The following is a 144179-nucleotide window of genomic DNA, read 5'->3' on the forward strand; positions in this document are numbered from 1 at the left end:
TTCACCATAGTCAAATTACCTATATGACATTAAAGATTAAAAATTTCATGGTTAAATAATTAAAATTTAACATCAGGTTTATATGATTAGAGATTTTTTAATGGCTAGCTCAAGGATTTAGGTGGCACAAAGAATTTGAAAAGGACCAAATAAACACATGTAATTTACAGGAAAAGTGTATTATTACTATCTAAATCAAATAGATAAATGAACATATATATACGACAGAGAGAAAATTATAATTAATATAAGTATATAAATTATACATAATATGATGAAAATTTTAGATGAATGAATGCTTATATATTTGAATTCGAGGGATTGAAAATACACAAGATGCAAAGATGTGAAGTTTTCATGGTAAAAATTATTATCATCTATAGAGAAAAACATGAACAGGTTAATATTGAATTACAAAGGTAAATATTTTTAGTTTTTATCTCATTAATTTAAATGAAAACTTTTAAAAAAATTATATCTATGCCATTTTTTAACATTTTTCTTTTAAAAATATGACTTTTATTATTGTTTTAATTCATTTTTTAAGTTTCATATTTTTTTTTACCTTTATTGTTTTTGATAGGGCATCATAGCATATCTACATAATTAAAGTATATATTCCTGCAAAATTCATACATCAAATGTCTAATCTTAAGCTTGAGGGTTGTTAAAAAAAATTATAAACCTTAGGCGATATATCATCCTTCCTTGAGTTAGATCAATCCATTCCTAATAATATTATTGTTAAAGTGAAATAAATTTTAAATTAATTATAATATAGATAAATATTAATAAATTGATAAATTATGGATAATTTTAATTTTTCAATGATAGGAAGAAGTATTAAGAAGAGAAAATTCTCCTCTCAAATCTTGGTTGCTATATTACTTGTGAATCAGCCATCATTTTATTGTCTACAATATTTAATACAAAAGGTACAAGATTAACTAGTCATAGTACACATACCACACTAATTACAGTACAGCATATTTACTCCCTTGGGCACACTAGTCTTCATGAAGAATACCAACAAAATGACAAAGTCAAATCATACACCACACTAATTTCAGTACAGCTTATTTACTCTCTTGGTGTTTACACTGGAATTTGGTAAACAACCGCTAGTCTAAGTTAATTGCTTGCGAGATCAACTAGTGAATCTCAGGAGCATGTCACTTGTGTATTTTGCGTTTAAATGTAAAACTTTTGAATGTTCATCGTTGCAACAAACACTTACTGGTTCGAAATTTGCAGAAAGTAAAATTGTTTAACAGAAATCGAAAGGCTGGAAATAACTAGGCAAGGAAAGGAAAATTGCAGAATGTAAAGGCTCAGCGAGTTCATTCGATCGAATGAACCATTTAAAATGCAGGAATTATAAAACGAAACGTAAATTGCATTCGAAATGTAAAGTTTACAAAAACTTAAAATGGTTCACAAACAAACATACATTCTCCTTGTGTACTCGTTTCTCTCTGCGCTGGATACTTTGAGTGTATAAGGATTCTGTAGAAATGATTTGCGACCCTCAAAAACTAACTAAAACTGCTATATATAGACATTCGAAAATAAACTGCCCTAACGGTCGAACATTATCCGAATGCCAAGTGTCCTGCCACGTACATCTTACATGCACATAACTGCTCCTTAGAACGGTTATCCATCTTGCTCGAAGTCGAACTGGTTTAGTGAAGATTTGTTCAGAAATTATGCTAAGTCCAGAACTCTTGCTGCCTCGACTTCGACTCGTCCATACACCAGTTCGAATTGCCCAATAACTCGAAGTCCTCTTTCTTGTCTTAGCTTTGTACTTCGTAAATACTCCTTTGAACCTGGGAATTCCTTCTTAAAGACTCTCCTCTCTTTTCGATTCGAGCAGGTCCTGGCCAGACTCTTGCTCTGTAATACGCTCCGAACCTCGAGACGACATCCAATGCATACTTAGAACATATTTTAGCTCGTCGAAAATATGGGCTAACAAATTGCCCCCAAAAAATGTCTGCTTCGATTCGAGATCGAAGGAAGATGAGAAGTTGACATTTTTTCTCTTCTTCTACCAGCTTTCCTGAAACGACGTCACGATCGCACGTTCACTGTGTAACCGTCGCCTCGATCTCCATTACCCATCATTAATTCCACCTTTCTAGGCTGAGTGGGACACGTGTCACGCTGGGGAGTAAAAAGGGAAATCTGATGTGATTGATTTCTGACCCTTGATTCTTATTATATTATTTTCCCTTTTTTAAAGTGAAACCCCATAAATAGCGCCAGAACTACAGATAAAACCCCTTCAGCTTCTTCCAAAACCCTTCTTCTTCCTTGATCTTGGACATGATTTCTGGTGCAAATCTTCTTGGTAGTTGTTTTACTGGTCTTTTTCCCTCCTTGATAGGTAACTTCATTTCGACCAATTCTCTGCTTAACCCAGGCATTTCGTGGTAATCCCAAGCAAAACAGTCTTTAAACTCTCTAAGAAGAGGCACCAGCTTTTCTTTTAAACTTGAGGTGATATTGGCACTGATATAAGTTGGCCTTTTAATCGAGCCATCTCCCATATCGACCTCTTCCAAAGGATCTTGAGCCTGCATCTTTGGCACCTCACTTACGGGATTTTTCTCGAAACCCAGCGGCTCATCGTCATATATGCAATCCAGTCTTCGATCCTTTGTTTCTTTATTCTCATGATCTTCGATCTTGGCTTCAACTGCCATATTTTGTTGAGACTCAGCCTCGAAGGCCGTATTTAGTCTATTTTCGGCCATATAAGCCGTAATTCTGGCCCATGCAGCGGCCTCAGTCATATTAATCTTCATATATATTCCACCCAGTTGGTGGAATGACTCCATCTTCAGAGGGAACATCATTAATTTCCTCCCTCTCCCATATAAACCCATAAGTAGGATGGAGTTTGACAGAGTGGACAACATTGTCACTCGATTCGACAACAGCCTCCTTGTCACCACAAGGCGCTATGTTAGCCAACTTTTTGTCAAAGGTTTGTGCAGTAACATTATCGACCTCTGACTTATAGAAGCTTTGATCCGCCTCTATATTTTCCACAATCCCATCTTCCCTCCAGATAATGAGCTTCTGGTGAAGGGTAGATGGCACAGCTCCAACTCCATGAATCCACTCCCTTCCTAATAGCAAGTTAAAATTAGCCTTAGACTGTATCACCAGGAAAAGAGTTGGTCGAACTATACTGCCTACAGCAACATCTACTTGAATGGCTCCCAAAGAATAGCCAGTTTTACCCTCATAATTCGAAAGCACAATGTTGTGGGCAGATAGATCAGTGTCATGTTTCCCGATCTTGTAGAGCATAGATCGAGGCATTAAGTTGACAGCCGCTCCTCCATCAATGAGCACTTTGTTGATTCCAACATTCTCAACTTTTGCTCTGATGAAAAGAGGTTTGAGATGACTTTTCATCTGAAAATCTGGCTTTTCGAAATAAGCTACTTGCTCTTCCACACAGCCATTATTCATAACATAGTAACATACTGGCTTTGGGTCAGCCATATCAAAATGATCGAACTCACTTTCGATCTCAGTAACTTCAGATTGGACATCATATTCAGATGGCAAGATAGATACCACACAGATGACATCGAAATCTGGCTCAGAATCCAGTAGATCCTCATCCTCCATCTTATCTTCATCCACCGGAGGCAGGAGTCTCTCCTTTACTGGCCTCCTAGATACTTCTTTATATTGGCCCATTTGCGGGTTCTGCTGGGCCAATTTCTTCTGACGCTGGAACCTACGCCATTGGGTCCTCGTCATAGGATTCTTTCCTTTGTAATTGTTCCTATACGAGTACCTATTGGCCTCCTGTGGGCCAATTTGCTTCGTTCCACTCGAACCACCTACTTCCATAATCCCTTTGTTGAACCTTATGAGTCCCTGGTGCATCCATTTTTCGACCGGCACTGAACCAGGAGGAGCGAAAGTATTCCTTCGACCTGACTTCTGATTAGTATTCGACTGCACCATAACTCTTTTGCCTTTATCGAAACGTTGGTTCTGCCTTGCCCCCTTGTTAACAACTTGGTATTTCTTGAGGCCCTCAGTAGCCTCCTTATCACATACTGCACTGCAGCGAGGGCAGAGCATCACAATCTTGTTTTCGAGTTTGCATCTGTTCAAGAAATCAATTAACTCCTCCTCAGCTTGAGGATAAACAACCTTCATCTGTTCGTTGTAATCCTCTTCAGATACATCCTGAACTTGCACATGGGACACCTCCATTGTTTCGACCATCATTATTTCTTGGGGCTCCGCATAGAGAGTTTCGGCAGCTTTGGATGTTTCAGCATTTGCCTGAACAACCTTTGGTTTCTCACCAAATTTTAGCCTTCCTTCGTCAAGAGCCTTTTGAACCAAATCCCTGAAAAGAACACAACGTGAGGTTTTATGGCCAAGGAAATTATGAAATTTACAATAACCCCTTTTTTTCTGTTGTTCGATTGGGGGTACTTTCAAGCCCTTAGGAACAACAATCTGGCCATCTGTGACTAATAAATCAAATATTTCATCACATTTAGTTATGTCAAATGTATAAGTTTTAGACACAAATTTATCATTTTTAGGTTCAACAGGGTTTTTTCCATTGGAAGGTCTAAGGAGTTTACAAACATAAGGAGGTCCAGGTTTTAATTCTGCTAAATCAACCTCACTGTCTTCGATATCTTCATAAATAATATCGAACTCCTGGTCACTGTCATTGGTTTCGACATATGCAACCTTTTCCTTCTTGTGGAATTTAGAATTTCTAGCCTTTTCGGCCTTCAACCGTTCGAGTTGTCGAACTCTATCAGCCAATTGAGCCATATCCCTTAAATACTGGGTATCTAATTTCTTTCTAATCGAATAGTCTAGGCCACCAGCAGCCATTTCGACTAATTCATGTTCAGGGACTTGGGTGAAACACCTTGCCTTTAAGAGTCTGAATCTGTTCAAATAATCATCAATTGATTCAAGTGCCTTGCGTCGAACGCTGGCTAACTCTTTAAGGCTGATCTTAGACTGTCCCATATAAAATTGCTCATGGAAAATCCTTTCCAATTGGTTCCAATTATGTATGGAATGAGGAGGAAGGGTTGTAAACCATGTAAAAGCATTTTTAGTCAAGGAACTAGGGAAAAATTTCATTCTTAAATTTTCATTATTAGCCAAATCCCCTGCTTCGACCAAATATCTAGCAACGTGTTCGACAGTGGACTCATTTGTCTCTCCCGCAAACTTGGTAAACTTAGGGATTTTCACACCCCTTGGTAATTCTGTCTGTAACACATACTCAGATAATGGAGACACAAAATTAGGCCTATGTAAGCCTAAGTTCAAACCATTCTGCACCAAAATCGTTTCGACCATTTGGGCTAGGTTATTCTGCATATCGAAACGGTTTTGTTGAATATTCCCTATTACTTCATCAGCATTTTGGTTCCTATTTACCAATACTATACCAGGGTTTGGTTCGACCTGTTGGACTGGTGGCTCTATGCGTGCCGCTGGTTGTGGTGCTTGAGCCATTTGCATCCCGGGGTTATTAGGCATCTGTATCTCTTGGACAGGCGCCTGTATTTGGATCTGTCGAATCGGTGGTTGCTGTATGGGTGGTGCCCCAAAAAAGTCAGCAATTCGACTTATTTGATTTGTTAACGTTTGGTAACTGTCATTTGTATTTTGAATTAAAGGGTTAATAACAGTTCCTATTTGTTGTGTTAACATGTTAACCATATCATGGTTACTTTCATCCATTTGTTGTCTGAGTGACAAAACGGATGTATTAGTTAAATGTTGCGGAATTACCCTACCTTGATTGCCCGCTACAGATCCTGATGGAGAGGCCATATTAAGATTCTCTATGTTTGGTTGAGAATTTTGCAACCCTACCATCAAAGATGTAGGCATGCCATATAGAGGATTTTGAGGCGGTCGAAAGGGACTTCCACTGGGATTCCCTAAACTAGGATTGTTCCAAGGGGCAAAAGCAGACGCTGACGTGGTCGAACTTGCCAACGTCATGTTGGTCATGGGAGAGGTTACCCCTGTCTGATTCATAACCGTCGAAGCGGTTGAACTAATTGTGCCAACAGTTTGGTCAGGAATTGCTCCTATACCAGAATTTATATTGGCATTACTGACAGATGTTTGCGTTGGTTGCCCCTCCATATTTGGAAGGTCATTGTTTCGATTGCTTGGGGGTGGTCTAGCCATCCTTGTACGAGTTTTGAATTCTGTTAAGTGTGGAACAGATTTCCCACTTCTTAAATGCATACAAAATCAAAACAATTAAGAAGGCAATAAACCAACTGCAACAAACAAAACTTTAAAAATAATTTAAAACCAAAACACACAATTGACCGGTCCCACTGGGCGTGCCAATTTGTTTACACTGGAATTTGGTAAACAACCGCTAGTCTAAGTTAATTGCTTGCGAGATCAACTAGTGAATCTCAGGAGCATGTCACTTGTGTATTTTGCGTTTAAATGTAAAGCTTTTGAATGTTCATCGTTGCAACAAACACTTACTGGTTCGAAATTTGCAGAAAGTAAAATTGTTTAACAGAAATCGAAAGGCTGGAAATAACTAGGCAAGGAAAGGAAAATTGCAGAATGTAAAGGCTCAGCGAGTTCATTCAATCGAATGAACCATTTAAAATGCAGGAATTATAAAACGAAACGTAAATTGCATTCGAAATGTAAAGTTTACAAAAACTTAAAATGGTTCACAAACAAACATACATTCTCCTTGTGTACTCGTTTCTCTCTGCGCTGGATACTTTGAGTGTATAAGGATTCTGTAGAAATGATTTGCGACCCTCAAAAACTAACTAAAACTGCTATATATAGACATTCGAAAATAAACTGCCCTAACGGTCGAACATTATCCGAATGCCAAGTGTCCTGCCACGTACATCTTACATGCACATAACTGCTCCTTAGAACGGTTATCCATCTTGCTCGAAGTCGAACTGGTTTAGTGAAGATTTGTTCAGAAATTATGCTAAGTCCAAAACTCTTGCTGCCTCGACTTCGACTCGTCCATACACCAGTTCGAATTGCCCAATAACTCGAAGTCCTCTTTCTTGTCTTAGCTTTGTACTTCGTAAATACTCCTTTGAACCTGGGAATTCCTTCTTAAAGACTCTCCTCTCTTTTCGATTCGAGCAGGTCCTGGCCAGACTCTTGCTCTGTAATACGCTCCGAACCTCGAGACGACATCCAATGCATACTTAGAACATATTTTAGCTCGTCGAAAATATGGGCTAACACTTGGACACACTTTATATATATAGTCTTCAATCTACTAGAGCATACGAAAAATACAAACAAAACCAACAAAATGATAAAGTCAAACTCACAGAACACCATATTTACTCCATTGTACACACTATAGTCTTCCATCTACTAGAACATGAAAAATACAAACAAAACCAACAAAATGTCAAAGTCAATTAATCATGCACCACACTACATGCAGTAAATTAAGCATATTCACTCCCTTGGACCCACTATATACACACACACATATATATATATATATGTGTGTGTGTGGTCTTCAATATACTAGATCATGGAAAATACAAAACAAAAACAACAAAATGACTAGGATGTCTTTTGATCAAACACATTCTAAAAATTCACAAATTTAGCAGATGACACAGCCATTATGATCCTCTTCGAAACTTGTACCATAGTAATGTTGATAACTATACTTAGGTGGTGTCATCTGATTATAAAGGGGATAGCCTTCAGAGATCAGCTCGAGAGGAAAAGTTACTTTTGGTGACTCGATCTTCTTGTCCTCTTTTTCTGGCTCAACCTTCTTGTTGTCCACTGTTGCTGGTCCAACTGAAACTATTTCAGTATGACACCACTTTCGTAGCTTGGACACTACACTCACCGGATCAATGTCCCCCAATAAAATCATTTTTTTGTCTTTCACTTTAACAGAAACTAATTCAACACCTGAAAATAATTTCAAATACAATTTTGTTAGAAAAACATTGAATCCTTGACTATGTGTATGCTATGGATTTTGTTTCTTGGAACAATTAACGCATAGTTGTAGTAGAGTGAAGATTTTGATATATACCTGTAACGCCAGATGCTATCTTCATAGCTTTTTTCTTCATCCTATCGTCATGTAAATCCACCTTTAACACTACTTTCTGCTACACAACAGACCAAAGAGCTGTTAAGAACCAACAATTACTTGTTCGTCTAAAACATGCAACGAATAGTTAAATGCAAGCCCTAGTGGAAACTGAACAGTGTAGAGAAAACTCAAGAAATGGGATCCATGCATTGATTAGTTGAAGAGGTAATTAAGTAGAGGAAATAAAAGAGATTCATTTCATCCCATGAGAATCTAGTTCTGACCTTCATTGCAATTAAAGCTTGCTTGAGAGAGCCAAGGAATAATTGTTTGGTGACAATTGCAAATGAAGTTGTAATAGATATAGCTGAGATTGAGCAATATTTATAGACAAAAGATAAAGATAGAGAGAATAAAGTAGAAGTTATAGCCAATTAGCCATAATAAATAAAATTAAGATGAGAATACATGTGTGTCTAGGACTATATATCTATTTTTTCAGGTCTCCATTCTTATACTTTCCTCTAATTTGAGTACTTTCATCTAGTAAAGCGGTGAACTTTATTCTCACGATTTGCATTATACTCTATTATGCTTTCAATATTAAGAATGGTTTAACATTATTTTTTATTTTTTTCAATCTATCACGAATTTTCAATAACTTTAATTAATTCTAACTTGAATTTAAAATTATACGTTAAAAAGTATTTATTTATTTTAGAATTTAATTATATATTTAGAAATAGTTATTTATTATATATTATAAATTATAGTTATATAAAATAAACATTTATTATGTGTAATGTGTAACTGATCATCTTTATTTATGTTTTTTTCGGTAGAAAGGACAAAAATAGAAAAGATAATAATAATAATAATAATAAGCAGAAATAGATAAAGTGAAACTAAATTAAAGAGTGAGAAATGTTGAAAAAAAATGATAAATAAGAATAAATAAAAAATTATATAATAAAATCCTTAATTTTAAAGTTATTTCTATTCTAAATCTATTAAACCATTCACTACTAACTTGTTTTTATTAGCTCAATTATTTGAATCTCTTGAACCAACCAAACATTGTCTAGTTATTCTGACCTTCATTGTTGTTAAAGATTGTTTGTGAGAGCTAAGCAAGAATTGCTTGGTGTGACAATTTGCAAATGAAGTTGTGATAAGTGTGGCTGAGATTGAGCAACATTTATAGTAGCATGTCGTGGGAGACATAGTCAAGTCAAGTCAACCCAATTCAACATATAGTATATGGTCCTCAAAACTTTAGTACAATTTTGTTTGTTTATATAGTTTACGCGCGCCGGAAACCGTGTGATATTTAAATGTTGCACGCTCTAACGCGGAAACTGTGTGATCTTTAAATGTTGCACTCTCTAACTATCCTACAGTTCCTTTGTAGAAAGTGAATCAACCAAACTTTATAAAAAAGTGTAATCCTTTAAGGCTTTCTTATTTCTTTTTAATCATGCGTCCGGTAGGGAAAAAATGATAGTAAAATGAGGTCTTCAAAACATTAATTCAATTGTTTACATGCTTATCAAATTCTCGAGTTAATTTGTCAATTCTTACGAATTTACAAATCCATTTGTCATCTGTAAATTAATTCTTGAATAAATTTTTTTTTCAATATACTCTGGGTAAATTCTATAAACTTTAAGTAAATTCGGTAGACTTTCGAGTTTACCACTGAGTCAACGAGTTAACAAATTAAAAAAATTAGATCTAAATGTAAGTCATTTTTTATTGTTTTATGTGTGTTAGTATTCAGCATATCTTCATTTAGTATGTTATTCTCAAATACAAAATTTTCACCTTTAATAATATCAAACTCTTATTCTCTAATAACATCAAACTCTCGATGAGAATGATCTACCATTAGTATAACATCTACAAATTATTGTCTACTACTGATGTATTATTACTAGACTTGGTTATTTAAATATTCTAAACTTTATGATTTACTACTTTGTTTTATTATATTATTGAAATATTTAATTAGCATGTTATTTATAGATATTTTGTTATTATTTTTATATGAAGTAAATTTTTACGAGTTTACGAGTTGAGTCTACGAGTCGAGTTTATAAACTCTCACAAGTCTGCCTAAATTCTCGAGGTTGATAATCTTAATTATTTGTTTACAATAATTCACGCGATAGAAACATATTGTAGTGTTATTATCTTTACGGAAAGTGAACCAATAGTGAAATCTAATAATAAGTGTAATCATTGAACGCTTTTCTTGTATATTTTGGGGTCCGACTGAGAAAATATATGAGAGTCTAGTTCTGACCTTCATTGTTGTTAATGCTTGCCTGGGAGAGCTAAGCAAGAATTGTTTGGTGACAATTGCAAAGCAAAAGGCGAAGAGAAGTAACAACCTATGGCTTTTGTTTTGCAAATGTAGTACTTGTGATATGCTTGGCTGAGATTGAGCTATATTTATAGTACTATAGTAGCATGTTATGAGACATGGTCAAGTCAACAAGTCAAACCCAAGTCAACTCAAATAGTATAGTCTTCAAAATACATTATAGTAATTCACGCGGCAGAAACCGTGTCATTTTTTTTTTTAATAACAGAAACCGTGTCATCAAGTTTTGCGTCTGCCCTACATAGTTCCTTCACGGAAAGTGAACCAGTGATATATTACAAAAACTGTAATCATTGAAGGCAATTTTCATATTTTGGGTTCTGAAAATATTAATAATGATGATGCAGTTGGGAAATTTTGGAGATTAATTGTTTTGGTAGCTGGCAATGAATTGACTTTTGAAAGTTATCCCTTCTTAGTGTTCTCAACTATAGGAAAATATTTAATTAGTCTCCGTCTTAGTGCTCTCCCACTAGCTAGTAATTATTCCCTCATACATGTTTTGTATAGCCTGAATATAAATTATTTCTAGCTATTAACTTTCTTTTCCAAAGTCCACAAAAAAACACTTCTCTTGCAACTCAAACACAAAAGTCATATGAGTAAGTCTTTTTCTTTGCTTCGATGCATTCTATCAACCTCTAGTTAAAAAAGATAGATAGAATTTTTTTTAAAAAAATTGATGGCGCTTTGGAAGTGCTATGTATGCATATGATATCTATTTAAAGATAGTCCTTGTGAAGAACCACCTAACAATCTCCCGCTGTGGATTATTGGTTGCAATAGCTTAACAGGTTTGGTCTTGAAAACTATGGCAGGTGGAATAGGGGATCATTGTATTTGTCGCTTGAAAATTGAGACTTTTATTGTGGGAGTCGTTGTCTAGGGAGGTGGTTATTAATTTACTTTGCTATTGTTGATATGATTTTGAGAAATTATGGGAGCAAATTGTGGTGTGCATTAATTTGTAATCATTATTATCCCCTATATTTGCATATTTGCAGGTTGGGTGTGGAGAGATTTTTGTTGGACCATACATTGATGTAACAAAATTATGGTACTTTTGGTACCGATATATAAAAAAATTTTGCTGATAAAATGAACAGCACCACTTCCATTTCCTTAAACAACTCTTCCCATAATAATGAGTCCACCCTAATCAACAAAAATTGTTGTATGCGTATATTTTATTACAAAATGACAATCAGTCCAACACTCCAGTCTAATGCATGTTTACTCCCTTCTTTTATTTTGAAAAATGTAAATTATATTAAATCGAAAATGATACAACAATAAACAGGACATATCCGCAGCTAGAAAAAAATAAAAGTCTCCTTAATACAAAAAAAGCCTAAATCAAGATGCTAAAACAAATACACCAAGTACGTTTGTCTATATATACAAGAAGCATGTTTACTCCCTTAATTGGGCACACAATGGTCTTCAACTAGATAATGAAAAATATAACTAAAACCAACAAAAATGACTATGAAGTCTTTTTTTTATCAAACTTTCTAATATTCTAGAATTTAGCAGATGATCACGCAGCCCTAAGACTCTCTTCAAAACCTCTAACCTAGTAATTTGAACCATACAATGTTGGTGTCATGTGATAATAAAGGGGATAGGCTTCGTAGAGAGGAATAGCGGGGTCCTTCTCCTTCTCCTCTTTTGCTGGTCCAAATGAAATTAGTTCAGTGTGACACCACTTTCGTAGCTTTGACACTGCACTCACTGGATCAATCTCACCCAATAAGACTAGTTTCATGTCCTTAACGTCAACAGAAATCGATTCAACCCCTGCAAAATAATTAGAAATGCAATTTTGTTCAGAAATCAAATGAATCATTCACGCTTTGTGATATGGATTTTGTTTCTTGAAACTAATTAAAGCAAGTTGTATATAGTAGCTAGAGTGAAAAAATTTATTTACCTGAAAGGCCAGATGCTGTCTTCATAGCTTTTTTCTTGATTCTATCATTATTTAAGTCCACCTTTAATACTACTTTCTGTAACAGAACAAATATCAAAGAGCTGTTAATTAATTTAGACTCAAAAATTACTTCTACATCTAAAACATGAAATTAGGAAATAGTTAAATACAAGTCCTAGCTAGTGGAAACAAGCTAGACAGAGTAAAGCTCTGAGAAAACTCATGAATGCAATTCGTGTATGCATGCATTGATTGGGGGAAGAAGAGGAAATATTATAAAAGAGATGGGTTTCATCCCATGAGAGTCTAGTTATTCTGACCTTCATTGTTGTTAAAGATTGTTTGTGAGAGCTAAGCAAGAATTTTTTGGTGTGACAATTTGCAAATGAAGTTGTGATAAGTGTGGCTGAGATTGAGCAACATTTATAGTAGCATGTCGTGGGAGACATAGTCAAGTCAAGTCAACCCAATTCAACATATAGTATAGGGTCTTCAAAACTTTAGTACAATTTTGTTTGTTTATATGGTTTACTCGCGCCGGAAACCGTGTGATATTTAAATGTTGCACGCTCTAACGCGGAAACCGTGTGATCTTTAAATGTTGCACTCTCTAACTATCCTACAGATCCTTTATAGAAAGTGAATCAACCAAACTTTATAAAAAAGTGTAATCCTTTAAGGCTTTCTTATTTCTTTTTAATCATGCATCCGCTAATACAATTGTTTGCATGGTTTTCAAACTCAAGTTGACTCACTAATTTTTACGGGTCTATTTGTCCTCTGCGTGTTGACTCTTAAGTAAACTATTTTTTTACTATAATCTGGATAAATTCTATAAAAAGTAAATTCGGTAGATTATCGAATTTACCATCGAGTCAATGAGTTAGCAAATTAAAAAAAATAGATCAAAATGTAAGTCATTTTTTATTATTTTGTGTGTGTTTAGCATTCAACATGTATTTGTGTTATTCTCAAATACAAAATTCCCACCTTTAATAATATCAAACCCTCGATAAAAATGATCTACCATTACTATGGTCTCTACAAGTTATTGTCTACTAGTGATGTATTATTAATAGACTTAGTTATTTAAATATTCTAAACTTTATGATTTACTACTTTATTTTATTATATTATTGAAATGTTTAATTAATATGTTATTTATAAATATTTTATTATTATTTTTATGTAAAATAAATTTTTACGAATTTACAAGTTGAGTATACAAATCGAGTTTCATAAACTTTCACAAGTCTACATAAACTTTTAAGTTTGATAAATTTAATTATTTGTTTACAATAATTCACGCGGTAAAAATCTATTGTAGTGTTATTATCTTTACGGAAAGTGAACCAATAATGAAATCTAATAATAAGTGTAATCATTGAAGGCTTTTCTTATATATTTTGGGGTCCGACTGAGAAAATAATCATTCATCTTGCTTTGTGGTTATACCCCCGAAAAATAAAATTTGGGCATTACAATGGGACGGATCAAGTAGGGATCTAGTTCTCTCTATCGCAAAAGTGGAACAGATTGGGGTTTAGATTTAAAAGTGACAAATTTAGAATTTCAATATCCATTATCATTTCTATCGGGTATTATTAATTTCGGAGAAACTCGTAGGTTACACCATTTTAAATAATTTTTAATTGTATATATATATATATATATATTAAATGCGCAAAGAATTGGATAACAAGCTTTCCAAGTTGGCCAAAGAAAAAAATTGGCAGAATTGTTCTTCAAGTTCCCAGTGATGCAAGAAGGCATCCGTCCAATAGAATCCGATACGATTGGCAAGAAATAAAAGATTTTTAAGTTTTATAATTAATTGTCAATTATAGGATATATCTTTGATTTATCATCCTTCTATAAATTGTTTTCAGATTGGTAGGTTTTCTGATATAGACATGAAAAATCTCTGTTGATATATATCAAATACTTGTTTCTCTCTTAGGAATATGCTATACGGTCATATGAATTGTCATATTTGACAATGGGGTGATGAGATTTAAAGTATCCTATTAGGTATTAGGCTCTGATTTTTCTGCACATCTATCTTCTTTAATGATAAGAAACTTAAATAGTTTTTAAGTCCCTTGCCTATGACAATAGGCATCGATAATTTATTAGTCGACAATCTAAAGTTTTTTAATTGACTGATTATATTTTGACAATTCAAAATTTTAAACATTTAATTAATAATTCTTTTTTTTATTTCTCTTCCTATCACATTACATCATCAATCAAATCAATTATTTATATTTTTTTTCTTTCAAGTTATAGATAACTCAAGGTTGTCTAAGAAATATATTTTTTAACTTAACTTCCAAATACAGTCAATCATTTGATGTTTGTGTCTTGATTTAACAATGTCTAATTTATTGAATTGCCAAAAGTAAAAACTATTATGGTTTTATTGTTTTATCAACAATTGTTTTATTTCAATTTCGGTTTCTTAAGAATCTGATTTCATAAAAATAACCATATATTTTGCTGATTTGATGCTATAGAAAATAATCAGTTAGGTGGTGAGGAGATAAAAGTAACTTGCCCTTTGTTTGAGAACAGCAGACAGGGTCGCACAACCTCTTTTCAAAGGCTCTGTCTGTGTATTGATGGTAAACAACCGAATGGATAATGGAGTGGAATGAATTGAAATGAATTAAAAATATCATTTTATTGGTTGAATAATTTACAAAAGAATGGAACAAATATTCCGTTTTATCATTTCGAAAGAGAACGGAACACAATAAATTACAACTTTTCATTTATTGTATTACCCTTATTTTAAAGTAACTACCTATTTTTTTTCTTTTTTCTTTTTCTTTTTTATCATGGCTGCCTGACGTGCATATAAACATTTTTTCTCTTTTTTTAAAGAGAAGTTAACATTATAAAAGTATTAATTTATCTTGAAATTCTCTATTTTATAACTACTGTAACTTTTATGGATAATAACCTGCGAGAATAAACTAGTTCCTAAGACTACAATAATTATATTATTGTAGTATTTAACAGAAAAAAAAAGTATATATTATAAAACGTGATGGCAGCTAGAAGTAGATTAAACTTGTGTCATACTCATTCACATTCCTTAATATGCTCTTACTTCCAACAAACTATACTAACAAGATGTGTGTTGCTGGAAAAGCCAATGAAATTACAAAGGTATACATTATACTATATATCAAAAACCCAAGTAGCTAGAAACTTGTCTGAATTTATCAAAAAAGTTACACCACCCTCTGCAAATAATAATCCTAATAATATTCTAAAATTTAGTAGATGACACAGCCACTATATAAGATTCTCTTCTAAACATCTAACCTATTAATTTTAACTATACAGATACAGTGGTGGTGTCATATGATAATAAAAGGGATAGGCATCATAGAGCTTGAGAGGAACAGGTTCTTTTGCTGGCTCCACTTTCTCTTTCTCCTTTTCCTCTTTTGCTGGTCCAACTGAGACTATTTCAGTGTGACACCACTTTCGTAGCTTTGACACTGCACTCACTGGATCAACATCCCCCAATAAGGTCATTTTCTTGTCATTAATGTCAACAGAAACTGATTGAACCCCTGCAAGATAATTACAAACACAATTTTGTTATGAAATCATTGATTCCTTGATGCTGCAGCATGATATGTATTTGGCTTCTTGAAACAAAGCAAAGTTGTAGTAGGGTTGAAAATTTTGATTTACCCGAAAGGCCAGATGCTGTCTTCATAGCTTTTCGCTTGATCCTGTCATCATGTAAGTCCACCTTTAACACAATTTTCTGTTACACAACAAATATCGAAGAGCTGTTAAGATCCAATAATTAATTGCTTCTACATCTAAAACATGAAAGAAAACAGTTAATACAAAGCTCAGAAAACTCAAGAATGTGATTCATGCATTGCTTAGGGGAAGGAGAGGAAAATATGAGTCTAGTTCTGACCTTCATTGTTGATAATGCTTGCTTGTGAGAGCTAAGCAAGAATTGTTTGGTGACAATTGCAAAGCAAAAGGCGAAGAGAAGTAACAACCTATGGCTTTTGTTTTGCAAATGTAGTACATGTGATATGCTTGGCTGAGATTGAGCTATATTTATAGTACTATAGTAGCATGTTATGAGACATGGTCAAGTCAACAAGTCAAACCCAAGTCAACTCAAATAGTATAGTCTTCAAAATACATTATAGTAATTCACGCGGCAGAAACCGTGTCATTTTTTTTTTAATAACAGAAACCGTGTCATCAAGTTTTGCGTCTGCCATACATAGTTCCTTCACGGAAAGTGAACCAGTCATATATTATAAAAACTGTAATCATTGAAGGCAATTTTCATATTTTGGGTTCTGAAAATATTAATAATGATGATGCAGTTGGGAAATTTTGGAGATTAATTGTTTTGGTAGCTGGCAATGAATTGACTTTGAAAGTTATCCCTTCTTAGTGTTCTCAACTATAGGAAAATATTTAATTAGTCTCCGTCTTAGTGCTCTCCCACTAGCTAGTAATTATTCCCTCATACATGTTTTGTATAGCCTGAATATAAATTATTTCTAGCTATTAACTTTCTTTTCCAAAGTCCACAACAACCCTTCTCTTGGAACTCAAACACAAAAGCCATATGAGTAAGTCTTTTTCTTTGCTTCGATGCATTCTATCAACCTCTAGTTTAAAAAGATAGAATTTTTTTAAAAAAATTGATAGCCCTTTGGAAGTGCTATGTATGCATATGATATCTATTTAAAGATAGTCCTTGTGAAGAACTACCTAACAATCTCCCGCTCTGGATTATTGGTTTCAATAGCTTAATTATTATAATTTAATCATAAAATAATTTTATAAATTTAACATAGAATTAATTTATCTCACTTTTTATATATTTAGAAATTAAATTTATATTTTTTATCTTTTAAGAATCAATTAATTTATCATCATATCACACTTTGATAAATAAATTTTGTTATTTATCCTAAAAGAAAAGGATAACGCTCATCACTTTTATATCTTTGTGATTAACATAAATCTGAATATCTCTTTTGTTGTTAAATATAAGGACCAAAGTGTTATTCCTCAACTTATTTGACATTTTCTTATATATCAAAATCTCCTTAAAAAACTTCGCGAGCTAAATTAAGTTTGGCTTAGTCTTCCATGTTATTTTTTATTCAAGGAATACAAACGGTAAGAAAACCCTCTAGTCATTTTTGTTATTTTTTTATTTAGAAATATCTCATTATTTTGTTAATTCATCTTTTTTGTGTTCACTTTTTTCTTATTTTTAACATGATATCAAAATCTATTCATTATTGATGTTCAATTATCCAGCAAAATTCATACATCATATTCAATTCAAAGTTTTAGATGATATTTTAATTTTATTGTCAAATGCTATTAATTATTAATTTGCTAATTTTTGTTAGTGAGATGAATTCGAACTTATGACCTATACCATCTTCCTCCCTCTACCCCCTCCCCTTTAGGTGTATACTGATCATATTTAACTAAACTTATCACTTAATCCAATCAAAGAATTTTAGGATAAGTTGACTTTGAGAAATTTAACTTCAAACCACAGCTAAAATCAATTTGATCATGAACGGTTGGATCAATCGAGTCATAATATTTTAAAAAAAATTATTTTGTAAAATTTAAAATTCAAAAGCATATTTTTCTCATATTTTTTAGAATTTTTTTTATAAAAATTTACAATAAAATTACATACAATGTTAAATTTGTTGCACAAAGAAATTTATAATTTTCTCATATTATTATTGGATTGGGTCATGAGTAAAAAATATACAATTTGTTATTCATCCTATATATGAATAAATCTAATTAGGTCACATCAATTTTGACCCAAACCCCAATTATTTAGGTTGGATTGGGTACACAAATTATTTGGACCCATAAACACCCCTATCACTCTTCTTATTCAACCAATAATCAACCTTATAACTCCAAAACAATAAATAAAGCATTCCAGCAAAAAGAAAACAACAAATAAAGCTTGAGAGGGTATTCGATACTCCTTATATGACTTAGACAATTCTTTATTAATTTTCGAGTCTTCGTAAATTGGAACAATATCCATTTTTAATAATATAATTAGTCAGGTGAAATAAATTTTATTATTATATTAATAGTAATAAATCGAATAACTATAGATGATTTTAAATTTCAAAGTAATGGAAAAAATTAAAGTATTAAGATTCGAATGTGTTCTCCACTCAAATCATTTGTTATTACTCGTGAATAACCCAACAAAATTTTGTCAACATTTACAATATGACAAACAAAGTCCAATCATACACTACTAACTATTACAGTACTACATACATGTTTATTTACTCCCTTGGACACACGATCACCTTCAATATATATTCTAATAGACCTTGCATCAAAGAAATAAAACCAACACAAATTACTACGATGTCTTTTTTTTTTTTTTTATCAATCTTTCTAATATTCTAAACTTTAGCAGATAAAAGTAATTTTAACTATACAGATAGAGTGGTGGTGGCATGTGATAATAAAGGGGATACGCTTTGTAGAGAGGAACATGCACTTCTGCAGGGTCCTTTTTCTTCTCCACTTTCGTAGCTTTGACACTGCACTCACTGGATCAATCTCACCCAATAAAACCAATTTCATGTCTTTAACGTCAACAGAAATTGATTCAATCCCTGCAAAATAAATAACAAATACACAATTTTTTTTCAATAAATCATTGATTCACCATGATGCTGCATGCACATATATGATTTGTATTTTGCTCAGTGGTTGGCTTGATTTAAGAAATTAAGTAGAGATTGTCTTCTTTTTTTATCATTTAATGGATAATATATGGTACTTCAATGTTTATCCATTCTGTGGCAAATTAAAGTCTATCGAGGAAGCGTGGTCTTTCTGTACTCTCTTTTCTAAGTCATTGTCATTTTGTCACAACTCAAAAGTAGTGTTTATAATTCATCTCATTTTTTAATGCGGTTGTCGCAACTGAAACGTGACGGGAACCTAGAGTTGTTGATTCGCACTAGTTCGATTTATTGAGCTAATCAATCACGGATCAACATTTTGTTGTTGGGGTTGAATTGAGTTTTCTAATTTAATAGTGGACTGAAATTTTGTTTAGACTAGCCCTTGATAGGTTGCGGACCAAACAATTATCAATGCATGGATCACTCATTTTTTTTGTAAATATAAAAAATTAAAAAATTATCAAAACAAATTATCTTTTATATGATAAAATTAATTACATAACTTGGGTTTTTGCGAGTATTAAAAAAAAGTTTACTCTACGGTTGAAATAAAAACTCGCAAAAACTCATTTTCCCTTCTTTTACGTTAATATTGTCAATTGTTCATTTGGAAATTTGCTGAAAAACCAATGATTTTTCTCTCCATCGGAACAATAGAACCTTATATTTTAAAGAGATATATTTTTTTAATGAGATTAAATCAATCATCTGAAAATAAATTAGACTAAAAATTAAGATACATTATGGGAAAATAAAACTTCCATCAAAGAGAGGCAAATAACATTGTGTGAACATGCACCATCACCGTCATGGTCGCTGGCCCAAGAGTAAAATTGCCGTTGTAGTTCTGTTCAGATCTTATTCTTTCTTCTTCGTCTCCATTTGTACTCTTATATGTGTTGCATTGCCATTGCACTGCGTTTAGGGAATTACAGCGATATATAGTTGAGGCACCACCAAATTATAGCGGCACCGACCAGCATCACAAGTTTTTGCGGGTTTTTCTTTCAACCCTATACGATACTTTATACATTATGATTATGAGTGTGTGAGATTTACTAATAGGATTCTTCTGTTAAAAGTGAAAAAGGAGAGGATCCAAATCCAAAACAAACTATGTGACCTTGGGTTTCTCATTACATTAGAAGATACATAGAAGCAAGAACCAAGTTCAGACTAAATTTATTTTTTCATAATTTAATTTTCATTGTAAATAAATATTATTCATTTACTTGAAAAAAAATTATGTATTTAAAAGGAGTAAAATATATATTTTTAAGTTATCTTATATTGTACATTTAATTATAGGTTATTATTTGTATAACCAATGTGGTAGTTACCTTATAAGGTGATAACACCATCATTACACGTAACCTACTCCCAAACCTTGATTTGATTTCATGGACCATTTTTTATAGGCTTTTTTTAATATATTTTTTTCTAATTAATAAATATTGGTACTAACTCTGTATCGTTATATTATAAAAGTAATGTACACTAGCATACTATTTTTTCGCTCAAAATAAGTGTTGTTTGGTAACTTAACTTACATATTAGTGGAATAAACTATTGAGCTGCATTTATTGCACAGTTAATAGATAGCATATAATGATTTCTTCTTCTTCTTTTTTTTGACAAAAGCATATAATGATTTCTTAAAAATTTAAAATAGTTTTTTTTTAATGTGAGTTTATAATTTAAGTTTTTATTTTCCTTTAAAACATATATAACTGTATAGTCCGTTATTTTTTTTAGTGAAATATAGTCTGTTATATTTATTGTACATTAGTTTATTAATTTAACACTTTATAGGACATTTGTTTCATAATTGCAAAAAGATCTTCTGCGTTTTTATAAAATTGCATGAAATCTCAGTTCTTAATTCATTCTAATATTTTGGATAAGTTGTTATCGTATATACAATTGTCTTTAATCTATCTCTTTTCCATGTCTATTGAGTAACACTTGCGTATAAGTTTACATACAAAAAAAATCGCTACTTAACAGTAGTTTACTAACGTCGGTTATTAATACAGTCATTAAGTGTATTACAAAAATTTAGTCAAAACCTCCCGGTAAGTGACATGTTTAACTGACGTTAAATTTCGATTTTTTGTAATGTTAAATGAATGTCATACTCTTCATATTATTTCATATTTAAATATTTCCAAAACATCAATAAAATGTGTCAACTTATTCTATAAGACAAACAAAATAGCTACATCCTTTCAAAAATACATTATTGTCAGTAATGTCATAAGAAAGACACATACAGAATTAATATTTTGCAAAATCTAATCATAAAAATTAAGAAATGATGAGATTTCTATGAATTTAAATTACAATAAATGAGTTTCTTTGACTTAATAAAGGGTCAAGTGCATATATTTCAATTCTTAACCATCAATGTACTAGACCTTTATCATAAAAATGACTATGTTGATTATAATGCATTTCAAAATCGTATTTTGGACTTCTAATTATTGTGTAATTTGTTCTATTTTTTCACATGTATTACATGTTTGAAAATAATATTTTTTTATCATATGAGTTTTAACAATTAAAATAATGATAAAAGACTAATACGATATTGTTTTCTATTCTTAGTGCATCTCGATATTATTGGAGAAGTTTTGACTTTTTAAAATTTATTATTCACAATGTTAGAACACATTGGATTGGCTTGAACCAAATAAGATTCATAAGGGTTTAATTTGTTGAGTTATCGGCACATTCTTGCATACTTATAAGAGGCAAATTTACATATAGTGAAAATTAAGAAAAAATTTTGGAATTGTATGTACCAAATTCAAGTAAAATGATCCTAACCAAAAATCTAAATAACGAATAAAATTAAATGTATAACAAAATTCTAAATTTAAAACAAGTATTTATATAACTTTATACTTCTTAGTACATTCTGTTACTATTATTTTTTTATTTAAAAAAACTAAGATGCCTCTATAGCTCGTCTATATCTAGCTATAAATAATAATTGGAGTTTGGAATCTCAGTTCCACCTTAAAGACTCAATTCACTAACTTCTCCCTGCTGACACTTGCCCACCCATATATACATAGTTGAGTTCTTTCGTGATGGTAAAACTCTACAACAATCCCTCCTTGGTGACTGCAAAAACAAATTTACGTTCAGTTAACAAGAGGATTCATTAATTTCAATATATATGTTGATAAATTAGTAAAGTATACACTTTTTAATACGTATAATGAAAATAAACAAGAGATGTTGGTGATATCTCATTATAATAGTGCAAGTTTCAAAACATTCTTACCATTTGCCAACGAAGAGGATTTGGTCTTTTTGAAATTATAATGGAATTGATTTTCTCTGGTGACTCCATTTTCCAAGTGCAGTAAGGAGGTCTAGATTTGAAACGATAGTATGTACCAATAATTTGCTTCCTAACTGGATCATATCGTGTTCTGTTCATGTAGAAAAGGAAAGCTTTCTGACAAGGGTTTTTATTTGTCACAGGTCTTGTGTTGAATGAGTATGCAGTGTAATCAGCTCTTTTATACCAATTTAGAAAGGTTCGTGTTGGCATCTCCAACTCTCTAGGAGATAATACTCCCCTCAAAACTTGAACCACATAGCCCCATGAAATAGAGATGGTCCAATATCTCTTCTTGTCATAGCAAATTGATTGTTGCATTACGCTACCTGAGTCTTGCTTAACAGATTTCATTAGTTGTTGTAAGGATTGCACTCGATTCATCATTGGGAATATTGGTTGCACCACATCAAGATGGTGCAATGTCACTAGTGGAGCCACAGGATGCGCCCCCAGAAGGCCTAAAAGGTCCCCATACACATCATACTGCATAAGCAAGGAAGAAATATACATGATGATGCAAATTTCAGATTCTTCAAGAAATAAAGAATCAAATCACCAAGCACTCCTAATAATGATATTATTACTTGACATACAATAAAATTAAATAATTAAGGCTTAAATTTATTTTTCATACTGAAACCAAAACTAATAAAATAATAAACTTAGAGAAACTAAAAACATATTTAGGTGAATAATTAATTACCTGGTGAAACCCAGGTTCCTTAGTTAATGGAACTCCTAGCTCCGCCATGCAAGCTTGCATTCTATCATCACTTCCATATAGAGCAGGGTAGCGTTGAATGCAACGATCTTGCATTTTTGCGAGCTCCTTGGCTAATGGATAGCTTATAGCAAATCCTCCCCCACCATATGCCATAGCATAAGAGAAATGAATGTTTTGAACGTGGCTCTCAGATGAGCTCCCAACATAATAGAATTGAGTGTGGTCATACTTAGAAAGAATTCTAACCACATTATCCACAATAAATATTGTATCATCATCTCCCATCATGAACCATCTCACGTCTTCCATTCCAAGCTTCAATGTCTCTGTTACCACCCTTGAAATCCTCAAAGCAGATCTTTGCCCTTGTGTATTTGTATATTTAAATTTAGAGGTGTCCCCAGAAATTCGAATCTCTGGTAACCCCTCATTTGCTTGAGTCCTCACTTTGCTATCTAACCACACCACCCCTCTTGTTTGATTAGGCTTCCACCACACTTTTATGTATTCTTTTCTTATGTCCCACAAATTGGATGAAGCAGCTATCCCAAAAACAATGTGTTTGAGCTTCGTGTCTTGTCTTTGAGATAACTGGTCAAGGGATACTTCTTCTTCTTCTTCTTCTTCTTCTTCTTCCTCCTCCTTTTCATTGTTGCCCTCTTCAACATTTGATCTTTCAATGGTTTTTGTAGTTGAGGATATATTACCACTCATCTCAAGATGTTCTTGGGTGGCTTCATCTAAATGAATGGAGGTAGAACAATCCTTCTTGACCTTGGTTAAGAGAAGAAAATTTGAAGAATAAAGGATGTAGAGAACAATCATGATTAAGATCAACCAAGTGATGATGCGTTGCTTGGAAGAATAGTACATTTGGTTGTTGTTTCAGATTCTTCAATCCCTCAGATTGTTGTTACACTATTTTTTACTCACAAGTGTTGGAATGGAGAAAGGAAATCATGAAAAAGAGATTCAAACTCAGATTTATTCGGATCACCCTGAAGGAGAGAATAAGAAGGTATTACTACTTTGTTTTCTTTTGGTGTCTGTGGTTCTAAGCGAAATTTGTTGTGACACGTAGCGAAGTTAAATGCGATTCATATGGACACTATATATGTTTCAATCAATGGTGAAAAATTTGTTGTAATAGGATATATGATAACATTGTGCAAATATAACATATATCACTTGTATAATTTGTTACAAACTTAAATAGAGAGAATATATAAATAAAAAAATATGAATTTAATTAAATATTATGATATATATAAATTAATTATTTATATGGATATATGTTAAGAGACTTACAATGATATAATTCAAATCACAAATTGGAAAGATTATAATAATAGCTTTTACCAGCTAATGGTTTATCCTATAATTATTATTCAATGGAATATTATTTTTAATATATCCTTTAACGATATTAATTATAATTATGATATATAATCATATATTAAAAATGACGTTATAATAACATTGAATAATAATATTATATTGAAAAATGTCATATCATAATTTATGGAAGTATATATTAATTGACTTTGGTTATTATAATGAAATCATATTATATATATTAACATGGTTATTTCATATATAATAATTATTAAGAATAATATTATAATATATTATTATGTAGTAATTAATCAATGGTGGTCCTGGACACAATTGAGGCGAGCGACGGTTCTGAGTCCCATCTTTAGAGGGCACAAAAAATATTATTTAGTTGATATTAATATTAAGAAAAAAATTCATATAATCATTTTAAAATTATATAAAATTTATTTTAAAATAAATAATTTTTAATGAAATTTATTTATGGAAATAATTACCAGTAATTAGTTAAACTTAAAGAGAATTGGCAATTTAAGACAAATGTTAAACTTAAAGAGAAAAATATGATATATTATTTCCTTCCAGGATATAATTTTCACTCTGCTCAAGACACTAAAAATCTTAAGAATAATCCGGTAATTAATATATTATAATAATAACTATAATATATTTAGATTATTATGATCATCTCAATATATTGATCATAATATAAACATGTCTAAAAATTCCTAAGACTATGTTGTCTGTCTTTCTTAGTTTTCAATTTCCAATATCTAGTTGTTAACTGTTCAAATTAAATGAATTTCAAACTTATGACTATGTTAGTTTTCTCAGTTGTTAATGTTAGATAATGAGAAAGTGAGTGACTTAGTGTTATTATCTGTTAGTTTATTGGGCTGAGAAGGAGAGAAATCAAGGTAGATTACTTATAAATTTGAGGGAAGGCTGAGAGATAATTTATTATTTGTGATTAAATTATGTAAAAATTGTTTTTAAATTGTCATATTTTTTAATAAAATGATTTGGACTGGATCGGTTTGTAATCATATCGGATTGAACAAAATATGAAAAGTTGTATAAAAGTGATTCGATTAATCAAATTATTTTTATAAAATTCGTTAGTTAACCAAAACATTTTTCATCCAAATCCGATATTTTTATAAAAAAAAAATTCAAAATTTAGTTTGAAATCAGTTTCATTCTTAAAATCAATTTAAAACTAATTTAGTTAAAAGCTGATTTTTTTAAAATAGTTTTATTATTTGAATTTAAAATTAAACTAGTTAAAACAATTTAGAACTGATTCAGTTCGTTTTTTTTTTTTATCAAATTGGCTTTTCACACTTGTATATAAGGACCACATATTTTTTTTAAGTGTGTTTGAAAGAACGTTAATAAAATTGATTTTGTAAAATTGATATTGAAGTAATGTATTTATATTTGAATGTTTTAATTATAAAATCAAGTTATGGATAGAATTTAGTACAAAATTTTATATTCAACGGAAATTACTCAAAATTACTTCATTCCTTAATTAATTATGAATTTTTCTCCAACATAAAACCAAATGTGTAAAAATATATTTAAAATCAAATTTAAATTCTAAATCATTTTTTTTTCAACGTGAAACCAAACATACACCGGATAAATTGTCATATTAATTTCCAATAATTAATAATCCATAATTTTGTTGTCCCATTTTTTTCTAGTTCCTAAATTTTTAAAAATTGATAATTTTAATTTTTAGCATATATTGACTGGGTTATTTTAATAGTTGACTATCGGTATTTTGATGATTAATAAAAGTCTCTTTAATGTAATAAAAAAAATTATATTTTTAATCTTTAAACAGAAATTTAATCGGTCCTTAAACTTTTATATCATCAACGTTTTTAATCTCTTCCGTCAGATATGACAGTTAACTACTGATTTTTAAATTGACGAAAAATACAAATTATAACCTTTTTTATTCTGCTTTTTATATATATATATATTTATTTTGAAGTGCTGTATTAAAATGTACTATATTTTTAAATTTGAATATTTCTCTATATTTAGCGTCAGTTCCGCACAATGCACCTAACATTTGTTGTCACATAAATTTGGTATACGTTTCGCCACAAATCCCGCATTTAACTCTCTCCCTTTCTCTTTCTCTCTAAAATCTTTGAAAATGGTATCCAAAAACCCGAACCCGCCCGAGGGATTCTACTTGGATCCCAGTGGTGGCATGCCTCTTCCTGGGATGCCTCCCTTCGCCTCCGTCTCCGCCGCAACCGCTGCGAACTCGCCGGAGGACGCCGCCAAGAAGATCCGCAAGCCCTACACCATCACCAAGTCGCGGGAGAACTGGACCGAACCCGAACACGACAAGTTCCTCGAAGCAATTCAACTGTAATCATGTTCGCTCCTTTTTTTATTTTTCTTTTTAATTTTGGTTTGCTTCTGAGAATTCAGTGGTTGAGGTTAAGAGTTCGATTGAAGCTTTGGTTAGTTGAATTTTAGTGCTCGGTGGCGGTTCTCTGAGTTGCACGAGCTGAATTGTGTGTGAGGGTGCGAGATTTAGGGTTTTGGGGATGAATTGGGATTTGTTTTTTTATTAGGGTCAATGTGTTAGAATGGAAATGGTTAATGGATAGGGTAAAGCTTGATTTTATATGCCGAGTTAACACAGTAAATGCAATGGTGAATTGAGGGCGTGTTTGGTGTGATAAAATGTTTTGTCTTTTTGCTTTCCATTTTCAATGTTTTCTTTTTTTTCTTTTCCATTTATGTACGAAATACAAATGCTAGAAAATAAATAAATAAATAAATATAAATCAAGTGAAAATAAAGTGTAATTGTTAATGAAAATAGGAGAAAAATAGAAAACAAAGTGAAAACAAGTGGTACTTCGATAGTTAGTTTTTTTTTTTTTTTTTACCAATGGTAGTTATTAGTTAAAAACATGAAATTAAAAGAAAACATTTTTTAAAAAAAATTGAACTGGCCCATAAGTGTCCCTTTGCTTATTTTAGCATGCTTTCTTGTTAGAATTTAGAAAGTATGAAAGATTGTGATGAGATGCTTTGATAGAGAGAATATCAGAAATGATCTTGAGAGCTAGTTTCTTATTCATTTTAGATTGTTTTTGTTAGAAGCTGGAATTGATATTATTTATTTCTTCTTTATGGTGTCAAATTATCACTATTGGACTATTGGTTCAAACCCTGCATGGCTTACAAGCCACGTTGAAGGAGTTGAGTTTGAGGTATCAATTGGATAAGTGATAGTAGAGTGAGAATCTTAATTCTTAAACATGGTTGGAATGTCCATTATTGAGGAGAGAGAATGGGGATTGGGGACATTAGGACAATGCTCAATAATTTCAATACTAGAACAGCAGAACCAGAATTGCACTAAAAACTAAGTTGGTTCAACTGGGAAATTCTATTCCACATAAATTTTAATCCTTTGATTTCTTCAAATACAATTGTGGTTGTCGGTTTAAGCAGTTGAAGATGGCTTTCTGCTTCCCTTCTGACCAGGCCTGGCTCCCAAATATGACCAGCCGGACTAATTGGATTAAGCTGTTTGAACTATTTACTATTTTCATTCTGATCCTTCCACAATTTAAAACTTCTTTTTCCTTACAATAATAAATAAATTGGGAAGAATAGGTGCATATAGGCCCAAAGACATTGGCAATCACAACTGGAAAAAAAAATAGACCTGAAAAAAGAAAACAATTATTGGACTAATTAATCTAAAGAGCATTTAGTATGTTAATAAGATTTCCTACACCAATAATGCCTGTATTTTGACAATATGTTTCTCTCCTTGGGATTGTAGTAACATAGTCATGATATGACACAAAATGACCTAAAGCCAGGTTAGTGTAGATTCCTCTTAGTTTTATTTGATATGATCATATTAGGAAAGTTATTACCTCTCTTTGTAGAAGAAAATATTATAGTAAGTAGAAATAGGAAATATATCTAGGTGAAAGACAAGAGCTCCACTTTTTTTTCTTAAAAAAAGGAGAAGGAGCTAGTGAGCCAAAGTGACTAAAAATGCAAAGCTATGTAAGCTTTTTGCCTTTCATAATGGAACTTCCCTTGAAACATCTATTAGGTCACCAGAGAGAAATCATAAACAAAATTTACAACAAAATTTAAAGGTTGAGAGACACCCTTGGAAATTTGGGCAGTTTTCTTTAGCCAAAATACTCTTCAAATCATCATGCTTTTTATATAAAATTTTGGTAATAACTTGAGAATGCTGTAAATCATCGCATTATTATGGTGGAGAGCTCCATTGAAAGGTCAAGACTTAATTCCTATCCCTTACAAGGAATTTGGTGTTTCAAATTAAAGCTAGTGTTTGTTTCTCCCCTTTCTTTATCTTGGGGTCGCCATTTGCCACTATCCTCACTTTTTTTCCCCTTCATTTCTGTTTTCAGGTTTGATCGTGATTGGAAAAAGATTGAAGCATTTGTTGGATCAAAGAGTGTTATACAGGTAATTCTCATTGAACAAAAAAACTTTCTTTGCCTGAAGTGTAGAATTATCTTTAATCTTTCTCAATTTGAGTCTAGATCTGCACCTAGAAAGTATCCATTCTCATTTTCTTGTTAAAATTGTTTTTATTCTCAATGTTTTGGGAGGGAAGTCAACAGAGCCATGGCAAGAAAAGGGGTATTCACTAATTAAATGTGGTTAATTGGTTATGCTGTTTTCAAATTTTGCCACTATATCTTGCTGGAAATGAAATGTCAAAAGATGGGTCTTCTGGTAGGGATGATTTGTGATTTGTCGATTTCCTGGTCCATTAATAAAAAGGTTGTATCTTTTATGAGAAAAAATAAACCTAATAGGCTAATGCCCATTTTAGCCCACCATTTGACACTTAATCTTTTATTATTAAACTATTATTAGATGTTTATAACCATTGTTTATATCATACTTTGTTATTCTTGGAAAAAATGTGACCCAACCAACTATACTAAAAGTGTAGCTGTTAAATGCAGATCCAGGAATGGTTTTTGTAATCTTTAACATGCCTCTGCATGTGAGAGCAGAAAATGGGCAAAGCATGATAAAAGTTTTATAAAGAATCTACTGCACTAAAATTTTATACTTTTAGGTACAGAGTAAGGAATGGTTTTGCTTCTGGCAAGAAAATAATGCAAAATGCTTTTGATGACATGCTGATCCTTTTGATTAACCGAAAAAGTGTTAACAGGGAGCTGTATTTTATGTTAGACATTATTTATGAAAGAATATTATAATGTAATTTGATCCATGCCTCCAATCCCATTTAGTGGGAAAATGCTTGGTTGTTTGTTTTGATTGAGACAAGTGTCTGGAGCTGAGCTGGCTTGAAAATCTGAATATATGAGTTGTTTTAATGGTTGAAGTTTCGATATAATGTCCATGCCTTAAGGTAGAAACATTAGCCAATTTTTAAATAATAAAAAATTTAAATAGTTTATAAATTAGAAAATTTGCAAAATTTTAAATGGTTAACTATACTATTTTTTTCATACATAATAACTTCAAAATCAAATATTAAGTACTTGGTATTCTGATTTCAACATAATTTGTAATTATGAAAATATTGTTTAACCAGAAGAAAAAAAAGTCAATATTGATAACCATTTAATAACAATAAAAGTGTGAATTTGTATCTTATATTACTATAGCAATACATATTTGCTAATGGCTTTGGATATACAGAGGTGTGGAAGAGAGAGAGGGGGGAGTGAGGGAGAGAGGTGAGAAAAGAGGTGTGGAATAGAGGGAGGCTTAAAAAAGGGATAGAGAGGAAGAGAGGTGCAAAAGAGAAAGAGAAGGGTGAGACAGGTGCATCACAGACAGAGCATGCACTAAAATTCGGAGGTGAGAGAGTTTACAGTGACACTATGGCAGAGAAGAGAAATTTCCAAATTCTTTTATTTTAGGTGTTAGTAGAAATCCCTTCACTTTACTTCAAAAAAATCCCCTTTAAAATTTCCATCATTAACATTCTCTGCATTTGATATCCAAATAAGTCATATTGATATGTGGAATTTTAAATCTGCTTAATAATTGAATGCCTCTTTGAATTCCTCACCCAAACACACTGTAATTTAGTTTAAGGACTAATGATAATTTCTACTGACTTTGTAGATACGTAGCCATGCACAGAAATACTTTCTAAAAGTTCAGAAGAGTGGGACAAGTGAACATCTTCCACCACCCCGGCCTAAAAGAAAAGCTGCCCATCCATATCCTCAAAAAGCTTCCAAAAATGGTCATAATCTTTCACCATTTATTTTTTAGACAACTTAAGTGCATTTATATCTAATTATTTATAATTGACATCTGGCAGCTCCAGTACTCTCACAAGTATCCGGACGTTTTCAGTCTTCATCTGCTTTGCTTGAACCTGGATATATCTTGAAGAATGATGCCCCACCAATGCTTAAAACTCCTATTATGAACACTGTTGCGTCGTCCTGGTCGAACAACACCTTGCAAACTGCCAATTTATCTCCTGGTATTAAATGCTACAGTTTTCTTTACCTTAAATTTTGCTTATATTGATCCTGTAATTTTGTTCATGAAAAGTAAACATGGGTTATTGAATATACTTGTTGCCAAAAAAAATTAAAAGATACTAACTACTTTCTTGTGTTTGCAACATTAAATGTTTATTCCAGTGACAAAAGTGAATAATCCTTGCAGTAGCGGTGAAAGCACTCCTAAAGTGTGGCCAGTTGGTGAATCTAATTGTCAAGGGAATAAAATCCATCCATTGAGAGGCAAGGTTTTAGTGGTTTTCCTTAGTAGTTTCAAATTGATTTTCTTTGTTGATTACATGCATGCATGGCATTTTTATGGAGTGTTGTTATAAATATAGGTTGTGCTGAATGTGGCATATAATGTATACTCAGTGTGTACTTTATGACAGTTGTATAATAAACCCTACACTATGTGGGGTTGAATTAACTTAATTTTCAATCTTGGACATGGATGATTGTCTTATGCACCAAAATTTTCACTTGAATTATGATATAACTGAAATGCTCAAAATTATAAGCTGCCAGCTTTTATTTGAATTCAACGGTACTCTAAATAATGCTGAAAAATTGTATATTGCTGATATTTTCTCATTTGGTATCTTCAATTTATTTATTATTACATTTGATGGAATCCTGTGTCCAAGACATATCATTTTAAAATTTATGTGCTTCATGGATGAAAAGCTGAGTGTAATTTTTTTGTGACTCATTTCATCTAAATATTCATCATGTCTTGAAAGCTGTTTGAGTAGCTTTCTACAAACTCCCACTTTGACCCACTTACAGACAGACTTGCAAAACTCCTTATAAAAAATCATTTTTTTCTTGTCATCCAAGTTTCCTTTTTATAGTATATTAGTATTATTGATTCTTTTATATTAATTATTGTCTTGATTTTTTAATTAATAGTTAAATGTTTTTTTCTTAATGCAGTTCTTCCAGATTTTACTCAGGTATATGGCTTCATTGGCAGTGTATTTGACCCAAATGCAACTGAGCATCTGCAGAAACTAAAAAAGATGGACCGCATAGATGTTGAGACGGTATGTCTATGTTCCTCCACTCCAATATTTGCTATTCTGCTCAGCTAGATTGGATTCTGTTATAGATACTCCTTAAGTTGACATTAAAGCTTTATTTGAACCTGACTTATTGACTAGTGTCTACTACAATTGTATAAATGACTTTATGCTTGTTCAAAAGTACTTACAAAATGTCCTTGGCTGTTTTTAGGTGCTACTGTTAATGAGAAACCTGTCCATCAATTTAACTAGCCCAGATTTTGAGGATCATGTAAGTATTAATGCACTGATCTTTAGATTGCTATAAATGTCTAGCATGTCATATTGTCATGCTGTATAAGCACCATAAGAGTTCATTTTGGTAAAGTGCCTATCTTTTTATTTCATTTTTTAGTGCCCATATCATTTGGAGTAAGATTTTCATGGTTGCTGTTGCAAGACATCTTTTCTTCTATCCTATATTTTTTTTTCTTCTCTCCTATTATTGAATTTCCTTTATCATCTCAGCAAAGGAAACAAAAGAGTATTTAGAAGCAATTATCATCAGCAAAAACAAAAAAAAAAACAATTATCAGTAGCAGTTACTGGTTAACTCCAATGTTTTGTTGCTGTCAACATTGTACTTGTGAAATACAAGGCATGTCGAGTGCCTGTTATATAGCATTTCATTTCTCATCCTACTACCAATGTCCTATAGTACTCTTATTCATTTTGCCCTTGAGCTGGGATCCATCAAGAAACATCAAATTCAGAGGCTACTATTAATTATTATTTGACTCATACTCAGCATATTTTTTCCCTCCATACTTCAACTGAATCTTATATTTGCTATTACATCTGAAGGTTTTGACTTCAAGGTTTTTTTGTTTGATGGATGCATTTGTTTGCTATCATTACTGTTTAAAACAGACGCATTTCACAAAATCTATGTTCAGATCGTATATTAATTTATTTTGGTGTTTAAAAAATTTGTGACTAGTATGACTTGTGTTGTGGAGTTAATTGGCTGAAAAGACACCCCAATTAAATCTCTAAGAGGAAAGAAAAAATAATAAGGGACTTGATATAATATGATGATCATCCTCTTTTCTGATGTACATGCATCATAATTTATGCAGAGAAAGCTGCTTTCATCATATGAAGTTGAACCAGAGAGAGATGATAACTATCAACGCGGATAGACCCATGCACGATGAGCAGTTGAAGAGTGCTAATGGGATGGAGGCAGAAAATGGCTTCATTTTCCACCGATTGGATGCAGTCAGGGTGCTATTATTTTCCATGATGTGATAAAGATACTGATGGTCATGGCAAGGCAACAAACTGAAGACGTTTGAGTCACGGCTAATTTTTATTCTGCTCTAGATTTTTATTGCTGTTGCTCGTCATCTTAGCTATGCAAATCATAATTGTCATCATTCATTATTATGTCATGTATATATGAATCAGCCTATTAAAAAGAAAATAATAATCTGAGATTGTATAGTTATTTTCCTAGTTCTTTGTAGGTCTGCACAGAACCTCATAATTGTGTACTAAATTCAGCAAACACAAATATTTGAACGGAATATATTCTAGATTTGTGTAGGTCTGTACAGCACCTAGATTTGTGTGTTAAATTCAACCAAGCATCAAATAGTTGAAGCAAGAATGCTATATTCCTAGTCTGTAGACATCTTATTGAATTTACCCAGTTTAAATGTTTTGGGTGGGCACTGGATATGGAAATGAATCATAACGAGTTAAGAACATAAACTACTAAACTTGAGGAACAATTGGAGCACTTTTCCTTTTAGTCAAGAGTTCTGATTTAATCAACCGGTGATTTGCCAAAAAAAGAAACGTGAAATTAGCTTAGGCTCTCTTAAGCTGGTAAAAAAGAGGGAGTCTTGAGCATATTTGTATTTGAGAAGTTTTCCCAAGTGGAACTCAGTTGAAGAATTAAATTTCGTTGCTTTTCAAATTTCTCGAAATCTTTAAATGGCTCTATCCAACCAGAGGTTTGGTGGTAATGTAGCGGTTAGGTAAGTTTTTTTTATTGAATCCGATGATTACCAATGGGAATTAAAATTAAGCAATCCTTGGAGATGTCACGCTAGCCTTGTAATTGTTAATTAACACGCACAGCTCGGAAGGGAATAATCACAAAAAAGTGAGAAATCCAAATCAAAGAAAGACAAAAATCACGTGGCATTGCAAAATGATCAAAACTAAATACTAGCAAGGAAGCGTAGCAGAACGCAACAAATGCATCTGTCAACTGAACGGGGTCTTAATCAAAGAGGGTAAACAAGCTTCAGAATTGAAATCCAACAACGGCTTGATTGATTCAGTAACTAAAAGTTGGTAAAGAGTACCTAAAAATCGAAGAGTGACTTTCTAACCGTGATTCTGGTAAACTATGTTTTCCAAAAGATTGTCTTGGATTCTTTAGAAAATGTTTGGTTAGGGAGTTGTAAAACTACATTTGAAGCAACTCTTGCTTTTATGTTCTTTTTACACGTATCTAACTATTGCAGCATCGTGTAGTAGGTTCAACTCAATTAATTGCAGCAGGGAACAATACTCCACTCTGTTTTACTCAGTCGAATATGGATTTTGGCTTTGACATGGTATCATTGCATAATTTCGATGCATGCAAAGGAAATAAATTTATATTTATTTTAAATATAAATTTTATTCCTATAATTTAGAATTTTTTTCAATTTTATTCTTACAATTTTATTTTTGTTTTAATTCTTGTAAAATATATTTTTTTCTTATTTTTAAAATGTGTTAAATAATATTTTTTATTATTCAAAATATTGTCTAAAACATATTAAATACAAAAAATAAAAATATAAAAAAAAATAAACACATCTTAGACAAAGGCAAAAAAAAAAAAAAAAACACTTTGGTGAACCATAATGTATTTGAACCATATTTTCAATGGCACATTAGAAGGAAGGTATAAGAGGCGAAGTCAGAGGAAGTAATACTTGTTCTCCTTCATTGATGTATATCCAGAACAATTACTGACAGTAGGTAGATGCAACACACAGACTGACAGACACATTTTTCACATCACCAAAGCTAAAAAAGTAAAAACCCTATATATCTCAAAAAACAAAACAAAAAGAAAGATAAAACTAAAAGACTTCTGCATCCACCACCATTTAACAGACACGAACCACAATTCATTTAACACGACCTTTGGCATTTAGTCCACTTCCTCCATCTTGCTCTCCTCAGCACCATCCTCTTCCAATGGGGGCATATCAACATCGTCTCCACCATTGTCATCTTCATCAATGCTAAGACCCAACTTCAACATCCTGTGAATCCTGGAAGCAAATGTGTTGGGATCATCAAGGCTGAAACCTGAAGTCAAAAGGGCAGTCTCAAAGAGAAGCAACACAAGGTCCTTCACAGACTTATCATTCTTGTCAGCTTCAGCCCTCTTCCTCAACTCCTCCATGATACCATTGTCAGGGTTGATCTCCATTGTCTTCTTGCTAGACATGTAGCCACTCATGCTGCTGTCTCTTAGAGCCTGAGCCTTCATGATCCTCTCCATGTTTGCACTCCATCCGTATTCACCAGTCACCAAACAGCAAGGAGAGTCAACAATTCTGTCAGAGACAACAACCTTCTCCACTTTGTCTCCCAGAATTTCCTTGATGACCTTGCAGAGCTCATCAAATGACTTCTTCTTATCCTCTTTCTTCTTTTTCTCCTCCTCAGTCTCATCATCCAGCTTCAACCCTTCCTTTGTGGCTGAAACCAATTTCTTGCCATCGTATTCCTTGAGTTGCCCAACTGCATACTCATCAATTGCATCCACCATGAAGAGAACTTCATAGCCCTTCTTCTTGAGTCTCTCCAAGAAAGGAGAGTTCTCCACTGCCTTCTTGCTCTCTCCTGTAATGTAGTAAATGTCCTTCTGGCCCTCCTTCATTCGTGTAACATAGTCCTTCAAGCTTGTCAATTCGTCTCCACTCTTTGTTGAGTGGTATCTGAGCAAATCAGCCAACTTGGACCTGTTCTGGCTATCCTCGTGGATACCCAACTTCAAATTCTTCGAAAAAGCATCATAGAACTTGTTGTAGTCTTCCTTGTTCTCCGCAATTTCATTGAACATCTCAATGCACTTCTTCACAAGATTCTTCCTGATCACCTTCAGGATCTTGTTCTGCTGCAGCAGCTCACGAGAAATGTTGAGGGGCAAGTCATCGGAGTCGACAACACCCTTCACAAATCCGAGGTACTCGGGAATGAGCTCCTCACAGTTGTCCATGATGAACACCCTCCTGACATAAAGTTTGATGTTGTTCATCTTCTTCCTGGTGTCAAACAAATCAAAGGGTGCCCTCTTTGGCACAAAGAGAATGGCCTTGAACTCAAGCTGGCCCTCAACAGAGAAATGTTTCACAGCCAAGTGTTCTTCCCAGTCATTGGTGAGGCTCTTGTAGAAAGAAGCGTATTCATCCTTGGTGATCTCTTCTGGCTTTCGCAGCCAAATTGGTTTCTGCTTGTTGATGAGTTGCCACTCATGAGAAACCTCCTTGATCTTCTTCTTCTTCTTGGAATCCTTCTCCTTGTCTTCGTCAACATCCTCAACGTCCCCTTCTTCCTCCTTCTTTGGCTCATCATCTTCATCATCGCTGATTTCTTTCTCGGTGGTCTTCTCAGTCCATAGGTAAATAGGATAGCTAATGAATTCAGAGTGTTTCTTCACCAGATCTTTGATCCTTCTCTCCTCCAAGTACTCCAACTGTTCACAATCCAAGTCATGGACATTAGTAAATTTAAAAACAACAAAACATGGTTAAGTAAAAAAAATCAAAATTTTCAACAAAATACGATAATGAATCAAGTTTTTTCAATAAAAATAAAAAATAAAAGCAAACTAAGATTCAATATAAGTATATAACTAACAAAACAGTTCAGGTTAATAAATCCAATTTCCCCCCAAAAAATAACAAAACGGGTCAAGTAAAAAAAAAAAACACAATTTTTTCAACTAACCAAAATTTCCGACAACCAACATAGCGACTTACACTAAAAGCTAATTTTTCAACAAAATGTGGGTGGACAAATAAAAAAAATCCAATTTCTCAACAAAACAACAACAACGTATTCAATTAATCACAAAACAACAAATTGGGGTTTCAGTTTGTCATTCCAAGACTACCTGATCTTCCTTGAGGAAGAGGGTCATCTTGGTTCCCCTTCCAAGTTGCTCGCCATCGGTGTCCCTAGTAACAGTGAAAGAGCCACCGGCCTGAGACTCCCAAATGTACTGTTCATCATCATTGTGCTTGGTGGTAACAATGACCTTCTCTGCAACGAGGTAAGCAGAGTAGAACCCCACACCGAACTGCCCAATCATGCTTACATCAGCACCAGCCTGCAATGCCTCCATGAACTCCTTGGTCCCGGACCTCGCAATGGTACCCAAGTTGTTCACCAAATCTACAACACAACACACAATATTCAGTCACAGAAACATAACATAATAAAACACATTCAATCCAAATCATCATTCGAAATTCCGAACACATGCTCGTATAATGTAACGAAGAATTACCTGCTTTGGTCATTCCAATGCCGCTGTCAATAATGGAAAGAGTCTTGTTGGCCTTGTCGGGCACAAGACGAATGAAGAGCTCTGGCTGAGCATCGAGCTTGCTCTTGTCGGTTAAACTCTCAAATCGAATCTTATCCAAAGCCTACATGAAGCCAAATAAAAACAATTCCAAACACTGTTAGAAAAATAAAGAACACGTTGAATTATTTGAAAGACAAATGTTAAACATGCCCAAAAGACATTGGTTGAGAAACTTAAAAATAAAAATGCAGAAATTTTTTATGCTCTCCTATAATTTATATAGTAAATTCTATCAATTTAATTCCTTTAACTAACGTCTTAAGAATTCTAGTTAAGAAGACCCTTATTTTAAGCAATATTGGTACAATTATTTCAAGAGACGATATTAAATAATGTACTATCTAGTATTAAACCTTGAAAGGCACAATTTTAAAGAATATGTTAGTTTTTTTGTGTTGTTCTCTAATCAAAATTCAACTATCACCTGATAAAAGCTTATTCTAATGGTCACATATAATATGAGAAAGAAACTTCAATTCTTGTTAATCGTGTACTCCATCAATCAAATCAATTCATGGTTCGAGAATCTAATAGACCAAAGCAATAATGCTCGAACAAAAACAACATAGTACAACCAGTGTCACATTCATTAACAAAAACACCTGATTGATTGAATGATTTCATGTGCTATAAAACTGGTGATTTCTTTATAATTAGAATCATAAAAAAAAAAAAAAACAGAGACTAGGAAGAGTGAGTGAGGGATAATAAAAGAGGCTTACATCAGAAGCGTTGCTGATGAGTTCACGCAAGAAAATCTCCTTGTTGCTGTAGAAGGTGTTGATGATGAGGCTGAGAAGCTGGTTGATCTCAGCCTGGAAAGCGAAGGTTTCAGCGTCCGCCATTGAAGCTCAAAAAGATAACCGCAGAGAACGAACAAAAAAGAAAATTGCAGAAAAGAGAGCGAGGAAACTGCACAGAGCGAATTGTAGAGAGTTGAAGTTGGTGAAGGTTGTGAAAGAAGGAGCTTTATATAGGAACGGGAATGGGAGACAAACAACGGGTTCTGGATTCTTCTACCTCTCTCTGCATTATGTTTTCTTTTTTTGAATGAAGCGCGTGACTTGGGAACAAACGGCGTCGTTTTGCTTTTTTAGTTTCGCGGCGGAGTATCGCGAACTTTCCATGAAGACGGTTGTTGGGTTTTGCGCTCTAGAATGTTCCTTCTCTCTCTCCCACTGACGAGAACAACGCACACCAACAACAACGGTTCAATTTCACACAGAGAAAATACTTGTTTAACAAGTTATACAACAAATCTTAAAAAAAATAAAAAACGGAAAAAAAATAAGAGAAAAAGAAAAAATTTGTAAATGTAATAAATAATACAACAAATAAAATAAAAACAAAAAATAATATTATATGAATTATTGTAAGAATTATTATACATATAATATATAAATTATATTAGAAATTTTAGATGGCTAAGTTTGGTTTATCCCTCTCAAGAGAGACTATAATTTTTTATGGCTGCTCGGATTTCATATCTGGTATTGTAACAGCTGATGTAAATACCAATATATATATATATATATATATATATATATATATATATATATATATATATATATATATTGGCTAATTAATTAATTAATGAGTAAATATTTTTTTAGTAAAAAATACAATAAAATGTAGTATTTGTAAGTTAAATATTAGGATAAAATATCCGATTTTATTCTTGAATTTATAAGGTGTTAATATTTAGATGCTTAAAAGATGGAAACATAAAATTTTGTGCAACAAATGGCACCCTATTCACCCAAGTAACTTGTCAGTCTGTCACTGTCATGTGAAAGAGACAAGCACGCTTCTGGCGCATGCTAGCACCATCGCTGACCTGCCACGACCATGAAGAACCATTGCTTCCATGGGAACCAAATCACTGAAACGGAGAGCTCGTGAGTCCCAGAACCCTCCCATGGCCGCCGCGGATCCTCCGCGGCGCAAGCCTCGCTCTTACGCCAAGGCATCCGTAGTTCTCTCCGCTTTTCTCGTTGTCTCCGTCATCGCTCCCTTGGTCCTTTCTTCGAACAAGTTTCGCGCGTTCCAACGCCGGGTTTCGTACGAGACGATCACCGTCGTCAACGTGTTCCCTCACGACCCAGAAGCCTTCACCCAGGTCAACCTTTTTTTTCTTCGTTGTTTGAGTTAATGTACAGTTTAATCCGTGAAAGTGTTGACTTTTGTTTTTGTAGCTTAGTACCTGATCGATTTTGTCTATGCAAATTAGTTCTTTGAGAGATGAACTTGATAATTTAAACCGATGAGTTTAATTTTGATACACTGATTGTGTGAAAATTGTTATACTGTTGGTCAATTAGAAATCAATCTATAGTCTAGATATTACTTTTGAAGCAATTGTTAAGAAATTCCATGATTTTATTATACTTGACAATCTATGATTGGATTACAGTGTACACTGTGTATTCGAACTAAATTCTAATGAAACTGATCTGCATAGATGCCCACTTTTAGTTACCAAAGCAACACACTAGGATCGAATTGTATATGAGACCTCTTGAAAAAAGCCGTAAGGATACGGAAAATAGTAAATTGTAAGATTTTATAAAATAGTAAGTTGTAAGATTTTATTAGAAATTAATGGGCTACTTGTAAGTCTAGTGGATTTTCAGTTGAATTTGACAGAAGTTGTTGGCTTCTGCACAAAACGAAGATAAGAAATGATATAAAAGCAAGACTAAATTCAGTGTTGGATTCAAGAACTTTCTTGGATGATCAAGAACAAGTAGCACAGAGTCTTCCTGGATATTGTGAATATTGAGCTTTATGCTAAGAGAGAGAGAGAGAGAGAGAGAGAGTTTGTGAAATTATTGAAGTGTGCACTGCTTTATTGATGAAATGCAAGATGTTGATTTGGGTATTATTTGATTTGTCGCTTATGGAGAAGAAAAATGGCTCTGTCTCTTGTTTTGATTTCAGGGCCTTGTTTACAATGGAAATGACACCTTATTTGAGTCAACTGGTCTTTATGGGAAGGTAATATTAATCATCTTTTCCTCCATTGCCTTTTTTTTCTGTTATTTTAAATGATTTTCATTAGCTTTGTGCATTCCATTTTTCCATTACACAGTTGGAGTTGGATGAGAAATTTTGTGCATTTTTGAATTGTAAATCATCAGTCACCTGCTATCATTTACCTCAATTTGTTAAAAAAATAATTATAAAATTTACTTGAGGGTTAATCTTGATGCACTGCTATAGTTTGCTCCATTGTGACCCGGTAATCACGGGTTTCCACAGAAGAAATAAACTTCTTGCTGCCGGGAGAAGGCTTTGCACATCTGATCCTAAGAGACACCCATCCACATCCCTAACAGTGGTCTCCCATTATTTGTAAAATGTGATGTTTTACATTAGAAACCATGGCTATCTCTTCTTGCAGTGAGTTTTCATTGGGATAAGACCAGTACAGTATAGTTGTCATCTAATGGATAAGACCACAGTGTTTTCAACTTTCAAGTTTTGTTTATTATAAAATTTGTATAAATCATGATTTATTTTATAATTACATTATAATCTTTGTTTTAATGTGAAGTATTGCATTTAACCTTTTAGTTATTTGTTGTTTCAGTCCTCTGTCCGTAAAGTTGCTCTTCATACTGGGAAGGTACATATAGACCTGTTTCTTCAACTCTTCCAAGAACTGTTGTAGTACTTAGTTTATTTGGATCTCTAATTACTCTGCATTATAAATATATATGTTATTGTCCATATCAATGTAGCATGTTCATTATGTTTCTTATAGCATTGGAAATAATTGTAAATTTTATATATTTGTTATTTGTGCTACATGCAGCTTGAGGATGTGCAGAAGATGGTTAGTTCATTATTTGGGGAAGGTTTAACTCTCCTCAATAATATGTGTGAGGCAAATTATGTTGCATTATATTTTATTTTTTTAATTTTTTTATGTAGATTACTAAACATAAACGATGGTCCTGTTGCCAATTAATTAGGAGATGGAAAAGAGAGGGGGGAAATGCCCACATATCTTAAGAATTGTTTCCATGTGAATATAATCTTTTGTTTCCTTTAGAAAGACATTTTGACATTCCTTCTACCTTCTAAATAGCTTCTACTGCATCAATAGAAACATAGAATAAAAGGATTGTACAATTTCTATAGACCACTTTGGAATTTAGAATTTTTTGGAGCCGCATATTAAATTATGTTGAAATTAAGGGCTGAAAAATACAGTTTCATATTGCTTGCTACTAAATGTGAAATGCTGATGGCATTCTCATTAGCATTGGGCCCCTGCAGGAGTAGAAGAGAATGTGGCTGTGCTGAGCTTTCATGTTGTTTTTTGTGATAATAAATGAATTACTGAACAAGTGACTTTCTATCTTTTAGTTTCTATTGATTTTGAAAGTAATCAGTAATACTTCTAAACCACCATGTATTTTGAGTTAGACATGAAACCTGCAAAGTGACTACCTCGTTTTCTCATTTCTGCAGTGTAGCAATTTTTTGTCATTTCTTTTGGATGTTGTAGGGGATGTTTAATTTAATTCTATCCATATATAATGTATTCCTTTTGGCTCCAGTCACTTGTGATTGAGACATTATTGATTGAGTTATTTTCACTCTGACATTTGGTGTTTGGATTTAGTCTAATACATTTATCCATTGCACTTTTTGTAGGCTGTTCCAAGTAACTTGGTTGCAGAAAGCTGGTTTCATATACAACCCGAAAAATTTAAGAAAGGTTTTTGCTTTACCTTCCCCCTCGTATAATTTTTGTCTTTGTCTGGTTTGAATAATTCCTACTGCTTTGATTCAATGAGACTGAAGGAAAATGACTGCATAATTAAACCATAGGATATTTGCAATCTTTCTTTTCTATTCTGCATAATTATAAAAATATATTCTCCTCTAAGTTTATACTGTATACTCTTCATGTCATTTCATTTTAAATTTTAGTTTTCTTACTATCTTGAACTAATTTGCTTCTTGGCAGCTACAATTTGAAAATCAGCTGATGTTATCTTATTAAAAATTATCTGAGGTACAGAATGTATGTTATAACTTCGTAGGTCGGCGTCATTAAAAAAACTGAATGTTTATACAAGCTGGTTCGGTGTAATCTAAGCATGTGTCATCCTAGAGTTGGTCCCCATGGTGTTGTTTACATGGAATGGTTTTACAGATATCAATCTTGTTTTTCTTGTGTTTCATAATCATTCCTGAGATGCTAGCAGTGATGTGGGGTGAATGCCCCAAAGTGCCTGTTAACATAGCTAGCCAGATCTCAAAAGCTTACTTTTACAATTTCTGTAGATTGGGACATTTAATCATGATATGATAGATGGTTGGGGTCTGGCAACTGATGGAACATTGTTGTTTGGAAGTGATGGCAGTTCAACATTGTATCAAATTGATCCTCAAACGTTTAAAGGTTTGTCTGTCCAATGAAGTTCTATTCCTTTCCTTTCACCATTTATGTGCAAAACCTCATTCCTAAACCTTTTTGTGTCCAGCTTTCAAACTTGACAATACTTAGTGTTTGCTTTGCATTTTCATGGAACTTAACATTGCCCTCTTTCCTGTAGTTGTATCAAAACAAGTTGTCTACTATAAGGGTCATCAAGTACACAATCTCAATGAATTGGAATACATAAATGGTGAAGTCTGGGCAAATGTTTTTATGGTATGTCTTTTTGTGATCAATTATGATTTTAGTTCGAGAAAGCATCTTTTCTTCCCTAAAATTCTAATTTTAGCCATGTATGCATGATGACTATGGCCCAAGGTTCTCTGTTAGGCTGGATTTTGTTTGAGGTTGATAACTTGATATTTCTTTGTGTAGACTGACTGCATTGTAAGAATCTCTCCCCATGATGGCAATGTTCTAGGATGGATTCTCCTCCAAAATTTAAGGTCTGACTTTTTTTTCCATCTCCATATGAAAACATTAGTAGACATCAAATTGATCCTTGATGATTTTCGTTCATTGCATGGCATCAATTTGATGATGCTAGTAAATGAAAAAAGTTATCATTCGAGGAACACATTGATTAATAAAATTTTGAGGAGCAAATCAGGGGTTTACTCTAATAAGTATCTTAGTTCATTTTTTGCTTAAAGTTGCATTTTATCTATCATGTGCAGGAAAGAACTTATCGAAGCTGGGAATAATGTAAGGAGCCTAAACTTTTTGATATCTAGAGATAAGATTTTTGTCCTGATATATATATGTTGCATTTTTATAGCGAAGCTGTAATTTAAAAACAGGATAAAAACAAGCTGCTTTAAACTGTGAATCATCTTTAATTCCTGTTTCGACATCAATTAGTCATTATCAGTAGTTGTTGCACTTATGTTTAAATCTTTTATATTTTAGAATATTAATGTTTTGAATGGGATAGCATGGGATGGTGAGCAAAAGCGGATATTTGGTAAGATTCAGCCTTCTAATTTATTAAATTATTAACTTGAATTTTGTTATTTAAGCATATTATTTCCATTCCACCCGTTCGTGATTTTCCTTTCCCCTTTTAGGTTTCTATTAGGCATGACATCTGCTGATAATAGGGGTCAAAATGGAAGTGATTTTACTGCAAAATCCAACTATTAGTGTGTTTGCATTTCAGTTGAAAAACGTTCCAAACACTTTTTTAACCCATGTATTTAGTGCATAAATTAAAGGGCATTAAATACATTATAAAATATAAATATTTTAATTAATTAAATAGTAAATAATAAATATTTAACTTTTCAAAATAATATATTTTCATTTATTACTTGTCCTATACATTTTATGTATAAGATAAAAAAGTTGTCAATAAATTGTCTCTATAGTTTTTTATTTAGGACAAGAGTTTAAAAGATCATGTTATAAATTTTCATGTACAAAGATGGTATAAAATATTCATTCAAAATTAATAATTATAATTTTTTATTAATTGTGTTATAATTATTAATTATTAATACCCTTACACTTTATCTTAACATTTTATATCTATTTGTAGACAAATTATTATTTCATTATACGATTGTTTATATTTTGTGTTTTATGTTTTTTATAAGAATTTTCCTTTAAATTAAAATAAATAATTAGACATTTAATATTTTTAGTTATTTTTAATTTAATTTTACCATGCAATGCAAAAGTGATGTTCTAGTTAATAGGCTAAATGTTCTGCTTCTTTCCATCTAGGAATTCCCTAGTGTGCATCAACAAATAAAGTTAACGTTCTTGCTTTGTCCCCTTTTCCTTTTACATTTCAAATAAGTTTATGCAACATATGTTTTGCTTAATGATCAAAAAAATATGTTTTGCTTTCAGTGACTGGAAAACTGTGGCCAAAGCTATATGAAATCAAGGTTTCTCCTGTAAACAAACCAATTGAAGAAGGGATCATTGAGAAGCTTTGCTTGCGTAGCCCTTTCAAATTTACATGATTGATTTTTTCTGTTTCTGCTCTAATTTTTGAAACCCACTTGGGAGAATGCGAGCTGAACTGAGTTTTGGGAATAGTATTATGACATGGTCATTTTGAAGAGATATTCTGTTGGGAGAATGCTGCCTCTTTCATTGTTTGGGCATCTATTATGCCCTACCCATTATAGTATCATTCTTCCGTAGCAGTTCAAGATTTTTAATTAAAGTAAGGGAGAGGTCAATAATCTTTCAGTATGATAGGGTTGATTTTGTAAGAAACTGGAAAGTGCAATAGAAAAGGCAATTTGAGATGTTATGTGTTGCAAAAGAATGGAAATACAAGCAAAACAAAAAGAAAGTATGGATGGCTTCAGTGGTTCAATTTGAGGTGTCATCACAAGTTAAGAATTGGTTCACCAGATAGAGATTTGTAGATACTATATTGAGTACACTGTATTATGTATTTACGATGGTGGCGTAGTTAGGAAAGGATATAAACATTCAAAGTTTAATAGATTGATTAAGTGTTTTCTAGATATGTTCTTCACCTTTTTCGGCTGTTTAATGTGTATTGAATATAAATATTTTCCCGCTTAAGATTCTTTTCAGAAGAGGGTCATTTCTTTTTATTCTCATAGTCGTTTTTAATAATATTAACAATCAATTTAGCAGCTCCAAGAAAAAATTATGTCAATATCTTTTCGTCTTAATTTATAAAATTGCCTACATACGTAATATAAAGATAGTTGTACCATTTTATTCTTGACCATGTTTTAATATTAAAGATGATGAAAGAAAAATACAAGTAAAACACTATTTAACAAATTTGTTTCAAAGTGGCCCAATATGTGTAATGGTGTGACACCGGTGGCTAGTATCTTGAACTTTTTAAATGATTTCAATTCTTAATTATTCAAATAAAGTAACATTTGTGGGAAGAAAAGTTGTCTCTTAACTGATATTTTTACTTCTTTGAAGTCTCATAGTTTCTTGTTGTGGAATTATCTTTGTTTTCAATATGAAAAAAATGACCCATCTTGTCTCCAACACAATACAGGAAAGTTATATCTCGTGTCATAGTATACATGGTGTCAATAGGTTTCCACATCTCAGAGAGTGAACAATTGTATTAATAACATTAATATCCATTTTTAACCAAAACTGAAAGAAAAAACTTGTGGCTAACCAAAAGGAAAATTATCATCAAATAAAAATAAATTTTGAATGTACTATAAAAGTATTTAAAATAATTTTTTATTAATTATTTACAATTTATGATTGGACAAATTATGATTGGATGATCTTGTAAAATATTTATAGTATTAGTACATTCAAAATTAAATTTTTATTTGATACAACTAATAATCAATTTCCAAATTAATTTTTATTTTCACATGCTACAGTTATGAAGCTCCAGATTGTCATTCCAGCAGTACCTTAACTGAGGGTAATGACATTTATGATTTTGGATTACTTATCATGGAGATTGTATCAGGAAGGATTCCTTCATATCAGAGTCAGCCACAGGTAACACTACCAATGTTGGATTCATCAGTTGTTGGTTTTCATTCCTGCTTTATTGTCTTTCAGATAATGAATTTAACATGACTCCAAATTGCAGTGTCATTTATATAGTGGACTGGTTCAAATCAATGATTTCCAATGGAAAAATTGAGAATGTGGTGGATCCAAAATTGCTTGAAATGCCTGCTTCCAAGGTACTTAAACGGGTTGCTTTACGATGTGTAGATCCTGATGTGAATCCTAGACTCATAATGGGAGAGATGTGGTTTACATGCTTGAGACTAACCTACTTCTTTTTGAGGTAATAACAACTATTTCTCCCTTCTTGGGTAAAATATGTTTTTAGTCATGAAAACATTAAGATGATGATTTTTTTTGTTTTAATTCGTAGTTTCATTCTTTTATAGTCCTTAACAAAATTATTGGGACTAAAGCAAAATATATTTAGGGATGAAAAGCATATTTATTTTGTTTTGAAATAATCCTACTTTGGACCTGTTTTTAATTCCCTCTTCCTCATTTACTGAAGGAACGTCAAATTGGCATGGAGACTTATGAACACAATCACTCTCCACAAAATCAGCAAAATTAGTTGATACCAAGAGGAATACAAGAATAAGCAGCAGCAAATGCCATCAGAAAGTGGCAAAAAAATAACAAAATTGTTCCTAAAGTCTATTGGCACACCAAATTGACAGAATTTTTTAGTATTTGCTTTATCCATAAGAGTCAAATGTTGTTGTACTAAGATCTGAAAAAAAATTCTTCCTAACCACAGATTTAAGCAAAGCGACTATTCATCCTCTGATGAAGATATGTGCGAGTGAGAAATTAAATTACATATATATCAACCATTTTTTGCTCCTAATCATGTGTATTTATACTAAACCACACATTAATAATATATTTGTAGGAAACCGTAAATTTAAAGTACGACCAGACTGTACTACTACTTTTTATTCCTTAAACATAAATTAGATGGTTGTTAAGTAGTCATACATTCCATGCCTATTCTCCTTAATTGCTTGATTTAGGCTATCTTTAATCAAATTAGCTGGTTGAAAGATTATCATATTAAATTGTAAGTTTTTGGTAAAAGTACAGACCGTCAAATAAATTAGTGTTTTTAAGTAACATTTAAAAAAAAACTAAAAGTTACTAAAAAAAAACATTTATTCAACCATCAAATAAATTTTTCAACTAATAAAAAAATTAAAAATTAATTAAAATATTTTATCCAACATAACCTTATTAATTAAAGTATAACAATTGTTCAGTAACCGTGTAACAGAATCATGCATTGAATTGACATCAACTTCGGAGTGACCAATGCAATTCAATAATCTACTTAACAAAAATTTGGGGTTTTTTTGGTTGAATTGACATCAACATCGCAGTGACTAATGCAACTCCATAATCAATTTAACAAAAATTTGGATTTTTTGGTTTGAGTCCAAATGTATTTTTCACAAAAAACAATGTTGATCGAAACAAATAGGTTCAATGTGGGCTAATGAAAACATGCTTTGATACCTATTATTGAATACTAAAATCATTTTGGTATTAAGAAAAACAGACCATTTATTATATAGTTTCGATTTGATTTCATTTCGTATACACTCATTCTCTCAGAAGAATGAGACACTTTTAAAGGAACAAGTCTTCAGCTGCACACTTTCAATGGAAACTTTGTCATCTGGATAAGGACACTCAATTTTCTCTTGCTTCAAAGGCAGCAACTCACAAGGCTTAGGATAGACATTGCTTGTAACCCCCTCAATGTCAGTGCAATTCCATTGCAATTTCTTTTATCCACTATGGATAGTCACATTAGAAATACAGATTCCTGTAAAAGGATCATTAGCAATTCCTTCAAGTCTTGCTGAATATGTGACATTCTCTGCAATGACATCTCTATAGTTTATTCCAGTAATGTTGGGAAGTGCTTTTGGATCAAAGCCATTGTCAGGGTGTGAGCTATAAGAACCTGTCATCCAAAACACATACTTCATGGTGTTTAAGTTCATTCCTTTGATAAATATGTCTCTCACATATGCTCCTCTGCCAACTGCAGTTTTGATTCTAACTGCTGATTGAGTGTTGATGGCTGTGAGGTCTTCAGCTCTAACATCTTGGATTCCACCAGACATTTCACTGCCTAAAGCAATCATAGCACTATCTGGGGATACACATTCAAGCCTTCTAATGATTATGTGTTGGCTTGGCATTCCAAATTTGATTCCATACTCATCCCAACCACTTTTTATTGCTACACAATCATCACCGGAGACTATGTAGCAATCTTCAATCCTAATGTTGGAACAAGAATCTGTAAAAAGGGAGGAAACAATTAGACAGTGGCTAAATTTTGGACCAATTTAGTTTACTATGTATTATTATTTATTAATAATTGAAAATTTGTAATAAAGCTTGTCCGTTACTTCTCATTGAAAACACATTATTAAGATGAGAAGTTCAAAATATGGGGAAAATAAACACATTTTTTGGAGTTTAATTTTGATAGATTGTATACAGATTATGTGGAAATCACTTTAGAATGACTTCTGAAGTAATGATTGTGACGATATAAATCCAACTCAAATTAATGGTTATTATAACTAATTCAAAAATCAATTAATTGTGAGCAGTTTAGAGAAGTGGAACAATAATCGTTAATTCAAAAATCAATTGTTGATATTATAAGTAATTTTAGATTTTATCACAAATCTCACCATTATTTTTCGAATTGATGGTTTTTGTTGTATTTTACCCTCCAAAGTGTACCCCTAACTTTTAGAGGTGCCGAATCCAAATAGCATTTACATTATTGGTGTACGTATTCGAACTAACTTTTATTTCTTATTACAGACAAGTGCAGAATATCATTCGTTTTCTCTCAAACCGGTCTCTTTCCCTTTTTTCTTTTTATCTAATGTTTTCCTCTGAAAGCCAGTGGAAATAATAATAATAATAATAATTTACCTGGATCTATTCCATCAGTGTTTGGAGAGTCAACTGGAGCAAGAATGGTCAGCCCTTGAATTATAATGTCACTGCAGAGATAGGGGATAATGAGAATAAAAGAAAATACTGGGCATTAAGATTAATCATCAAGGCAAATGAAAATTCTTGTCAAACCTTGTGTAAATTGGATGGACAAACCAAGATGGAGAATTGATCAAAGTGAGATTAGATATCTGGATGTGATCAGAGAACATAATCTCAATCATGTAAGGCCTGGTGAGTTTCAATTCACCCTTGTGGAACTTGTCCCACCAATAACACCCTTGTCCATCAATTGTCCCATTGTAACCTAATGAAATAAAAATAAAAAGAGACATTAAAAGTTATTTCCAATGAGACATGACCTTAACAACCTCTAATAGCTGTTTAGTGATGGGTCTAGTAGTTACCAGTGATTATTACATCAGTGAGGTTAGTTCCAAAAATGAGACTACTAAGCCTTCCATCAGGAGCATCCCTTCCTCTGCCATATGATGGTAGCACAGGAAGTGTGGGCCACTCTGATTCATCCTGTTTATGTGGGTCCATGGTCAAAAAACATCAACATAAAATAAATTAAAATGAAAAACTATAGATTATGATGTCAAATGCAGCTGAACTAACTGCCAAGAAATCACAGTTAGGCAAAAAGGCGAAAAGAAAGGCTAGTGACTTGATGTTAGGTGACCAAATTCTAATAATGTACTGTAACAAGAAATAACTCCTACGTATCTTTGATTAATATATTTTTACACTATAATAGAGTGCACATGTGTCATGCCTAAAAGATATCTTATTATATATTTCCTTATACATGAATCCAATTTTCTAAGATTGTGTCACATCTCACATAAACATAACATAATTGACCACGTGCTACAACGTGAAACCATGAAAATAGTCTGATAATATAAAAAAAAAAGAGGAGGGGTGAGGGACTAAAATACCTGAGATCCAAGAATGGTAGCTTCCTTTTGGAGAAAAAGTGTGAAATGGCTGGTGAGATTGAAACTTCCTGTTAACCATTTCCCTGGTGGCACAACAAGGAGAGCTCCACCATCAGATGCATAATGGCTGAGATTGCTAATTGCATATTGAAAGGCCTTTGTGTTAGATGTTTTTCCATCACCAACACCACCAAAATCAGTCAAAACTGCACTGTGTTTTCTGCAGCTGATAGCAGGGTACTCAAAACAGTCCAATCCATTGGCCACTCTGCATTCAACAACCCTCACTCCTTGTAATCCCAATAACAAAACTGTGTAGATAACCCCCACAACCTGTAGAAGAAATCATAGTTTATATCGAACACCAAAACACAACAAAGGACAAGTTTCCCTGTCCTAAAACTCAAATTATTGCATTTTTGTAGGTTTCCAATACTGCAACTGCAGCTGCATCGATCACATTACCAACATTTTATGCGATTTACTAGAGAACGTTAACCGCTAGCTATTTTAAAACCTTGGTAGGTAATCAATTTATACAAATGAATAAAGCAAAAGAGGGGTCTATGAACAAGCACAAAAACCAAAATGATAAAAACATTGAAACATACTAAGAAAAATAGAACAGAACATTGTTTGCATGTTTAAAAAGCTCAATGAACACACACAAAGAAAAGAAAAAATACATTACACAGGAGTTACTGAGTTTTGGACACGGCTTCATAGTTTAAGTGTGAATGTGAGGTTTGTTTCTGTCACAGAAGACAAAGGAGTCATATATTTAAAGAGAATTATTACTAATGCATAGTATATGGTAGACTAAAGAGTTTGTAGGAGATTATATATAATCTAGGGAGAGATTATCGGAGAATTTCACGATCGTGATGATTTTCAATGCTATATTATGGAATATTAAGTATGCAGTTACGTGTTAGGAAACCACAGTATGGTACATGGGATGGCAGTAACAGGAAAAAATGTTACGTGCATGAGAATGTGCCATGAAGTCTTGCCATTTTTAAAAAGATTTTTTTTCCTTTCTTGGACTATTTGAACAGTTTTTCGTGAAACAATTAATAATAATAGTAATAGAAATTTTGCTTGATTGTTAACACTTTTTTTCAAGAAGGCGTACGTTATCTACTATTAGTGTTAAGAGTACTGCACGACTCTAATAAGAACATAACTCATATCATGACATAGCATAATTATAATTTGTAAGTTAGTATATTATTCAGAAAGGTTAATTTTTGGGTAGCGTTACTCAACGTACTCTTAATTGTGTCTATAACAGAATAAGAGTCATGAAAGGAATTATACAAAAGAACTTATGCGTTGATTAATGAACATTAATACGCTAAGGGAGAGTCTTGTTATTCCTAATAATCTTATCCAGTTCAATTAGAAAATGTTTGCGATTTATAAAAAAAAATTATTGAGACTTACACCAAATCTCAGTTACTCAATTTATGAGATGAGAGTTCTGCAATGCTTCCAATAAGTTGGGGGATTTTGACAGTGTTAGTTTATTAACCAATCAAATTATATGTCATTTTTTATATTTTAATTATTTTTTATTTTTTTAAATTAATCCTTGATTATTACTTTTTAAAATTATAACTTTATAAATTAAAAAATATGATTAAAGATAACTTTAGAAGTCTGAATCTTAAAAAAAAATAGTTATTTTCAGCACTTTTTACAAAAAAAAAAAAACTTTTGGGGTTTAGGGTTTAAAAATTTCTTATGATTGTTTTTTAAGCATAGATCTTTTATAAAAAGCGTTCAAAGTAATTAAAAATATTTTAAGGTTCAGACTTCTAAAGTTATTTTTAATTATATTTTCTAATTTAAAAAATAATAATCAAGGACTAATTTAAAAAAACAAAAAAAAATGATAAAGATATGACATGTAGTATCACAACCCTTAAAATTATTGGAGGCACTGTCGGAACTCTCTTAATGAGTTATAGCAAAATCTTGTCACATGATATACCAATTATCAATTAACATTTTAGAAAGAAAAAAAAAATTAACTGAATCAATCCTTTAGATTTTTTTAGTTGATCAACTGTTGAGATTTGGTGTAAGTCTGGTATAATCACACACACACAGATATATATGTATACATATATATATGAGAAAAAATCAAATTATATTATTGACAATTATTATTTCATTTATATAAATTAATATAAAATATGATTTTTATTGATCTAACTATTGAATTATATCTGTATATTATCAATATCGTTTGTTTAAATTTTATCAAAATTAAAGAGCAATAAGAAAGTAATCAAATAATTTATATTTTAATATATTTAAAAATATTTCTATTGCATCGATTTTAATTTATATGAATAAGATAACAAATGATTTTAAACTAACATAAAAATTTTCATATATGAAAGGAACTTTTGATCCAACAATGAGTTTTAAGAAAATATTATACGGTTAAAAACTATAGAATAATGTAATAGTTTTTAAAGTTATATTGATATAGTTTAATCTATCTTCTATATATATATATGATTAGAAAGAAAGAAAAATGTGTGTTAGCTATAATATTTGGGTATTTTGTTTTTAGTGTGATAGCCATCTGTCTTTGTTGTTGTTTTTTTTTTTCTTATATGTTCATGCTAGAGAACATGGTATTGAAGATTAGCATAGCTCAAAGTAGTTTAGTGAGCTTTAGTTTTTTATTTATTTTTATCAATATGTTAGTTTGTTAGAATGTTATTTTTTATTAATAGAATAAATTAAAATATTTTTTTCCTCTTCTGTTCTTCTTTAATTATCTAATCCAAGTGAACTTTAGTAATAGTCAAATTGGTGTCTATGAGCCAATCAAGCCTATTTAACAAGTGTTTTGTCCGTTAAATATTCTCCCTTTTCTTTCAGGAATTAGTGCAAATGGTGTCTTAGGTAAATTCGCAAGAAGGTTTAGAAATTGTTATACTAGGCCAAAGAATTAAGGGTCCACTAACCTTTATGTTTTATAATACCACTCCTAGCTAGGTCAACAAATACATTTCTCGTAGCAAAAGAAAAAGGATGTTATCTTATTAAAATTGTGTCACTTAAAAGAAACAAACAAATATCAGTGTTTAGGTTTGGATCATTATGATATTAGTCTTTATGTTTGGATTATCATGATATTAGTGTCTTGTTAATGATTAATTTTTATTAAAAATTTCGATTGATCACTTTTAATTAAGTCTTCTTTTTAATTATATTTTTTTCATCCACAAAATTTAAACTTAATTTCACTTGAATTAATGATATGTATTCCCTCTAGACTCATGTCCAAACAAAAATAACTAATTTCACACTAATTAAGAAAATTAATTGATATCATTTCATTATCCCATGAAGTAAAAAAAAAAAACTTATTTCTAAAATATTTTTCATTGAAACTTATTATCATGAATAAAAAAGAGTTAATAAAATAAAATTAAAATTAAATAAAAAATATTTTAAGGATAATAACATTAAATAAGATAAAAATTAATTAAATTTAATTATATTTAAGTCGAAGATATAAAATTATTTTTTTTACTTATGTATGTAATATTTTTTACTTCTTGTATGAGTCCAAAAGCAAATATATTAGTAGGTCAATATTCATTTAAAAAAATGAAGGTGTATATGTCAATTAATGAGACATCACAAAAAGCGAATGTTAATTCCTTTTTTTAACAAAAAAAAAAGATTGTTTTCCCTTTTAACTTGTCGCATTTATAAAAATATATAAAGTAGTTTACCTAGACAATATAGTTTTTATCCCAGATAACCAAGGCATCTGAGAATACTTGCTTAGACACACTCTGCCAATCCTTGAGATTGTGTGCCAACTTTGAGTCTACTAAACCTCAAATCTGATTATGTTTACGATTTATGCATTAAAAAAAATCTGATAATGTTATCCACAGTGAGATTGTGTGCCATCTTTGAGTCTAGTAAACCTCACCCTACCCTTTCAGGTATCTTTAACTAATGGTGCCAAACCCCATTTGAGTGGCATACAAAGCTCAATGCCCCACATAAGGGAACCAACCAACTTATTACTAAATGGAATGTAGCTGACAACCCCCATCCCACTAGGGGCTGGGAGGAAACAAAATTGTTCATTTCCTCTATCTCTCTCTCCCAAGCCAAAATCAAAATTTTAGGCATCAATAATTTGTTACACCACCACCTTCTATTTTTTACTTTTGTTTCATAACACAACTAAGAAATTATAAAAAAATTATGTGTGTACATTTAAAAGTCCTAAGTAAGCGTATTTTTGCACATTTTAACAAAATATTGTTCTTTTTTACTTTCTTAACCGTCATCTAACTATCATTTGTCTTATTTCATATCCATATTTTATATAATATATCGCTGTAAATAATTATTATATATGCAAGCAAAATTTTTGGATCATTTTATTTCATATTTCTGATTTACACTGATAATTCTTCGAAACATTCTGGATTTGTATTAGTTGTTCTCATTAGCTATTTTGTATGACCTTGCTCTCCTACTTATCTCTTTCTCCAGCTCTTCTAGCCCTCCCACCTCTTCAATTTCCTGCATGCCATATATTTAATTATTTATAGTGACAAACAAAAAATTATGTATAAAAGCTTGAGCCAATCAACTAAATATTAATAAGTATCCAAGAAGAAGAAAAACAATACCTAAAAAATATATTCAATTAAATAATAACAAGATACAGAAACGAAAATGCAACTGACCTTGGGTCCCAAAAACAGCCCATATGGCACTCCATTGAATTTTTCCGAATGGTGAAGCTGACATAAAGACAACACCAGTATCACGGGTATCAGAACAGTGAAAATAAATTAAAATAAAATGAACAGAAATAAATTTCCCTTTTTTGGCTTCTTCTAGAAAATGAAAATGAATAATAATGTAATGAGTATTGCTGATTAGTGTCACGTTAAACATACATTAGAAAATGAGAACATTTTCCAATAAAAAATGTTAATTTTGTTGCATAATGTTATCCTAAATTCCCAATGATGATAATAATGAAAATTACTTGGTGAGCAGAGGCCACCCTTCTGAGATAGGGCACGTTTGCAATGGGGCCCACCGGGAATCTCTTATGAACCAATCCATCGTGTACAAACATGTAGGCCATCCCAAAGACCGTAATTCCAAGACCCTGTTCATAGTTGAAGGTATCTATCTATCTTAGTAAAAGTGTTCAATCAAGATCAATGTCATTAAAGTCTAAGTAATAATTATTATTTTTATTGGTATTTGGTAACCCTCTACCGTGAGAGTTGCCAATGAAACTGGTAATTAAGAATCTCACCCCAATCAAACTCTTAATTAAGAGAGAGAGATAGAATAACAAAAAGATTAATTGTAATTAGGATTTTTGAGAATACACGCACCGCACCAAAGCAAAGGCCAGGGACCAGTCCCTTGTTAAAGAAACCATAGGAAAGGAGAGCGATGGCAGGGACAGCGTTGATTATTGCAAATACATCGTTAAGCTCGAAGGGTCCTTCTCTTGGTCGATGGTGGGACTGCAATTGAAGTTAAAAATTTGTTAGTTTGTGGTGTTGCAAGGATCCAATAGTTTCTGGTGATTGGTTGCTGAGACATCACAAGGATTAACCAAAACCAAACAGTTTTTTCTAGTGGGTCTTGGACTCTGACACTGTGGCTTTAGACAATTAAAATAAATGTGTTTTAGATTGTTCGTTTTCCATTATAATTGATCTTAGTCTTTATACCTTAAAAAAGATGGCCTATGAAAGTCTCCTATTGTTTTAAATAAATAAAAAATAGGCATATTACAATTATTAGTTTTAAAATATACTACAGACTAAGAAAATTTTCCACCAAAAATTGGGGACCATAACACATTTTAGCAAGAGAAAAAAAATATATAATTAAATTGACTTAAACAGCGGTTAAGAGACAGGATTCAGAGGAAAGATGAACCAACTGAAAGCATACCTCATGCATGTGCCACAGCGAAGCATGCCAGAGAGCCCTATGAGCCCATCTAGCCCAAAATTCCATACCCACCTGAAAATCAGACATACCCAGTTGAATACTTGAATCTATCACTCAAAATTCACAAACAACTCACCCAATTCTGAACTCAAAAACCATTCAAAACCCGTTTGGAATCATAATTAGTTTAAAGGATAACTCACAGCAGCTCCCACTGATAGAGCAAATGTGCCAAACATTTCAGACCAAGGCACTTCTCCACCCTACACCAACCAAACCCAATTTCATTATAAAATTATCTTCATATGCAAATCATCATCAATCAATCATGCATGACACCAATGTCAGGACATAAAAAATAAGGTTTTAAAAAACGATCCGCAAAATAAAAGTCAAGTCTTTGTGGTGTCTGTCATTCCAATTGTGGCCGCATCACCAGCGTTTGTTTATAATTTTCTATGATATCCAAGATCACAACTGTGGTCGTATCAGCAGCATTTGTTTATAACCGCGACAAAACCACGACCAGAGCCGTTTTTTAAAAAACTTGCATAAAAATAAGAAGAAAAAAGAAAGAATCAATTTTAAGGCACCACCTACCTCCATTTGCCACGAGAATCTGCAATAAACAGCGAACACTGCCATGGATGTGATGCCGAAGCTAGACATGACAGCAGCAACGAGGTAAGTGAACCTCTCAGACTCTTTTCTGGCCAATTTCTCAGCCAACTTTGGTGACAGAACTTGTTGAGCGGGAGGAGGAGGAGGAGGAGGTTGTTCTTGTGGCTCAATTTCCATGTGGGTGCCTTGTTTTGGGTCCTGCATGAGGACACAAACGGTGAAAGTTGAAACTTTTTGGGTTCTTGGTGATGCTGTGTGGTGGAAAATTCTCATGGGGGAGAAAGGGAGTGTTGTTGGGATTGATTTGGGGAGGTTCAGGTGAGGTTGGTGGAAACGGAGGAGGGACTTCATGGTTATGGCGGCGGAGAGTCCTACCGCCATGGTAGAACTAGAAAGTGTTGAAACTTGAGAACAATGTGAGATTGTGATGTGTTGTGTTTGTGTGTCTTAGAGAGAGAGAGAGAGAGAGAGAGAGAGAGAGAGATGTTTGTGTGAAGAGGAAAGGTTTGAAGTGTGGAGGTTTAAAAAGGGAGATGAACAGAGACCACAACTTTTTTGTTATGTGTGGAATTTGTTTCTTTCGGTGGTTTTTTTATGTGGGGCCACTGTGAACACAAAATGAAAAACCTCGTGGAACATTACCACACTATAGGAGTCATTTTCAGCTATCACAGAGAAATGAAAAATGCAAAAATAATCACTTTAACACTTATTAAAAAAAATAGTTGAAATTATTAAATTTTATTAATTTTAAATAAAATAAAGTTATTTTTAAAATGCTTTTTATTTAAATTTAATATCATAAATAAAATAGAGTTATTAAAAATAAATAAATGATATTTTATAACAATATCATTAAATAATAATAATAAAATTAGTTAAATTTTCTATAAATTTTAATGCCATAAGGTGTGTTAAGTGAAGAGTCTTAGAGAATATGTATCTAATACTTCTCTTTTAAAAATTACACACATATTAATATGGTTTGATATTCTTTCATTTCTGTGAAAAAATTGTTTTTTTTTCTACAAGAGAATTTATGTGTTTACTTTTTCAAAATTTTACAAATCTAAATATGGCTCAATATTCTTCCATTTATGTTAAAAGTAAGAAATGATATACTATATTAGAGAGTATAGTTGTTTAAGTTATAAAAAATGAAAATAAATAATATACATTGGTGTGACTAATTTAAAATATGTAAAATGTATGGTTAATTTTGCTTCGATTTTTCTAAGTACCATTGTATATTTAACAAATTCTACCAATGTAAGGCTCACAAATGATGTTGGGATTGATGATGAGGGATAAACACCCCACCAGTTCACCCAAACTACACTACCATATCACCAAGTCAAAGTGTTCATTTGATATATGAAGGAAAATTGTACAATATATAATTTATTTTATTAATATATATTAATAATATATAAATACCAATATATATATATATATATATTAAAAAATATTTAATAATATTTTTTTCACTATAACATTGATGTAAAATATTTACAATTTTTATTGGTAATTAATCTTTATTAAAAAATTGACTAATTATTATTAGTAAAATATTCTCCCTTAATTATTTTTTATTTATAATACTCAAAATTAATTCACATTAATCATCTATTTGTAGGTCATACATTAATGAGTCACATTAAAAAATTCTGTCGACTTATTTTGTTCATTTAATTTAAGAAGAATGTTATTAATATATATATATATATATATATATATATATATATATATATATAATTGATAAAAAAAAGTATACAAATTTTAATAAATAAAACGAGTGTGAATTTTTATTTACTAAATTTGATATTTATATAGAGATGATATTTCATTTAATATATTAATAAATTTCAGTTAACGATAATATATTAAAATGATCCGTGTGCCATCTTTATCAGTGGATGTAGTCAAATTTGTAATGTAATCATATTTGTAAGTTGACTATTTTATAACTTCATGACTTGCTTTCGTAAGCCAAATAAATTAAATTAATCAACGAGAGTATAGCAATCCAAGAAACGAGGTGAGGAAAATGAGTACTTTCAACGCCACCATGCATGTTGCATTTTTAGAGAGTTTCATCTTTAGACGTTGCTATTATGCAGAAATTGAATCTGCATGAAAGCCTTCTTCACAAAATAACCTGTAAATCTAAAAAATTTGGATGGACGGGGCAACATCGTGATATAATATCGTTAGTATATGTAATGTATTGGATAAATGTTTATTTTATTCGATTAAACTTGAAGAATTCTCTTCTGTAACATAATGGCCCTTGTACAGTAGTTCATTTAAAAAACTGACATTTCTAGCAACATTATTGGTTCAAGTGAATTTAACTAATATCTCATAAATAAAACTCATGTTAGAATCTTGTAAATAATAAAATAAAATCGATAAAATAAAAAGAAAAATTCCACTTAAGATGTTTAATTAAGTTTTCTAATAAAATTAATTATTAACAAAGTCAATACATACTTTAAATCAATGATACCATAAAAGAAAGAGAGAAAAAAAACTAACATCTCCCCCCATATATTTTTCACATTTTGTTGGCTGAATTAAAAATAGACTTTAATTTATACATTATCCTTGTTAACTAATAGCAAACATGTTTGGAATGACTAAGAGGTGAACCAAAATAAATTGTGAAATCAAGATGAATATAAAACAAGGTATAGTTACTTTAAAAAAATCATGATAACACTGTAATTTTGAAATAGTTTCCATAAATTTAAAGGATATCCATCCAAAATCCAAACATGCTATATAAGTCAAGTAAATATTCATCGAACCTAGCTTCCACTAGCTAGGAATGCAGTCCCAATTCAAGAGGTGCAGAAGTCAGAACAGTGAAGGCCACACAACTTTACCACCCCATGCAGATCTAAAAGGGTATAGAAGATCCAAAGGAAAACAACAGGTATCTGGCTGGCTTTTGGGTACCATTTTTTTTTTGTCTTTTGTTTCAAGAAAGAGTGAAGAATTAAAGGATTGAAAGCTGAGATGTGGCTGCATTTCGTAACATGCTCGTGCGAAGGATGGAAAATCAAGTGGTTCATAACTAAAATTCCGCCAAAGTATACGAATATGACGTTGAATACCAAATTGTCGACCATTCAATTCATTAACTGCATGTCAACCCTACCGCATACACTTTTTAACATCATACTGTAAAGTTTGGTCACGTAGTGATATAAGGGTCTAATTAATACGTTCTTGTCACATAACTTAATTGAAAAATTGTTTCAAAATGCGTGTGTCAAGTGAGAAATTTTAATCATATCTGTTTGTGTGTCTGCGTTTTTCATTCAAAGTTGTAAGGAGTGAGAAAAAAACTATTCTTTAATTTGTCTAGTAATTAGGAATTGGGTAACATATATTTTGAGTTCTCTAGAACTTTTTCTAATAGCTAAAATTACACTGCACTCTTTTTTCTTTAGTTTTTTTTTTTTTTGTTGTTACATTGCACTCTTTTTTCTTTACTTTTTGATTGCCTAGGAACGTTACTTTAGAAGGCAACTGTTGCCTTGGAAGCAATAATTTTGGCTAGGTTGCACTGGGGGTTACTTCAGAAGCAACGTGCTTCTTCCTCCAAAATTGCTTTTTTGGGTGCCGATGCGGGTGCTCTTACATCATCGATCACTTTCATCTCATTTTAAGGTAAAAATATTACAGGTGGAGCCCACATATAATCAAAAACTTTCATCTCATTTCATTGCAACTTTTATCTCATTTAATTGCATTTTCACTTTCACCCCTTAAATTTCATATGTTCCAAACACACCCTTAGTCTTTTTTTAAAAAAATGTTCATTTTTTAAAATGCATAATGTTTAGTCCTTATACATTATCTAAATAATTTTTTATTCCTCTATAAAAAGCCATCTTAATTCTTAAGACCAATGACCTTTAGGGGACGTTTGATAAGGAAAAGAAATTCATGTTTAAGAATCATAAATATTAAGAATCATGTTTCCTAATAATGAAAAAAATTTGTTTAGTTCTCTATTAAAAAAATTTAGATAACTTTTTTAGAAAAAAAAGAGTTATGTAATATTTTTACCCATAATTTTAACTATTTATCACATATTAAATAATTTAAGAAAAGTAACATAACGTTTTTATAAAACAAAAATTAAACTTATTAGGAAAGTAGAATTTTCATCTCCCACCACAAGAATATTATTTTGTAAGAATGTGAGTTAAAAACGATTCCAAAAATCATAATTTCTTAAAAATATATTATTTAAAAATAGTACTAAACCTGGAAAACTAAATTTTCCAAATTAGAATTGCTAGAAAAATGAAAATTTCTCCGGTATCAAATATTCCTTAAGTTGATCAAACTTCGTATAGGTTAACATATAATTCTTACTACCCTGCAATTATTTATTGGCTTTCTTAAGACCAAAAACTAAGTTACTTCCTAACGCATCAAATTATTAATAACATGGGCTTTTGGGACATCATACCTTTCAACTACCTTCTTTTTTTAAATCAATTTGAGGACATTGAGATTTAAAGAGTTTTCCACCTTTATAAGCAGGCATGACATAGAAAATGAGAATGTGTATTAAATTATTTGAGAACCTTTTCAATATATTTCTTTATGAGTCTAAGAATGTCGCATGACCTATAATAAACCTAGATGTCTAAGAAAACTTGAAATATCACTAATGTCCTTCAAAATTAAAGTGACTATTCAACATATATATGTTTAGTCTCCATCAAAAGTTCAAACCTTAAAAAGAATTTAAACCTTAAAAGAATCTAATTGAGTTGATTAAGCATGGTATGAGTATTATCAATCTCTTAATATTTGTCTTCTGTTCCTATAGATAAAAAGAAAAAAAAAGTAAATACAACAAGGCATTCCAACAAATCAAGGAATGTCCATACAAAGTTTCAAACTCAAAATCCAAAGTATATTATTAAAAATACAATTCATTTTCGGATTAATTGTCATAAAACATTTCATAATGTGTATGATATTTTTCTCATCTACAGAAATTGAATACAAATATAAAAAAATTTATAATAATTTATACACACTGTTCAACCAAATTAGATCCGCTCAATACTACGTTTTATGGACAAAATAGGTATGACAGTTGTTTATGGACAGAAAACTCATACTTTCGAAAAGCCATTTTATAACCTATAATGAAAACCGCCCCAAAAGAATTTTTCAATCCAAGAAAATGTTTTGCTCTGATTTTCTAGAGTTAGAGGTACATCATATGTAAAAGAGAGAGCCCTCGATCAATTTTGAATTTCATGGACGAAATAAACAAAAATTAAACTCACATAAATTGTAAGTAGTATGTCCAAAAATAAGTTTTAGATCTAACCATTTGACTTTCACAAACCACTAAAAAATAATTACTATCTAAATTTTTAATAAATCATTGGCAAAAACAAAAGATTCCATATTTAAGGTTCTAGGGGGAAAATCAGGTTCAAAATTATGATATAATGTTTCATTTCGTTTTACAACCTAGTTCACTCCTGTATATTAGAGTTTTGGACTATGAATAATAATATCCCTAAATTCATAGTTTACACAGATAAATAGTTTTCTAGATTTTTTTTTAAAAGTGAAACATATTTGAATTCAATTATTTTGTGAATGTTACCTAAACAATATAGTAATAATAATAAATTTGCATAATTGACATTCTTCATTGGGTGTCCTTATTTAATAGTAGTTGTGATGGACATGAACATGATTCAACGCGGTTTGGATTCCACTATTAGATAATAACGATGTCGTAGGCATCCACGATGCCTACCTCAATAGTTCCCAACAACATCCCCTACTTCACTTTTTCCATGTCGTTCTTTGTCCCTCACACAAAATAGGTGATAGGTCCAACACTTGGGGAACCCTACAAGCTGACACGTGTGCCACATTCGTACGTGTGCATGTGACACTTGGCCTTTGACCCTACGCCATTAGCTAGTGCTACTAGTGTCTCCCACCTTTTTCGTATTTTTAATCTTTTTTAATATTTGGGGAAGCACTGAGTAATTAGGTCACACTTTCACTCAAACGATTCTAGCCATGTGTCACACTCCCCCGTTTAACCTGCAAGAAATTAGAAAAAATGGGTCCTCCAGTTTACACTTTAAAACGTCATAATCGCTATAAAGGTTTTGCACCCACTAATCTTTTAGCATCATTGCTAACTAAGGTGTACCAATTAAATTGGTAACTTGATTTATCCGGAATCAAACTTAGGTATCTGAAATTAATCTAATTTTGGGTTTTAAACTCCTTCTTTTTAGGAATCAAGGTATCTCTGATTATTTAAAAAAAGAAAAGTAATTTAAGTGTATATTCATTTGATAATATTTCAGCACACTAATCATTTTGTTTTTCTTTTACTTTCCGTAAAGTTAAGCTGGGCTCGAAAGTCAACACCCAAAACTAATGGATTAGCCCGTCTCATACTATCAATTTGGAAACTTTATTGGTTTGGACTGAATTAATGAACTCCAAAAAGACGAACTGAGTAATTAAATAAAATTTAGATGTAGCTTTTTAATTTAGTTTTAGTGATGCTCTATGATAGAAATTGAAGTTGTATTTTAATAATTTGTATAATAAAAGTTAATATTAAGCATTAGTATAAGTTACCGAAATTTTGATCGACAAATAACATAAATGATACTATAAAAGCTCTCTAATCTTTTTTTCAAGAGAAAAGCTCTCTTAACGTATCCCAGATATAATTGGGTTAAATTGAAACAAATTAATTGAAATCGATATGCATAAATTTGTGTCTTCCATTCCTTTAGTTGATAACTTGATAACCGACCTATTAAATTTGAACCCTTTTATAAAAATTTGCCAAATTATAAAACGTGATAAATATAACAAGCTTGAAATCACCCTTGTATTGAAATGTGTTTTATAATTTTTCAAAACTAAACAAATCTAGTAATTGAGGAGGGGGTGCATCTCATACACCTTGAAGGCTAAAATCAAAACAAAATATTGTAAGCCTGTCAAACTCAATCACAAGCAAGCAAAGTCATTCCAAGTTTCCTAGGGGCTAGGGCGTTAGAGTAGAGTGACACTAATTTTTGTTTTTGTTTTTGGTCCCTTTCACACAAATTAAGAAGAAAAAAGTTTGACAAACACCCGAATGTTATCTAATAGGTAGAGAGAAAAAAATATAAATATAATAGAGTTTATAACATAATAAAAAAAGAAATAAAAAGGAAGAGATATTAATAAAATGTTTAAAATAAAAAATAATTTATGTATGATTATTCAATCAAGAAACGTGCAAGCTATACATAGCGTTACTCATTTGGTTTCTCCAGTTGCTTTTTCTGTTCCAATAAAGAAAAGCAACATTAGTGGAACATATACGCTTTACCATTCTCAATGGTCTATTGTTACAAATGGATCGAGAAAGTTAAAGAAAAATTGTTACAAATGGAATGACAAAGAAAGAAAAAGACAATTGTTTCAAATGGATTGAGATTACAAATTTTCCTAAAATTGTTTGGCGGTGTTCCCCTTGTAATTCACACCTGTCAAATTTTTAGAAACACATAGGAAGTGGCCACTTCATTGCTTACATAATATCTTAAATTATGTCATTATATATTTATTTTTAATTCTTTAATTCCTATTCTTATAATATTTATTTGACAAATTTTGACTCGCACGCAAAATAGAAGGTTCATCAGACTGCACCGACTTTGATGAAGTGCAATGAACCAAAACTAATTATACGATTATATTTGTAAAGAATATAATGCTTAAGTCAAAAGACATTTGGATTGGACAATTTTATATATGGTAAGAAAAGGATACCGGAAAACAAAAAATTGATATTTATATGTGAGAATTGTTTACTATGTGTGGGGTCACTACTAGTTACACATTAATTAGGGATATTGATCATGATTAATTAGCACATAAAACATCATATTTAAGAGTGATTGACTTCTCTTTAGTTATTAGGATTAATGAATTTAATTTTTATGTTATTTCATCAAAATAACATTGTATAATAGTTGTGTTAATATTTAATGGTGATATTTAATATTAAAAATCATGAAAATTGTATGATTTTAAAGGAGTAATACATGACCAGCATGAAAAGAGACAGTAGAAAAACTAAATCCAAGAATAGTGGGTGATAAAAGTCTTTTTTCAATTGGGGAAAACTCCAAAGAAATAAGAAGAGAAGGGGAAATTGGAAGTTAAAACTCAATAAATTTTTTGATCCCATCAATTCAAATGACAGAGAATCCAAAACAGCACCACAGAAAGCTAGAGTGTGAGTCTCCATATTAAGGAATATCTTTTGCTGAACAGAACCTCAATGGTCTTTAAAGTGGGTAGGATAATCCTGTGAGATTTCTTGTAGTATTGTTGGAGATCCCACAAGATGTCAGTAGATAACATGTATACCATAGATGTTCTTGTATTAGGGTGTTCATATTCAACCCCTTCTAGATACTCTAACGGTGCCGAGAGTGATACCATCTTCAAAGAATCTTGTAACCCACCAATAGATATAACTAAACCTGATAGCACATCGATCTCTACTATAACAACCAAATATAAGTAACTGTATAAAGCGTGGGTATGAATAGGAAGGAGTACATAATAAATACTTTTTAATTTTAGTTGGTTAACAAGATTTTTTTAAAAAAATCAATTTAATTTGTCATTATAATACACATTTCAATGATTACTATGAATTTAAGCACCACATGATAACACATGTTATGGAATTTGTAATTATGACACACATTTGAATGTAACTAATTTTAAAAAGGTAAATGTTAATTGATGCTTTTAGATATTGATTAAAAAACTAAAAGAAAAATTATTGAAACATATAAAATTATAATTTTCATAATTTTTTTACATTCTCATATGTTTTATATTATAAATTTTTCCTTTTAATTTCTTATTCAATGCTCTAAAAATACTCGTTAACAAGATTCTTTTAAAAATTTGTAATTATGACACATATTGTAATGTAATTAATTCTAAAATTTTGATTATTATAAAAGAATGAAATTATGACATACATTCCAATAATATTTTTCTATTTACACGTTTAATTACCTTGTTTAGAAAACTTTGCATGCAAATTCTAAAAGAATTCTTATTGATTACAACTTCTGCGTTAATTAATGTACATTAAAAAAAGGTTTTGCACATAAAGATTAACTTAGCGCCAAACTCTTGATCGAAATGAAAATTACAATTGAAATTAAAAAAACAATTTAATATTGTTAAAATTTTAATCACATCAATAAATAAATTACCTTATTTAACACCTAAATATGTACACAGGCCCGCGTGTAATATTTCAATCTTCATCATTTTTTCTTGATCCATTATTGAGAAATTTTCATTACCTCAAATAAAATATTTGATCCACGTAAACATGATTGACCGTAAATATTTACCCATGTTAATTATTATATTAAATCAATTAATAATTTTTTATATATTCAAGATTTTATATTATAATATTAAAAATATAAAAAAATGTTTAGTTTCAATTTATTTTAATGATTTTTTATAATTAATGCATTTATATAAACATCATGGAAATACATTGAAATATAAATATTTGAATGTGGAATTTACTTTTACTAATAATTCATTTTAAAATGGAAATAATCATAATGATATTAAATATGAAATAAATCAATCAAATATGGAATGCTTATTTGTTTATGGAAATAATAAAAATAGCATTTAAAATCCTACTCCATTTTATATTGAAAGTTATTTTCATATTAAATATTTTATTTATTGTCATTCTATTTATTTAATAATTACACATGTTGCCAAATTGAAAATAATTTAATAGCATTTTTATGATAACTTTTCTAAAAAATATTAGTTTAAAATAGACCTTTTATTTTGACCTAAATATGAAATTTCCCTTTAAATTATTTTCAGATTAAATTGTTCATTTATTACACATAGTATGAAACGAAATTTAACTTTTTAATATAAAATTTTATACATATGCAATATTAAATCAAAATTTAATTCTTTTATTTTATTTTCAACATATTTTATTTTAAATATAATTATTTGGATCTTCAACTAACTATATATATTACAAAATAGTAATTAATAACTTAAAAATTATTATACTTTATGATACATTAATGATATCTACAACAAAAAAAATTATTATTTTGAGTATAATTCCTTATTCAAAAATTTTAAATTCTTATATGTTAAAAATTTTAAATATTAGACTTATCTTTGCTTTATGATTTATAACTGAAACACTAGCAAATAAGCCCGCCCATATATCTTTTTTTTGTCATCCTTATCATTTATATGACAGTATAATAAAATGTGAATTCAACATTTCTTTCTTCAAAGCTCCTGCATGTATTATTTCTTCAGTAGAATCTTTATTTAAAACTTTTTATGGGGATGGGAGGGACTGAGGAGGAAAGTAAATTGGGTGAAGTGGAAAAAAGTGTGTAGGAGAAAAGAAGAGGGTGGTTTAGGTATTATAGACTTGAGAGCCTTTAATCTAGCTCTTTTGGGCAAGTGGAGGTGAGGAATGTTGGTGGAGAAAGAAAGTTTATGGTGTAAGGTTTTGGTGGGGTTGTAATGTGTTTAAAGGGGTGAGTTGTGTGATTCTAGTAGGGGGATCTTGCTGGTGGAAGCAAATATGGGGGGTGGATGATGATGAAAAGGGTTGTGTGAGTGATTGATTTAACAATTCAGTATATAAAAAGGTAGGGGATGGGCGAAAATTTGCATTTTGGATGGATAAGTAGATGAAGGGTGATAGCTTAAAGGATACTTTTAGGAGGTTGGAGGTGGTGTTTAGAGAAGAATGGTGGTTATATGGTTACATATGCATGTCAACTGTCAAGTATGTTGACATCTAACTCCCTAAAAGTCTCACGTGCAAAACCAATCCAAATTTATTAAGAGGTTGATTAATTATGTGAAAGAGAAAAAAATAAAAAAGAATTAGAGAAAAAATATTTTAATGAAAATAAAGAAAAAAAAATGTGAGACTCATACTATTTTTTAAAAAATTTCTTTTTGAATAATATTTTTTCTCTTCAACCAAATGACTCTAATGAAAATAAAATGGAGATGAAAGTTGAAAAATATAACAAAACTCCTACTTATTAAATGTCAATCATTGTCTTTTCCTTCTTCCCATTCAAATAGATTTTGTCTTTGCATTCTGCATTTTTATTAAACTGTACTGTTTGGTGTACGTGTTTCCTTTTTTAGTTGCTTGACAGTGCCATAGTTCCAACTTCAATTGTTCTCATACCAGCCTTGATATCCCTCTCAAAAAGTGGTACCAAAACAATCTCAATAGTCAATTGGAGGAGGGACATACTTATCAAATTTGTAAAATTATTTCTGAATTTAGTCATGAATGAAAATTGATTTCATTAAAAAAAAAATTTAAAAGTGAGATATTTTTACCTTAAAAGCAAATTTGATTTAAAATTTATAATATTTTTTTAATCCAGAATCAGAAATTAAGTATTTTCCAATCCATCCAATCAAAAACTAATATCACTGATACATAATTGTCACTGACTCTCGAGAAAATTTTAGAAAATTAAACACAATCTACAACAACATAAATCGTTTCCCAACATATTTATACATCAAGACCTTACATCATTACTCATATCCTTTGGGTTGTAAAATTTAGTGTATATTGCAATCTAGAATAATAAATATTTTGATCACTTTTAGTTAAATCAGGGTTTTGCGACAAAATTAATCTTACCTGACAATGACCATACATTTGTATCTTCAAAAAATAACGTTTGATAAAAGGCAAAATCAGTTCTAATACTTCTCTTAAGTGAAAGTGAAACCAAACACACTAAAATTTGGAAATAACTCAACAGTTGCAAAACTAGCTTCCAATTCAACTGCATTGATCCCAACAATCAGGTTTTAGGTTGGATTAAGTCAAGTTTGAGAAACAAATAAATCTGTTACGGATTAGGCCATTGGGCAGCCCCAACTCTCCAAGTTACAGGTCCAGCATGCTTCAAATCGACCTGCCAATCACACCATCTCACAAGGAACCTTGGGAAGTAATCAAAGTCAGCAAAAACTAGCTAAAATCTAATTGCGTTTATGAAAGCTTACCGTCAATTTATGGTGTAGCTTTACTCGAAGCAGTAAATTTCATAAGATCTACAAAGGTCCAACCTTTTACTTTTTACTATAAAATCAAGGCAGGGTGAAAAACTATGCAATCACTAAATGCTGTATTTGCAACAAAAATGAACCTAGATGGCTGCAATTCACTTTGACTGGTGTCAACCAAACGATACAGAGTACAGACATTAATCTAATCTCAAAAAATTACTAGCAATGATGAATGGAAATAGCAAAAGAAACTTAAAAATCATACTGTACACAGTTTCCTCCTCCTCCGTCTAGAATAAGCACTTGCAACTGAAATACTTCCACAACCCAAGACACTATTGCAAGTTTATCCTATATTTATAATTAAAACAAAAATATAGATGTAGTTCTCTAAAGGCTTTTAGAGTTATTTTCCAATTAGAATTAGAGTTTTATCTCGGCAATCATCCTAATAAAAGTTTATATTAAACATCAACATAACTCACTGAGGTAAAACTCTAATTTTAATTAAGAACAACAACAAAAGAACCTAAGAAATTGTATCTAAATTTTGTTACCGTTAACAATTCCAAAAAAAGATAATCATTCGGTGAAACAAATACAAGGGCATGCCATGAAATATCTAAATGGAAGAACAATGAGAATAGGAGTTTTGATATGGTAATCACCTTAATAAAATTATGCATTAAAGGTCAACATAGGGTACAAAAATAAGGCTTAAATTCTGATTACAAAACATAACCAATACAACCTAAGTTTTGTTGCAGTTAACCCAACCCAAAAAGATCATTCGGTGAACAGCCACAGTAACAACAACCAAAACAAACATCAAGAACACAGTATATCCTCTATAAACAAATTAACAAAGTTGATTTTCATTCGCATATTACTATAGTATAACTTCAACTTAGCAAAAAAACTGTTCATTGCAGCAGATTTTATCCTGCCAATTATAATGGAGACAAAACTTAAGTTCTGTCCTTCAGATGTTTTTGGCGTTATTTTTCAATCAGAAATCAATTTTTGTCTCAATAATCATCCCAATAAAGGATGACACTGAAGATTAACAAAGATTAGCAAGGTGAAACTTCAATTCTAATAAGAGAATAGAACTGAAAACACTCAAGAAACAGCATATAAATTTTGTTCCCAGAACCCAACCCAAAACAGAAGGATCATCATCATCATCATCGAGTGTACAAATGCAAGAACAACAACCAAAGGGAACACATGAAGCACACAACATATCCTCTATTATAAATAACTTAACAAAGTTCATTTTCATTCATCGACTATCATATCATAACTTCACTCATCAACAAAGCAAAAGAATCGTTGATTCCAGCAGAGCTCCAACATCCCAACACCTCCAAAAACCACAGCAGGCTCTACAAACTAGTCAGAACTCTCTCAATTCTCATAAAACCATCAACAGCATTAAAAAAAATACTCAAACACCGTCCATTATAGGCACTAACAAAACAAATATACTCACTAGTCACTACTCAACCAATCAATTAAACAAAAACAAACAACCGTAACTAATTAAGTGCGTGTTTGGTTCTACGGTGGAGAATTGATTTTGAGTCTAAAATTAATTTTGGATAAATTTTCACATGTTTGATTTCACATTAGAGGATAATTCTGAATTGATTCTGGGTTGTAACAAATTTGATTGAGTAAGGAGCTTTTGCGTCAAGATCCAAAATTTTATACAAAGTTTTTCCACTAACTTAATTTTATAATAAAAACCATTCAAACATAAATCAAATCAATTCAATTCAAAATCAATTTTGTCAACACTCATCCAAACATGCTCTAACCCAACCAACTAACTATACACACCATTACGCATAACCTTGTTTAAATCCTACCCACCAAAAAAGGAGAAAAACCCACGTTTGGGTTGTTCTTCCACCACCACGGCCTGCATGCTATCTTGCTCCACGAGCCTCCACGCGGCTTGTTCGAACGCCAATCCGGCCAAAGTGGGAGGCTTGTTGAGCACAAGAGGGAAACCTCTATTGGTGCTTCTAATAACCTCACTATCCTCAGGAATAACCCCGAGCAAAGGCAACCCTAACATCTCTTGCACGTCCAACACCGACATCATGTCCTCCCCTTTGATCATGTCGGTCCGAACCCGGTTGACGATCATCTTGATGTCCCGAATTCCGTCGCATTCGAGGAGGCCGGTGACGCGGTCGGCGTCGCGGAGGCTGGTGATGTCGGGGGTAGTGATGAGGACGGCCTCGTTGGCGGGCGTGATGGCGGTGATGAAGCCGGCGTCAATGCCGGCGGGGCAGTCGATGAGGATGAAGTCGGGGCAGCCCTGTGAACGTGCTTTCAGCGCGTCCACGAGCCAGGTGAGGGCCTTGCCGCCGAATCCGAGGGGGAGTTTGGATCGGGGTTTGGAGATGCAGAGGAGTTCGAAGTTGGACCAGCGCTTGTCGCGGACGAGGGCTTGGTCGAGGCGGCATTCGCCATTCAGGACCTCGATCACGGTGTAGTTGACGCGGTTCTCGAGGCCGAGGAGGAGGTCGAGGTTGCGGAGGCCGACGTCGGCGTCGATGGCGACCACGGAGAAGCCGAGACGGGCGAGGGAGAGGCCGATGTTGGCGGTGGTGGTGGTCTTGCCCACGCCACCCTTGCCGGAGGTGATGACGGCGACGCGGGGGGTGGAGCCGGAGAGCTCGGGCTTGCGATTCCACTGGAGGAGGGCGGAGGGAGGTTTGGGTTTTTTGGGGGTTAGGGTTTTGGAGGGGAAGAGGGGAGAATGGGGGCGGAGGAGGAATGCGGAGTTGGGGGCGGTGGTGGCGCCGGGAAGAAGGTGGAGAGAGGACATTGGGAAGGGAAGAGAGGGAGAGGGAGAAGAAGAAGATGAATGATGATGAAGAAGAAGCACAGTGGATGAGTGAGTGAACACTGAAAGTGAGAAATGAAAGGGAAGAAGGTTGATTCTTTCCGCTTGAGGGTAGCTTTTTCTTTTTTTTCTTTCAAGTTTATAAACATTTTTAATAATGTAGGAAGTACCTTAAAAGAGCTACAAAGTTTAATATATCAACGATTCCCAAAATAATCCCTTAAAAAACAAAACAATTCCCAAATTATTTAGGAATTTCTTTACCCAAAATAACTATTTAAGAATTTGACTTAAATTTATTTTTGTTTTTTATAGTTGAATGATTGTGTAATTTTGGTTCTTTATTAGTTTTATATTCTATTACATATCTTTAATAGATTTTAAGAATCAATGTACTTACCTAATGTTAAAAGAATATTTTTTTCTCTTAATTATCTGATTTATTAAAGAAAGTGGACTCTAATTAATTTGAAATTTAATTAAAAAATAAGTAATATTTAACTAAGAATTATTTCCGTAAATATTATTTGAATAATTCAACTTTAACTTTATCTCTTTGTCCCTCCTTGTATGTTGTAGTGTTCTTGTTCATACTTTATATACTTACTAAGGATATAAATTTTAATTTTTCGTGAAACTTACTTCAAAAGCAACCATTCTTCCTTTTATGTACTTTACTGCAAATATTCTTACATTTAGATACATTATTCAATTTTTCTTATGTTTCACAAATTGATATAAATCTATCTAGAAAGATCATGCATCGGGGACTTGAGAAGAGCTTGCATTGGATGGGAAGCTCTATGACTACAACAAGGAGCAAACGTTTAAAAAAAAACAAAAATTGAACACAAATTATCATTTAGGAGTAGTTCATGTTTATCAATATTAAAGGTATACCAAAAGAGGTCAATATGAGCCAAATTAAAGAGGATATAGCTAAAAATTAGCACTCAACACAATTTTTTAGGTGTTCAACATTAAGACTACAAAAAGCATCATGTTTAAGAATTTATGGTCAATCCAGAATGAGCGACGCTCAACACAACTCTTGCGCTTAACTCAAGATTTCTCACTCTTAGTTTCAATGTCCCCAACAATAAAGTTGAATTTACACATTTGAAGTAGGATTTCATGTTTGGAATATATTAAAGTTAATGATGGGCCAAATTTATGTTTTAGTGAGGCTCGAACACTCATAAACATGTTTAAGACATTTAATTAGAGTCAAGACTATAAATAACATGGTTTTTGGTGTAACGCCCTTGAGTATTGACATCTCGCACTCTATAACACTTCATATGATGATACTTCACTCAACTTCCTTGTTGGTCAGAACCCTCCGTAGGAAATCTTTCTAAGACCTCAACAATTTGCTCAAGCTACTTCTAGGACCAATGGTTGTCCCTACAAATCAACATGGGACTTTTCAGTATGTTTTGTCCTCACTCACACACTTCTTGGGAAACTTTCCAAAAGATTACTCATTTCATAATTGCTCCAAGTTAAACACGTTTAACTTGGAGTTCTTAAGTAATGAGCTACCGAAATAGATGCATCTTATTAGTATAGGTAGTACAAATTAATTCCTTTGAGTCATCATCAATTGTATAGTCTCATACCTACACAACCTCTGGAACCATCTCATTCTGATGTGATTTACACGGGGTGTTACAAGCCCACCATTTGCCACCCGATTTTTCCTCGAACCACAACATATTAGGAGAAAGATTTGTTCTGATACTATTTGTAATGCCCCTGAGTATTGACATCTCAATTACTCACACTCTATGATGTTTCATACAATGACATTTCACTCAACATCCTTGTTGGTCAGAATTCTTTATAAGTAGTCTTTTTCTAGACCTCCACAATTTTCGCAGACTGCTTCCAGAATCAATGGATGTCCCTACAAACAATATAAGACTTTTCAATGTGTTTTGTTTTTACTTACACACTTCCTAGGAAGCTTCCCAAAATGTCAGTCATCTTATAATTGCTCCAAGCTAAGAACGTTTAACTATGAAATTCTTAAATGATGAATTATCGAAAAGTAGATATCTCTTGCTGGTATAGGTAGTACAAAAATTAATTCTTTTAATGCATCCTCAATTATACAGTCTCATATCTACATAGCATATGGATTCCTCACATTTCGGTGTAATTCACATGGGGTATTACACTCCCTCTTCCTAAGGAACTTATAAATCATTGTGAATTGTAGGCCTTGCTTATGTTAAGAGTATAATATTTCTTTTATTTAGTGTTTCACTTAGGGCCCATGAAATCTTTGGACCAACCTTACATTCAACTCTTTCACTTTTTTTTTGCTTGCCTTAGTGCTCATGTTCAGTCCTTACACACCCACCCACTATACTATTTTCATGAAACATATTTCAAGAATAATCATTCTTCCTTTTATGTATTTTGTTGTAGATATTCTTACTTTTTAGACACATTCTTCCTTTTATGTTTCACAAATTGATAAATACCAATCTAAAGAGACCATGGATTGGGGAATTAAGGAGAGCTTGCATGGATGGGAAGGCTCTATGACTAGAGCATAAAGCAAGCATCAAAGAAGAATTGAACAAAAAGGATAATATAGGGGTTATTCATGTTTACCAAGGTTGAAGGAAAAACAAAACAGGCCACAATTTGAGCCAAATTGAAGTTAAGACAACCAGAAGTTGGCCCTTAGTGTAGTCTTTTGGGAACTCAATGTTTTCACTACAATGAACATCAATTTTTGTTTGAGAATTCACGCTCAATGCATGATTTGGGCTCTTACACTCAACTAATGATGTCTCGTGCTATAAAGACAAATATCACAAAAAGGATGGTTGAATTGTGATTTTATAAATTTTTTAAAGTCTTTTCGCAATCAAACAAAGTTTTTATTTGAAATAAAAGCTTTGTAAATAGATAATAGATTTTCAAAAACATGGTCAAACAATGAAAAACAATTTTGCCAAGCAAAAGATATTTTCAAATGTCTAAAAGAAAATTCAAACCCTAGGTCAGTTAAAGCAAAAAGAAAACAAATAAAGATCAGACATAGGGAGTTATGCTGGTTTATCTCTACCACTGAGTCAGCATCCAGTTCTTGACAAATGATCAAGTTTCACTAACTTCACAAGTTACAAGTATTATGTCATAACTACTTTTAGCTATACAAAACAAGCTTTACCCCAAACTTGATCAACACCAAATATTCTTTGTTTGTACCAAACCATTGTTGGCTCTAAACAAATCAGAGGAGATTTATTAGTTGTTGCACAATGTCTAAATCAATGATAGTCTTAAAGACGGATTTACAATCAGTACTTAGTATTTTCTCTCAATATGTTCAAAGTGTTTTGAGAGTTTTTTTTCTAACTTTGCAAGAATACACAAAAATGTTTTTTTTACAAAAAGAATAATGAATGTTTTCATGCAAAAGTTTTTGTTCATATTTTCAAAGGTCTTGGTATATATAGGCTTCATTTTCAAGTGTCACAACAAGTAGAATTTTTCACTTGTTCTTCATTTGATGAATGTGGTTGTTGAAACATTTATTACTTGTATTAAATGCACATCCTTTCTTCATGTAGAGAGTTCACTCATTGTCGTTGTCGTATCGAACACTACAACAAGAAACTTTTTCGTTGGAGCAAGTATGTGCAACAAAGCTCTTCTCTTGATGGTGATTGAGAACTTTCAAATCTTGATTTCATTTATTCTTCATAGGACTAAGATTCGACAGATCCTAGGAGAATGTTTTTACAAAACAAATATCTGACATAGAATATTAAATGAAGTTTAAACTTTCACTTTTAATGTTGTATCTGATCATGCTTTTATTTGGCTATCGTCTGAAACATCAAACGTAAATTTTGCAAGGCATGTTCTGATAGTGCACAAAACTCAACTTTTAACCTTTGTATTTGTTTACTTCTAATAAAAATAATTAAGGATTCTGATTCATCTTAAGGTACAAATGTCTTTTGACTTAACATGTGCTTAACTCTAGTGTCCTTGACACCAAAGTTGAATTTACACATTTTGAGTCGAATTTTCATATTTTGAATTTAATAAAGCCAATAAAGGGCCTATTTTGTATTTTAGAGAGACTCAAACACTCAAAAACATATTTAGGACCTTTAATTAGAGTTAAGACTATAAATAAATTGGTTCTGCCTCTTTGAAAAAAAACTTTTGAATGATTATGAATTATAAGCTTTACATAATTTGAGAAAGTTTGTGATCCTTTACTTCATGAGATAGAACTTCATATTCTTGTCAAAGATCTTAGGATTATTGTGGTGAGTCCTCATCGACTTTCCAATCATTTTTTTGTGGTGTGTCAATTCATCTCTTCTCTTATATGTTTATGTTTTTCATTTTCTTTAAAAAGAAAATGAATTATATCACTTTCATTTTTTTTTGTAAGATTTTGTTTAAAAAGAAAATGTTTGTTTTACACAACAAAAATATGTCATGGCTACATTAATTGAATCTAATCACAACTCATTGTGATTTTGCTTTCAAAATAAGGAAGATAATGTAGGATAGAAAGGTTAAAAATGATGCAATGCCGAAGAAAAAAAAGAGAAATAATATTTAAAACTCATATCGGACTGGTCAATCCAAACAATTTGATTGGGAACTAGACCTTGGACCGATCAAGGCAAGTATTCAAATAAGATATTCTCATAAATTGATGATGATGTTATTAGATCAAACAGAAGTTGAATTAGACTGGTATGACCCTGGTGACCAAATTTAAAAGTAACACAAAAAATAAGAAAGAAGAAATAAGAGTTTCTAAGAGAAGAAAAATTCTCTCAAAAAAAAAAAGAGAGAAAAAAGAAGAAGAAATTTGTAGCATCAAACATTTTACATGTGATAGGAACACATGAACAAAAAAAAAATGAACTTTGGATAAAAAAGAAAAAATTGATGGACATCATAAGAATGTGTGATAACTGTATCTATGTTATGTGTAAATATAATACAAGATAAGAAATTAAGATTACTAATGAGTAACAAAAACGGGCCTATTAGATTGTATAATAAATGTTGGGCTCTTAAGTAACTTAAAATATTTACAATTCACCCCTTGTATGAAAAATAATAGACATAATAATTGTGAACTAAAAAAATAGTTATATAATTATAAAAGCTTTCAATATTGGAATTGAAGTTTTAGCAAGATACTACATATAGTAATAAAATACCTATATATCACATGTATTATTATTATTATTATTATTATTATTATTATTATTATTATTAAATGTGATATAAATTTTTAGATAAAAATACAAGTTCAGTTCTCAAACTGAAATTAATCATTGATTCAATTAGTAAATATTAAATATTTTATGTCAACATAATAAAAAAAATTATTATTTTTGTAAAAACTAAAAGCTAATATTTATAAGAACTTAAAATAGATTTAATTTTAAAAAAATATTATTTAATGAATATTAAATTAAACATTCATCATTAATAATATTTATTATGATTTATTAGTACTAGTTACTAGAAAAAGAAAACAAAAGTTTTACAACTTGTCCACTACAAGGGACCTACACTTGACTACGACATACATGATAGCGCCACGTGATCCAAAGTCCATGTACACGACTCCTCCCCAAGCCTGACGTGTCACCATGAGAAAAGTCAGATAATCTAGAGCTCCCTTTCGGGCATTATGTGCCACGTGTCGATTTCTCATTCGTCCTTCACATGACCGCCTCCTTTCCTTTCTCGTGTAATCGGTTATTTTATTGTTTCTCTCTCTGTTTCTCCTCTCTTTTTCCTCCGTTTTCTCTTTCTTAAAGCACAAAACTTCTTTTCACTTTCTTTCCTTACCCTACGTTTCCTTCAGATCCAACCAATTCCATCGTCACCAGGAACACCCCTTTTGCCTATTCAGCTTTATCTCACTCTTCAACTGTGTCTCTGATAAGGTTCAGCCCTTCCTTTGCTCTCTATGCCATTCCCGCAGGTTTGATTCTTCGTTTTCTGACTCAAAGTTTGCGTTTTTATTGTTGTTCTTGTAATTTTGATTGTGGGGGGTTTTCTTCTTCTTCTCTTTTTTTGGATGAATTGTGTGTATTGAGAATTTTTAGGGATTTTGGATGTGGGTCTGAATTCTTTGGTGGAGTGGTTGATTTTGTAGTAGGGTGTTTTGGGCAGATCTTGTGGTATTTGTTGATGGAGTGTTTGTGGATTCTACTTGAATTTAGTTCATTGATGTGTTGCTTCTTAATTGGGTGGATCTGGTCGATAGAGGGATAATGGATTTGTTAGTTTTGGGTTGGTTGCAAATAGAATTGAGGGAAATTTAAAATAGGGTATTAGTTCTAGTGAAGATATTGGTTCAAGTTTGGTGAATGTTTTTGTTCGGATCAAGCCAGATTATATATGTATTAGTTCTAGTGATTCTTATTTAATGTTGGATTTAGGTTGTTAGGTGGGTATGGTATTGGAGGATGGTGAAAATGAAATTTAAAAGAATTGGCCAATATCTTAAGTGCATGTTTGGCTAAAGCACTGTGGACACTGGATGTCTGTTTGATTTTTTATTTATGCGATAAGGACAGTGTGTTTACTGTTTACCGGCTTTTGAATAATTTGTTTATTGTTTATTCAAGACCGACACATTTAGATGTTTGTTAGTCTTAAACTGTATATAAATGCATTGTTTCTGAATATTCTAGTCCAGCCATGTTTAATATGACAAAATACAAAATTATTTGTTCCAATTTTGATACGAACATATAAATTTCTCCATATCTTCTGAGCTCATGATTATGTGTTCATATCTTTCTGTGAATCTTAGTTTTCAGATGTCAAGTTTATAAAATTTGATTTGTACTCGAGACGTGTACTTTCATGTAATTGATGATTTGCATGTTTCTTTATGGTCTTCTGGTTTCTTTCATTTATTTGTTTGGGCCTGGTTGTCATTCTCTATTTGTAAATGAGTCGTGTCTCTTTTGTTTTCGTGAGCACTTTCAGATTTTGATGATTCGCATGCTCTATGTAGCTTACTCTGCAGTTGGGAAGGGTGTACTTGAACAAGAGTGTAATTGCAGCGCACAGATTTATTAATAGTCTTGTAGATCTGTTGGCTTTTTCAGGATGGGCAAGTGCAAGGGTTGTGGAAAGTTAGGAAGAATGAGGCCAAGTCATATGAGCGCGTATGAATTTTCTCTGATGCTGGCTCCTGTTGTTTCTGTTTGGGATTGCATAGTTCGCAAAATGAGGTACTCCTACAGACCTGAGTGGGTGTAGTGGTTCAGAACATATCAGTAGTATTAGTCTTGATACTTCAACTAATTAGAATATATTTAGCATTACAATTAGGGAAAGAGAGGAAAAGAATTACAGAAAAAAAAATGTATACAGCTCTAAAGAAATTCACTTGAAGGAATTCTCAAAGACGTCACTTTAGTATTTACTATTTAGGTGTAGTAAATTCTATGGATACCATGGCATGTAATAAAGGGCAAACCGTGAGAAAGGCGAAGAAGAAGCAGGTGAAAGACGAGTTGGATCGTCTTAAACAGGCTGAGAAGAAAAAGAGGCGCTTGGAAAAAGCACTGGCTACTTCTGCCGCCATTATTTCTGAACTGGAGAAAAAGAAACAGAAAAAGAAAGAAGAGCAGCAGAGGCTCGACGAAGAGGGCGCTGCTATTGCTGAGGCTGTTGCTCTGCATGTGCTACTTGGGGAAGACTCGGACGAGTCGTGTAAGGTTGTGATCGATGACGGTGGGTGCAAGACCTGGAACTGCAACCGAACTCTCGGCATCTCCTTGGGTGGAGAAAGTGCTTGCTTCCCTCATCTAGATGGTGGCAGATGGTCTTTTGAAAGAGTGGGTTGGGTCTCTGATGCATACAGATATGGTTGCAAGTGGGGTGCTGCTGAAAATGGTGAATGGTCATTCTCATCAGAGCCTTTTGAAAAGAATGTGCATGGACCATTATATGAAGGTGCAGGATGGGGACCTGCAAATTTCTCTGCTGATCTCATTGCAGCTCAAGCAGTTTCATCACTGCAGATTGCTGAGGAGGCAGATGAAGATAGGATTCTCTTTTAAGTTTTTGATTAAGGGCATGCTGAGGTGATAGAAGAATAACTGTTTGTGGTGGTGACTGGATGAAGTCTTTTGCTATTTTTATTGAAGATTTATATGCGTGTATATATATTATAATTATAATTATGAGTCTTGTCCATGTCAAACACTTTCTGCTCCAGTTGTGATTGAACGTGTAACATAGTGTGACCATGTTTTATTATTGATCATCTTTTAACTGTGTGTTAATGTGAGGCTTCTAATTTCTTGTGCTGAGTGACTTTTTCAGCTAATTTCCAATAATATAAAGCTAATGGACCCCCCAGAATTTTTGTACTACTATCATGGTTGCCTCATGGATTATGTCATCACTTTGAGGATTGGCAATTTGATAATGGACCCCCCCTGAAAGTCCATCAAAATGTGTTCTGTGTTTCTTAATTTTTTTTTGGTTAAAATTGAATTTAGTCTTTATATGTTAAAATAGATGATTTTGGTTCTCATTTTTTTTAATTGGTCTATTTCATCACTTATTTTAGCATTTTAAGTTTTATAAAGAGGGATGAAATTTGCCAATATAAGCTAAGGCTAGTTTTGATAAAAAAATTTTTTTTGAAAGAATTAAAACATGTTTATAAAATAATAGAATACATTTGTTAATTACTAGTTATTATCGGATAATTCATGGGTTGTTTGGTGAAGGGTCACCCTTTGAATTCTATTTTCAATTACAAAGAAACTCTAAGCTAATGAGTGGACTGTGGAGAGATTGACACGTTAAAGTGTAAATAAAGTAGTTTGTTCCTATTGCATGCATTCTTTTGTCTTTTTAGGGTCACTTTTACTATTGTTCGAATTGGAATCCCTATTCATTGGTAGTTTCGTTTAGTGGTCATTCCTCTCTTAGGAAATTTCTTAGTAAGTGCCCCATGGTTTCAGACAAGTGAGCAGTTTTTAAATGAGTGCTTGTCCTTTCATCATTCATCAGATATCTTTATACTTTTTAATTGTAGAATTAATTTCCATTTAAGTATAGGATTTTGCCTTCACAGGAAAATACTTAAAGAACCTAAAATACTTATAGAACTAAAGAGCATTTAATGCATCCTCTTAGATATTTTCAATTACTTAAATAAATATTTTAATTTTATTTTTTTCAGCTTGTATCTTTAACTTTGTTGTACGACAATAAAATTTAAAGTCTCACTAATGTAAGTTAATTAAAAGGCAAATTATGTCATAATTCATTAAGATATGATAAAACTATACCTGATGTATATATTTTTAAACCTTGCATAAAATTCTCTCAATTTATAACAGCACTATAAATCTTTTTGATAGCATTGATTTCTTCTAGTTTTTTATGTAGTCACGTGAATAAAAAATTAAATATCAAATATAATTTTGTTAAACCTTAGGAAATCTAAATATATTTTATTCGAAATAAAATAGCTGAAAATAAAATTACTCTATTTAAATTACTAGAATATTATATCTTCAATCTTCTAAATTATTTATAGGGAAATGACAGAACAGAATTGAAACGTTCTTTTAATACTATTCAACAATTTGAGTCTTTAAAACCTTTTTCTATAAGAGGGTTTATCATTATTTCTTTTTAATTTTTAAACGACATAATTTCTATTTCATTAAATGAGGATGGTTAACAAAACATATTCTTTAACACGTTTTTAATAAATTAATTAAAAGTGAGTAAATTATGTTTTTTTTTTTACAAATTTAACTTTTAGTTCTTAAACAAAAATTTCAGGAAATATTTTTTTAAAAATAGTTTTAATCTCTATTGTTAAGTAAGAGTGTTAATTGATTACATAATAATCACATTTAAAATTCAGTAACTCATCACTATATAATTTGACAGGAACAATCATGTACAATTACTTTTAGTAAATTATGTTTTTAATTCATCATTTGTTTAGATCAGACTAGTTAATTCAGGTTAGTTTATCAAAAAAATCATATGTTGGTTTGTCAGCGTGATTAGTTAACGTTGTAGATTTAAAAACGTGATTAAAGTTGTTAACAGAAGAAAATAAGTAAATCGATAAAAACGTTAAAAAATTGTTTATAAACTGGAAGTGAAAGTTGTAAAAAGTTTAAGAAAAAAAAACATAATTATTCCATTAACGTTTATTGAAATTTAAGAAATAATGAATGAGATTCATTTTTTTAGAGGAATGAATGAGATTCATTGATCTACATAAATTTTGTAACTTTTAATAAATCAGTCAAATAGTAAGGTGCATGGGGAAAAGAGTTTGTTTGCTTGTTACTATTTCTCCTTGTCAAATTCATCAACCGTGGTTACATGTGTATGGCAAAACACGTAGATATACGAAAAGACAATGATGATTTGAGAAAAATAAAGCACATTTCCTGGGGTACAACATAAGGTTGTGACTTGTGAGAGAACAACATTAATGTGAAAACTTCAATCCAGCATCGAATGAAGATTCACATGAGAAACATAGTTTCTAGACTCTCCATTGCTCACACGTGGATTACACCCCCGGTTGTTTCTTTTAGCTATATGACTAAAACCCATCATGCCAATGCCACTAAGCATGAAGCCTCAGTTGCACACTCAGACATTAACCCATATAATTTGGATTCAACCACTTTCCATGTTGCTTGCCAACTTTTTGAGGAAATGTCTGACCTAACTGTTGCATCGGCAACGACCATGATTCAGGGCTTTGTTAAGCGGCACTGCCATGAAGATGCTATCTACCTTTTCTCCAAGATGTTGGCCTCAAAAATTAGACCCAATGAGTTCACATTTGGAACTCTGATTAACTCCTCCGCTGCACTTGGAAATGTTGTTGTTGGGAAGCAGCTTCATGCTTGTGCAATGAAGATTGGCCTTAGTTGTCATGTATTTGTTGGTAGTTCCCTTCTTGATTTGTATTTCAAGCAGAGTACTATAGAAGATGCCCAGAAGGCTTTCGGAGATACTCAACATCCTAATGTGGTGTCTTATACAACTCTAATTTGTGGGTATTTGAAGAGAGGGAGATTTGAAGATGCTTTGCGGGTTTTCCATGAGATGCCTGAGAGGAATGTTGTCTCATGGAATGCGATGGTTGGTGGGTGCAGCCAAACAGGCCATAATGAAGAAGCTGTGAATTTTTTTATTGGCATGCTTAGAGAAGGATTTATACCAAATGAATCTACATTTCCTTGTGTGATTTGTGCAGCTGCAAATATAGCTTCCCTTGGAATTGGGAAAAGTTTTCATGCATGTGCTATCAAGTTTCTGGGCAAGGTTGATCAGTTTGTTGGTAATTCACTTATTAGCTTTTATGCAAAATGTGGAAGCATGGAAGACAGCCTGCTAATGTTTGACAAGCTTTTTAAAAGGAACATAGTTTCATGGAACGCGATGATATGTGGTTATGCACAGAATGGAAGAGGTGCTGAAGCAATAAGCTTTTTCGAAAGAATGTGTTCAGAAGGCTATAAACCCAATTATGTTACCCTTCTTGGGTTACTCTGGGCTTGTAATCATGCTGGTCTTGTTGATGAGGGCTACTCATATTTCAATCGGGCCAGGCTTGAGAGCCCCGGTTTGCTGAAGTCTGAGCATTATGCTTGTATGGTTAACTTGCTCGCTCGCTCTGGACGGTTTGCAGAAGCTGAGGATTTTCTTCAGAGTGTGCCTTTTGACCCTGGACTTGGATTTTGGAAGGCATTGCTTGCGGGGTGTCAAATCCACTCTAACATGAGGTTGGGAGAGCTTGCAGCAAGAAAGATTTTGGATTTGGATCCTGATGATGTATCGTCATATGTGATGTTGTCAAATGCTCATTCTGCAGCAGGTAAGTGGTCAGATGTGGCAACCGTAAGGACAGAAATGAAGGAAAAAGGGATGAAGAGGATTCCAGGTAGCAGTTGGATTGAAGTAAGAGGTGAAGTTCATGCCTTTCTTACTGGAGACCAGAATCATGATAAAAAGGATGAAATTTATTTGCTTTTAAATTTTTTCTTTGAGCATTTAAGGGAAAATGAGGATTCCGATTTGCTCAACATTTATTGGTATTTCAGTTCATAACTAATGGGAACAGTTCTGTTTGATATAGGGATATGCCCTTCTGAATTTTAAAAAGGGTTGAATATCATTTGCTTTTAGACTAGAGTATTCTATTTCTTGACCAAGATGAGATTGGCCATTACTTGCCGTGAATTGTGAAATACAGAAACTTTAGCTGAGTAATTCAGAGGTTAGTAACAAAAACTGAAGCCAATGCTAAGTGCTGGGCTGATGGCAGAGATTTATGACGGCTTTCTTGGTACATAAAAGCTCATTTTCAACCTCTCATGCTGACTTACGTGATTTAAGGCCATGCTTCCTGGCTCTTTATTGTTAGATAAAAACTAGAAAAACCGTATCAACAAACACATACAATAGTTTCACATAGAATAAAAAAGTAATGTAGAAGAAAAATAAAGAAAAATAGCAACAGTTCTTCTAGGAAAGAAATTACAAACAATGCATACTTATCATAATCAACAAGTACAAAAGACAAATATAGGAGAAGTTTAGAATAGCCTACCTTAAAACACGCAATGTGCTATCCTTAGAGAGAAAACACCCACCACACTGGTAGAATAGGATATTATGCACTGCTCTCTTAAGATAGATCAACCCATTAGATCAATACTATATAGTGAAGGATTCCGGAACAAATGAATACCAATGCTCCAAAATGTTTTTAATAGTAGCAATAAAAATTATTTTCTTTATGTGTTTCACTTTGTGTGCTGTATCTCGTTTGTTTATCAGCAAGAAGCAAAATATATAAAGGACACCAAAGCCAAAAACGTGCAAGCAACAAAAAAATCTTCAATATGCAAAATAGCTGTTAACATAAATAAAACAAAGACTAAGTTAAAAAGCATTCCTAATAAATTAGGAATTAGAAGGATTAGAAAAGATAATGGGTAGTACCAGTTTTTATCTTTAGATAACCGACTGAGAAAATAAGACATTTTAATCAAATTTTAAATTATTAAGTAAAAATATTTACCATCATTTAATTCCTCAGGGTTTAGCTGTAAAATCTGCACTGAGATTTTAGATTTGGAAATTCTCAGTATTTTATGTCAATGCTAGAAGTTGCTTCTCATAACTGCCTTCTGAAATCTTATTTGGCATCCAGCTATCATGGTAAAACTCTTACTCAGGTGACTTTTACAGTTTCACCACTGGTTGTGTATTGTGTAGCTGAAAATTTTGTTGATAACGGATTATATGGAATGGTCATGCTGAATGTAGTTTCATCTATGTGAACCCAAGATATGCGTAGCAATTTTTACCTGGTAAGATTTTGCTTAATTTATGCAGTTTTACTTAAGTGGCTCATTTTGCTGCTCTTAATGGGAAGGGGTGCACTGTTAATGGATTTTTTTTTTCTTCTGATTTCCAATATAAAAAATATCATCAACTTCAAAGAAATGAACCTTTTCTCATTGATATGCACCTTTATTTTACAGGGAATTTTCTCCATAGCTCCCTGAAAATTTTCTAATTCAATTTTAGTCCACCGGACCAGCCACCAAATTTAAAACCTTATACTGGAGCTCATATTTAATGTTCTTTGACAGATAAAGTTATTAAAATTTATTGAGGTCATTTGATATATATTTACTTTAATTATATAATATAAATATTTTTATAATTTTTAATAATTATTTATTATAATAAAATTTACATATTAAACTCGACCCAATTGAATTTATTATTATTATTATTATTATGCGAAATAATAATTCTAAGACTGCTGAGAATAAAAAAAAAGTTAGCAAGATCGTAAAAAATGAAACCAGCATCACAGTAAGGACAACTAAAAATGAACATACATTACTCAGCAGTGAGCACTACCTCAAGGGTTGTCTACATCATCTTAAAAATATGCCGCATTACAATTTGTGCCATTTGTATGTTTGATCGCAATACCATAAGCCTTAATTTTGCTGAAAAACAAGCATATTATTTGTGAATATTGTTTTGATGAAATTCTGTTCCTTCAAACCATACTAGAATGATATGAAGTATAACACAATCTGCTCTTCAAAATACATCAAATCCACTTTAAAAATTGAAACTCATCAAAATGTGGAATTGTGACAGGTTAGTGGACTGAGACAAATCATACTCCTACTCGAACCATTGGGTGAATCTAGTTTGATCAAGTCAGATTCAGACAAGAAAAGAGAAAAACAGTACAATTACCTTTCAAAGAACATAGTCTCACGAGGCACCAATAAGATTTGAGTTGAACAAACGAAAAATTATACATTTGATACACAAATGAATAGCATGTAAAATTCCGTTATACTTTTTGTGACTTAAAATTACAATACACAGCATGACTAAGATTTGACAAAGATCCCTCAACTATCATGTGAAGATTAACTATGTAGCAATGCCTTGTCATCTCGTGTTGGCGGTAGAGGCATAACTCCGTTCTGATTCTCAGCTTCTGAACTAGTAGACGGTTTTGCACCATTAGTAACAATATTTTTCAACCAAGATGCTTGAAGTCTAGGGGACCCTCCTCTGTTTGAATTGTCAGGGGACTCTGGACCATTTTTAACATTATTAGTAACATTATTGGTAACTCCTAAGAGGAACCGGTATGCTACTTTGCTTGCTGATACAATCTCAGTTTTAGCTTGCCGGAACTGCAGTGACCAGGGTATGATCATCAGTGCAATCATAGAGTTTCTCAAAATATGGCAATACTAATAACTACATAATTTAAGCGTTCAAGCCAAAAGTACAAGAACGGCCAGGTTGTGGTGAGATAATTCTATAATTGATTCTTACCCGTAATGCTGTATTTCCAGCCACTTCCATGGCAGTATCACCAGCATTGGCAAACCTATTCACCCAGCCTGTCATGGAAGCCGTAAGAATATACAGTGGAAGCAAAAAAGTACTGTACAGAAACAATAATTTACAAGATGGATCAATGCTTTAACCTCCTTCACTAAGCAAGTTAGCATATAAATTTAAAATGAGAAGAGGCAAATTATCTTATCTACCCTAAAGCCCAATTACATTGAGTGCAAGTACTACTGAAACTACCAAGTTCATTCTTCGTGTATAAGCATATCTATCCCCCTGCCCTATAACATTAATTGCCTTGACTATATCATTTCACAACTTCCTCTCCCTATATTCAAATGACACTTGCAGTCCAAGCCAACAATATTTCTTTTTCTTAAAATAAAATGCATATTGATCTAAATAGATACGTTCTTTTTCTACCATATAAAATTAGTAAGAAAACCAATAGAATGGAACTTGGGTTACAGTATGATAATGAACATATAACTATCTAACTGGAATTGGGTTTCGTCAAAGATAAGTATCTAGTTGACTGGGAGAAACAACATCTCAAACAGAGAAACTTTACAGGTAAAATCTAGCATGCTGTCCGAAATCAGTAAAAGATGGAAAAAACTGTATTCAGAAAGAACTATGTATTACAGAGGTGAATTCCGCAATACCCACAGAGCTAAGTCCAACTCCACACTACTTATAGAAAAGCACAAGAACTAACTCCCATCTCTCCACTACCTGTCTTCCTAATTCATATTATAGAGATACATATGGGATCTCTAATTTCCACTTCTACATCCCATTTCACTCCCCTGCCCCTGCCCCCTTCTATTTCTTCTGCTATATGACTTACAAACCAAAGGCCCATGACATGACTGAGTTTGATTGGACTAAGACTAACCAACTCCTGGGGCCTTACCCATACCATAGAATTTACATGATACATCCCTATATACCGCTAGGCCATCATCGAGCAAAAAAATAACAATGAACATCATAAAAGCAACATTATAGTAACATAGTTACATGTTTACCTGGAAGTTTTGGTACACCAAGCCTTTCACAGAATTCATCACAAAAGTGATTGCAGTTTTTGGACAGCAGATCATATGAACTCCCTGGCCACTCTCTACTGAGTTCTCTTAGTATTTGATTTACCTTGAAAATGGAACAGTTTGTTTTCCCTAAAACAATGGATTCACGATATGTATACATTGGATTCTTTCCAGAAGGGCAACTAAAAACCCCAGTACCTTGCTCACAGAACCCAAATGACCATTCATCATCTCCAAAAACCTGTCACAGCAGAACAATCTTGAATATGTCAGCACGAGAAAAAACAGAAGGCCTACCATATGTCAAGGAAGCAGAAGTGGGTCATAGAAAAAAAAATGACCCAAAATATGCAAGCATACAATATGACCAGATAAACAACAAACAAGTAATATTATGAAGGCAACAGTTTCTATTTAAGCAGGACCACAATATCAATGAAGCTGCAAATGTTGATACTTCACTTTTCCTTCGTTTGAGAAAAAATAAATAAACAAACGGACTTCATCAGCATATTTACCAAGCAGAAGTCAGTAAAAATAAAAGATAAGTTCCTTCTGCCATCTGAGTCTGGGAGTGGCAAATTAACATATAATCAGATAAACAATGAAAAGAGTCACATTTTTAAAGTTTCCTACACTTAGTACTTCAAGTAAATGAGTTAAAATTGCCATTCAAAATTCCCAAATTAAGAAGGGTACAAGTCACAGAAACAAAGGTTCACACCACTCTTAGTTTATTGTGCTTCTCAGAATAAAGAAGATTAAAAGTCTAAGAATAACTTCGAGTTTTATTTTACAAAATTATGCTCATAGAAAAATGTCAGACAGTATTTATCGTTTCAAGGCATACTAACCTGATATGTAACTACTCCTGTCACATGTCCCCTTGCTTTGAGCATTAATCATGCCTAATAAATGTGTTCATACCTCCTCCGAAGTCCTAAATTCCTCTTGAGTATTCTAGGTCAAACAATTCATCTTTACAAGCAAGACAGAGAGTAATGCAATTTGACTTCTATTAAACTACATAATAACTGAATTAAGATTTCACATGACCGGATCAAGCCAGCCATAACAAATGACTAGCACATACCGAGTCAGAGAAGAATAGCGTAATTCAACGCTGGAACAAATCCTAAATTTTCTGGGTGTAGATAGGCCAAATCCTAAATTTTCTGGGTGTAGATAGGCCTGTCAATTCATTGTCAACAAATGATACTAAAGATTTCCATTCTAATTTTTCCCAGAAACACATACCCAATCATGTCAGTTGCAGCCATATCATAAATAAACTCTACTAGCCAGTGCCCATATCTCAAATTTCTCTCTTCATTTCAGTATGATCACTTTTCACACCACAGCAGTTGGCCAGTTACAACCACACACTCCACAGGACCTAAAAACCACCCCAAACACTTCTCTTGCATAATTACCCAAGGTACCCCCACTTCATTCAATAAAGATAGAAACAACTAGAAGCAGCATCTAGTAAATCTCTGACATACAATTCACCATCTTCCCAATCCAACAGCATACATGTAATTCATACATGCTAAATAATGAATGAACATTTATAGCTACACATATACCAGAAAAACTGAAACTCACATCATAACTAACAATCACTTAGACACCAAGGTAAAAATCAATTACACCGCTTCATGCAAACAACACCCAAACAAAGATCAAAACCCTAAATTACCAAGGTAAAATAAATGAAACTCTAAATATAACAGTAGAGTCACACATTGGACAATTACACTCCCCCAATCAAGTGCCCCACAAAACAGGAAGAAAAACCAGATCCAATAAACCGTGTCAATCCTCAAACAACAACAAACAAGAAACATTGATTTCTACAAAGTTTTAAGAGAGGAACAAGACCTGCACGGCGCTGTGGAAAATGCCACCAAGACCAATCCCATCCTTGAAGATCTTGTTGATCTGAACAATGGTGTTGTTGGTTTTCTCGGATCCACTATTCGTCACATCGTATATATGCAGTACCACATCCGTCATCTTTCCCTTTCACCCACCAAGACCCAAACTTTAAACAACCTCACTTCACCTTTCTCTCTCTAAACGCTATTTTCCTATCCGGGTCTCTCTCTTTCTCTCTCTATATGATTTGATTCAGCTTGAAGATTCAACAACGGGTGTTGTTGTTCCTCTCTCTTCTCTTTTCGTAAATTGAACCAAGATTCGGCCTTGGGATCCCGGAAAACCTTCCAATTTCACCGTCCAAGTTTTTTTCTCGCCGGAATCGAAAGATTTTCGTGTTTCTCTCGTGAATTTATATTCTAGGAGGAGGGAACATAACAAGGAGAGAGAGAGTGTTGTGTCATGTGCGTATGTAAGAAAGAGACCAAAGCTGAGAAAAGAAAAAATTGAAAAGAACGGAAAAGAAAAGAAAAAATGGATTATCAAAAGACTTTTTTGCCCCTCACAAGTTGTGAAAACTACAAGAAATGCTTGTCTTTACAGCTGGTTGCCACTATTCAGACCCTGTTAGGCTAATGATAAGTGGGAGTTAGAAAATGTGGGCTCCGCATGCTCATTATTAACGGTCACAAGACAGGCTGCTATCCAGTTGCAATGACAGGATAGTCCTCTGTTTTTTCTGATTATAAATTTTGAATTGTTAAATAAGATATAACTTGAAAAAGAAAAACAAATAAGAAGAGGATATAAGAGTTTAGAAATTTATGTATATGTTTTTTTAATAGGGGTACTTTATTTATAGGTAAAAAAGTAAATATAAATAAGAAAAGATTATAAAAGATAATAAAAGACATGGACAATCATAAATAAATTATTTATAATTTTCTTTTTAAATGTTTATCATAAATAAATTATTTATAATTTTCTTTTTAAATGTTTATTATTTAAGAATGTGCCTTCTTAAAATCTTACTAAAAAAAATTCTATGAGATAAAAATATAGTGAAGGAAAAAGAATATATCATTCTTGAATACGTAATCTTTTGTCTCATTAAAATTCTTGTTAGAAAAATTCAATGAGATAAAACCAGGGTGAAAGAAAAAAAAAGTGTAGGCTATATTTATTTCTTCCCCTAATGTAAACAATCATCTTTAAGACAACGAATTTCAATCTAGTGAGGTAGTTACTCAAAAGTCTTCCTTAGTAATGACTTTGTAAATAAATCTTCTAGATTCTCACGTTAACAAATTTGTTGAACGTTTATATCATCATTTTTTTAGAAACCATGGATGTAGAAGAACTTTGGTAAAATATATTTTGTTGTATCTCCTTTGATGTATCCTTATTTCAATTGAACAGTACATGTAACATTATCTTTATATGTGATCATCGATATCATTTTTTCTCATGTTGAGCTAAAATTTATGCATAATTAACTTATGTGTCTATTTTGGCTTATTTCACATATTGTCATGGAATTGTTGTATCACTTCATGTAAACTTATGATGTATCATTATAAGGATCTAATACATAACCTCTAAAATAGCAATCTACATGCTTAAATGTCTTTGTATTGGTGAAGAATTATATTTTGCTAGCAAATTAATGAGAAATGATATATCAGGTCGTGTATGCATAATAAGATACATTAGTATTTCAACAACAATAAAACATGATACTTCAAGACCAAATACTTCTTCATCATTTTCTTAAAATCTAGAAGAATCTCAGTTCACATTTAGAGACCTTCAATCATTGGAATGTACAACAAATGTGATTTCTCATATAAAACCTTTTAAGAACCTTTGTTGTATAAGCTTTTTAGGACATGAAAATTATATTCTTTAAATATTCAATTTCCCAAACAGAATTTTGTGTTTCCTAGGTCATTCATCTCAAATTATTTCTTTAATCAATCTTTAGTTTTTGGAAGCTCTTCAAGATTTTCAATAATATTTATGTGCCCTACATAAATAACAATTATGAAAAAGTTATTTTCATAAAAATACATAGCAAGTACTCACTAAGTCAATTATACCTCATACGACTTGATTGCTTTAGTCCATAGAGAGTATTCTTCTAGAGAATATGCATTATTAGGCAAATTATATCCTTCACAGAATTTCATGCAAATGTCATTATCAAAAGAGTCATATAACCAATATAAGTAAGTTGTAACAACATCCATTATATGTAAATTAAGTTATTCATGTACTACTAGAGTGATTAAGTATGAAAAGTACTCACATCCATTACAGGTGCATATGTATCTTCAAAATTAATGTCAAAGTCATGTTCTCAATTTCACCGTTCTCATTTCTTTTTGCACAAAAATTTATTGAATCCAACCGGTTTAGCATCTTCAAGTGAATAACCAGGAATCCAAAAAATGTAATATATTTTACATCTTCAAATATATGGATTGCAAGTCCAAAAACCTAACTAGTTTTATGTCTTCAAGTATATAGACTACATGTCCAAAGAACTAGTTTTTCATTTTCAGGTGAATAGACTTCATGTCCAAAAACATAGTTGTGTTTTACATCTTCAGGTGTATAGACTACAGGTTCAAAAATTATTCGCTTTGGGAAGTGAGTCTAATATTTTCTCATTTGAGTCTTTCTATTTTGGTCAATCATTTCTTTGTCTATAATCCTTTATAGACTTACTCTTGATCCTCGTCATCATTATCATTTATTACATTTAACGCTATATTATATGTAAATACATTGTCAACATTGACTTTTTCGGTTTCATCATATTACATTCACAACAAAATATGAGATCTCTTTATTTTCACTAATTCCAAATACCTTAGCTCTTCTGGAACTAAAATATACAATTGTGTTAGAGAAATCTGTCAGCATTCTCATAATCTCAATTTGATCATCTTACTTTTTAGCTCATTTTCTCAATTGAAGATTTTTATCTTTGGAACCAATGTGTCTAACACATTTCATGTGTTTTCTAAGACCCATTTAGCAATATTGTCCAACAAGAACATCAAATTTTATTGAAGTATTAGTAGTTGATACATATGATTTAACCACTTATTTTAATTAAACTTTATAAATGAATTATCTTTTTTCCCAAATAGCTTCGGGAAGTCATGTAGCATACACATCTATAATGGGTTGGATGTGCACCCAAACCTATTACCATGTTTGGAAAGATGTTGCGAATAGAGAAAACACGTTTAGGTGTGTGCTCAAGCTTTTACACTCAACATAAATGCAAGGTAAATATAAACATGTCATAAAATGTTAAAGCTACTGAAAATCACTATTTTGAAATATATAAAAAAAAATCACATCCAAAACGTGAAACCAAACAGGCTAATGTAACCAAACTCATGCTTAGACATCACACAAATGACTTTTTCTTCAACGACTTCCAGTGATGTGCCCGCCTGCGATTATGTCTTTTTATCATAGCCACAATGTCTAACTTGCATGTTTAGAAAAACACGAGTTCCACCAGACAAATAAATTTATTGCTCTAAGAAGCAGTAGGGAGCATAGAGAAGAGTGTCTCAATAGACAAGTGGACCACAGCATTCACAAGTTTTTTGTTTGATATTGTGAAGCTCAGAAAGAGGAGCGGAGGACAAACTATTATTGCCCCCACACAATGCGAAAATTAGCAGGATTGTGCGCAGTTTATTAGCCTTTTTGACTGAGAGCTTAGAAATCCATGCATAGAATAACCTCTTAAAGGGGTTGCAAAGGCAAAATGGTGGAAACCAACCTTACCTAAGTATCCCCATTTTGTTCATGTATGTGGTCCTACTTGATTAGGAATCTTATATTTTAAGAGGTTGGTCTTGGACCTATGATTGCGGGGTAATAGTAATTTGTGTGCGTGTTTATGTAAATTCTGCTATGCATTATTCAATTCCAATCTTATCTGAAAGGAGCCTTCTCTTTCTGTTAAGTAGTGGAGTGAGCAAAAATGGGGCAGGCCAATCACTTCAAGAAAATCTAGAATTGAATAAGTATTCTTTGACCCTTTTACCAGCTGAAAAGGAATTTTTACATATTCTTCTAAAGAAATATTATAGGCGGTTGTTGAATGAGTTCGATTGACAAGACAAACGTGAACATGCTCACAGATGGTAAATGATCTTCTCATATGTTCTTGCTTCAGAAATATTTGGAAAAAATAATAAGAAATGACACAAAAGCACGTGAAATGTATATGCAGTTAGCTGCTTCAAAGTGTAAATTCCTGGCATAGTCTTGAAAGAGACGGATCCGAAGAACCTACAAAATCTCTTAGCAAATAACTTACTTGAGTTATGATATAACTCATCCGAAAACACAAGATTGGGTTTCTATATTAGATAAGTTTATTCGTACTTCCGAAATAAAATTTCCTTACACAGATATCTAATAGGAATTCACCCTATTGCCGCATTATCCTATAATTAATAGGACATGAGTGAATTCCTATTGAATGTCTGTGTAAAAGTGCAAAGTAAACTCTTAAAACTATTTCAGTGCTTCTACTCAATAGCTTAAACTTTTGGGGTTATTAGTTCATAACATGATTTCAGAGTCTGCATATGATCAGGTGGTTTAGAGATTGATCTTTGCTACCCTCATTTTTCTAAATAAAAATTAAATTTCAACACTAGGTGGATCTGTGCATTGTATCTGCTTCAAGCTCAAAGTCCTACCGCATGAGGGAGTGTGTTAGATATAAAAACCATTCATGTTCTTGCATTCTCCTGATCAGAGGATAAAAAAATCTTCACTGGAGAAGCTTCTATTTGATCAAGCAAGTTGGACGGTGAGATAGCTAACCATGGTGCCTAGGCTAATGGTACAGTATTTCTCATTATTTATGGCAGGTATCAGCTTAAAAAAATGCAAGTAATGCAGGCCAGTGATTCCTTTGAACCAAGTTCAGGTCATCCATCAAACTTGGATCTTGGAAATGTATATTTATTGATCATCCTCCAATGCATTATTTGCAACTTGGGAGTCTTTTTCTTGCTTATCACAATCTCTTAATACAAATGCATGCATTTTAACTAAAAAGGACCAGTTAATAAGAGTTTATCCATAGCAATAGTTCAAGAATTTAGCATGTCCTATATGGTAGAAAATTATAGGTTTGAGAATTAGGTAAATAAAGAAATTTAGTATCTAGTATTTAACCTATCTTCTACAGTAGTCATCTTTGCTGCTCATGAAAACATTTAAAAAAAAGCTATTATAGTATTACATATTGTTATATGACATTAGTTTATCAATGAGCTGCGACTTTGGTAAAGAGTTGCAGCCTTGTGACGTGGCAATCTGTGGTTTTACTTGTGGAAGCTGTCATTGTCATTCATGGGGACAAGATTGCCTACCTATCCCTTCCCATACCTCACAATGGTGAAAGCCATAGATGAAGATCATGGTTCATATTATTTTCTCAAATGAATTCATAACAGGCCAAAACAAGTAAATAACAGAAAATTTAAAAAAATTTATTATGAGAACTATTTTACTTCATGCAATATCATGAAGACAGACTTGGTCTTTCAACTGAAGCAGAAACGTAAGAAATAGAAATTAATGATAGAACCAAACTTATAAAGTTTGCAACTTATACCAATTCTTCTCTCGATAAATACAGAGCGGTAACATAGCATAAACGGATAAGGTTATACTATGATAAATATTTGCATCTCTCCAATGTCAGACATCATGAAAATAAAGATTATACAAACATCCGTAAGAAACTATAAATGAGCCTTGCCTATTACTGCCTTCCATATGTAAATGTTAATATTGGTTTTGGTTCAATTTTCTTTAACAAAAGAAAAATTATAAAGAAAATAACTATCAAAGCACAGGTAAAGATTGATACCTTTATTTCCATGTGAAACTTTTTATACATCAGCAAGAATAGCCTCTATTTGCAGGATATTTCTATCTCTATCTGCCTTCACTGTTCATTAGTTGAGAAAAAACTTCGGTAGCACTTATGTCTGAATAACCATTACCATTATCTCCCTCTCTTATTACGTTACTAGAAGGACTCCCAGGAATTATTGTAGTTGTCACATTCACTGTTTCCCGAGCACTGCTATCATCATATGACTCCCCTTCTTGTTCACTTTCTTGGAGCTGAAGTGCATATTCCAAATTCCACAATACAGCACCCATTGTTGGCCTATCAACACCATATTCAGCCAGACATTTTTCTGCTGTTTCACCAAACTTCTTCAAAGAGCTTTGCTTTATCTTCCCAACAAGATAGGGATCAATAATATGCTCCAGCATGCCCTTTTTCTGCCATTCAAGCCCCCATTCGGCTAAGTTCACCTGTTCCCTATCAAGTTGTGGATCAACAGCAGGTCTGGCACAAAGAACCTCAAAAAGCACCACCCCAAATGAGTAAACATCTGACTTATCTGTAAGCTGCTGCCTTCGAAAATACTCCGGATCAAGATAACCAAAACTACCTTTCACACCAGTGCTCACATGGGTTTCATTGAGACAAGGTCCAGATCTTGAAAGACCAAAATCTGCAACCTTGGCCACATAGTTTTCATCAAGCAAAATATTGGTTGATTTAATGTCACGGTGGATGATTCCTTGCACGAAACCAGTGTGTAGATAGTGGAGACCTCTAGCTGCACCAATGCATATCTCAAGCCGCTGCTTCCAAGACAAAGGTGCATGTCCTGCTGAGCCATATAGATGCTTTTTGAGTGGACCTTTTTCCACATACTCATAGACAAGTATCATTTCTGAGTTTTCTTCACAATATCCAACTAGTGAAACAAGATGGCGATGGCGAATTTTGGAAAAGATTGTTATTTCGGTCTGGAATTCTGGAAGCCCTTGTCTGGATCCAGGCATGCCTCTCTTGACTGCAACCTTCACGTTGTCTTTGAGCACCCCTTTGTAAACCATACCAAACCCACCAGACCCTATAATTAGACTTCTATCAAAATTGTTTGTTGCTGATTGTATATCGGCAAAAGGGATTGTCAAGCCAAAATAACCATAAGAACCAGGAGAGGGAAAAGCTGTCCCTTCAGACATTCTACTAAGTGAACTCCCTCCGTACACGCGTAAAGGCGTCCATCCTACACTTTCCATTGTTCTTTGTCTTGGCGTTTTCTTCTTCTTCCTGCATTTGAGAGAAAGCAGCAAAGCAGCTATAACAAAAAGCAAAACAACAATTCCTCCAACAATTGAACTCACCAACACCCACAACCTCTTCTTCCTTGGAACAACATGTGAGTCCACAACATTCACTAGCTTCATTATCTCTACACCATTCAAAATGGCATTCATCCTTGCAGAACTACTCAGTTCAGAAGGGCCAACACTTATTTGAATAACACCCAATTCATTGGAATCTACAACAAAATCCACATAGAACGGAGATGCAAGCACATGGACAGTAAGGGATGACAAATCAAGATCCTTGTAAGCATAATACCCATTGATATACACATCAAAGTAGAGCAAATTAAGAGCAGGACTAACAATATCACAGAAATGCAGCCGAACCAAGTGCCGAACACCACCTGGAGCCACTGGAAAATCCCAGGTTATGTTGAACTGTGAAGCAATAATGGAGTGATCCTTATTCATTTCCTGAGCAGTCATATAAACATTATCCGGAGCGATCTCTCGAGTCGCGCCTCCCTTCTGGTAATTTAGTGTGTGAGTGCTCCCCACACGCTTAGCAGCATCCTTAAGAACCAGAAATTCCTCATCAGGAATCCAAGTCCTCCAAAGGGTGTCATTAAAAGGAGTTACTTTCACACCCCCAACATTAATCCTATGCACAGTTTCCAAAACCTGAGATGAAAGGTTCTTGTACTCTACCACACCAGAAGGACCAACCAACCTAGCTCCATAATCTATGACAAAATCAGCAGGAGCAGTAAACACCTCTACAGCATTCACAAAGCCAAAACCTGAATTACCTTCAGGTCTAAATAAAATTTCAAGCAAATTTGACTCTATCTTCAAAATAAACTCCTTAAGCAGTGCACCATTAATTGGCTTGAAATTTCTCAGCACCAAATTACCATCAACCAAGACACTAAAGTTGGCAGATTTTAGATCAAATCCTTGAGCCTTAAAAGGTGAAAAATGAAAACGAACCAAGTGGGTACCATTTATCCTCATGTTGAACCTGTAGCTCCCAGTGATGGGGAAAACTCTTGCAGTGTGGTACAAAGTAGGCAAATTTGGAGGAGGGTCTTGGTAGGTGAGGGAAATGGATTTGTCAGCAGAGAGAAAAATTGAGCCATGGCTGGTGGAATCACTGACGAAGATGCGGTTGAAGAGGGAAGCATTGTTCTGTGATCCACAGCTAAGAAGGTAGTTATCTATGGGAGTGAAAGAGGATGAACAAGAAATGAAAAGAAGAAGAAGAATGAAATGTATAATTAGCTTTTGAGTCTCCATGGAAGATGGAATATATGGTCTTTGAGGAGTTTGAAGCTCACATGGAAGAACTGGAAGCTGGGAAAAAATTTGCAGTGAAGACTTTAAAAAGAAAGAAGAGACAGATAATTAATGTACATCAATTTTGGTCACTCATCAAGTCAAAGGGTTGCCACAACTATTCATTTTCTTAATGGTTATGTTTAAAAAGCAACATTTTTGGATGCTTCACACAAAATGTATCTTCTCTTACTGGATGCTGGACTAAACCAACTGTACTAGATTCTGTTTGGTTCGGTTTCTGGTCCTTAGATTTAGCAGGTCCTTTATGAAGTAATAAAATATAAGAGAAAGTGTGAAACAAAGAAACGATTACATAGTTTATTTGTAATTAAAAATGCTGAGATCATTTGTTTTTGTCAAACTAAAATCCAATTTTTATTTGGATACTTGTGCGCCTTTGGAATTGGAAGGATGGTTATACTTAAAATATTGTTCAATTGTTTGGGGAGGGGAAGGATTTTAATAGTTTAATAAAAAAAATTGGATAGTAAAGTAGTAATTATCTTGTCTTAAATGAGAGTCCGGAAAATTTAGTAATTGGGAGAAAGATAAGTGAAATGTTAGTAAATAAATGGTACGTGTGATTTAAAAATGTATATTTAAGCCAAAAAAGTATATATTAGACGCATACACTTGAAGTTAATGGTAATCCTATATAGGTTGGTTTAGTGGTAAAAAATTTAGTAGATTGATAAGATCATAAGTTTATCCTCTTTTGCACCATATTATATTATATTATATATATATATAAACAAACTTGTAGTTAACGATGTTTTGTTAATTTTTCAACCCTTTCTTTTATATTAAAGTAAAAAAAAAATTATAAAGACTCTGTTTTCAAGCTTTTGTTTATTAAAAAATGTTATTTTTTTAAAATTGACGTTTTTAAGAAGAGAAATGAAAATAAAGTAAATCAAATATAAAACTTAATACTTTTATAACACAATCATGAAGTTCTAAAGTGTAATTTCGCTGACGTGCTACCATTTTTTTATCAGATGACATGCTACCATATGCTAAAATGTAAACAATTTAGATGGGAAAAAAAATATGTGCTGCTTCTTGAGTTTAATTACATTTTATGGGAAGTAAATACTATTAATTTCCAAACAGACGGTGTGGATAGTAATCACCTTCCAGATGGCATATTGTAGGAACAATTTGAGTGTGAACGATCAATTAGAAAGCTAAAAGTGCTTTACAAGAAGGATAAATAGCACACTGTAATAGTACTGAATGTTCATTCAATTACCTTTATTGACAGAAAGTTGTATGGTGGGCTTATTTGCTTCTAGTCTATTTAGCAATCATTAATGGCCCAGAGTCTTGTTTGGTTGGCATCTTTAATTGGTTGAAAAGAAAGTTAATAGAAATTTTGATTTCAAGTAATGGGGGTTTGGCTTCCTTCCACTACTGTTCACAAATTTTAGTGGGGGGAAAAATGCATCACACTGCATAAGTTAATATTACTTTTTCTAATTCAATAAAATTCCCAACTATTCTTTTCATAAATTTGTTATTTTAGTTCATTTAGTGTGACGTATATCTGTCTATTATTTAATATGATACAATCTACCTTTTCATAACATATATCCATCACCATAGAAATAGATATTATGAAGCATTCAATCAAGATTTAATTTCATTAAATATGTTTATCCATGCTATTTTATTCTTAAATCCATGAGATTATATAAGATAATCTAAAATATTTTATCATAATTTTTTTATTCACCAAAAAATTTAAGATTAATTAAATAATAATAAAAATTGATAACATGATTTTCTTTTATCTTGAGTTAGCGATTGTGAGTGTTTTCAATCAATCACTAAATCAATAACTAATTTTACTGATATAAGAAAATTTTATACATAAAAAAATAAAACATAAATGCTCTTATTAAATAAAATATTTTTCTACGTGTGCTAGTGTGACGTTTCACTATTACATTAACATACAAGTTAGTTAATAACATGTTTAATGAAATTAAATCTTAATATAATATTTATTAGTACTCTTAATTCATAAAATGTATTTCTATAGCGATGTAGAGGCCGTGTCATTTTAAATAAAAATAAATATATATTATATTAAACCAAATAATATAACAAAATTTTGAAAATAGAAGTCAAGAATTTTATTGAATTAGGAAAGTAAGCTTAAAGCAATCCCCAATTATAAACTTATGTAGCTTCTACTTGAGTATAATGACATATGCATGACGAAAGCACAGCTAAGAATTACTCCTTATGTGCATAAAAACATGCATGTGCAAATGTACACTCATTAAATGTGCAATGGTACATTCATTTATATTGTACAGAATAATTGATTTTTTGAAGCCGTATATAATAATTGATAAATATCTAAGAATTTAATTGTAAGCTATAGTGTTATATAGGATCTTAAGAGGCAAAAACTTCTATTTTCTTGCTTTCATATTGAAAATATTAATTTTATTGTTTTATCCAATCTAAATGATCCATTAAATCAAATTAACAATGTTCCAAAATCTCGTAATTTTTTCGAATTCACCTAAGATCAATAAATCATTAGTATGTCAAGAGAGATTAAGTGACCTAACTTTATTACATAATGGTTAAATAGATTTTTTTTTTTTGAATAGTTGAATAAGTAATTTTTAATTCCAAAATACTCAAAATATAATTTGAAATTAAATCATAACTAGCTTTAAAAAAAATCAACTTATAACTATTTTGGTTAAATAGAATTTTTTTTGAATAGTTGAATAAGTAATTTTTAATTCCAAAATACTCAAAATATAATTTGAAATTAAATCATAACTAGCTTTAAAAAAAATCAACTTATAACTATTTTCATAAATTATTTAAGAAATGACTTATCTTAAACTTCATTATATTTAGATAAACATTGGTATGGTGATCTTGTAAATTGTAATTAATTTTAAATAGGAATTTTCAACTTAATAATCAATTTTAAGACAAAATCATGTAGAAATAAATAAATAAATTGTGAAGCACAATACGAAATGGACATTGGATTATGGGCCTGAGCCCATTTCATCAAGCCCAGTTCTGTGGAATGGTGAAGCAACACGACCTTGTTCGTTTCTTCTTCTTCACCTTAGAGAGAGAGAGAGAGAGAGAGAGTAAAACCCTAATTCGTTGCTTTCATTCTATTTACCACAATCGAAACCCCCATTTTTTATAAAACGGTAACTCTCTCCCTTTCTTCGTATTTTACTTTCATAATATTCCTTTAGCACCTACAAGTTAGGGGGAAAAAGGTACATTAGATGTGTAATTTGGGGATAATGAAATGGATTGTTAATTGCTGGATACAGAAATTAATTGGTGGATTTATCGGGTAGTTAGTCATCCTGTGTAATTCAAATGAGGATTTTTCAAGGTTTTGCTTTTTCCTTTTTTTTAATTTTTTTATTTAGACTATAATTTTGCTCTTGAAACCATTTGGCAAAATTGCAAATTTGCTTTTGTAGCATGGATGAATTCCGTTAAAAATTATTCATTTTTCGCCTTTGTCTAGATGAAAATGCCACTGAAATTATGTGCACCTGGGTAATTTCAAAAGTGTAGGGTGTGGCAAGTTGTTATTTAATAAAACTTGGGAGTTGTTTATCTTATTGCCTCTTTCAGTCTTGTTATTTCAAAGAGTTTAATTTATATACACTACTGGCATCTAATAGAAATATATCTTATCACTGGGTCATATTAATAAATAAGATGATGTGGTAAATTGGTCAAATATTATGAGATAATTTGGGTAAAAAATCTTTACACAGACAATATATAAAAATTAAAACTCAATTTCAAATTTGTAACTGCACTGCAAAGTATTGCCTCTTATGTTGACTAAGTGATGATTCATGATTGTACAGCATGGAATTGCATTCAGTGAACTAGATCTAAGTAACCCCATATTAGTTGATAATGTCAATGATATGTCAGAACATGCTGTTTTGAGTACAATGTTTAAACTTAATGTTATGGTGGATTGTTCATGTGCAGGGTGATGTACATTCTATGATTCAGAGTTTTGGTTGAACCTTCACTTGTATTCTTTGCTGTCATGGTATGTTCAATGTCTAATCACTTAATTATATTCTGTCTGAGGGAGAAATGTCTCATGTTATAATTGCTTGTCTGAGGGGGCAAGGTTTTGCATTGTTCTCGATTTGTCAATATGATTTTCCTTGTCGAAGCATCACATGTATTTTTTTTTTGTGTGTGTGCAAGGGAAATTAAATAAGATGTAAGTATGTAGATAAAAGAAGAAAATCTATTTAACTGGAAAAAAGTATTACAAAAGGGACTAAAGATATCCTCCTTAAAATACAGCAGCAAAAGAGCACATCCCATCCCACATTCAGGAATAAATTCAAATATTGAATTCTTAGGGCGGTTTATTGAATTAGGATTTTAAAAGACTTTTTTAGAATAAAAAAATCTTGTGGATTTTAAAGACTTTATAGAAACGTAATGACTTTTAAGATTTTTTTTAAAAGACTTTTGTGATTGAGATTTTATAGTTTGGATTTTAATGGATTTATAACATGAATTCATAAGATTTGAAAGAATTTTATGAATTTTCAAGATTTTAAAGAATTCCATCAATTTTTAGAAAATATTCAAAATTACAGTGGAAAGAAACTTTGATTATATATTGTCTGGTCTTGTGTTGTTGTGAGCTTGTTAAAGATGCTGTGTAGAAAGATTTAAATATATGGGCTAGTTGTTTCATTTGAAGTTTTGGTGGCCAAAGGTTTTCATTATGGGATAGGCTTGAGTTATGCTGGAAAACGAATTCCCTCGGGTTATTTTCCTTTCTATAACTCAGGGCCTCTTTGTCATGGTGTAAAAAAATGGTATTGGTATCTGATATTGCCTACCAAAAAAAGCCATTGATGTTAATGTTTTGCATGGGAAGACTTGAATTCCCAAACCATGAGCACATGCATCTACAGATTGAATTGTGAGGACATATTTTGGCTATGTCTCGAGTAATTTTATATTAATATAAGAAAGTAAAGTTTGATATCAAAAGAAAGAAAAAGTCTAACAAAATTTCAAGAGTTTAGATGAGATTGTTTGATGAGTATTTTGTATTCAAAAGTCAATTAAAATCCATCAAAATCTATTATAAAAAACAATTCATTAAAATTTATATACTTTTGAATACTAAAAGACTTTTTATGAGTTGTAAAAAATCTTAATTTAATACCAACCGATTTTATTGTACTCTTTAAAAAATCATAATAATCTTGATTAAATACCAAAAGACTTATTTTTATTATTTAAAAATCTTAATTGAATATCACTTAACTTTTTCATCATAAAAGAGTCTTTTAAAATTCATCGATATCTTAATTGAATACACCCCCTTAGAATCCACTTAATTAATATTTATATGATAGTTCCTAAAATTGGTCGTTTGGATTTTGATGTTTTGCTTGTCATTGTTTTCTAGCACTTATTTTATGTATGGCTGAATGCAGGATCCCAATGATGATAGGGGTGAAAGTAGACTCTATATTGGTAACCTTGATCTTAGAATTACAGAGTGAGACTTGCTAACTACTCACCAAGAGTTAACTTCATTTTTGTTTTGTGCTTCATGCACATACTGACATACTTACTCTTTTCTTTTCAATAATTTCCAGAGCTGCTCTGCTTAAAATGTTTTCTCCTTATGGAAAGATAATTTCTGAGGACTTCTTATGGCACACACGAGGCCCAAAACGCGGGGAGCCACGTGGTTTTGCTTTTATCCAGTACAACACAAAAGAGGTAAGTTGATTGCATACATTAGTTACATCACTTTCTAGCAATTTCTGATTTCCATAGTTAAAGTGAGAATGCAGGAAGCAGAATTAGCCAAGGAGAAGATGCATGGGAGGTTAGCTTGCGGCCGGCCATTGTTTGTTCGTCTTGCTGGCGAAAAGTGCATGTTGGAAACAGCTGATAACTCTACAAAAGCAGCTGGTGAAGGGCACAAGATGCATCTCACTGGTGGTGGTGGTGCCATGGGACAAACAAGTCGAAGTGCCAAAATAGCTGCTATAAAAAACAAATTGAAATCCTTAGAGGAGGAGTTCAAGGTCCAAGAAGCAAAAGCGAAGTGACAATATTTCTTGAGTCAATTTTGTAAGTATATAATATGCAGAATCAAGTGATAATTCAATGGCGTATAAATTGAATGTGTTGCAATTGTTTGTCCCCATTAAATTGGAATTCACATATTTAGTTAAGCCCTTTATTTTATTTTATTTTATAATTTAGGCCATTAGCCATTGTTACTGCGGAGGCATACTATCCATATGAAATTTTCCAAATTGAAATTTAATTTGACATTCTGTATGTTTTTTATCCTTAAGATGGAATATTAATTTTAAATGGAATGGAATCAGAACATTTTATGTGAGTTCAAAAATTCTGAGTGTGAGATCGTTTTAAATTGATGTTTTTATTAATAATTTTGGAATATTTTCTTTTATGTTTTGTGACGAATATGAAAATAAGAAAAAAATGATATTTTTTTCTTTAAAAGCCCTTTAAATAAGAACTCACATTAAAAAAGAAAATATTTATATAATTAATAATAATGTCATTTGCAAATAAAAAATAAGATATATTTAAGAATGAGGTCTTAAAGGAGAGAAAGGCTATATTTTTTTCATTTTTAAATTAAGTTTAAAAAAAAGAAAAAAAGATCAGGACAATTTAGAGAAAAAAGGTTATGTTGACATAATAAAAAGTTTTATATAATTATTTAATTACACATCAATATGAATAATAAATTTGTTAATTTTTAAAATAATTATCTTAAATTTTTAATTTAAAATGTAACTTATGATTGACGGAATGATAATATAAATCTATTTTATAGTGTCTGTATGCATCTACATTAAACTCATAAATTTATGTTGAAGTGAGAAGGGATAACTCAATTGCAATTTAATTGGCAAACGTTAGTTTGTTGCCTTTCTCCCTTGAACATTGCAATTACCAATTGAGTTAGCTTTTAGTATTTTCTTTAGGATATCTTTTAGCCGTTTAAGTTTAAAGTAACAATCTGCCGTATAATTTTTTTACACGGTTATTTAATAATAATTTATTATGTAAGATAAATTTATTGACTTTTTAAAATAATTATCTTAAAGTTATTCAAACGGTAATTTGTGATTGAATAATAGTGTAAAATTATTTAACACTATCATTACATAGACACTAAACTATAAGTTTAATTATAAAATCCATCTGTATAGTTATTTTAAAAATGTTTCTTTTCAACGAAATTTCATTTTATGAGTAAGTTAAGTAATTTTATAGTGAATTCTTAAGTATGAAGGTAGATCAGGGACGTGATAGTAGTGTTTAGTTGTATGCACTCTTATTATTTATTTATTTGTTCTCTAAACGAAAACATAGGTCTCTGTCAAAAACAAAATCCAGGTCTCAATAAAATTTATATTAGAGGCTTAAGATAAAAACTGTTGAGTACATACATTTTATTGCGTCTTATAGCATATCCTTATAGAATATGTTTTCTTTGACAAGGAAGGCATTTAGAAGAGTTTATTTGAATTTATAAAAATAGCTTATAACCTTTATGTAAGCTTTTTAAAAACTTATATTAATATGCTTCACGAGGAAACTTATTATTTTTGTTTTTCAAATTATTTCAAAACATTTTGTAAAGCTTATCCATAAGTTCTAATTAGTGAAACCTTATTGAGTAAGTTGCTTAACCAAATGTGTTTTCAGAGTGAAAATAGTTATCAACGATTTGAATAGTTTGAAAAAGGAAAAGAAAAAAGATACGATTACAAATTTCAAGTTTTCTTTTTTCATTTATGAAAAACAAAACTAAGTCGTTTACTTGTCCATTATTTGGTGGTTGAGTGATGGCTTTTTATAAGGAAAAACAAAATGCTTATTTATCTTCAATTAATAAATATGATGTGAGGAAAAAATGAGAACTACTAAATGTGATTAAGCAGAAAATTTAGCTGGAATCTTTAGGTGCCGCATAATTTGGATAGGAAAAAGAAAAGCAAGTGGTTCTATGTTGGTGAGGTTTGGACCATTTGATAATTGCAGTGACCTAGTTATAGAAACTAGAAAAAAAAAAATCCTTTCCATCTGAAAGTCAAAAATCTTAACTATGATGATTATAAAAATAAAAAAAAAATAAAAAACACTTTGATAAGGGAAAACCTCGAAGGAGATCTATTTCCTTTGTTCTATACTTTTGAAATCAAGAAATACATTTTTTTTTAGTATGGGTTCCAAACACATCCCTATTTTAGTAATATATCTTTCCTGTTTTCCAGCATGGCGTAAAATGAGGACTGTAGCTATCATGAAATATGCTTGCAGCACAATTTTGAATACAAAAAATATGGAATCTACATAATGGCTGATCATTGTTCTAAAGAAACACTTGATTTATTAAATAAAGCTTGATTTCTTTGGTTCAATGTTTGTAGAGGATGCTTTCCTACTTTTCGTCCATATCACATTATAGTATTAGAAAGCAGTTTCTATAGGTCAAATATTACGTTCTGAAATAATTTTAAATGACCTATGGTTCTACACTTACTTTCAAATTGGTACTATGAAAATTTCAATATCATGTGACCTATTATATTTAACATGAGATGTGTTTCCCAGATAATTTTGTTGTGATTGGACCCAGTGGAAGTATATGAAAGGTTATGAAGACTGCCCCGATAATCACAGCAAGAATAAAATATCTGCATCAAACAAGTACGCCTATACAAGTGCCACAAGGATGAGGATGATACAAAAGTGAAAAGTCCGAGTTGCCTATATCCATCCATTTGCAACATTTTAGTGGATTTCCTTTAACAAAGCAACAAAAAATATAGATATTATTTAAAAACAACAAGTCAAGGTATTAAGCTAAAGTTTTATTGCAAGAACATAAGCGGATGATACTCTTTCACGGAGGCAGAAAGTTACTAGTAAATAAGATAAATTATAACAAAGCATTCATAGATTACAGAGATTTCATCAAACTAAAGTAATAGAAATCCTTCAACATTTACCATCTCAATTATTTTTCTAAACAATGATAAATTGAAGTTCTGAATCAATATATTACGTGTTTTTTGTACTAACTTGCCTAAGTTAAAACAAGAAATTGACTATTCAAAAAAGTAAAAATTTAAACAAAAATTAAGTACAAGTACCCGCTTTGCAGATCATATTATTCGGGACTTCAAAGAATAAGAAACCTTGCAGATTTAGTAAGATTTGGCAAAAATAGCCACTTCTTCAGCAGGATTGCAGGTCATCAAGCACCTTTTAACCCCTTGTGGCTGTTCAAAAGGAAAACACCTAATTGTTGCTCCAGTCTCCTCTTTTACTGTTAACTCATCTTCATCACTGTAAAATTGTGTAAAGTTTTGATATCAGAGCTGTGAATTAATTATGTTCCTTGTCTAAACATCTTGGAAGGTACAATTTCAACATCAAAACATATTAATAGCAAAAAATTAAGCGGGGGGGGGGGGACAACCTTGCAGACCAAGGGCCCCTTGCCCATTTGCCTTGTGATATTGCTGCTTTAAGATCATCATATGTGCTCACATCTACAATATTACTGCAAGAGAAAAACCATGCATATCAATTTGACTGTTTGCCAGTGAAGCCAAGAACATGTGTGCAATTGAATCAGCATAACATGAAAACAAAAAATTAAAAAAATGAACCTTAATAACTTAAGGAAAGGCAAGAAGCCATTGAGTTTGACTGCATTAACCTTTTATTAGTCTATAATTTATATGATTTTATGGAAACCATTTGTAGGAAGTGGAACATTTTAATAAATATAGGAAACCCTCATTCCAATTGGTAGCCGATTTAGAAGAGATTAGAATAGTTATTGTCAACACCAAAGCATTAGAAACAGCTCTTGATGAAGTTCTAGTAGAGGGACTTGGTTTGGTCAGTACAGTAATACAAGGTGCAGATATCTTATTTAGAGGTAAGATCTGAACTTTGGCTAGAAGCCTAGAACCATACCAAACTCAAACCATATATTTGTTACTGAAGCCAAAATCAAGGCAAAAGTTTACCCGTGGAAATTATCCAAGCAAAGTACAACATTGTTTTGACAGAACCCAAGATTATGCATTTTGCTACCATTAACATTCTTCAATTCAGGAAAGATGATTAATGTGACTATTATCAATAAATAAATGAGATTATTTTGAAAAAATCAATTCAACGCATGTTAGACAAGGTTATGTTAAGGAGTTCCAGGCTAAAAGTAGCATTAAAGGAATGAACCTGTCTCGAAATGCAATTGCCCTTTCCAAAAGAGATGACTGTATTTCATCCAACTTGTCTTTAACATAAGCCTCCAAATTTAAAGGCTCCATAGAGATTCCAAACACTTTCCCTTGCTTCCCAGGGATATCTCTCCTGGATATCACCACACTTCCACTAGCCACATCACGAGGACCAATTTCAATTCTAAGAGGAACTCCCTAAATATGAAGTAAATGATATAAATATAATCAGACACTCAAACAGGATAAGATCCTGCAGCATGAGCCAAAGCAATGCGCATTATTTGGTCCCAGAAATTGAATTTCCATTCAAGTTTAAAAACAAACCTTCATTTCCCAGAAATTGAATTTCCATCCAGGAGTTCTTTGATCTGAGTCGTCAAGTTTAACTTTAATCCCAGATCTTTGAAGAACATCTTTTACAGATGATGCTGCATTTAGAACTGCCTCTTTTTCATCATCCTTCTTCCAAATGGGTACAATTACCACCTAACCAGGCAACACACACCATGATTTTGTCAAAAATGAAAAACTTATAATTTATTTAAATTACAATATAAAAGTACAGGCATGGAACATAATCCTGTATCTGCATGTAGGAGTTTGGACTTCGGAGTAGAAGAGTCTTTTTCATTTTAAGTAAGCATTCCCTTTATTTTCATATTTGCCTGACCAAGGAGCAAAGTATTCCAACTTTCAACAGCAAAATTTAACTAATGGTGTCTACACATCAAGGTTAAGACATCAATAGCATCCAAATGTACCTGTATTGGTGCAATCTTTGGGGGAAGCATTAGGCCTGCGTCATCTCCATGTGTCATGATGATACCACCAACAAAACGTGTACTAATTGCCCATGATGTCTGCCAAACATATTCCCTTAACCCATTTTCATCTGTGAACTGCACAAGAACACATTTTGATCAACTGCATCCTCATTAAAAGGATTATATTAATATTTAAAAGAAAAAAAAAAAAAAATATATATATATATATATAAGTACATCAGACCTGTGTTCCAAAGGCACGGGCAAAGTTTTGCCCAAGGTTATGACTGGTTCCTGCTTGTAATGCTTTCTTATCACCCATCATAGCCTCAATCGTATAGGTCTTGCAAGCACCGGCAAATGTTTCCACTTTAGATTTTCGACCTGTAATAACTGGTATTGCAGCTTGCTCATACGCAAATCTGGTATAGATGTCAATCATCTGTATAGCCTGCAGTTGAACAGAATATCGTCACTAAGATTATGCAATTATACTAGTAAAGATTTATCATCTTGACAGAAAAGATGTGGACCTCTTTTTCTGCCTCTTCTAGAGTTGCATGAGCAGTATGTCCTTCTTGCCAAAGAAATTCAAGAGTTCTCACAAATGGTTTAGTGCGCATCTCCCATCTTGTCACGTTTGCCCACTGAAAGCAAGTTAGAAAAATTGTCCCATCATTCAACAAAGCAAGTTCTTGCTCACAAATAAACTCTCAACAGCATTACCTGATTAATCATGAGAGGAAGATCACGGTAGCTATGGATCCATTGAGTAAACATATGATTCACAATGGTTTCACTTGTAGGCCGAACCTGCCACAGCCTCAACAAGTGCAAAATTCAAAGACAAAACCTTAGGTCACAGCTTTTCAATCAATATTACAGATGATTAATCACTTCAATTCATCTCATATATCACAACAAACACCGAAAAACACACACATGAAAGCAGTTGTAACAAACAACTGAAGAGCATACATACCACGAGTTTCTCTTCAAGTTCCTTTCCACCCCCAATTGTAACTAGTGCTAACTCAGGACTAAAACCCTCAACATGACTTGCTTCTTTCTCTATAAATGAGTATGGGATAAACTGCAGAACAGATTTAAAAAAAGCATCAAAATGATAGTACAATAATTTCATATTGTGGGCACATTCTTATATGCCCCATTATCAAGATTTCACTTTGCAGAGCCATTAGTTTTTGACATCAAATTTAATATCGGCACACTGGTAATAAACATTCCAACTCCAACCCCTTCACAATCATTCTCTCAACTATTAATGATACAATAGAAATACTTGCATAAATTTTAGACAAATATATCACTAAGGAAACATTTAAAAGAGCTTATACTGAGTTTATTTTGACTCATGAAAGTGGCATAGGACGGGGAAACGTTGGGGTAAACAATTTAATTTAGGCAGCGTTAGGATAAATTTTTCAGTAAGCACTTATAGAAGAAGAAAATATGAAAGTAAAATGAACTAAGTCTTAAATCAACTTATATACTTCTATAGAAAATCGTTCACTTTAGGTTCTCCAAAAGCTGGTTTTAAATTATGCTTAAGTTAATTTTAACTTACGGAAAGAGCTTAATTTTACCTTTTCTTATAACTATTTCTGGAAAAAAAAATTTACCTCAAGTCACACGGTTTAAATATCTTGGGTCTGTAATACAGGATGATGGGGAAATTGAAGGGGATGTGAATCATCGCATTCAAGCAGGATGGATGAAATGGAGAAAAGCATCGGGGGTGTTATGTGATACAAAGGTATCGATCAAGTTAAAGGGAAAGTTTTATCGGACTGCGGTAAGACCGGCGATTTTGTACGGAACAGAATGTTGGGCGGTCAAGAGCCAACATGAGAATAAAGTAGGTGTAGCGGATATGAGGATGTTGCGGTGGATGTGTGGTAAGACTCGACAGGATAAAATTAGAAACGAAGCTATTAGAGAGAGGGTTGGAGTAGCGCCTATTGTAGAGAAGATGGTGGAAAATAAACTTAGGGGGTTTGGGCATGTAGAGAGAAGACCGGTAGACTCTGTAGTGAGGAGAGTAGACCAAATGGAGAGAAGACAAACAATTCGAGGCAGAGGAAGACCCAAAAAGACTATAAGAGAGGTTATAAAAAAAGATCTCGAAATTAATGGTTTGGATAGAAGTATGGTACTTGATAGAACATTATGGCGGAAGTTGATCCATGTAGCCGACCCCACCTAGTGGGATAAGGCGTTGTTGTTGTTGTTGTTGTTGTTAGATGTAGGTGGGGAATTCGAACCCATGACCTCTCCCTCCCTTCCTTCACCCTTAAGCCCTCCCTTCCCTTCTCCTTTCACGCTTAAAAGGGCTTTAAGGAAAGTCATAAGCCACTTCAAAAAGTTCACATCAGCTCTTTAAAAAATACGCATTTTCCATAAGCTCGTATCAATAAGCTTCACGCAGTGAAGCTTGTATAAGCTTATATCAATAAGTCCTTAATTAAACTGTTTAACCAAAGACACCCTAATCCAATAAATAATCATTAATTAATTATGGTTGTTAACTTTTACCTGCGGAAAATACATGTTACTATGTCCGGTCTCCTTGAACTTCACATTCAAATACTCCTGCGCACACAGAAACAAATAAATGAAAACTACACAAATTGAAAAGAAAAAGGACACGTGGCGAGAATTTGAGAAGGAACCTGAATGGCTTCCCAAATGGCGTAACCGTAGGGACGAATAACCATGGTGCCGCGAACCGGACCGTAATCGGCCAACTCAGCATTGGCTATGATATCGAGGTACCACGCATTAAAGTCCTGTGACCTTGGCGTTATGACTCGCTCGGTGACTCGGTTCTTCGAGTTCTCAACTCGGTCCTGGGTCTCCGCCGCCGAGCTCTGGGCCGAGAACGACGCCGCGAGTGACCATGGAAGGGGGTGGTGGCGCCGCCTCAGAATCGCCGGGGAGCGGCGAGAGATGACGGCGGAAGAGGGCGGGGAGAAGAGGTGGGTGAAAGAGGTCAGCCTGAGAGACAACATTTGCGGCTTTGAAGCAGAGTGCGAAAGAGAAAGAGACTCAAGATGAGGTTTTGGTTTCATGAGGTTTTATTTACAACATTATTATTAAAATAAATAAATAAATAAAGGGATTTGCTAACTAAATTTCCTTAAAATACATATTCTTAACTTCTAAAAAATATGCATGTTGACAAACCTCATAAATAGATAAATAAGAGGAAAAAGCTAGCAAACCTCATAAATAAATAAATAAGAGGGGCTTCACTTGCTTTAAGACTATTTAATATTTTAATTTATATGTAAAATAACTTCAAAATGACTATCATCTTAATATGCATATTTCCTCGATAAATTATTCCCATAAAGTACTGGTTATCCTATTCTTATTATAATAACACGAATAAATTAGTTTAGTTATTCATAAATTGTGATATTAAATTGATTACATTTTTTTTTCAATATAAGATATTAAGGGTGATTTTGGTAGAGGTGAAATGATAAGAAATGAAAGTAAAAAAAAATAAAATATTTGAATTAAAATAAAATATAGACGTGTGTGATGCACACTAAATTTTAAAATTTTTCACTCAAATTTAGTCAAAGATGAAATGAATCAAGCAGTGTCTAAGAGGATTACATTTTACTCTAGATTCCAAAATATAAAATAAATGTCGGATTTTTTTTAAAAAAAAATATTTTATTTATTTATTTATTATTCACAAAGTTCATATTATATTAATTACTCATTTATCAATTATACATTTACTTATCTCTTAATCTCTAAATAGGTTACACATAAAAATAGAAAATTCTATAATTCACGAACTACTTTTTTGATGTGGATAATTACGAATTACTAACTTCTCACATTAATAAATTAATAAATTTTAAAATAATTAATCAAATAGTGATTTTAGTTTAAATATTTGAAAATGCATACTAATAATGTGTTACATAAATAGTCATAATAATATTTATATATTTAATAATAAAATTTACTCATTAAAATTCAAGAATTTTTCCTTCTCCTTTAATAATATATTTTACTTTTTTAATTAAAATTCCATTGTATATTAAAATTTTGTTTTTTCTTCGTTATTACCCAACTCATTAGTCTTTCTGGTTCCTTTATGTAATTATAACATTTGACACTTTTCCAAAATGTATTAAAAGTCACATATATAACATTTTTCATGCCTACCATTGAACACATTTTTTAAAAAAGTAGAACGCAAACAATCATACCAGAATGAAGGTTACCAATACATACTCAATGAATAACAATACCTACACCATATGTATATATAAAAGAAGAGAATTAAAAAGATATTATTTCCTTCTTTCATTCCCTAGGGGTGTTATTAACAATCATCATTAATGCAACATGGAGAATGAAGAGTCACAAAGTTATTGAGAAGATAAATGTACTTGATTCCAATACATGTGTGCACCTTAAATGATTTCATTAAAAAAAATAATTTTTTTATTATCAGCCATTATAATAAATTTCCTGTCATATCCTCATTTTAGGCGGGAAAATGATTATGCAACACTTCCTTCCTTTTATATATAAGGATTCACTTTTTAGTAAATCTTTTTACAAATATTCACATACAGAAAAGTGTCATATAAATTATAATAATGCATCACCGTATATTACATTACGTGACAGACAAAAAAAAATTAAAATTAACTCAGTAGAAATTATGTAACTTATTTCAATATCTCCTTATCACAAATATCTGAACACAAGATATTCCGTTATGACACATAAAACATCACTAGTAGAAAGTCATAAGTTTCGGTAAATATAAAAAACTTAAAAAAAAACAAATTATCCAAGAAAAATGAGAATACGAATTAATTTGAAAAAAAAAATTAAAGGGGCAGAGAGCAAAATCCCACATGGCCACACAAATGAGAGGACAAAACAATAAAAGGTTCTGTTTTGTTTTTTCTTTTCAAAACACACTTGTGAGTTTAGGTTGTGGTTTAGTGGGACCAATATCTAGAGTAAAGGCCCATATAGTTGAAAGGCCCAAAAGTTTGAAAGGTTATGGAGCTGAAAGCCTACATGACCACGTTGGCCAAGTATTTTTTTATATATAAAAAAAATAAGTTAGATGCTAACCAAGGTTAAGATTAGAATTTAGAAGTGATATAATCATATAAAATTAATTTAATTCAATAAAAATCTGAAAAAAAAATGATGTAATCAACTATTATTATGTAAACTTCGAATATCTCTTAAAGAGATTGATTTTTTGTTTTATTCATATATATGAAGCTGAGAATTAAATTTCTGATCTTTTATTTAAAGTACAAAATTATCTGTCTAACTATATATGCCATACTTGATTAATTAGATGCATATACTTTTGTATGGAAAATTGATCATTATGAGACAGGCTAATTAACGGTGAAATAAAAAAATAAAAAAAAACTCAGTGCCAGCTATGTGGCTGATGTTACTGTAATATATATCACTTTTTCCCTCATTTTTCTTTATAAAAGAAAAAAAGCTTAAATAATTAGATGGTCGATCGTAATGAATATGCCTAATACATTTCTAATTGATTTGATTAATTACCATACTCTACCTCAAATAAATTGGTAGTTAGTAACCAGCCAACTTAAGTTGAGGAGAAAAGGCTCACAGTATTCTTTTTGCAGCTATCAACTTCATACCCTTGCATGTCCTGCTAATCAACTGTAGTTCATGGCCAATCCTATGAACCAGAAAAAGAGAGGGCATAATAATAATAATAATAATAATAATAATAATAATAATAATACAAAGTGACAATATGTAGATGGACTATATATTGTAGTGTAATGAACTATATTGTAGATTTTACGTACTACCTAAGTACCTAGTGTAAATTATTTTGATATATTTAAGAATTTGTTTCATGAACATATCATGAAAAAGCTACAAAAAAGACTGAAAAAGGGGTGTGAAAAAACAATTACTCTAGCTGTGAATTCTCTTGTTGTCCTGTACCACATCTAGGCTATATGTCATCTTACCGTAAGTGTTTCAAACTATATGTCAATATCAAGATAATAAAAAGTTCTTTGTTGGGAGGACATATCCCATATAAGAATTAATCTTACACCTGAAAGATGTGAGGTTACAAATAAAATAAATTAAAAAATATAAAAATATGGATTGAGAGAAAACACTACTATTTTATTTTAAAATAATTATATTAAAACTAGAATTTATAGTTAGGATATTATTATACAAGTAGCCAGAGTTTGTGGGAAAACACATCAACTAAATAAATCATATGTAGATTAATCTTTACATTTCAAATGTGTAGGAGAACCTTGTAAAAAAAACTAATTCTAATTTTTGAATTACAAACATTAAGATATTTTGAAACATGTTATAAATTTTATCCTCGCGTATTATATTAAATTTTACTTCTATATTGATGTCAAATCAAAGAGTTTTAATTTTCTTGTTTATATGAGTTTCAGAAACTCTAATCATAAAAAAATCATAAGTCTATGTAAAATTAATTAGCTTAGATTTGATATATAATAAAATTTTATCCATGTTTATTACTTTAGCTTTAGATGGGTTGTCTTTCCCAGGAGATGAAATGTCTTTCTAGCCTAAACAACACCACTTTACATCATATCAAAAGTGGGGGAAAAAAATAATAAAACTTACAGCTTCGGTGCGTGTATTACGCATCTCTCTCTTTAAAATCATATCAAATGAATTTATTTAAATAAAAATTGCAATTTGTTTATTCTGCAGAATGCAGAAAAAGTATGTATACACATGTTAGACAATCGCAACCAAACATGCATGCACTTAATATATTCTAATTTTATGATAGATGTATTTTTCCCCAAAACAATAAACACATCTGATTGTATTATTTTGATATATATTAGTTATGGTGGCAATTATAAACCTCCTATAAGGTCAAATTACGAATGCAAAACAAGAAATATTTACTATGAATGCTCATATTTTTAATTAAAAAAATTAAATGAATTGAGTCAGCTTAAAAATTTATCAGGATTAAAGCATACCTCAAGAATAGTTATAAAACTATTAATTTCTTAATAGATTAAAAAATATACATGAATTCTTTAATAATTATGCCACAATTAAATAGTTTTTAATGTTATTCTTAAGTATTAACCACTCTAAAACACACACGGTAATAAAAATTTCTAAGGTTGTATAAAACACATAGATTAACTCTGGCTTTGTATGTTATCAACTTATGATGTTGCTGATGGCACCATGTTTGGGTTCCCTAGCTATCTCCTCTGTGTTCTACTGACTAAAGTGTTGATATCTTCAATGATAATAAAAAGAAAAGTGTTGATATCTTCACCACCACACGCTCTTCTGCGCTTCCAAGATTTCTTACGCAAACAAGTTGGCATTTATTGTTCCAACTACAAATTTATTCATAGCAGATTCTTATATCTTAATTTAAACAATTATATTTCCAGTTAAATCACTCTTATTAAATGTTGCTCTATTGTATATAAACAGACAGCGTCTCTACACAAATCAGAAAAATGTAATATTTTTTTTTACACATCACATGTATTATTTATTAAAGATAATCTTATTTTTTTACTTAAATATTTAATATAGTTTTAATTATATTTAAAATTCAAACTCTAAGACTATTAAATTAGAATAACGTTTACCAATTATTCATATGCTCAATATATTTTATACCACTTTCATGTGTAGGGTATATTTTTTATTTGTTGCCACCATCAATAATTTAAACAACACAAGACAAACATGGAGTATAACACAGACTTTAAATAATATTTTTTATTCGTTGCAACATGGTAGTGACTAATATGGCCATTTTTTATGTTTTTTTTTCTTCCAAAATTCTATTATTGATCAGCATCACCTATTCTCCCATGCTTTTATGTTGTACTATCCACTGTTTGTTTTGTAAAGATTTTTTTTAAAAAAAAAGAAGATTCCGTTGTTCCAGCCATAAATTTGTCCTGAACAACAACATATGACAGATGTTTGATAAAAATTAGAATTAATCCTTCTAAGAATCAAAAGTCTTTAGAAGTGACCCAACAATATGACTCTTCTGACGGAAAGTTGATCATGTAAGGTTAACAGCTTTTCGAAACAATTTCTACGGTTCATAGTCAAAAGTATATAAAATTTGTTCACCGAGTAAAGTGCAACAACTATTTTAAAATACCTTTAATTTACTTTTAACATAAAAATAAATCGTAATTAATCAATCAAATCTCTCCAAATTAATTATTAATAAATTCGTGTTAAATTTTTAATTATTATTTATAATAAATTTGTCTAGTTTAAATACAATTATCTCTCATGAAAAATAAACTATAAAATAAAAAAAATTGTAGTGAAAGTCTCATATGACATGATGAAAGAGTCATAAAAAAAGAAATAGAACATATTAAAGTCTCACATCAATTCCAAATTATAAAAGAGTCCTGAGAAAAAAATAGAATATATTAAAATTTCACATCAAATAAAAATTATACTCAAATAAATTATATAAGTAAGAAATAATAATATATGTGTAGAAAATTCACATTTAAAAACCGACAAAGTTATGTGGAGAGAAGTAAAACTCTTTGCAGCTTTATTATCATTAAAGAAGTTGAAGGTAGGTTAATACTAATATTTCATCATCTTTATAAGGTTTTGACTTTTCTGCCTCATCGAACTTCGAAGTCCCCTCCCTTTTTCAGTGACAGAGGTAGTCAGGTAGGCTTCTTCCCCCGCTTTTGGGTGACATGTTGCTCATTATCATTTTAGACCATCAAATCCAACATTCTTTGGTCATCATTGATTTTTTTTTTCTCATTTTTTTTCCCATCATTGCTCCTACCTTACTAGTACCATCATAATTTTAGCTAATTAATTTGTGATTACCTCAATCAAAACGAATCTTATTCTTCACCACAGTGTACCCAATTTTTCTCCTCCACCATATCAAATGCATTTAACTAGTGTTATTAATGTCATATTTATACTCCTTCGCCACTTCTTTGCCAGCTTTTATTATTGTGTGGTATTTGCCCCCCCCTCTTGAAATTTTAGGTTTTTTGATATTTATTGTTTACCTTTAGCTATTATTGTTTATGCCCACTATTACTTCCTCGGTATCGTTTTGCATTTATAGCCATGTTGTATAAAGATACAATGGCAGTGGAAATTTAATTTACACTTTAACCAAATTGTCCTTCTCAGAATAATTGTATGAATGAATTGTCTTTCACAAATGATATTCAATATACTACCATTTATTTGGAAATCTTGGAGTTTTATTACCATAATTCCACTAATATAATAACGGATTCAATAGCCCGTGTGAGAAGAAAGACTATATATTAAAGGGAAATGTTTTTTTATAAATAAAAGTAAATCAATTTTTTTTCTTTGTGATTTTTTGAAAAATAAAATAAAATGCATATATATGAAGAAGTACAAAGTGAAAGAAAAGATATTTAATATTAATATGATGTTAATTATTTAATGTTTAAACAGTTAATTAAAAGAGTTGAGCCCCTATCCAGAAGAAATATGTTTTTCGAATTTGAACAAAGTTTAAACTTTAGACCCACAGTAATAATGCCTGGTTGAAAATCCTTTGAAAAGATACGTCTAAGAAAAAATTGATTCCTGAAAAACGATTAGAAAGATCAACAAATTTTTTCCCTTTTACAACATTAAAAAATTAATAAATTTTCATGTGTCTGAATGGTGAACCCATGCATTTTTATTTTTTTTTAAAGAAAGACTTTGAACTTTGAAGCTTCAACTTTCAACAGAACCCCTTTTGGAGTATTTCCACTTCAAAAGTAAACCGTACTCACAACAATCGAAAAATGATAAGCCAAAATTTCTTTACATTTAAGTGTTCTCCTATCCCAGTGGGAGAAAAAAGGTGTTCTCCTATTTAGATTAAAGGTAAATAAAATTTTGATACCAATAATTAGTAATAAATAAAATTCTCTGTTCGTAACAAAAAAAATATGGTGTTGTGCATTCGTTATTTCCAGTCAAATGATAAGGATATAGTTATAAGGTAAGAAATCATGCTATAACATTTATTTCATTTAAAAGAGTGACAAATTGATTTATTAAAAATTTAAAAGAAATAAATAAGGTATCATCATGCGGGAGATTTATTAAAATAATATATTTTTAAAATCAAATTACTAAAATAATGTTGTTCTAAAACATGCACTGTTAAATTAGGTACTAATGAAACTAGTATCCCATAATAAGATAAATTTAAATTTAAATTTTTTCTAAGAGGAACATCATATTTAATACTATGTGATAGCATCTCCAATATGATTATCTCTTGTAGCAAAATAAAATAAAACAAATACTATTGAACTTGGGACAAAAACAATTTTTGCAAGCTACTACAAATTATTTTGATGTTTGTAAATGGTCAGAAAATCATTTTAACTGCTATATATACTTCTAGGGGTTAAGGACAACAAAAATGCATGTTTTTTGCAAAAACACAAATCTACTTTAGTAACATATTTCTATACTGGTATCTACTCAAGTCGATGAGATATACCTGACACACCCAAATTGAATACTCCCTATGCACCCAGGCCGAATACCCCCTTTGGCCATTATGCACATATGTCGTACAATATGTCTTGATAGTAATAGATGCGACTAACGGATACCATTCAATCATGATTATCATCAATAAACCTATTAAAGGGTAATTACTGAATTAGAAGTACCTAAACATGATTAGGAAGTATATTACACAATTGATAATCAAAACGTGTAGGCCTATAGGCTCCAAGCCCAATAAAATCAGTATAAAAAGGGGTGAAATCCTAGATAAAGTCTTTTATCCATTCTAAAATACTCATTATATACATTTAATAACTCTAAGTTGAACTTTCACTTAAGCATTGAAATATCTTTTACAGGTATTTTTATCATTTTTCCAGACAATCAGGCACCCAAGATTTAAACAAGGAACTATAGAAAGAAGATCCTTCGATACGGAAGAAAAGAAAATCCTTTGTCACGATAAAAGACCCTTCAACAGCACAATGATAGGTATTCCTTCTATCCGATCCATCTGTGATACAAAAATTTCAAAGCATCATCATCATTATTATTATTATTATTATTATTATTATTATTATTATTATTATTATTAACTTGTTTTTAAAAGAGTACTATTATTTTGGTAAGTCTCCCTCTATCATGCATTGACAAATTGCAAGAACCAGCAACTCGAAATTTTGTGGTGATTTTACCTAGCGAAATCAATGGAAACAAATTTAACGTTGCACTGTTACAGAATCAGCAAACCTATGCTCGTGACATTCCATCTTATCTAATGCAGCGTAATACCTTTCTTACTCTGCATTTTTTATCTTTCTAAAAAAAATTCCCTTTCTTTTTCCCTTTGATTAAGTTTATCTTTTTATACTACAAACAAATTGTGAATTACATAAAGCAATTGTGAGAATATAAGGTGAGGACTTAGGGCTAGCTCACTAATACGACAAAAAGGTAGAACCAACATGACTAGTGAAGAACACTGATCGAACACAAAGTAGCTGAGACATTGTTCAGTTCACCACCAAGTGCAATAAACGATTTCTATAAATAGTAATTCACCTTTTTCATTTGTTACGCATTTTTCTGAAATTTTTAACCAATCATAAAAGGCAGATAATGATTAGTTTTTTTCATATATAAAAGTTTTCTTTTACAGTAGTATAAAATCTCAAAGACATTTATTTAAACATACTCGAGATGTGGACAACCAGTCCCACAGGTGTTTTTATAAAGTGACGTTTTTATAAAGTGATATCTCAATTTTTTTTCATAATCAAAATTTCAGGGACAGAAGAAGACTCCCTAGCTAGTATAAGGTAGGAAAAGCTGCTAAGTTTAAATAAGACTTGTAGAGAAGTGATTATTTCAGCATGCAATCTCTAATGTATAAAAGACTTTATCTTATTCTATTTGACCAATCTTTTTAAGATTAATAGCATATTAAAAGTGATGTTAAATATGTCCATGTAATAATATTTTCACTACGATTATTCGAACATACAATCTCTCATATGTATGACGCGTGATTTTACGAGGAATAAATCATCTACAACTTGCAATTTAATGACGTGCGTAATAAACGTGAAAATAAAACGTTACCACAAGAAATTTTTGCATGTCTATATTTAACATAATTTTAGTTCTACTCAAGATAAAATCAAACACACCATAAGAGATATCTCAATTTCGAATCCCTCTCTACATATCCAACCATAAAATACACTTTCCAACTATCTTATACTTAGAAAGAAAGGAAAAAAAAACATCCTTTTATACACATCAATCCATTTTTACAGTTATGCTTAGTCAAACATTGCAAGAACGCTATATGTAACACTAAAATGTATAATAATAAAAACCTGAAGTACATCAGGCAAATATGAAATAGGTGATCTTTACTCTTTCGATTCTTATTGGATTGATGGGTCTAAAGTTTATTGACTCAAATGCTAAAAAATTCAATTCAAATACAAAATTATTATATAACTCATATTAAACTTAGAAAGCATGACACTTAATTACAGTAACAGTAACATGATTAAAATTTAAAAAGCTCAATTGATCAAACCAATACCCTAATAGCTCATTGGGCATCCATCATAGTCTTTATGTTTTTCGGTATCCATCATAATCTCGGTGCTTTTTCCGGTAGAAACAAAATCTTTAATACATGGTACAAAACGTAACGTTTCGCGTTATGAATCCATTTTTTTTTTTCCCTTTTCAAGTTTGGGACTCACAAGATCTGTAGCGTGAACTCCAAAACGAAACAAAGAATTGTAGAAGGAAGAATCGCGTCACTGAAAATCGCTTACAGAAAACACTTGTTGCAAATAACATCTTTAATATTTTAGAACACCTTACATATTTAGAAGCAGAATTGGATAACAGGGAAGTTCCAAGTCCAACTAAACCCCCAAAACTGCAGCCTAGAAGTGGAGCCCTCATTTGTCGGTAATGCGAGGGCAAACCAATCCATTGTATCACACACAAGTCAGCTATCTACCAAACACAAACCAACTCATTTCACACACCCAAGTGAAGATGATAAACCAAAAAAAAATAATGATAAAAAAGAAGAAGCATATTAGCTAGTACATAGACGAATCATCAATAAATGTAACATAAGTCTTCTCGGAATCCAAACACTTCTTTATTGGTTTTAGTTTGGTAGAACCAAGAGAAGGGACTTTCCTTGAGATTTTCTTTTCATCCTCTTATCATATAATTATAATAATAATAATAATAATAGTAATAATAATAATCATTTTCCAAATCTATGGCCTTTCCATTATCTCTAGATGACGTTAAAATATAGTAACAATGTGATATATAATAATATTCCGAACCAAATTAAAAAAAAAAAGGAAAAAAAGCGAGCCGAGTTAACGCCAAGCAGATGCGACCGTGAGTGTTCTTCCCATCCAACCAAAGCAAATCCCTCCGTTCTCTTCTTTTACAGTCAGTCCCGAGTTGACTCGGTTGTTGGCCGTGGTGAGTCGCGATTTTATTGACTCGGCCATGCTTTGACTCAGTGGTTTTAACTCGAACCCCGCCATGCTCATACGCGCGCGCCATTTTCCAAACACTTCACACCGTTCCACGCGATCTCTTCCTTCGCACGCCACCGAGTTATGCAATTTTCGACTCAGTCCCTCCTCGAGTCTGACTCGGTCTAGGTTGTTATTGTTATTTTCTCTCCCTGCAGTGGTGGCCTCAATGGACTCCAACAACGCGCCGTAATACGACAGCGTCTCCGCCACGCGCGCCAAAAACGGCGCCGTGTTCGCGTTTATCTCCTGCTCCACAATTGTCACCACGCGCGGCGCCAGACGCTTCACGCGACGCAGGAGCTCGTCCCGAGGATTCTCCGTGGAGACGCTCTCGTCGGGAATCTTGTTCAGGTTGAACGCGAAGTTCACCATGAGAACCTCGTCCGCTTCGCATCCCAGCGACTCGCGAGTCAACTCGGTGATTTTCTGGGTCGCGACGATCTTGAACTCGAACCTGATCCTCAGCTTCTCCGCGAGTAGACTCAGCATGTCTCCCACGGCGCGCACTCTCTCCTCGCCGCCGTTCTCCGCCACAGCCGCGATCTTCACCACCGCGTTCTGGTCACGCGCCGAGAGCGCGTTGAGGAGGTGCAAATACTGCTTTCCCTTTCCAATCTCAAAATCCACCACGCAGAACCTGTTATTCTCCGTTTTCTCCTCAAATGCGGCTTCCAGAATCGCGTAATTCGCCGCCATGAACCCTACCTTGAAGCACACTGAGTTATCCAAAAGCAGCTGAGACGACTCGGCGTGCTCCTTTCTGAAAAGCTCCGCCACCGGCGGAGGATGCTCCCCCGGATTCATCCTCGATTTCAACGCCGAAACCATGCAATCCGTTAACCTATCACTCCGGTTCACACCGTTCAACCGGTTGAGGATCTCCGCTGCAACATCATGTTTTCCTTCAACAATTGCAGATGCGGCTTCCATGAGAGTTTGCTTGGAGCATCCGGAAGCAGGCGAAGCCACGGAGGAAGAAGATGACGTGGATGACGTCGTCGACGAAGTGGGCGACGTGGTCGTCAAAACCGGTTTCTGAACCGGACCGGGACTGATTAAATTCTGATAAGTCTCGGACCACTCGCTCGTGGTTATCACAGACGCAGCATCTGCTTCTCCTTCTTCGTCGTTATCTTCCAGAAGCTGCTTCTCCAATTCAAGAAGCCTGTGGTCCATGATCTTCTTTTCCGGTTCAGATGACTGAACCTGAACCGGAACAGAAACAGGAGGAGAAACACGAACCCGGTTCTGGTTTGGTGGAAAACCCAAATTCGAGTTCCGGTAGCCGAAATTTGGGCCTGTCATGGGCACGGGCCCGTTGTTGGGGAGATTAATGGGCTGAGGGCGGAGCTGGTGAAGTAACGGAACACCAAAACGCTGCGTTTGGTTGGCATAAAGGTTTTGGCTTTGCAATTCAGGAACGGGAAAGTCCATATGGTTATGGGAGAAAGTGGTTCGGGGCTTAACGGTACGAAGCAGGAGGTTGGAGAGGACGTGGTTTGGGTTGTTGTTGGTTTGGTTGTAGGCTTGGAATTCGGTTAGGGTACGTTTACCGATTAGGGTTGGTGTTTGCCGTTGGGCGATCTGCGAGGAAGGATCTAGAAACATTGCGGGGAGGTTCTGTTGTTGTTGTTGTTGTTGTTGTTGTTGGGTTCGGTAGAGAGGGTGGAGGTTGTTGTTGGTGGCGGAGGCGGCGGCGTTGGGGTTGTTCATGCTGGCCGCCGGAATGGATCTGCCGCCGAAACCACCTACCCCGGCGAAAAACTCCGACGCACCACCGCCGCCAGGGAACCCCGACGAGGACATTCTAGGATTCGGCGAAGGAAGAAATAAGGAGCAAGCAAAGAAGAAGAAAAAACAGTTAAAAGGTTGTGTTTTTGTAGAAACGCATCAGAGAAAAAAAGAAAGAAAGAAAGAGAGAAAGAGAGAGAGAGAGAGTGTTTTGTTTTGGTTATGCGATGTGGTGGTTCTTATGGGGTTGAAATGATTCCTATGAATATAACGGGGAATGGCATGGCAAAGGGTTTTTTTTATTATAATTATTATTATAATAATAGTCCTACTTTTGGGGGTTTAAAATACGAGTGTGGAATGTTTCGCATCAGAGTCTGTACGCATTGAGATCGGGCCGTTGATTTGGTTTGAATTCCGAGATTCAGCAAGAATGGACGGTGATTAGAGAGAGGGTGTGTGTGGTGTTGTTATTATAATTAATAACGAACTTGAATTGTTGGCAATCCACGGCGCGTGAGACTAGCGAACACGCTACCTATGGGGCGCGTGTGAGAACGGATAAAGTGCGGATTTGGAATTGTGGCGTTATTGTTGTTGTTGTGAAACTTCTAAAAAATCAATGTAAATTGAAACATCTGATAAAGCGTTAGTTGTGTTTTTTAAGATGGAGATTGCGTTAATCAATCACTCTTTTTTATTTTTTAATTTTTTATATTCGATATTTGTTTTGTAGCTGAAGTTGAAAATACCAACGCCATTAAACTTGTTGAGGTATGATAATTATTTACCTAAAAGATTTATTGATAATGTTTCACACAAATCTCCTAATATACAATATGAATGTCTAGGCGAAATCTCGTAGCGATACAAGGGGATCAGACAAAAATAAACAACCCAAGAATAAAGATAATCAATAATATTCTTTTTTCCAAAGTTGAAGAACAAAATTCCTAACATTCTAAATGATATTATGTTAGTCATCAAAATTGTACATGATCATCGTTTTAACTAAACATTTGAATGAGTCAGATGAGCATTAAACCAATATAAAGAAAGCCTGACATAAAAACATATAAAATTATAAATAATTTATAATATTCTTTAACTAAATCTTTTAAAAAAAGATATTTTGAAATACATATTAAAATTACAACAATTTGTAAGTGCCGTTGGATTTATACATTATTTGATTTGGTTTTGCTTTGAAACGTGATATTAGATATTGCTTTAACATATATGATGTTTTTAATATTGTTATTGTAAAAGTTAGTAATAACTTTTAATTAATTTATGAATTGTAAATATTGCAAAAATAAAATAAATTATGAATCTATTGAATTAAATCTTATGTGTAAATAAAATAATCGGTATGAGTGCATGTATTATATACTTTATACGTTTATTACACTCGTTAGTTTAAGAATTTTATTATTTTTGTTTTAATTTTAAAAAATAATTTAATCTTTTTAATTTAAAAATAAATAAATCATCTCTTTTATCGTTTTTTCTTTCCAACCATATCTCTTTATTATTTTCTATTTTAAAAAATTCATCCGTTAACACATTATTGTTGCTACCTTTATTGTTGTTAGGATTGTTATTATTATTATCATTATAATATAAAATAAGTTTGGTGGTTAAGAAAGAGAAAAATATCAGATTTGATTCTTCATGCCAACAAAAATAAATAATTAACAATTTTCAATTTAAAAAATATTATTGTTATTATCATTATCACCATCATCATTGTTGCATATATATAAGTTTGACATAATCCTTGGGAAAGAATGAAAGGAAAACGGATGAAGGAGAAATCAACATTTTGAATCCTCTCAATTTACATTTCTAACATAAATAATGAATTAATATTTGTTGATAAAAAAAATCATCATTAATGTAAATACCACCACTATTATCATCGATTCTACCATCATCATCATTACAATCTTTATTATCACCTTCATTATCATTATTCTCATCGTCATTATTGTTTATCATCATTATTATTGTCAACTCCATTATTACTATTGTCACCGAGAGAAGGATACAATAATAATTAGAGAGAGAATGAAAATAGTTGTGACAAAGGATATTAGTTTTTTTTAAGAAAAAAAAGTAATAGGTATATATAATTGAAGTAGAAGAGATGTTGGTGATGAAATTTTTTTTAATCGTATCGAAAGCAACAATAATAGTGATGGTGGAGGGGAGATAGCAATAATGAAGACGGTAATAATAACAAAAGATTTAAATGAAAATAAAATAGAAGACAATAGAAAAAATGATGAAATGAGATTTTTTTTTAAATTAAAAAGATCAAATTAAAATTAACACAAAAATAATAAAATTTCTAAACTTATGAGTGTAATAAAACTCATGTGCATGTTGCATGCACATGTTAACTAATCCCATAATAGTAAGTTAAATAATTTATCCTTTTCCTTTGAATAACATTAATTTACTCTAAACTAAAAAAAACATTAATTTACTCCCATTGTTTTTTTTTTATTTTCCTCCACTTCAATTTTTCTCCCTTTAAATGTTTAGAATTAATTTTATTTGAGGTGAACAGTTGTCTCTTGTAAAAAATAAAAGTGGTCTCTTAATAAAAATATATAAGATGTGAGAAATTATAGGAAAATGGAAAAAGAAAAAAGATATTAAAAATAGTTATTGTTATACTAAAATAATAAATTAATATTTTGATTATTTAATTGAAACTATTAATGAAAATTAACATGAGCAAAATTACACGTGATAGCGAAATCCTTACATTAAAACTAGTTTAATTGCCCAAATATAAAATGCAATAATTTGTTGATTTTGTAATAAAACTCCAATTAAATTTATATTAATAAAAATATTTTTATAATCTAAATAGATTTTTACTACTTTAATAGCACTTTAATATATATTCATATTCATATATAGTTATATACAAAAATGTTTTTTTATCAATGCTAGTTATCATAATGTTTGTTTTTTTTTTTGGAACAATCATAATGATTTTTACTGTAACCTTTTACACAGATCAATTTTACAAAAGTAAGTTTATGTGAAATCAACTTTTCAAACTCCACCTAATTCGAAATATGGACTATAATTAACACTGTATTGATCCTATTTACTTTTGGCATGTTTTGTCATTTTCTCACCCCCAAAGTCAACTAAATTGCCTTTCCGAGACAAATTTAATGAAAGAAAAATTCCATACCTTTCACAATACATCGTTTGCATCCATCTTTAACCAAATAAAATGATTATATTCAGTGAATAGATTAATTAAATATTTATTTAATAAAAATTTATTATATGGGAATTTATATTATAAATTTGAGTACGAAACTTATTAGAATAATAGGTTAAAAAGTTTATTTTGATAAATTAAAAAATATTAAAATATGTTAAAACTAACTTATAGAATTATAAATTGTTTTATAAGTTTAAAAATCAACTCCTCGTAAACTTTTAAATTCTTTTAGGGTGAATTTAGGATATTCTCTGACGGGAAGTCTATGAATAATGCTTCAAGGTATTTAGATCGATTTGAGGGATTAACTTCTTTTAATGCTATTAAATATTTTGATTTAAGTTTTTTTTCTTTTTAAGAGGTGAAATAGAATAATTTAGTTATAAAATAAATCAGTAGAAGAGTAATGATCATATCCATAGTTATTACTTTTACGCAATTTGACCCGATATTTTATTTTTGTCCTTGTTGATCCGATTTAATATTAAAAGTATATTAGTTTTTTTCTTCCAATTATCAAATAATTTTTTTCTGTATGTTTTTTATAATAAGCATAAATTCAAATCTCTTATCATATACTTAAGAGTCAATGTTATTTCTTATTCATATCACACCATCTTAGTATAATCTCTTTAACTCTTAGAGCAAAAGTTTAAATTAACTTCCCTTTAAAAAATGAAAAACAAACATAACTTTCTTCATGTTCATCCTGTGATTTTAAAACATATAGTAAGTACCAACAATACAATCAATTACTAATCTTATTTTAATAACACGGTAAAAAAATCTTATTTTGATTGCATTTATTATAATTAAAAAAACTTCTACCATTTTTACTTAAAATTGAATCAAGTAAAAAGATATAAATTATTAACCACGTAAGTAGTAGCTTGAAAATAGTTGTTTTACATAAAAAATGAGAAAAAGATTAACCTTAAAATCATATATTGTGTATTTGAGCTTATGTTAATAACACTTGGAACTACATCCATTCTATATACGGACATAAAGCTACAAGAAATTGCTTCCATTACACTTGAGAATATGGTAAAAAAAAACCACATGGATCCAAACATGTTACTTTGTGGATGGATTGTCATTTGAAAGTCTCTAAATGAAAGCTTGCATATTTCAAGACAATCAACAGAAAAATAACTCCCTTGTATCATTGAAGCTAATGTAAGTTAACATGATATAAGTTTATTACCTTCATGATTATTTAGTTAAAAAACCTATTTTGTAATAAGCCGTCTAAATAAAGCATGCACCTAATTGGTTGATTATCAATCGATTTTCTATTGTGACTTAAGACTTTTTCTGTTACACACTCAAAATTAAGATATTATGTACCTTATTGATTGATTGTCTCTCTACTGTAACTTAAACCTCTTCATGCTACACACTTGAAGATGAGGATTTGTGTACCTTATTGATTGATTGTCGAATGTTCTCTGTATCAAATCATCCAATCATATGTGGATCAAGTCTTTATGCATCCATAGTAATTGATCAACCATAAACCTAAGTAATAGTGCAACTTTCGGCATAATTATTACGGTCACTCAGAAATCTCAAGATGGCAATGATGGTTATTGATGGAGCAATTAATCTCAAAATTATCATTGCAAAATTAAGTGGAATGAGTAAAAAAAGATCAACAATGACTTGGAGAAAGCAAATTACATTTGTCTCACTTGAATACTTATGAGTTAGGTCTTGTAAAGCCTAGGTAAGACTTGGTTACATGAATAAAACATAAACTTATCACTCAATAAGCTATATGTCTGACTCTTTGTGTTGACCAACATGCTTAAATTTTTTAAAAATAAACAAGACTAAATAACATGTTTGGTCCTTTATGTTTTAATTTTTGTTCAGTTTGATCCTTTATATTTTAAAAGCTACTGTTTTATTTTTTGTTTTTAAAATGAGTTAAAATGATCTTTTTGAAACAAGAGTATTTTTTATTAATTTTGGGATGTGATTTTGAACCTTTTTTGTTTTTACTAATTCAAGATGCAAAAATTATTTCATTAAATTTGCTTAAATAAAAAATATATAAACCAACTAATGTTTGAATGAAAAAAATATAAACTATAAAGATTGAATAAAAAGCTAATCCAATCAACAATGAAAAAGTGATTTTTAAAAAAAAAATTCATGAAACTCATTTTTTTACTTAACTTAACCATGTTCAGCCCTTTTTTTATTTGTATATTAGTTGGGTTTCATGTAAAATGGTTATTCATAAATGTAAAAATCATAAAAAAAAATATATTTCATAAAAATATAAAAACTATTTACCAGGTCATTTTTTGACTTTTTTTTTTAATCCATGCAACTAACCCACAAGACAAAACAAATCATCTTAAATTACGCACAAACTTCTGCAGATTTAAAAAACATAAAACGGTATACAGTTAACGCCGTTTTTCACTATTGATATGATCATATGGGAACAGGCACACTGTTTTTATAAAATATTATATAATTAGTTAATTTGAAAAGTAAAAATGATTGAATTGAAAAGCGCTTTTGAACTGGGAAACAGCAGGACCAAATAGGATAAAAGCCTGAAAGAGTTTAGAGGCGAGTCAGTGTCCAGGCGCGCGTGAAGGCGCGTGAAAGAGGGTTTTTATGATGTCTTGTACTCTGGGAATGAAATCAATGGATCTTTATTCAGAAGACAAGTGATGCAGCTGACGGGACAGTTACTCAAGCAACTCCAAATCCCAAATGTATTTTTTCTCAACAAATATATCTTCTCCTTCATGCTTCTAAATTCTTTTACTCAAATCAATACATATTAATCAACACATCATTAATTTGAGTCATGATAAATTTTGTCTCTTAAGTAAATTAAGTTTTAGATCCAAATTTTTCGAATTAATAAACATATGTTTGGAAATGGAGAACTCCTAAAAAGAAAACAGTTTAGTTTTCGAGGAATTTTAATTATTGAAAAAAATAAATATTGTATATCAATAATATATTAAAAAAATATTAGTAGTTAAATTTAGAGGAATGATATTTGTATAAAAAAATATACAACAAGGTGTATGATTAAAAGAGATAAAGAGAGAAAATGGAGAGGAATGATTATATTTGAAACAAAAGTAATGTGAAATACATTGCTAAATTAAATTTAAAGGTTAAATAGTAATCTTGATCTACCATTATGAACGTGTTTAATTAAACCTTCTCCTAATCTCCTTGAAAACTGCAATTGAACTGGTTGGGTATGCAAAGGATTCACATTCACATCAAGAAATAAAAGACCCTCCATGGAGAAAAACTTATGATACACATTAATTAATATTATAAAACAAAAATTTCCTTATCAAAAGTTCAGAAACACGTGTGTACACGTGGCCCAATCAAATCGCGCGGCCAGGGAAGTTGGGTTTGGTTGCGTGTCGCCGTAAGATATCCCAAACTCGTACACCGGATTCCAAATTCTAGCAGCTGGTTTGGAGCGACCGACTAACCCCGGTGGATTGCAGAGGTTACCGACACGAGGCGGTTGCCACAAAGGAACCTAGAGATTGATGCCTTCGCAGGCTATCCCTGGCCACAAACATGGTTCAGATCTGGTGTACGCTTGACACATGCCCAATAAACAAAATGCATGAACGAAACAAAAACCCAAGAAAAAAATTGCGTATTATTTTCTCTTTCTCTTGCGTCAAATGCAAGAAATTTAGGATTCTGTTATTGTGCTGTGACGTAAATGCATAAAAAATCTGAGATGACATAAATGCTATTGTGGGAGCATTATAAGTGTATAAAAAATATATTTAAGTTAATATTATATAGACTGTATGAACATCAGAAATAAAAATAAAATAATATTGTATGAAAGCAATAAATAATTTAAAATAATAAATGCTAAAAAGGAAGCAAAATGAAAAATATGCATGAAGTTGTTGCAGGTATGGATGCGAGAACTATAACAGTTGCTAAATTGCATCAAATGTATATGATTTATTACTTACATTCAGTATGTATGAAGTTGGCAATTTCAAAGCAGGGGCACAAGTTGGATTGTGTTTGTCCAACAACAGTGAATTAGTGACCGCAAAATGTGATATGTCTGCAAATTGTAGCAGACTGTAGAGTACTACCCACTAGTGAATCATTATTTTTCTAGAGCCTTAAATAACTATTTGATCCTTTTAAAATAAACTGTTTTTATGTTTTATTTTAGTCCTGTAAAAAATAATCCTTTAAAGATATAAAATCTGAATTAAGGTGTCTACCATAATTGAAATTGCACTTTCATTTATGTCATCACATTTTCACTTTAACACGTTAGTCCAAAATATGCTTATCATATTGATCACTATACATTTCCTCCTTTTTGTTTGATGTAAAATTTGGTATCAAATTATCAATACTGGTGGTGGTAGAACATATAAGACGTCGACGGTTCAATTTCTACAGTTTGTACACCTAAGCAGGTGGCACATTGATTAAATCCCCATAAGTCATAAGTCATTTAACTGAAACTGAATTTTATTTTCTTAAATAAAATCTTAGATTTTAGTCTCATATATAAAAAATAATTAAAAAGAAAATTATTAATAAAATTAATTAATATACTTCACATTAATGTTATAGTGATACAAAAATATTAATTATTAATCACTCAAATTTATGAATATTAAACCATTGTATTTCATTTGTACGACGAATAATATGAAAAAATAATATTATAATTATTATTTTCTTTAATGGTATTAATGATTCTATAAATCAAAATGTATGATGATTATATACATAATCGAATTGATGCCGTTACGGTCAACAATTGATGGAAGGATTAATTTAGTTTAATAGAGACATTATAAGAAATCAAAATGAAAATTTTAAACTTAAGGAATCAAACTACCTAAATTGTATATAAGAGATTAAACTTCTATTTTAACCTTTAGTTTATTTTAGTTTTGGCTTAAATATGTTTTAATCCCTTAAATTTAGGAATCTATCTTTTTAGTTTCTCATATTAAAATTTATTTTTCTTAATTCCTCAAAATTGTAAAATGTTTTTTTTTTGTCTCTCTTGCGATAAAGATTGCCACAAGTTAAGAGGGACTAACAAAACATTTTATAAATTTGAGGGATGTTTGTCACATGAATGTTTGTAATGTAAACCAAAAATAACATTATTAGTGGAAAACTAAAATTAACATTGTTAACATTTTATTTTGATGAAGGTTCAATTTAATCTTATAAAAACACTTTAAGATATTAAAATGGAACATTTTAAACTTATGATCAACTTAAATCAAAATATTTATATGGATCAAAAAATTATGTTTCGACTATAAAAAATATTTTAAGTAAATTACAAAAATCTCTTTTGAAGTTTGCACTATTTACACATGTATTTTTTCCTTTTAAAATCATTACTTTGACATCCCACTTGTAACAGTGTTAAACTAATATTTGGAAATTAAAAGATATATATATATATATATATATTAAATTTTAATTCATTTTTAGGAAATCTCGAAATTGTCCCTAATTTTTAAATGATCCAAATAGAGAGAGTCCTTTATCTCATGCTACTATGTTAGGTTGTCTTCTCCGCACAACCAATGGTGGAATCATGTGTCTACACTCCTTGTTCTTCGTCCTCTTTGTGTTGCTTGTTCGCCAACGTTGCCGCACATTTCTATTCTGCTTTCTTGTTGGCCTTTGTGGTGGTGCTAAGCACAATCATGTTCGTTGTGCGTTTGTCCTCTGCGTTCACGTTGGCCTCTATGGTGGTTCTAGGCACGTTCAAGTTTGCTTCACTTTTCTCCTTTGCCTTTTGTTCTCCTCTACGGTGGTGCTAGGTGTGTTTCTCCTTCACGCTTGTGGTGCTAGGTGTGTTCTCCTCCGTGGTAGTGATAGGCAAACCTTTCTCCCTCGTCTCTAAACCATTTTCATGTTCTTCTCCATGCTCATAATGGTGTTTCATTTGTGATTGTGGATGCTAGGATTGTAGTCGCTTGTTTGACTGATCCTTCATCCTTTGAAGCCTTTTGCGGTACCATTATCGTTGCTTGCAAAGGTATTTGGGTACAATTGAATTTTATCCAAACATTTGATCGATTTAATTGCTTGTTTTGTGTTTCCTGCCAAATGTATTAGGTTTTACTATAGGTTTCTCCCTTTTTATAAAACGGGTCAAATGTATGGGGTTTCTATAAGGGACCAGTGTGTGTGGGGGACAAAATAAATGATTGTGGGGGATTATTGATGTTTATAAACTTTCCTACTTTGTTTTGTTTAACAATTTATTTGGCATTTTTTTAGTTGTTGTTGTTGGTGGATTGCTGGAGATAATGTCTGACATGGAAGATGACTTGACTTATTTGGGCTTGGACAAAGGAAACGCGAATATCTTGGGGCATTTTGTGAAGAAACCTGGTGAACCATGTGTGATTCGCAACTAGGACCCGAGCAAATTTGGTATGTTCTATGCACATGAAGATGTCTATCACTTTGTGGACCAATTGAAACTTTCAATGGGCCTCCCAATGCGAATGGGTAGTCAGATAATGAATACGACCCTTTCAACGATGAAGATTATGAGAGTAAGACACGTGATAACGATGACTTAAGTGACTTCAAGTAAAGTATTCATATTCATATCATTGGAAATCATTATCATTTTGATGATGAGATAACTGACAAAAAAGGGATATTTGAAAAACCACATGAGATCCCACAAAATGGGAGGATATACCTAGAAGTTAATCAATTGTTTATAGATGTGAATCATTTTAGTTAAATTCTGAAGAATTTTTCTATCCAAGAGGAATTTCAGTTAAAAAAATTAAAAATGAAACATCTAGAGTGTGCTAACTTATGATGTATTTGGAGGATACATGCATAACTATTTGATAAAACAAATTATTTTGTGAAATCTCATGAGTTAGAAGGATATATGCTCCACATCAATTTGCATCACTACAAACTACTTGATAAAACAAATTATTTTCACTATTTTGCAAATTGCACCAACCATATGGTTGTCCATTGTTTTAAAAGCATACTAAGTTTTTATGAAATGTTATAAAGCCAAAATATCACAAGGAATGAAGTTCAATTATGATTTTAGAAAACTTTGAAACCTTTTTTGCAAACACAAAGTTATCATTTGAAATAGCTTGAAAAATAGATAGTAGATTTTGACAACAAACAACAATATCAAATTCAAACCCAAAAACAATTAGCATATAATATATAGAAATATAAAACAATTACTACAAAACGAATGTCAAACACAAAATATTAAATAAAATTTTAAATATCAGATCAGATCATAACATTTATTTGCTTTCATTTAAAATTTTAAATATAAATATAATATTCTTCATGAGTGCACATAACTTTAATATTTATTTACCTATAATCAAAATAAATAAAAATCATAATTCATCTTATAACTTAATCATGTGACTTAACAAATGTCGAAAAAAAAAAACATTCAAAAAATATGTTGAAGAAAAAAACAATGAAAATTGGGTCTAATGAAATAATGTACTCTCAAAGTTCTAAAATATCCTCCGTGTCCTGTTTTAATAAACACTTGACGAAAAAGATCTATGTGACTCCTTTAATTTAACAATCAGTTGAAAAATATCTACTTGTCTCCTTGCCTTTGATATCATTGTAGCCTTTTGGTTATAGGCGACAAAAGGGATTTTCTGCTATGGGAAATAGACGCAAGTTGACCAACATTCATAAAATTGATTCATGCTCTTCAATATCTTCATTTAACCATTTATTTATAACTCATCAACTTTCGGCATTTCATCAAACTTAGAAATACAAATTACATAATATAAGATATGAATGTTCCCAAAAAAAAAAAAGAGTATATGATATGAATAAAGGTGAGTTTGATATGCTCAATAAGAATAATCAACACAAAATTATTTGTCTAGTATTTGTTTTAAATATTAGCAATTAAGAGGATAACACTAAGGAGAACAAGAGAATAGGTCTGAATAAAAATCTAAAAACTTACAACTTGCTAAAGCATGCACTGCACAACTTTTACTTTATATGCGGTCTGATATTAAATTTTACACTCATTATATGCTTATTTTTTATTGAAAATGTTAAATGAAAGGAAATAAGGCTGACTTTCAAATATCCATATTCTTTTCTATTGTTTTTCGTTATATGATTCTTACGAATTATCTCACAGACTCACATTCTGTACTCTATTTTATTGCAAATAATTCTTAAATTAAATTCATAATTTATTTTTAAATTCATAACTTTAAATGATACCGTAATCAAATGTAAACATCAAAACACTACTTGAAATATTAATTTTATAATTTCTCTCCAAATATAAGAAATAAAATATATTAATACTCGTATTAGTTTTTCATGTTTTTGTATCTTTAGTGATTTCTTTATTTAAATTAAAATTAATAAAATCTTGTCCGTTTTTAAATATGTCTCAAGAAATGTTAAATAATTTAATTATTTTATTTGTATGATATATTTATTAACTTTAATTTTTTTAGCTAACTCATTTGACAAGTAAATAATATATTGAAATTAAAGTGTTAGCTTGGTTTAAATGCTTATTTTTTGTTTTCATTTTCTAAAAATAATTTTTCATTTTTAAAATTTAGAAAATATTTCTCAAGAAAAAAACATCTTAAGATGTCATCATGTTTTCACTTTTTTAAAAAATATTAAAAACATTGATTTTTTTTGTTCAATTTTTAAAAAAAAATTTCAGAATTTTAAACAAGCATATTTTTACTCTTATTTTATGTTTTTTTTAAAACTAAAAATAAAGAACACTCAAATCAAGTGTTGGTTGAATTATTCGTATAATATTAATATTTCATCATTAGCAAAAACAATTCTGGAACAAATTTTTTATATTTTTGGGTCAAACTTCAAAATCAGTAAATCAGTTAAGATCCATTTTTTGAAATATGGAGAGGGTTAATGAAAAAAAAAATGTTTATATTGAGAGTCATATCAAACATCGTATAGTTTTTAATTAGTTGAAAATTTCAAAACTTTTACATTGAAAGTAACTACTGTATATTATACTCATTTTTTCAAAGCAATGTATGTACAGAGATGAGGGAACCGTAGTTTGTGTCAGTTCACCATGCATTTAGCTTTAAGACCAAGTCATTGCTGCCGTATACGTATGCAGACACATTCTTCCCCTAAAAAATGATGGAACATTTATTAATTTAGTTATACTTTAATAATCCGTAATATTAATTATTGACAAAAATTCAATTCACTTTCTTTCTATCATTAACGGCATGAATTACTGGTCTTCAGTCCAATTTGGTTATAGTTTAATAATCGTTTTTTAATTGTCAATTTCAATACAATTTCTTTTGTATCATAAACTGCATGGATTACTGGTCTTCAGTCCAAGTATTTGACCATATATATACACTTCCTCACACCTTTTCCAACTTCTTAATTACCTTCTAGATACATTATGCAATACCTGAACCACAATTTTTTTTCTTAAGAAGAAAATAATACTGATGATTTTTTGGGGGAATGAAATAAAAGTCCCGTCTATTTGGAAGAGTTGGGTCAGTGATGCACTATGAAAACTATTAACAGTACTATACAATGAACATGATACTTTCTATAGATTGTAGTAGTATTAATTTTGTGGCATGCATTTGACCGAACAAATTCGAAAATAAATTAATAAGTAAAACCTTTTAGATATTTAACTTGATAAAATATATGGTTGGGAAATATCATAACTATTATTATAATGGCAGCCCAATGAATTGAAAGATCCACATGTAGATTGCGTGTACCGTGTAAAAAAAATTAGCTGTCAACTTAACCATCCAAACGGCCCCTTACCCTCTTATTTAATTTAGGGTTATCTTGTGTACTTTTTTTTATAAAAAAAAAGTAATTATACTGTGCACGCACTGACACACACTTGCCCATAATCTTATACTTATATAGTTTTATCGTTTGATTATAATTAACTTTGCTTTATCTTTTATTTATTTATACTCTAATTTCATCAATTCACACAAACATGAAGTGATCGATCTGGCTTCTGCTAATATATATATATATTAAACTAGATACTTAGATTAACCCTAATTGTTAAGTTTATTTTAAAAATATCTTATTTTGCATTATTTAGGGCCTAACGCGTATAACTTTAATTATACAAGAAATTGGCATTCTTTTTTATTTTGATCATAATTTAGTGTTGCAGCTAATATGCTAGAAAAATTAGTCGTTACAAGAATGCTCCTAATTAACCAAAACTCGTGCCAAAAGAAATGTCTCTTGCTATCTACCCCATTTTTTTTCTTCTTTTGAATAAATTCTTCTCGTGTTTTAAATTTATTTTACATTGAGTCTTGGCGTGGGAATCAGCCACGTGGCAGATGCAGAAGTGATGTGCCACTTGTACCTTGGCCTAACCAACTCAACCACCTCCATTCATTATTCTTTTGCCAAATTATCGTATTATCAATATAGTTCTTCTCATGCTTTACCGAAATATACATCAAATTCCAAATTTACCTAAACACCTTTTTGCATTGGTATACAGCCCTAAGAAAACCCCCATGACAGGGACCCACAACACTGCCTGGGGATACCCATGCCCAACTTTAAATTATACTTCATTAGTTTATTTCTCGTACGTTCATAATTAAGTATGGTCTTTCCAAATTATTAAGAATAAGATGTACATTATATAATAATACCCAATAACTTATTTATTAACTGTATGTGTATATATCACGTTTGAACATAATAAATGTTCCCACCTCAAGTCTGAGTTCACATCATTAAAATTACCATATCTAATGTATTTGCCTACTTAGATATTCGGTTGGCTAATATTTTTCTTTCATAACTTACAAGCTCCCTAAAAAATTATATACAACACGTTTATCTCTAATAAAAAGGCAGTCCCATTAAATTTTGTTTTCTTAAATCTAAATAGTTCATTAAATTTTGTATAACTGAAAGTGCTTTGGTTATAGACGAATTCTACGGTGAAAAAGTTAAACTTTTCCCCACCATGGGAAAGTTAATTTTAGACCGTTAGATATATTTAAGTTTTATCTGATGGTTAACATTTTTTTTTCTTTTTTCTGTTTCTCTTTTTCTTCATGACTTTCCCGAATTACCCTTTTCTTTTTCCCTTACCCTGTCTTTCTTCTTCGCTTTAGACCACCATCACTACCACCGTTTCCACTCACCAACACATAACACCAGAGCAATTAGGGTTTGTAGATTCCGTTGTTCCCACCACAGATCTCACATTCATAGTTTCAATTAGCGTTTGAATCTCGCAATTAACTCCATCTCTGCGTTAGCCACCACACTCACACTTTCCTCCCCAATAACCAACCCCCACAAAGTTAAACCCTTTTTCTTTTTCTCGAAACAAACGCGGCCTAGAAGCAGAAGAAACCTTTCCCTAACCCCTCCAATCGTTCCTAGAAACCGAAAATAACGAAACTGAAGAAGAGTTTAACAAAGGGAACTCGATCACTGTTTTGGTGTTGATTTGCTTTGTTTTGGGTTGACTGTTGGTTTATTAATGTGATTGAGGGCCCTCAGCATCTCCGCCGTAAGAAAACGGATTTTTGACCTGCGAAAGAGATTAGGTCGAATCTCCTCGTTCTGGCAACGAAACAGAGCAAGGAACGATGCATCTTGCTTGTCCATAGAAGGAAAAGAAAACCTCTCAATCATGCATATTAATGTGGTATTTTTTTTTTTTATTATGATGTTGATATAAAATATTTATTTGTTTGATTGATATTTATTTTTTTTTCAAAAATCTGACTGCTCTACTTTATTTGAAAACTTAAAAAGTTAGAAAGTTGAGAAGTTAATTGCTAAATATTATTAAGTTTATTTATTAAACTATTAATATTTAATAAAAATTTAACTTAAATAATAAAAAAATATAAAATAACATTAGACATATTTTTATATAAATTTCAATTTTATTTGATTAAAATGTATTTTGAGCTGTTATAATTTTATATTCAATTGTTACAATTTTTCATATTATGAATTCTATTCTTAATCTTATACTATAACTGAAAAAATATTTTAAATCAAATTAAAATAAAATAAAAACACTTAAGTAAACATTATATTTCTATTATGTAATTAGCATAGTAGTTAAAATAAATTATTTAATATAAAATTATTAAAAGAAAATAATAAAAATGAATATAAGATTTATGATTATCAATTTCACAAAATATAATGCTAAAATAATAAATTAAATATTATAAATGACATATTGATTAAAAAATAGTGTAATATAAGAAAATGTAGAATATAATAACAAAAATAAAACAAAATAAACTTATCATTATATTACATATTATCAATATTGATTGATATAAATGATAATGATTTATGTTTTTTAATTAACGGGATCTTGATATTGTATATGAAATAAAACATGTTGGTAAAATATTTATTCAACGATTTTTACTTACATCAACGAGCAAAATATATTAATGTACAATGCTTAAAATAATACAATAGTTAAATTAAACAATTTGATGAATAATAAGAATATATTTTATTGGAAAAAGGACAATTTTTAATAAATATTTGAAAGATAAAAAATAAAATATAAAAAACTTAAAACTAAAAGTTAGTAATTCAAAAAGTTACATGAAATTACATTTTGAAAAACTTAGGAATTATTAATTTTATTTTTATCTCTAAACAATCAAAACACTTTAAAAAAACTGTAAAGAAAACTACTTGAAATTGAAATAGTATTTTAAAACACTAAAAATTACTATGAGAATAAAGAAACATCGTTTTTAGCAGGGTTCATTATATTATCCAGGAAGAGCCGTCAATCAGGCTAGCAATTCGTGTGTTGATAGCGTTATCGCCTAACAGAAAACAGCTCATCTGAGTTAGAAGGACAGTACGGTCATTTCCCTTCGTGGGCCCCATGTTTGGTGGCAACCGGGGTTTATCGGTTCTCACTGCGGATCACTCTAGGCGCCGACACCGAGATTCCCGACGCGCTCTTCATCGGTGAGTGCATTACACGCGCTGACGGCACCACACGTAACCGACGCTCTTCCTCAAAACGGCACGACGGCATGTGATTGTGATTGTCAGGGTCAGCAACATCAACGGCTCGTGTTTCTCGACTATCCAATCATCACTTTACTCTTTTCTTTTTTATATTATAATGCAAAATAGGAAGAAAATTATTTTAGTACATTACCTACGTCCAACTAGTGCTTTTCAAAATGCTTGTGCATGACTGGTGTCAAATATCTGGTTCTGGTTTAATAATTGTGTTTGAAAATATTGGTTTTTGAAGAAATATTTATAATAAGAAAAAAAGACTATGCATTAGTTTATATTATTATATAATTATAATTGATTATATATAATAAATTTATTAATTTTTATAATAATTATTTTAAAATTTATATCAACAGTAACATATGATAAAATTATTTTATAGCATTAATGTATGATCATTAAATTTTTAAAAAATTAGCTAGTATAAATAAATAAATATCTTTTAATATAATCTAAATCAAGTAGGTATTGACTTTTTAATTCATGTCCAAGTTTTTATCCTTTAAATTTTTTATCAACATTTTCTCAAACATGTAAAATACTGGATTATTATTATTTTAATTTTTAGTTTTCATGTAATATTTTTTGTTTCAGTTATAAATTATATGGCATTCCTTGGATTTTTCTAAAAAAATATATTTTCGCGGGGCTGATTTATTGACTGTAACATTGGGTGGGAATGGACTTACGTGGAAGTTAGAGTAAGGAGGTGGGATATTGACCTAAAAAAGGTGTACACTACCAAGCATGCAACAAAAGTTCAAAGGGGTTGGAGTTAGAAAAAGGATGAGTGCTAAAACACTCTTTAATTATTAATTACAATATAAAATTACAGTTCTACGTGTAATGACCGGGATTATGCAGTTCTTTTCAATCTCTTTTTCAATTTATAATAAAAAATAATAACCTATTGCACAAAGATTGGATGAGATAACATAATTTCATTCCATACAATGATATGTAGAAAGTAACTAGTGCCTATACATGGTCCTTTACGAATACGAATTAAAATGAAGTTTTTGATTTAAGTTATATTAATTATCATACATGACGTTTATAGTTTAGAAATGATCCGGATTTGGACTTCTACATGTGTTGTAATAATTTTAATTTCTGTAGTAGTTACATTAATTTAATGAGTACTTGTTTAAAATGTTATATTTTTTCATAAATCTTTTTAATACTCATTCATGAAAAGCAAACTAAATAAAAAATAAATATATTCACACTTGAGAATACTTGTTGAAGAGTACTAAAATATTTTTTTACTTTGACCAGTGATACTTATTTTTTTTTTCAAGGGGTAATAAAAAGTCAATTATAGACTAGTATAAACAATATATGTGTAGATTATTTTTGTAGAAATCATGTATACATCTCTTATTGAAAACAAATCTCACTGGTCAGATAAAATTATTATGATGGATAAAATTCTCCATCTAAATTTTTAATATGATTAGTTTCATACCTAGAATTCAAATTTGAAACTAATGATAAAAATGAAACAACCTTACACTATTTGATATACTTGATATACAAACTTGGTGATATATGAGTTAGTTTAAGAACATGAGTTTGATATTGTGTAAGAAAATATATCGTCAGGAGTAATTTTTATCTTTAATACATGATTATGGAAAAAATATAATGAAATATGACTAAATCAAATGAAATTTGGAACCATTTTAATTATAAATTTATTTTAAAATGAAATTGGAAGTTGGGTCCTTTAAAAGCAACTTGGCCGTAAAACACGCCCCAGAAAATACATTTCCAAAAAGCCTAATTTGATTCCTTAAGTTATATACAATGATAGAGCTAGACATAGGTTGGTGAAAATTTAGACCTAACTTAAGAGATTAAAACAATATTGACTGGCAACTCAATAAAATAAAATAAAAACTCGACGGCATAGTTGATGCTTCTAGAAGTTTTTGCAAGAAATTGAAAATATTAATTATACTTTAATTTAGTTTTGAATCATATTATACGAAATAATATTTACTCATTGCTCGGCACAAAATAATATCTTGTCATGCTATTATAAATTATTTTAATTGAACAGTCCAAATTCCAGACACACTTTAACATGTATACGTACATTTATACAAGAAGGAAGCACTATCCTTGATTTTTATTGTTAATAATTGAAGTGTCTCTTGGATAAAGCTATCTTTAGCAAATGTTATTTAACTAGTAAAGCAAAATCACTAATAAAAGAAAGGTTGTTTATTAGAAGAGTCTTCCAAATTCCAATTATGTAGCCAAGAGCAAATGAAGAAAGCTTCTGACTAAAGAAAATAACTGTTAGGAGAAAATTGTTTCGAAAATTTGAAAAGAAGTGGAGCTTGAAAGTTTCTTGGTTTTGTTGATGTTGAAAAGCTCATTTGACTCTGTGAAGAAGAGAAAAGTTAGTGGGATTTGAGAAGATTCTTGCATATCCTTGTTTGGCCTTATGCATGGTGTAAAGGCCACGCTTCAGATTTGTAGTATAATTTCACAAGCTACCATATTGACAAGTAATTGAATAAATAAATATCTGTCAAGCAATGTTAAATATCCATTAGTCATTA

General features: G+C 31.6%; 17 protein-coding genes and 1 pseudogene across 22 annotated transcripts; 5 read left to right on the forward strand and 13 right to left on the reverse strand.

The window, feature by feature from the left end:
• Positions 1-2802: 2802 nt before the first annotated feature.
• Positions 2803-6045, reverse strand: LOC114390016. Its single transcript, XM_028350707.1, has one exon. It carries the CDS (start codon positions 6037-6039, stop codon positions 2803-2805), a length of 3237 nt encoding a protein of 1078 aa, XP_028206508.1. The 5' UTR covers positions 6040-6045.
• Positions 6046-6707: 662 nt separating this feature from the next.
• Positions 6708-8562, reverse strand: LOC114389673 (heavy metal-associated isoprenylated plant protein 39-like). 2 transcript variants are annotated; one of them, XM_028350405.1, is made up of 3 exons: positions 8392-8562; positions 8105-8183; positions 6708-7977 (listed from the first exon to the last, which is right to left on the reverse strand). In XM_028350405.1, exons 1-3 carry the CDS (start codon positions 8395-8397, stop codon positions 7658-7660), a joined length of 405 nt encoding a protein of 134 aa, XP_028206206.1. In that variant the 5' UTR covers positions 8398-8562; the 3' UTR covers positions 6708-7657. The 2 variants fall into 2 exon arrangements, with proteins under 2 accessions (XP_028206206.1, XP_028206207.1); XM_028350406.1 differs by having other exon boundaries at positions 8105-8180; positions 8392-8561.
• A 3245-nt stretch (positions 8563-11807) lies between these two features.
• LOC114389672 (heavy metal-associated isoprenylated plant protein 39-like) lies at positions 11808-12870 on the reverse strand. The gene is made up of 3 exons (XM_028350404.1): positions 12747-12870; positions 12427-12502; positions 11808-12293 (listed from the first exon to the last, which is right to left on the reverse strand). The coding sequence occupies exons 1-3, from the start codon at positions 12750-12752 to the stop codon at positions 12070-12072; spliced, it is 306 nt and encodes a 101-aa protein (XP_028206205.1). The 5' UTR covers positions 12753-12870; the 3' UTR covers positions 11808-12069.
• Positions 12871-15492: 2622 nt separating this feature from the next.
• LOC114389630 (heavy metal-associated isoprenylated plant protein 39-like) lies at positions 15493-16500 on the reverse strand. The gene is made up of 3 exons (XM_028350340.1): positions 16376-16500; positions 16138-16213; positions 15493-16013 (listed from the first exon to the last, which is right to left on the reverse strand). Exons 1-3 carry the CDS (start codon positions 16379-16381, stop codon positions 15769-15771), a joined length of 327 nt encoding a protein of 108 aa, XP_028206141.1. The 5' UTR covers positions 16382-16500; the 3' UTR covers positions 15493-15768.
• Positions 16501-22176: 5676 nt separating this feature from the next.
• Positions 22177-24143, reverse strand: LOC114389530. The gene is made up of 3 exons (XM_028350217.1): positions 23246-24143; positions 22480-23025; positions 22177-22316 (listed from the first exon to the last, which is right to left on the reverse strand). The coding sequence occupies exons 1-3, from the start codon at positions 24137-24139 to the stop codon at positions 22209-22211; spliced, it is 1548 nt and encodes a 515-aa protein (XP_028206018.1). The 5' UTR covers positions 24140-24143; the 3' UTR covers positions 22177-22208.
• A 2531-nt stretch (positions 24144-26674) lies between these two features.
• On the forward strand, positions 26675-33764 carry LOC114389066 (annotated as a pseudogene). The gene is made up of 8 exons (XR_003661690.1): positions 26675-26995; positions 29043-29100; positions 30751-30874; positions 30953-31120; positions 31284-31385; positions 32079-32188; positions 32379-32438; positions 33286-33764. The product of XR_003661690.1 is annotated as a protein REVEILLE 6-like (transcript).
• Positions 33765-35129: 1365 nt separating this feature from the next.
• LOC114390732 (heat shock protein 83-like) lies at positions 35130-39007 on the reverse strand. The gene is made up of 4 exons (XM_028351598.1): positions 38540-39007; positions 37737-37878; positions 37341-37621; positions 35130-36920 (listed from the first exon to the last, which is right to left on the reverse strand). Exons 1-4 carry the CDS (start codon positions 38660-38662, stop codon positions 35367-35369), a joined length of 2100 nt encoding a protein of 699 aa, XP_028207399.1. The 5' UTR covers positions 38663-39007; the 3' UTR covers positions 35130-35366.
• A 531-nt stretch (positions 39008-39538) lies between these two features.
• LOC114388984 (glutaminyl-peptide cyclotransferase-like) lies at positions 39539-45849 on the forward strand. Of its 3 annotated transcripts, XM_028349541.1 has the most exons (11): positions 39541-39936; positions 40758-40814; positions 41410-41445; positions 41635-41699; positions 42483-42546; positions 43119-43236; positions 43391-43488; positions 43648-43718; positions 43950-43977; positions 44182-44236; positions 45127-45849. In XM_028349541.1, the coding sequence occupies exons 1-11, from the start codon at positions 39685-39687 to the stop codon at positions 45240-45242; spliced, it is 960 nt and encodes a 319-aa protein (XP_028205342.1). In that variant the 5' UTR covers positions 39541-39684; the 3' UTR covers positions 45243-45849. The 3 variants fall into 3 exon arrangements, with proteins under 3 accessions (XP_028205344.1, XP_028205343.1, XP_028205342.1); XM_028349543.1 differs by lacking the exon at positions 43950-43977 and having other exon boundaries at positions 39539-39936; positions 45127-45362; XM_028349542.1 differs by lacking the exon at positions 44182-44236 and having other exon boundaries at positions 39540-39936.
• A 2396-nt stretch (positions 45850-48245) lies between these two features.
• Positions 48246-51492, reverse strand: LOC114390294 (probable polygalacturonase). Its single transcript, XM_028351000.1, has 6 exons — positions 51388-51492; positions 50697-51029; positions 50160-50280; positions 49885-50059; positions 49729-49799; positions 48246-49075 (listed from the first exon to the last, which is right to left on the reverse strand). The coding sequence occupies exons 1-6, from the start codon at positions 51418-51420 to the stop codon at positions 48555-48557; spliced, it is 1254 nt and encodes a 417-aa protein (XP_028206801.1). The 5' UTR covers positions 51421-51492; the 3' UTR covers positions 48246-48554.
• Positions 51493-55100: 3608 nt separating this feature from the next.
• Positions 55101-57792, reverse strand: LOC114389167 (beta-carotene hydroxylase 2, chloroplastic-like). The gene is made up of 7 exons (XM_028349785.1): positions 57279-57792; positions 56882-56941; positions 56679-56750; positions 56108-56242; positions 55747-55872; positions 55439-55495; positions 55101-55271 (listed from the first exon to the last, which is right to left on the reverse strand). The coding sequence occupies exons 1-7, from the start codon at positions 57678-57680 to the stop codon at positions 55182-55184; spliced, it is 942 nt and encodes a 313-aa protein (XP_028205586.1). The 5' UTR covers positions 57681-57792; the 3' UTR covers positions 55101-55181.
• An 11348-nt stretch (positions 57793-69140) lies between these two features.
• Positions 69141-72483, reverse strand: LOC114388991 (putative septum site-determining protein minD homolog, chloroplastic). The gene has a single exon (XM_028349549.1). It carries the CDS (start codon positions 72313-72315, stop codon positions 71341-71343), a length of 975 nt encoding a protein of 324 aa, XP_028205350.1. The 5' UTR covers positions 72316-72483; the 3' UTR covers positions 69141-71340.
• A 6946-nt stretch (positions 72484-79429) lies between these two features.
• On the forward strand, positions 79430-80730 carry LOC114390577. The gene has a single exon (XM_028351357.1). The coding sequence runs from the start codon at positions 79809-79811 to the stop codon at positions 80424-80426; it is 618 nt and encodes a 205-aa protein (XP_028207158.1). The 5' UTR covers positions 79430-79808; the 3' UTR covers positions 80427-80730.
• Positions 80731-82675: 1945 nt separating this feature from the next.
• LOC114390248 (pentatricopeptide repeat-containing protein At5g42450, mitochondrial-like) lies at positions 82676-84578 on the forward strand. The gene has a single exon (XM_028350959.1). The coding sequence runs from the start codon at positions 82870-82872 to the stop codon at positions 84472-84474; it is 1605 nt and encodes a 534-aa protein (XP_028206760.1). The 5' UTR covers positions 82676-82869; the 3' UTR covers positions 84475-84578.
• Positions 84579-86621: 2043 nt separating this feature from the next.
• LOC114390726 (deSI-like protein At4g17486) lies at positions 86622-90693 on the reverse strand. The gene is made up of 4 exons (XM_028351591.1): positions 90210-90693; positions 88305-88566; positions 87253-87320; positions 86622-87107 (listed from the first exon to the last, which is right to left on the reverse strand). The coding sequence occupies exons 1-4, from the start codon at positions 90342-90344 to the stop codon at positions 86835-86837; spliced, it is 738 nt and encodes a 245-aa protein (XP_028207392.1). The 5' UTR covers positions 90345-90693; the 3' UTR covers positions 86622-86834.
• A 5125-nt stretch (positions 90694-95818) lies between these two features.
• On the reverse strand, positions 95819-98976 carry LOC114389459 (probable receptor-like protein kinase At5g24010). Its single transcript, XM_028350144.1, has one exon. The coding sequence runs from the start codon at positions 98694-98696 to the stop codon at positions 96198-96200; it is 2499 nt and encodes an 832-aa protein (XP_028205945.1). The 5' UTR covers positions 98697-98976; the 3' UTR covers positions 95819-96197.
• A 2851-nt stretch (positions 98977-101827) lies between these two features.
• Positions 101828-105089, forward strand: LOC114390324 (probable RNA-binding protein 18). 2 transcript variants are annotated; one of them, XM_028351027.1, is made up of 5 exons: positions 101828-101935; positions 102750-102813; positions 104237-104301; positions 104402-104528; positions 104592-105089. In XM_028351027.1, exons 4-5 carry the CDS (start codon positions 104459-104461, stop codon positions 104861-104863), a joined length of 342 nt encoding a protein of 113 aa, XP_028206828.1. In that variant the 5' UTR covers positions 101828-101935; positions 102750-102813; positions 104237-104301; positions 104402-104458; the 3' UTR covers positions 104864-105089. The 2 variants fall into 2 exon arrangements, with proteins under 2 accessions (XP_028206828.1, XP_028206827.1); XM_028351026.1 differs by having other exon boundaries at positions 104603-105089.
• Positions 105090-107704: 2615 nt separating this feature from the next.
• LOC114391262 (proline--tRNA ligase, chloroplastic/mitochondrial-like) lies at positions 107705-112908 on the reverse strand. The gene is made up of 11 exons (XM_028352328.1): positions 112521-112908; positions 112384-112440; positions 110810-110920; positions 110554-110640; positions 110361-110474; positions 110072-110278; positions 109825-109962; positions 109388-109549; positions 109059-109258; positions 108286-108369; positions 107705-108152 (listed from the first exon to the last, which is right to left on the reverse strand). The coding sequence occupies exons 1-11, from the start codon at positions 112857-112859 to the stop codon at positions 108011-108013; spliced, it is 1641 nt and encodes a 546-aa protein (XP_028208129.1). The 5' UTR covers positions 112860-112908; the 3' UTR covers positions 107705-108010.
• A 10167-nt stretch (positions 112909-123075) lies between these two features.
• On the reverse strand, positions 123076-125472 carry LOC114390164 (scarecrow-like protein 8). The gene has a single exon (XM_028350866.1). The coding sequence runs from the start codon at positions 125301-125303 to the stop codon at positions 123330-123332; it is 1974 nt and encodes a 657-aa protein (XP_028206667.1). The 5' UTR covers positions 125304-125472; the 3' UTR covers positions 123076-123329.
• Positions 125473-144179: the final 18707 nt, after the last annotated feature.

Source organism: Glycine soja, chromosome 16 (genome assembly GCF_004193775.1).
Source record: "Glycine soja cultivar W05 chromosome 16, ASM419377v2, whole genome shotgun sequence".
NCBI lineage: Eukaryota > Viridiplantae > Streptophyta > Magnoliopsida > Fabales > Fabaceae > Glycine > Glycine soja.

Bases quoted from the DNA above. Each gene is read 5' to 3' on its own strand.
- LOC114390016 (XM_028350707.1), bottom strand. From the start codon at position 6,039: ATGACCAACATGACGTTGGCAAGTTCGACCACGTCAGCGTCTGCTTTT.
- LOC114391262 (XM_028352328.1), bottom strand. From the start codon at position 112,859: ATGTTGTCTCTCAGGCTGACCTCTTTCACCCACCTCTTCTCCCCGCCC. The intron at 110,641-110,809 runs GTATGTATGCTC...AGGCTGTGGCAG, and splicing joins AACTTGAAGAGAAACTCGTG to GTTCGGCCTACAAGTGAAAC. The intron at 109,963-110,071 runs GTCTGATGTACT...GTTCTTGTGCAG, and splicing joins CCCGTGCCTTTGGAACACAG to TTCACAGATGAAAATGGGTT.
- LOC114390164 (XM_028350866.1), bottom strand. From the start codon at position 125,303: ATGTCCTCGTCGGGGTTCCCTGGCGGCGGTGGTGCGTCGGAGTTTTTC.
- LOC114389459 (XM_028350144.1), bottom strand. From the start codon at position 98,696: ATGGAGACTCAAAAGCTAATTATACATTTCATTCTTCTTCTTCTTTTC.
- LOC114389530 (XM_028350217.1), bottom strand. From the start codon at position 24,139: ATGTACTATTCTTCCAAGCAACGCATCATCACTTGGTTGATCTTAATC. The intron at 23,026-23,245 runs GTAATTAATTAT...TTGCTTATGCAG, and splicing joins AGGAACCTGGGTTTCACCAG to TATGATGTGTATGGGGACCT. The intron at 22,317-22,479 runs GTAAGAATGTTT...TTGTTTTTGCAG, and splicing joins ATCCTCTTCGTTGGCAAATG to TCACCAAGGAGGGATTGTTG.
- LOC114389673 (XM_028350405.1), bottom strand. The intron at 7,978-8,104 runs GTATATATCAAA...AATTATTTTCAG, and splicing joins GATAGCATCTGGCGTTACAG to GTGTTGAATTAGTTTCTGTT.
- LOC114390577 (XM_028351357.1), top strand. From the start codon at position 79,809: ATGGATACCATGGCATGTAATAAAGGGCAAACCGTGAGAAAGGCGAAG.
- LOC114388984 (XM_028349541.1), top strand. From the start codon at position 39,685: ATGGGAACCAAATCACTGAAACGGAGAGCTCGTGAGTCCCAGAACCCT. The intron at 43,719-43,949 runs GTCTGACTTTTT...TATCATGTGCAG, and splicing joins ATTCTCCTCCAAAATTTAAG to GAAAGAACTTATCGAAGCTG. The intron at 44,237-45,126 runs GTAAGATTCAGC...TTTTGCTTTCAG, and splicing joins TGAGCAAAAGCGGATATTTG to TGACTGGAAAACTGTGGCCA.
- LOC114390726 (XM_028351591.1), bottom strand. From the start codon at position 90,344: ATGACGGATGTGGTACTGCATATATACGATGTGACGAATAGTGGATCC. The intron at 87,321-88,304 runs GTAAACATGTAA...CTTCCATGACAG, and splicing joins TGGTGTACCAAAACTTCCAG to GCTGGGTGAATAGGTTTGCC. The intron at 87,108-87,252 runs GTAAGAATCAAT...TGGTCACTGCAG, and splicing joins CTGGAAATACAGCATTACGG to TTCCGGCAAGCTAAAACTGA.
- LOC114389672 (XM_028350404.1), bottom strand. The intron at 12,294-12,426 runs GTAAATAAATTT...ATTATTTTGCAG, and splicing joins GACAGCATCTGGCCTTTCAG to GGGTTGAATCGATTTCTGTT.
- LOC114388991 (XM_028349549.1), bottom strand. From the start codon at position 72,315: ATGTCCTCTCTCCACCTTCTTCCCGGCGCCACCACCGCCCCCAACTCC.
- LOC114389167 (XM_028349785.1), bottom strand. From the start codon at position 57,680: ATGGCGGTAGGACTCTCCGCCGCCATAACCATGAAGTCCCTCCTCCGT. The intron at 55,873-56,107 runs GTGCGTGTATTC...AACTATGAACAG, and splicing joins CTGGCCTTTGCTTTGGTGCG to GGTCTTGGAATTACGGTCTT. The intron at 55,272-55,438 runs GTCAGTTGCATT...TATGGCATGCAG, and splicing joins GGCTGTTTTTGGGACCCAAG to GAAATTGAAGAGGTGGGAGG.
- LOC114390324 (XM_028351026.1), top strand. The intron at 104,302-104,401 runs GTGAGACTTGCT...AATAATTTCCAG, and splicing joins CTTGATCTTAGAATTACAGA to AGCTGCTCTGCTTAAAATGT. The intron at 104,529-104,602 runs GTAAGTTGATTG...GTGAGAATGCAG, and splicing joins TCCAGTACAACACAAAAGAG to GAAGCAGAATTAGCCAAGGA.
- LOC114390294 (XM_028351000.1), bottom strand. From the start codon at position 51,420: ATGAAGCCGTGTCCAAAACTCAGTAACTCCTGT. The intron at 51,030-51,387 runs GTAATGTATTTT...TTTCTTCTACAG, and splicing joins CAAAACTCAGTAACTCCTGT to GTTGTGGGGGTTATCTACAC. The intron at 49,800-49,884 runs GTTTGACAAGAA...CTATCTCTGCAG, and splicing joins GTCCATCCAATTTACACAAG to TGACATTATAATTCAAGGGC.
- LOC114389630 (XM_028350340.1), bottom strand. The intron at 16,014-16,137 runs GTAAATCAAAAT...ATTATCTTGCAG, and splicing joins GACAGCATCTGGCCTTTCGG to GGGTTCAATCAGTTTCTGTT.
- LOC114390732 (XM_028351598.1), bottom strand. From the start codon at position 38,662: ATGGCGGACGCTGAAACCTTCGCTTTCCAGGCTGAGATCAACCAGCTT. The intron at 37,879-38,539 runs GTAAGCCTCTTT...GGCTTCATGTAG, and splicing joins TCATCAGCAACGCTTCTGAT to GCTTTGGATAAGATTCGATT. The intron at 36,921-37,340 runs GTAGTCTTGGAA...GATTGTGAACAG, and splicing joins TCTTCCTCAAGGAAGATCAG to TTGGAGTACTTGGAGGAGAG.
- LOC114390248 (XM_028350959.1), top strand. From the start codon at position 82,870: ATGAAGATTCACATGAGAAACATAGTTTCTAGACTCTCCATTGCTCAC.